The sequence below is a fragment of the Gymnoscopelus microlampas genome (genome assembly GCF_963454915.1).
Source record: "Gymnoscopelus microlampas genome assembly, chromosome: 2".
Classification (NCBI taxonomy): domain Eukaryota; kingdom Metazoa; phylum Chordata; class Actinopteri; order Myctophiformes; family Myctophidae; genus Gymnoscopelus; species Gymnoscopelus microlampas.
In genome coordinates, this window is record NC_139939.1 from 50,112,914 (window position 1) to 50,257,092 (window position 144,179).

Below are 144,179 nucleotides of genomic sequence, written 5' to 3' on the forward strand. Positions count from 1 at the left end.
CTCTAAAAATGTCAATCTTAATTGTGAAACTTAATTACATGTTGCTCATGTACTTAATCCATAGGGTTAGGTTTTCATCTGCCGTAGTTGTAGATCTTTAATTAAATGTTCATGTACAGAGTGTTAATCCATAGGGTTATGTTTTCATCTGCTGTAGTTGTAGATCTTTGAAATGTGTAAATCAGTGGTTCTCAACCTTATTCTGGATCTGACCACTTAACACGGCAGCCGTGTTAAGTGGACAGATGGGTGGGCCTTTTCAGATCATGCTTTAAAGACCAATCAATCCATTGGTACTAACTTAATATAAATTATTTATTTAGTATAACTTTTTTATATTAAATCTTAATGTTTTTGCCAAATATTTAGGAGGAGAACCACTGGTTTAAATTTCAACTAAATGTAAGTTGTATGTTAAACAAATGATTCCCCTACTTTATGGAATTGCTTTTTTTTAAATGTACTTTATGAAATTAGTTTGAGCTTGTAGATCTTCACTCTTGTAGATTTTCATTATTTTCTTTTCTTTATGGAATTTCTTATTTAGCATTTTCTTAAATGACATTATTTTGAATGTTTTTCTTTATTTTTGTGACATTGATCTTGTAGATCGGCTATTTTCACTTTTTATAATGTTTTTTGGACATCAACAATATTCCAATATGTCATATCTAATCCATTCAGAACAAACCAATGTCATTTCAAATGTATTTAATACATTACAATGTTCAATGAACCGTAATCCACAGGCCAATAACCCGCTGGAAGCTTTGATTGAATACTTAATTAACAGGTTGGGGGGAGGGGTTATTTACTCATGACCCAAGAAAATGTGTCCACGACCCATTATTGAGTCCCGACCCATAACTTGGGAAACAGTGGACAAGGGTCCATTTTGTTCCATGTTTCCTTAAATATATGAGGTTCCTTTGAAAAATAACGTTTTATTTCTGTACATTTCTTTCTTTTTTTTTATTATAGGAAACTAAAAGGAAAAATAGGAATATTTACTGGCAGAAAAAAAAGACTCCCTCCACAAACTCCTTAAACGGAGACAAAGAAAAGCTATTTTTATTTTATTCGTTTCATGATCATAAAGTGCTCCAAGGGATCAAAGTGAAAAGTGCAGCAGCAAACATTTAGGTCATAGGACCATCGTCAGTGCTATATCATCAGATCTAATCATTTGCGGTTAAAGTTTCATTACGTCAGTCCACATCACATATGACCATAGTGTATGTCTGGTGTAGTGTAGTGTAGTGTAGTGTAGTGTAGTATGTGATGTGGATTTATGTCTCGTTTCATTTTGCGTAATTTGATTTGCGTCTCGTCTTATCATTTCACGTCACTTCAGTCATGTGCAGGTAAGTCTTCATCACGTCAGTCCACATCACATATGACCATAGGCGCTGTATGTGATGTGGATTTATGTGTTGTCATTTGCGGGTAAAGCTTCATTGTTCACGGCGGTCAGTAAGCGAGGCACTGACGATGGTCCTTTGACCCAAAAGTTTGCTGCTGCACTTTTCACTTAGCTCTTGGAGCACTTTATGAGCATGAACAAATAAAATGCAAATATATTTTCTTAATCTCTGTCTAAGGAGTTTTCCTTAAAGTTTGTGTGGAGTGAAAACATGGCTACCTATTTATGGCCTGTTCATGAATTTTCCATGGCCAGACATTTGGGATCAATAAAAGTAGGAAAAAAGGCTGTTATTCTAGTCCGGACTTGTCCTTTAACATGGCAGCCTTGTTAAGTGGATAAACTGTGACGGGATAGATGAGGGAGGTCAGCAAGAGTTTTTTGTGTGCAAATATTAATTTGAATATTTGTTAGTTTATTGTATCTTATCTGTATTTTGTTTTAGTTTTTCTCCTTTTTTATTGTTGTAATGTTAATTATTGACATGTATTTTGGGTTATTGTTTTCCTGTTTTCTTCTTGGTCGTCATGACTTCATAGGCTTGTCAAAATTACATAATAGCATTAGTCTTGATGGATAATATCATTGGAAATGATGTAATATTTGCACAAAAAATATTTCAGTTGTAATGTATGTTTTGTTTTAACTTCCATTTACTGTATTTGAATGTGTTGGTATTCTATGTATGTGTTTACCTTGTTTATTGTGAGTCACTCTGGACAAAGAGTATAGATGAATATCTACATTGAAAATTGTGAAGTGACTTTACTGTTGAAATGTAAATGAGTGAATGTTACCATGTGATTTGTAAATAACAACATAAAAACAAAGGCTCTGGTGTGGTTCTCCTGGTTTACCGGGATGGGGTTCAATTCCCTGCAGTGCCCTACTCATAGTGTTGTATTTACCATTTTATATGGTCTGTTTTATTTATGTTCATAGTGTTGTATTTACCCTTTATGGTTTTATTCTTTATGTTCATTGTGTTGTATTTACCCTTACATGGTTTGTTTTATTCTTTATGTTCATTGTGTAGGGTTGAGATCCTTCATTATCATTATAATTGTTGATGACCAAATGGACCATTACAGGTCTAACTCTTTAGTGTACAAATGGAACCAAATGGACCCGTTATGGTGGTCCTTGAAACTTAAAAGTTTGAAGACCACTGGTATTGTAATGGTTTATCAGACGTGAAGTCCACACACCAGCTCTTAGTGTGATGGATACGGTTCCAAATGCTAACGCAGCTACAAGCTCTTAGCCTGTCTCAAAGTGGGGTCCGGGGACCCCCAGGGGTCCTTGGGGGGATTTCAGGGGGTTCCCAGCTAGAGTAGTTAAGGTAGCATCATAAACATTTTAACCACTTTATCCATTTACTAGAGTCTCGGGGGACTACGCCCCCCGAGACCCCAGCCGTTGCGCGGGGCTTTGCGTTCGCTGGTGCCTATGTGTCTGTCTTTGTGTTTGTGTCGCTGTAGCACAGAGTGGGCATTAAGATGGGATGTATGCTCCTTTAAGGGAGGTGGATCGTGGGATTCTGTTGTTTGCAAAGAGGCGTTGTGAATATTGTCTCATTGCAGACTCACCTTATTGCCACCTGATCGTGTGTGTGAGTGAGTGTTGTGTGTACGTAGGGCGGAATAGCTTGCGGGGTTGTGTGCTTTTTTGTTTGCTACTGGGCCTTGCATAGGAATGGATATTTTGAAAAGATGTAAGGAAGCGTCTTTTGTGTGAAGTGGTAGGCCTTGACAATTATGTAGTGCAAGCATAAATGACACATGGAAGAATGCAACAGATGTACCTCAATGGGGAAGAAGCAGATGTCCATGTTGTAAGGAAGTTGGCACGTCATCAGGTTCCAGAGATTGGCAACGCAGGGCCTGCAGAATGGGAGTGAAAGAGCAGCCAGGAATCAACCACACAATGTGACATGTTGAAGAGGGATTATGTGAAAGGAAAGGCAGTGATATGTGTGTGAAGTGTTAAGCAGCAGCACTATTAGTTATGTGGATTTATGAGAAAGGAATGTAACAATGCATGAACCTTGCCTCAAGGGGGACGAAGCAGTAGTCCAGGAAAGAAGCTGCAAGGCCGGCAGGTGGCGCAGGTTGTCATGAGAGGCTCTGCAGAATGGCTGAATGGCAGCGGTGACTTTGATGACAGCGGTTGTGGTGCTGTGTGATGAGCAGAAGGGGGTTGTGACCTATGTGGTGCCAGAAGTTGTTGGAACATTGCGGGATAAAAGTGTATCCCTGTATCACAACGACTTTGGTAACCACCAATTGGTCAGCTCATCGTCACGTTGATTAGGGGGGAAACTGTAGTAATAGTAGTGGATTGTTTGTTTGACGGGGGGCCACTGCAGGTGGTGGAGGACTGCTGTGAGATGGTCTCTGGAACGGGCGCTGGTGTGCGGGCAAGGCAGTGAAATGTCTGTGAAGTGGTAATTTGCGTCATTGTCAGCAGCACTTATGTAGATGAATGAGAAATGGCACATGTGACAATGCAGCAGACGTACCTCTTTGTGACGGAGCACTTGACCATGAAGGGAAGTTGCAACGGGCTGAGGTTACACAGATAGTCATCCATGACAGAGGCTGCAGAATGGGAGAAATGGAGAAGGCGGGAAGGAAGCACACAATGTGAGACGTCCACCATGGATCATGTGACAGTGAAGACAGTGATTTGTGTTTGAAGCGGTAGGTATTGTCAATTATGTAGAGCAATTACAAATGGCACATGGAAGAATGCAAGACTTTTACCTCAATGTGGAAGAAGCACTTGTTTGAAAACCACATTTTCAGTGTGGTCTATCTGGTGCGGTATGGCAAACGTCAGGGCTGCTGGGTCACCCGTCCTTGAACTGGCAACATAAAGCTGTCCGTGGCTGAAGACAGGGGACTGTAGCCAGACTCCCACTCTTCTGAGGGTCTGCCCTTGGGACTTGTTGATGGTGGTGGCAAAAGCAGTGCGGATCGGAAACTGTCGTCTGGCCCAGTCAAAAGGGAACTGTCCAGCTTCAGGAAGGAACTTGATGCGAGGGATCAAGACTTCCTTTTGTGTGGCTGCGATTGTGCACAGCAGGAGCTTGTTGTTGAGGGACCTCTGGAAGAAGAGTTTGGTGCCATTGCAAAGTCCGTCTTTAGGGCTGATGTTGCGGAGTAGCATCAAGGGCATTGCAGGCTTGAGGGTGATGATGTGGCTGGGAAATCCACTGGGGCAGAGGGTGTTGAGATATTCGATGGTGAAGCGCATAACATCTTGGTAGTCCACCAGGGTGTCAGCACTGGTGAGCTTGGTAGCCATACCTGGCATCCAGGTCTCCATGATGTCATTGATGGTGTCCAACTCTTTGTTGGTAGGGGCAAGCAGTGATCTGCCGTGCAGCCAGTCAGTGCGTGCGTAATTGGTAGGCAAGTCTGGAAACACTGTGTTGCAAAATTCTTTCATGGATGTGGCCTCTGCGACGTTGTTGCGATCTGTGTTAGGTTGAATGTGGAAACGCATGCTTTCAGGGATGGAGACGAAGTCGTTGGCATCATTTGCTGTGCCATCGCCAAGGCTGAGGGTCCACGTGTCGAAGTCCTCCAGAAATGGGTCTCCACTGGCCTTGACGCGCTGATGTTTTCTGTGAGGGAGAAGACGGAGAAATTTTCCCAGAGTGTGGAATTGTTCAGGCAGCTGTCTATAATCTGGCCCTCATTGGCCCCTCGAATCACTGGGAGACACTGTCGGAAGTCACCTGCCAAGACAATAATGTTGCCACCAAATGGAGTGTTTGGCTTCTGGAGTAGGTCTTGCAGTGAGCGGTCAAGTGCCTCTAGCAGGTGGCGGTGCATCATGGTGGCTTCATCAATCAGCAGGAGGCGTGAGCGGCGTAGTAGTTTGGCCAGGCTGCTCTGTGCTGTGATGTTCAAGGTAGTGTTCTTTGTGAGGTGGAGAGGAGCTTTCAGGCGCGAATGGAGCGTTCTGCCGAGGTGAAGGAGTTGGGCTGCAATGCCAGTGGTGGCCATGGCAAGGGCAATGCAGCCACCTGGTTCCAGACTCTGCACTGCATCTAGGAGGGCAGTGAGCAGAAAGGTTTTACCGCAGCCTCCACGTGCAGATATGAAGGCTTGTAGGCTTTGTTGTTGTGTGACAGCTGACAAAAAAAAAAAGTTCCCCCAAAAACCTGTTAGGAGTACGTTTCAGGCAATTTAAAGTTGATTGGTAGTGACTTTTTTTTTGGTCCCTAACATTCATCGAGCTCTGGACTTAGTAATTTGTTTTCCGTTTCGGTAGTGACACTACCGAAACGAGAAAAAAAAATGTTCCCCCAAAAACCTGTTAGGAGTATGTTTCAGGCAATTTAAAGTTGATTGGTAGTGACTTTTTTTTTGGTCCCTAACATTCATCGAGCACTGGATTTAGTATTTTTTTTTCCGTTTCGGTAGTGACACTACCGAAACGAAAAAAAAAAAATGTTCCCCCAAAAACCTGTTAGGAGTACGTTTCAGGCAATTTAAAGTTGATTGGTAGTGACATTTTTTTTGGTCCCTAACATTCATCGAGCTCTGGACTTAGTAAATTCACCATTGGGTCACTACCGAAACGAAAGTTGGTCCCTACCGAAACGAAAGTTAAATCCGAAAAAATCACTAAGTGTGGAGGCCAAAATCGTCCCCCCGAAAACCTGTTAGGAGTATGTTTCAGGCAATTTAGAGTTGATTGGTAGTACTTTGCAGTGACTTTTTTTTTGGTCCCTAAAATTCATCGAGCTCTGGACTTAGTAAAAAAAAAAATTCACCATTGTGTCCCTACCGAAACGAAAGTTTGTCACTACCGAAACGAAAGTTAAATCCGAAAAAATCACTAAGTGTGGAGGCCAAAATCGTCCCCCAAAAAAACTCTTAGGAGTACGTTTCAGGCAATTTTCACTACAAAAAAACGTTTTTTTTCACCATTGTGTCACTACCGAAACGAAAGTTTGTCACTACCGAAACGAAAGTTAAATCCGAAAAAATCACTAAGTGTGGAGGCCAAAATCGTCCCCCCAAAAACCTCTTAGGAGTACGTTTCAGGCAATTTAGAGTTGATTGGTAGTACTTTGTAGTGACTTTTTTTTTGGTCCCTAAAATTCATCGAGCTCTGGACTTTCGTTTCGGTAGTTTGATTACAAAATGTAAGTTGTGTAAAAAATAATCTGACTATACTAAGTTGTTATTTGTTTGTTTAAGTCAGGCTATACTCTACTCAGAGTCATAAGTTTACAAAATGTACTAAAGTACAGTGAACGTCTGTGCGGTTTGTCTTCATCACTGAAAATAACGTACATGTAAACTGATATAAAACTGCTGTCATGTGCAGTTAGGGTGAAGAAACACAACCATTTCACTCCTAATAATACCTATTTGATTTGACATCCTGACTTGCTGCTGTAGCTGAGGCTTGAACCTGTTACCTGCGGCTCACTAGTCAGTGACTCTATCCATTCACCTACAGCTGTTTCCTTGGCACCTGTGGTTCTGAAACTTTTTGTTGTCAACCCCCCAAATTGACATGTATTTGGGCAGTGGACCCCAATGTGAAAAGATGTAGTGTCAGGGCCCCCCATGAAAAAGATTTATATTTATGCTGTAACACATTTTTTTCAAAGTTATTTGTCTTGTTTGTTGTTCAAATCAAAGCACCAGGAAGGCTGTACTTGTCAGCCATCTGTTAGCTCAATGGGTTGAGACGCAGTATTCATGATCCAGAGGCCATGAGTTCAAATCCCATTGATGTCTTTCCTATGATTCTTTCCTTTGCAGACTGGCTTCCAGAAGATCAACTGAAAACTACCAGGAAGGCTATACTTGTCATCCAACTGTTAGCTCAATGGGTTGAGACGCAGTATTCATGATCCAGAGGCCATGAGTTCGAATCCCATTGATGTCTTTCCTATGATTCTTTCCTTTGCAGACTGGCTTCCAGAAGATCAACTGAAAACTACCAGGAAGGCTGTACTTGTCAGCCATCTGTTAACTCAATGGGTTGAGACGCAGTATACATGATCCAGAGGCCATGAGTTCAAATCCCACTGGTGTCTTTACTGTGATGCTTCCCTTTGCAGACTAACTTCTAGAAAAACAAGTTAAAACCACCAGAAAACCTGTAACTCTCAGCCAACAGCATAGCTCAACTGGTAGAGCATCTGTCCAATAACTTGACTTGACTTGACTTGACTTGAGTGGATTCGATTCCCACTCGAGTCAAGTGTCCCCGGTAACTTGGGGCAACGGATAAATTGACTGATATCCTTAGTGATGCTTCCCTTTGCAGACTAACTTCTAGAAAAACAAGTTAAAACCACCAGAAAACCTGTAACTCTCAGCCAACAGCATAGCTCAACTGGTAGAGCATCTGTCCAATAACTTGACTTGACTTGACTTGACTTGAGTGGGTTCGATTCCCACTCGAGTCAAGTGTCCCCGGTAACTTGGGGCAACGGATAAATTGACTGATATCCTTAGTGATGCTTCCCTTTGCAGACTAACTTCTAGAAAAACAAGTTAAAACCACCAGGAAACCTGTAACTCTCAGCCAACAGCATAGCTCGACTGGTAGAGCGTCTGTCCAATAACATGACTTGACTTGAGTGGGTTCTATTCCCACTCGAGTCAAGTGTCCCCGGTAACTTGGGGCAACGGATAAATTGACTGATATCCTTAGTGATGCTTCCCTTTGCAGACTAACTTCTAGAAAAACAAGTTAAAACCACCAGGAAACCTGTAACTCTCAGCCAACAGCATAGCTCGACTGGTAGAGCGTCTGTCCAATAACATGACTTGACTTGAGTTGGTTCAGTTACTAAGGTGGTGACTGGATTTGAACCAGGACACGCCTACAAGTTATTCTACGGATATCAGTCAATTTATCCGCTGCCCCAATTTACCGGGGACTTGACGTTAGTGGGAATCGAACCCAGGACCGCTCGGTCCTGGGTTGTACTGGATTTGAACCAGCACACTCCTACAAGTTATTCTACGGATATCAGTCAATTTATCCGTTGCCCCAAGATACCGGGGACACTTGACTCGAGTGGGAATCGAACCAACTCAAGTCAAGTCAAGTCATGTTATTGGACAGACGCTCTACCAGTCGAGCTATGCTGTTGGCTGAGAGTTACAGGTTTCCTGGTGGTTTTAACTTGTTTTCTAGAAGTTAGTCTGCAAAGGGAAGCATCACAGTAAAGACACCAGTGGGATTTGAACTCATGGCCTCTGGATCATGTATACTGCGTCTCAACCCATTGAGCTAACAGATGGCTGACAAGTACAGCCTTCCTGGTACTTTTCAGTTGATCTTCTGGAAGCCAGTCTGCAAAGGGAAGCATCACAGTAAAGACACCAGTGGGATTTGAACTCATGGCCTCTGGATCATGTATACTGCGTCTCAACCCATTGAGCTAACAGATGGCTGACAAGTACAGCCTTCCTGGTACTTTTCAGTTGATCTTCTGGAAGCCAGTCTGCAAAGGAAAGAATCATAGTTAAGACATCAATGGGATTTGAACTCATGGCCTCTGGATCATGTATACTGCATCTCAACCCATTAAGCTAACAGTTGGATGACAAATATAGCCTTCCTGGTAGTTTTAAGTTGATCTTCTGGAAGCCAGTCTGCAAAGGAAAGAATCATAGGAAAGACAGCAATGGGATTTGAACTCATGGCCTCTGGATCATGTATACTGCGTCTCAACCCATTGAGCTAACAGATGGCTGACAAGTACAGCCTTCCTGGTGCTTTGACTTGAACAACAAACAAGACAAATAACTTTAAAAAAATGTGTTACAGCATAAATATAAATCTTTTTCATGGGGGGCCCTGACACTACATCTTTTCACATTGGGGTCCACTGCCCAAATACATGTCAATTTGGGGGGTTGACAACAAAAAGTTTCAGAACCACAGGTACCAAGGAAACAGCTCTAGGTGAATGGATAGAGTCACTGACTAGTGAGCCGCAGGTAACAGGTTCAAGCCTCAGCTACAGCAGCAAGTCAGGATGTCAAATCAAATAGGTATTATTAGGAGTGAAATGGTTGTGTTTCTTCACCCCAACTGCACATGACAGCAGTTTTATATCAGTTTACATGTACGTTATTTTCAGTGATGAAGACAAACCGCACAGACGTTCACTGTACTTTAGTACATTTTGTAAACTTATGACTCTGAGTAGAGTATAGCCTGACTTAAACAAACAAATAACAACTTAGTATAGTCAGATTATTTTTTACACAACTTACATTTTGTAATCAAACTACCGAAACGAAAGTCCAGAGCTCAATGAATGTTAGGGACCAAAAAAAAAGTCACTACCAATCAACTTTCAATTGCCTGAAACGTACTCCTAACAGGTTTTTGGGGGAACAATTTTGGCCTCCACACTTAGTGATTTTTTCGGATTTAACTTCGTTAGTAGTAGTAGTGACACCATTGTGTCACTACCGAAACGGAAAAAAAATTATTAAGTCCAGAGCTCGATGAATGTTAGGGACCCAAAAAAAAGTCACTACCAATCAACTTTAAATTGCCTGAAACATACTCCTAACAGGTTTTTGGGGGAACTTTTTTTTTTTCTCGTTTCGGTAGTGTCACTACCGAAACGGGAAAAAAAATACTAAGTCCAGAGCTCGATGAATGTTAGGGACCAAAAAAAAAGTCACTACCAATCAACTTTAAATTGCCTGAAACGTACCCCTAACAGGTTTTTGGGGGAACTTTTTTTTTTTCGTTTCTGTAGTGACACCATTGTGTCACTACCGAAACGGAAAAAAAATTACTAAGTCCAGAGCTCGATGAATGTTAGGGACCAAAAAAAAGTCACTACCAATCAACTTTAAATTGCCTGAAACGTACTCCTAACAAGTTTTTGGGGGAACATTTTTTTTTTCGTTTCAGTAGTGTCACTACCGAAACGGAAAAAAAATTACTAAGTCCAGAGCTCGATGAATGTTAGGGACCAAAAAAAAAGTCACTACCAATCAACTTTAAATTGCCTGAAACGTACTCCTAACAGGTTTTTGGGGGAACAATTTTTTTTTTCGTTTCGGTAGTGTCACTACCGAAACGGAAAAAAAATGACTAAGTCCAGAGCTCGATGAATGTTAGGGACCAAAAAAAAAGTCACTACCAATCAACTTTAAATTGCCTGAAACGTACTCCTAACAGGTTTTTGGGGGAACAATTTTTTTTTCGTTTCGGTAGTGACACCATTGTGTCACTACCGAAACGGAAAAAAAATTACTAAGTCCAGAGCTCGATGAATGTTAGGGACCAAAAAGAAAGTCACTACCAATCAACTTTAAATTGCCTGAAACGTACTCCTAACAGGTTTTTGGGGGAACAATTTTGGCCTCCACACTTAGTGATTTTTTCGGATTTAACTTCGTTTCGGTAGTGACACAATGGTGTCACTACCGAAACAAAAAAAAAATTACTAAGTCCAGAGCTCGATGAATGTTAGGGACCAAAAAAAAAGTCACTACCACTCAACTTTAAATTGCCTGAAACGTACTCCTAACAGGTTTTTGGGGGAAAAATTTTTTTTTCGTTTCGGTAGTGACACCATTGTGTCACTACCGAAACGGAAAAAAAATTACTAAGTCCAGAGCTCGATGAATGTTAGGGACCAAAAAAAAAGTCACTACCAGTCAACTTTAAATTGCCTGAAACGTACTCCTAACAGGTTTTTGGGGGAACAATTTTGGCCTCCACACTTAGTGATTTTTTCGGATTTAACTTCGTTTCGGTAGTGACACAATGGTGTCACTACCGAAACGAAAAAAAAAAGACTAAGTCCAGAGCTCGATGAATGTTAGGGACCAAAAAAAAAGTCACTACCAATCAACTTTAAATTGCCTGAAACGTACTCCTAACAGGTTTTTGGGGGAACACATTTTTTTTTGGCCTCCACACTTAGTGATTTTTTCGGATTTAACTTCGTTTCGGCAGTGACACAATGGTGTCACTACCGAAACGAAACCGAAACTAACAGGTTTTTGGGGGAACAATTTTTTTTTTTGCCTCCACACTTAGTGATTTTTTCGGATTTAACTTCGTTTCGGTAGTGACACCATTGTGTCACTACCGAAACGAAAAAAAAATTACTAAGTCCAGAGCTCGATGAATGTTAGGGACCAAAAAAAAAGTCACTACTGTCAAAGAGGAATCTGTACTGGGTGCTCAAAAACATAAATAGATAATGAGGCAAAGACAATAATTCAGAATTCCAAGTATGAGAGATTTTACTCGAGTAAAAGGAGCAAACTTACACAAGAATCATGTAATGGAACATCCAGTTTGGCTCACTGAGGTCATGTCCCACCTCTGGTTAAATAGGCTTGTTTCAGACACACCCCGTCAACACCAACCACAGACAGTTTTTATTTCCTTGACACTACCAATCAACTTTAAATTGCCTGAAACGTACTCCTAACAGGTTTTTGGGGGAACACATTTTTTTTTGGCCTCCACACTTAGTGATTTTTTCGGATTTAACTTCGTTTCGGTAGTGACACAATGGTGTCACTACCGAAACGAAAAAAAAATTACGAAGTCCAGAGCTCGATGAATGTTAGGGACCAAAAAAAAAGTCACTACCAATCAACTTTAAATTGCCTGAAACGTACTCCTAACAGGTTTTTGGGGGAACAATTTTGGCCTCCAAACTTAGTGATTTTTTCGGATTTAACTTTCGTTTCGGTAGTGACACAAAAACGTTTCGGTAGTGACACAATGGTGAAAAAAAATTACTCCACTACAAAGTACTACCAATCAACTCTAAATTGCCTGAAACGTACTCCTAGCAGGTTTTTGGGGGGACGATTTTGGCCTCCACACTTAGTGATTTTTTCGGATTTAACTTTCGTTTCGGTATTACACAAAAACGTTTCGGTAGTGACATAATGGTGAAAAAAAAAATACTCCACTAAAAAGTACCACCAATCAACTCTAAATTGCCTGAAACGTACTCATAACAGGTTTTTGGGGGGACGATTTTGACCTACACACTTAGTGATTTTTTCGGATTTAACTTTCGTTTCGGTAGTGACACAAAAACGTTTCGGGAGTGACATAATGGTGAAAAAAAAAATTACTCCATTACAAAGTTTTGGGGGGACGATTTTGGCCTCTAAACTTAGTGATTTTTTCGGATTTAACTTTCGTTTCGGTAGTGACACAAAAACGTTTCGGTAGTGACATAATGGTGAAAAATGTTTTTACTCCACTACAAAGTACTACCAATCAAATCTAAATTGCCTGAAACGTACTCCTAACAGGTTTTTGGGGGGACGATTTTGGCCTCCACACTTAGTGATTTTTTCGGATTTAACTTTCGTTTCGGTAGTGACACAAAAAAGTTTCGGTAGTGATACAATGGTGAAAAAATAAATTTACTAAGTCCAGAGCTCGATGAATGTTAGGGACCAAAAAAAGTCACTACAAAGTACTACCAATCAACTCTAAATTGCCTGAAACGTACTCCTAACAGGTTTTTGGGGGGACGATTTTGGCCTCCACACTTAGTGATTTTTTCGGATTTAACTTTCGTTTCGGTAGTGACACAAAAAAGTTTCGGTAGTGATACAATGGTGAAAAAATAAATTTACTAAGTCCAGAGCTCGATGAATGTTAGGGACCAAAAAAAGTCACTACAAAGTACTACCAATCAACTCTAAATTGCCTGAAACGTACTCCTAACAGGTTTTTGTGGGGACGATTTTGGCCTCCACACTTAATGATTTTTTCGGATTTAACTTTCGTTTCGGTAGTGACAAACTTTCGTTTCGGTAGTGACACAAAAACGTTTCGGTAGTGACACAATGGTGAAAACCATTTCTCTTTTGGGCCTTGAGTCCCAAGACTCAAGGCCCAAAAGAGAAATTTGATGTCTCCGCGGGAGTAATTGGTTCGACTCAAGACCCAAAAGAAGGTGAACTGACTGTAAAGATTCAAAATGTCATATATAGAATAGAAACCCCATTCAAACTTTAAAATGTTCATCCTAATATGGACATTTTTGCCTGAAAAGGGATCTTTGAAATGTTTCATTGTTTTAGAATAGTACTCCTTTAAAAGTTCAGAGATTTATAATGGAGGTCGATGGAAGATTTTGGGACCTAAAAAAAAAACACTTTCACCTAGAAACTCCATTCACATCATTTGTGCTCCACCTTACTGTGGACATGCATGCTTGAGATTTTTTTTTTGGAAATCATTTGTAGTTTTGGAGATATTTAACTTTAAGCGCCCCATGCATTGTCGATGCGGCAATGGACATTTAAAGGCAGGCTTACAACTACATACTTACGCCTAGTAACGTCATTCATACTTTAAAATGTTCATCTTACTGTGGACATGTTTGCTTGAAAAGGAATCTTTGAAATGTTGCATAGTTTTAGAATTGTACTCCTTTAAAAGTTCAGAGATTTATAATGGAGGCGGATGGAAGGTTTTGGGACCTCAAAAAAACACTTTCACCTAGAAACCCCATTCACAGTTCAAAAATTCCACCTTCGTGTGGACATACATACTTGAGATTTTTTCTTTGAAATCATTTGTAGTTTTGGAGATATTTAACTTTAAGCGCCCAATGCATTGTCAATGCGGCAATGGACATTTAAAGGCAGGCTAAAAACTACATACTTACGCCTAGTAACCTCATTCATACTTTAAAATGTTCATCTTACTGTGGACATGTTTGCCTGAAAAGGAATCTTTGAAATGTTTAATAGTTTTAGAATTGTACTCCTTTAAAATTTCAGAGATTTATAATGGAGGTCGATGGACGATTTTGGGACCTCAAAAAAACACTTTCACCTAGAAACTCCATTCACAGTTCAAAAATTACGCCTTACTGTGGACATGCATGCTTGAGATTTTTTCTTTGAAATCATTTGTAGTTTTGGAGATATTTAACTTTAAGCGCCCAATGCATTGTCAATGCGGCAATGGACATTTAAAAGCAGGCTTACAACTACATACTTACGCCTAGTAACCCCATTCATACTTTAAAATGTTCATCTTACTGTGGACATGTTTGCCTTGGAATCTTTGAAATGTTTAATAGTTTTAGAATTGTACACCTTTAAAAGTTCAGAGATTTATACTGGAGGCCGATGGACGAATTTGGGACCTCAAAAAAACACTTTCACCTAGAAACTCCATTCACAGTTCAAAAATTCCACCTTACTGTGGATATGCACAAACCATAGAAGAATATGCTAATACTTTTCAAGGTTTTTTTTTTTCCTTTGTATCGTTGTTTTGATGTTCCTCAGGCAAGAATGAAAACTGTGGTGCACCCATAGAGTTAAAAACAAAGGTTGCACCATATGTTGAGGACAATGGGTTTTTATTATGTATAAATCTTCTTAAGGTTTGTGCGTATAATGACAAACATCGTCACCTTTAAACAGAGAGTACAAGGAGTGGAGCAGTCCGAATACTTCTGTAATTTTACTCAAGTAAATTCCAGACTTTTACTTCTAACAGAGTATTTCTACATTGCGGTATTGATACTTTTACTTAAGTAAAACATTTGAGTACTTTTTCCACCACTGCTATTTAGTATGCCAAATTGTATGTCCCCTGATGAAGCTATGTGCTTGCATGGTAGTAAGTAGACTATTAAAATAGTGCATAATGACATGTTTAGGGTATGATTAGGTCTACATGTCAAATGGTATGACCTCAGAAAAACATTAATTCATTTTAAGTTTAAAAATTAGTATTTACTTTGTTTAAAATGTTCTCAACAAAACTATGTGCTTCTTGCATAGGTGTCCATGATATGCCTGGAAAATGTGATCGTCTCTGCCAGGCCAAAGACTATGTTTTCACCCCTGTCCGTCCATCCCAGACTCTATTCTATGTTAAACTTTTGGCTTTTGAGGGATGTGAAATTATATAATTCGGGGTCTCTCCCACGCTCTCTCTCACACACACACACACACACACACACACACACAGTTACAGGCCAAGTTGAGCAAAATCTTTATTGACCAAGAAGAGCAATCACAAATGATGATCAAATATACAACCCCACCAGCATGCCAGCATTTTCATACAAACTGTACAATGTAAAGGAATGTATGGAACAGCATTAGATCATTCTCAGTATTTCAGGGGGGAAAAAAAACATGTTTCAAATCCATACAAGTTGATTTCATTTCTACTCAAGTCATTTTGATTGAAACCCCTCAATTCACATACAGTACTGAGCACACATTTCTGGTGACTTTATGCAAAGATTGTTCTGACATAACATTAGGTCTCTCCTTGGTGTGTCATTAAGTAAAGGCAAACACCTGGCCAGAGGTGACCAATACTAGTCTAATTTCTTCTATGCTACCAACTCCTGTTCCCCTCAATGATGCCATACACCGTCAAGGTCTCCAGCAGCAGACGGTGCCCACGTCAGCAAACTCCTCTGTCACTCTCTAGTCTTCTCATAATAAACACCTTAGATGTTTTAACAGTAAGCTAGTAGTTGCAACACAATCTGGGTGAATGTTAGTATGAAAGGGAACCTGAAATGGGGAATGATGTACATTAAGGCAAAGAAAAATACAAAAGCAAGAGTCTCTATACCGAGCTTTTTCCCCCCACATGACCATGGTCAGTAATAAGGCGTCATGGCTAGAAGGAACACAAGTGCCGATATTTATCAATACTGATTTAAGTGGCTTACTGGGCAAGGAAAACAGTTGACATATCTTTTTAGTGGTGTGTTCCAATTAATAACATTCTATCATTGTCCTTTAGAATTTACAAGAGGGGGTTAGTCAAGGGGCATAAGTGTGTGCACAAAGCAGTACGTAAGCAACACGTTATCAACAGGGTCTCCATTAGAGCAGGGCTATGAATGGGCTTTTGTTAGTCGCAAGAGTAAGCCCTCGATGAAGACACTACTAACATCATACAGTAGCAACCGCTGCTTTGTACACACAAGGCATGCTAAATTCCTCCATTTGCTTACAGCCAAGTTAGAAAAAGCTACATATTTTTCATTCAATACATAAGGCAGCAAGGAGGATAGTTAGTACCCCTGCTTTTTTCTTTGTTTACTTTACATTTGTCACTCCTTGTTCACTTTGGCCCTAATCCCCCGATGGAAGAGTACATTTAAAGAGGAGAGGAGACGTCATAGAGCAGCTATGAATAACTTGTCTCACAAGGCAGGTCTCGGTAAAAATATATATATATATATTAAAAATAAAATAAAACAGAGCAAGGTAGGCAAGCAGGGGAAAGCTATGGCGGTGGGGGCGGGTGGGGCAAAATAGCCATGGTCGGGTCAGAAAAGCCCACAAAAGCTCATTATTATTAACATGTGAATACAGTCACATTACACAACCATTAATACAATTATATAAAAAAGGCAAACAAAAGTAGATTGTACAGTTGCTTTTCCACATGTACTTCTTAGTGAGAGGAAGACACCATTTTAATGGAGGTGGAAGGCGAGGTTAATCTCTTCAAAGCAGCAAAAAAACATGAGAAAAAAAAAAGGGTGGAAAAGGAATTGTGGGGACTGTATCGAGGAAAAGGGGGTCCTACGCAGCACAGCTCATTGGGTGGTGGGTGGAAGTGGGTGGGCAGAGGTTGGAAGGCGTTGACAGGTTGGTGACCGTGAACAGAACTGGTTCTTGTGCAACCAACGAGTGTGGAAGGAGGGATGTATTGGACGGACAGGGGAACCATTGCTACTACTGCTGCTGCTGCTACTGATGCTGACAGAGAGGTGGGGAGAGGGTGGGGATGTCAAGACAGCGAGGTGGAAACTAAGGCATGAGGATGGAATGCACAAAGCAATAAAACAAAGAAGGCAGAAATGGTAGACACAGGGATTTTTGAGGGGCGGGCAGGTTGTGGGGTTGGGGCTGGGGTTTATTCCCAAAGGCCTCTTTTAGTCTTTCCAGTCTTTCTTGATGTTGAGGTTCCACTCCCAGGAAAGGTGGTCATGCTTGTCGTCATCAGTGAACTTGGACTTGATATTGTAGGTGCCACGTGCTAGCATTCCTTTGGGGGCCTCCTCTAGTGGGGTCAGGAAGTCATACTCAGCAGGCCGGGGGCCGTAGCTTCCAACCATGTAGTCAGATTTGTCAACTGTAACCAAATGGAGAAAATATGCACATTGCATGGATTAACGTAAAATCAAATCCCAGCTTTGACATGCCAAGTCCCAATCTGTGATCTGTCAAACAGTGTGAAAGAAGTCCCCCTTACTAGTGCCCTGTTTACTAAACAATTAGCACAATGTGTAAAATTATGATGTTTACGGCTTTACGCATTATCGGTCTAAATGTATGTTCCCGCTGTTCTACATAAAGCCAACCAGATGAAGAAGTTAAAGGCTTTTAGCTTTGCTTTTATGAAATATACGAGACCATTAGGGTTTTATGGAAGATGCTTCAGAACATTCTATTGCAAGTTGGACCAATTCAAATACTGTTTAATCTTTCAATATATTTTGTATTCATTATTACTGTAGGGCTTTATCAAACACATGCTTAAGGGTTATGCCCACTTTATACTTGGTTGTGTGCCATGTATTGCACTGAGAATAGCCGATCTGCAAGCTCACAACAAGCTTGTAAATCGGCTATTTTAAGTGACACCGGCACACAAATAAGTATAATAATCCTTTAGAGAACGCCAAGAGAAAGACATGTTTCTAACCTAAAAGAATGGCTGACCTTAAAATACTATTGAACATAGTTTAACTCCTTGAACACCTTGATATAATAGTAGAATCCTCTGCCCCCCTCCTTTCTCTGTAAATATACCTTATGATGCTACATAGGGTATTATTTTATTCCATAATTTATTTAATTGTAATTGTATGTAAGATATGTATTATTGATGAATTGAGTACAATGGACCACAATGGAAACAAAGCCCGGGGCATTGTGTGTGACTGTGCTGTTGATAATCTTGTTAATTAAGTATTCAATCAATCAATGACTGAAATCTTTCGTGGTGACCGAAGACTTTAATCATGTCACAAGAGACAAAGGAGAGATATAATTTAATAAATAAATAATAGGTCATTGATTAATTGTATTCACATTTCACAATCAATCACTTCAATGACTCGGGATGACGATTATGTATTATGTTTTAACCCCTGAAAACTTTGCTGACAGTTAAGAAATGACTCTAGTGAAATCATTAGACTGAGGCGACTACACATTTTTGGTGTTTGTGCAATACCATCACAGCTGCACAGAAGTCCAGACCAGTAGAAATTGTCAACTCACTTTTTACTCCTTTCCTGAAGGTGTGCTGCACATACTTCAGACCCGAAACAATCTCTTTGTTAACCTGAGAGAACATAATTATAAAACAGGTTTACCACTAAAACAGAACTTAATTAACATTTTAGTCTTTGCAAACTATTTGTACTTTGTTTTGTAGGAGATGGATGGGGTTTACTGCATCATGACATTTCTCATACTATTAAGTCAATTATCTATCAGAAAATGATATTAAATTGACATTCAAATATTTTCAAAATGCAACAAATAATGCAGACACGGTTTCATTTTCTCCTTTGTACATCGTGTTTTGTATCTGTTGATGACATGTATTGTTATTCTTATGCATATGTTCATTAATTGTATACAAACAGCACGTGGTACAGTCAGACATTAGGGCTATAAGGATAACACAAAAAAAAGTCCTGGGGACTTGTTTCCAGTGTGGTCCTACTCTACCACGTGCTGTTTACATTTTATACTAATTAAGTATTCAATCAAACTTTTGTCTGAATTGCACATCTTAAATCAGACATTTCAAGAGAATCATATCAGATTTAATTCTGAATCTGCCTTACTTATGTACTACATCCACACAGCATCGAACAGAAATTCCCTGGCTATGGAAATTAGTTTATTTTTTAAAGCTGGAATAATTTCAGGGACCATATCACACCCTGCTTAAAGCAGTTTGAACCACTCTCACCTTAAAGCTGATCTTTATTCTGTACTCCACTCCCTCCTTCAGGATAAAGGCCTGCTTCTTATAAGCCTCTAGGTCTCCTGTTAAACCACCAGAACATTCACAAGTCATAATCTCTCTTGCACAGATACAAAGGCATACAGAGTTGTACTGTATGTGTCCGATAAGTACTATTGTCTAATTATTATTATTATGGGGCAAGAATGCAAAAAAAAGATCGATCATCATTTATTTTCCATAGCTTTGCCATAACCAAACGAGACTGACAGACATAATTATCTTATTAGCAACTGAGCTGGGGACCCCCCCCCCATCCTGACAAGCACTTGGAATTGTAGGCATCACATTTAGTTCCACAGATAAATATTATTGAGGTGGCCGACCTACAAGCTCACAACGCCTCACAATGTTTGCCTCGTACGTAATATTTGACGATTTGGCCAATTTGGCATTAAAAAGCTCTTAAATGGTCACTTTAGAAATGTGCAGATATCCTGTATACGCTTGACCTGTATTTTGGTTTGTTTACTGTTGAGTGAGAAAACAATGTTGGAAAGCTAATTGTAGAATTATCCGGAGCTTTCCAGCACCTGAAAATTGCTGTTATTTTGTGATTATTATGGGTGCATTTCCTGCTTATTTAGGATTTTATACAGCAGTGATAGGCTGAGTTATAATCCGAAGGTACAAATATATACAGACTGTAAAGGCCACAGCTCTGACCTGTGGTGTTGGGGTCCACAGAGGGGGACTTTTCACATGAGAGAGACATGAGTGTTGATTGATTAGGTCAGATAAGGAGCTGGGGCACAGTGGCTACGGTTTAAGAATAGACAAGTCACATGATTAATCAAACAGAAGGTTACACCCACATGGGTAGACCAAACCCATATAAATAGAGTGGATGCTCACTAAACTGGACGAAGTGGTCTGCATGCATCATTGCATCAGTGTTACTAGTTACCAGGGTGTTATTGCTGCGTTCGTCATTTTCCTTTGCGAGCTCCGAGAGACTGACAGTGTATAACCTATTGACCCTGGTAATAGCTTGGTGTGGCTACTGACTAGACTAGGAACTGACTGCTCACAACACAGAGTCGAACACTAATAGGCGACGGACAACAACAATCTGATCGCGCCAGCTGAGTTTCAACATCGGACACAGTGAATATTCATTTTCATCCTAATATTTCTTTGAGTCGACGGATAGATGTCTGAAGCACCAGAGACCCCTAAAAGAGGAGAAGAGGAGGATCTGACCCCTGGAGCAGAGAATCAGTCTGACGATGGTAGTGAAGAAGGAGAGGCTACTGGAGAAATGGGCTCCCTGCTCAATCTGTTGAACCTGTTCTACAACATGTTCTACCCCTGCAGAACCCAGGGTACGAGTAAGGTTCTGGATGAGCTCACTCTGGAAGGGGTCGCTCGGTACATACAGAGTGGCAAATGTAAAAACATCATCTGCATGGTCGGAGCAGGAATATCTACATCGGCTGGGATCCCCGACTTCCGCTCGCCAAAAACTGGCCTCTATGCCAATCTGCAGAAATACAACCTGCCCTACCCAGAAGCCATCTTCGAGTTGGACTACTTCTTGAAAGAGCCGGAGCCATTCTTCACCCTGGCCAAGGAACTGTACCCAGGACAGTTTAAGCCGACAGTGAGTCATTACTTCATGAGGCTGTTAAAGGACAAGGGGCTCCTGAGACGCTGTTACTCCCAGAATATTGACAATCTTGAACGTGTGGCTGGGATGGAGGGAGACGACCTGATTGAGGCCCTGGGACGTTCTTCACCTCCCACTGTGTCAGCTCCTTTTGCAAGAAGGAGTATGACCTGGACTGGATGAAAGAGAAGATCTTCGCTGATGACATCCCCAAATGCGATAAGTGCAACAGTCTGGTCAAGCCAGATATTGTCTTCTTTGGGGAAAGGATGCCTGACCAATTCTTCACGTCAACAAAGGTGGACTTTCCTCGTTGTGACCTTCTTATCGTCATGGGTACATCCCTGAAGGTGCAACCATTCGCCGGTCTCATTGACAAGGTTTCTATAAAGTGTCCCAGGCTGCTCATTAACATGGAGAAGGTAGGAGAGGCTGATCCCCTTATTTCAAGCCTCGGAGGAGGGATGAACTTTAACTCGGACAAGGCTTACAGAGACGTAGCCCACATCAGTACATGTGATGATGGCTGTTTGGCCCTGGCTGACCTGCTGGGATGGAAGGCGGAGTTGGAAGAGCTAGTGAAGAAGGAACATGCCAGAATTGACAGCCAGGATAACAAGGAGAAGACCGGGGAGAGCAAAGGAGCCGCAGCTAAGCCAGGTTCTGCATCGGTCGCTCCACAGACTGACAAGGAAGAGTAACCCATGTCATTGTAATATCAGCCGATGTCAGGCAGTTTGGAGTTCAAAGAGAGGTGTGCATACCCAAGGGTTTGTTCGGGAGGGTGGGGTGTTAAAAAATCTTATCAAAAGCTCTCTCTTTGCAAACACATTCTGGCAATGAATATTTAAAACCTTCTCATCAGTGCCCGTAGAACCTTCTGCTTCTATTGCAGTGTTTGGAGTTGTTCCACAAGAAAGAGAAGATGTACAACTTAGTCGCCAAGAAAAGAACATGATAGCCTTTGCATCCCTTTTGGCGTCTGATACTGCTTAAATGGAAAGAAAAATTCCCACCAACTTTCAAATCATGGGTTAATGATATTATGCATCACTTGACTTTGGAGAAAATTCTCTACTCCACAAGGGGGTGTGCTCTGAAGATTTACGCCATCTGGCAACCTTTTTTAACCCATTTAGACCTGAGGCCGATTCTAAAAACGCCTTCTAAAACCTAACCATAGTTTTCTGAAAATGTTCAAATTCTTACTAAAAATAAAAAATGATGTTACTATATTATAGCAACAACTAATGAGACACAGAGGTGGCATCCGGATTGAAAGACGTATAGGTAGCAACAGGCCTCAATGGGTTAACATATATAGAGGATGAATGCTGCTGACATTAATGACCCATAAAACTGACCCCACTGTATTTGTTTGTTTTTGTATTATAATTTTTGTGTATTTTAATTTTACATTTTTCTTTTAATGATATAGGCTTTTGTCTTTTTGACCCGTATGTGAAAATAGAAAATACCAATAAAGAAACCTTGAACAAAAAAAAAAAGCTTTCTTTTTGCAAGTATGGGGAACCTACAAGCCGTCACAAATATTAAGCAGTTGGTCACCTAGAATATATTATGTTAAAATACTGTATGTGTCATACAGGAGTATATTTGTCATATACATTATATGTAGCGGACAGCGAAATAGTCATGTTGGTCCTATAAGCCAGCGTAGACACGGAATCCTCCTGAATTGAGGAACTGACAAAGCAAATAATTTGCTGATCAGGTAAACAATAAAATCATCTGTTAATTTAATTCTGAGTGTAAAAATTCCATTTTTATAATTGCAGTTAAATTAATACTAAGGATTTTACTGTGAATGCAAATGTAAAATTCTCTCTTGATTTCTTTCATGTTTACTTTGTACCCCTATGATGTGTGATTCTTTCACTATGAAAGCTTTCTTAAATGTATTAACATAAATACGTGCCATGCTTTATAAATTATAACAAATACAATTTAAAAATCTATCATTTCCGATTAATCAAATAATCGAGAATCATGTTTTTGGGGATATCTTTTAATACATACATCCACAAATCAATGCGAAAAATTTCAAATAAATTTAAACACGTAAGCCGTATTTGTCGCACAATGGTGTTGCGCAAAAATAGCTATTTTCCTTTCTTTTTTAAAAATAATTTCTTTTTTATGATCGAGTAGATTGAGGTTTGATTCCTCCATGGTGCCTCCAGCTTGGCTGGGCACGTCAATGAACACACTAAACTCGGTGCATAACTATAGTTCCCTTTACCAGAAGGTGGCATAAATATTTCCTGTTCAGGGTCAGTTTCCCATGGCTTTATTTGATTGGCTCAGAGTCAGATTCAAACTGTAAACACACAACACCTTCATATGGCTTTCTGGTTACAATCTGCTGCTGAGCCAACGAAAATGAAGCTATGAGAAACTGACCTGGAACAGGACATGTTAATGCCACCTTCTGTTAAAGGGAACTACAGTTATGCACAGAGCCGATCGGCAGCGGTTGTGGCTGGAAAGCCAGTAGGGGATTATATCCTTATCGATGCACTACCTACTCACACTTGATGCTAGGGCTGTCGCACTCACACTTATGACATTTTATTTGACGATTAATTGTCACTCAAATAATTGCGATTAACGATTCTTTTCTGGCATTGAACATTATGAATAAAAATGTAATTTCTGTTTGGCTATTAGGCTTCGTAACCAAAAGGTGCACAGGGCAGATATGACAAATAATTTACATCATTTAATAACTTTATACTTTAAAAAAAAAACATGAATGGTGGAATATAGATCTACAAGCTTGAGCTTGTAGATCTGCTCCAGCAGGGAGTGAAGCTGTTAGCATGAGATAGCATGTTCCTCTGAAAGTGTGTTATGCTCAACAGGTGAAAAGCATGCCTGGGCCAGTAATGGGTTAGGTTAACAGTGACAGGAACAATGCACTACATGCATTGTTCAAGGCAATATGGCAAAATGACTCAATTTAAGATAAAATAGATAACATTACATTACACACAATGTATTAAAAAATGGCATGTGTATACATTCACACAGCGTAGCGTCATCAGAACAACATAGCTGGGGGCGGAGTCGCGAGTGGGGGAAAACACAGATTTGCCCCAGGTACAGGACAGTGGGATGTGGGGTTTTCAAACTCGGATGCTGTAAAAGAATACTTATTCCAAAAGTAGGCGTCATGGCTTGCCAGATCACAGGCACAGATCCTTGTTGCAACTCGACAAGAAACGCTACATTAGCCAATTAAACAAGAGTCAGATTGGAATGTTGTCTTTGACTGGACAGATGATCTAACACAGCGGTCCGAGGTGATCTGGTTTAATCGCCTGGTAAGAGTGAATTCCAAGTAGGAATGGCACTTCGCCAAAAGATAAGTGGGGTCGAGACCTGCCGGTGTGAAAACTCCAGTCTCTAAACTGTACTTGGAATTCACCACGTGTTCTATAAACAACATTATTGATGACTTAATGACTGTTGTTTTTTTAATATTATGGTAAGTTTAATTGATCATATCTTGTGATAGTGTCTCTACCAGGCGATTAACTCTTTAAGACCTGGAACGCATCTGTGTCACTTTAGATTTCTTTGGATATTCAAAAATAGCAGATATACAAGCTCATAGCGCGGCACCGAGTGCTGCGCTACGAGCTTGTAGATCTGTTATTTTTGAAAAATCTTGCCTTTTTTTTTTTTTTTTTTTTTTTAACTGTTAGGATTTAGTTTTTTTTTAAGAATCGCCTCAGGTCTTAAAGTGTTGTTGTATGTACACATGTTTTGTACACGGGAGACAGAGCAGGAGAGAGAGAGGGGGAAACAGATCTCCGATCTCAGTGGTGCTTGTGCTGAAACTTGACTCATCCAATAAAATAATCTGACTCTGATTATAAACCACTTGAACCCCAGCTTCTATATTCTGGGGGAACATAAGCCAAAAATCTACAAGCTCAAGTGTCGGAACGAGACACGTTGTGAGCTTGTAGATTGGCAATTTTTGGCAAAGAGATTTGGTGTAGACTGAAAAAGCGGTCAGAGTACAGAGCAAACTCGGGTCCCGTTTTAGTCTAGAGGGTTTAAGAGGTTTTAACCCATTGAGACCTGAAGCCGATTCTACATGTCTCCTAAAGCTCAACAGTTTTCTGAAAAACGTATGTTTCTGTATCAGTGGTGCTCAATCTTTTTCATGTCAAGGACCCCCAAAATGATATGTTTTTGGCCGCGGACCCCCATCAAAATATTTTGTTCCAGGGACCCCCCAGAAGCAAAGATTTGAGTTACAAATGTTCGCTTAAAAAAATATATCTTCAAAGATTTGCACAAATTGTCGCTATCTTTCAAAAATAGCAGATCTACAAGCTCGTAGCGCGGCACTCGTGCCGCGCTATGAGCTTGTATATCTGCTATTTTTGAATAGCCCAAAGTGTAAAATAATGCTTTTTAGCTCAAATCTAAAAATGACACAGTTCCAGGTCTTAATGGATTAAGGAGGCAGGATAGTTGTAGTAGGCCACCTGATTCACAATCGTTTCATATATCTTAATAAGTCAACTTTCTGAGGATGAGTGAACGATTGCGTTCCAGATGTCCTTCCGATGAATTTTTCTTCAAAAAGAATCGCTCTGAAAGTGATCTAAACGATCGTGTACAATGGAAGCTATAGAACCCTTATGAGGCAGATCATTCTGTTTTCCCCCACGCTAAAACCGGATGTGACGTTTGTGGGCATTCCTGTCTATGTCCGTGTATATGTATGTCATGATATGTAATCAGATGCAAATGAAGTCATATACTATACCAGGGGTTTTCAACTGATTTCGACCCAGGGACCACCATCCTGACTAAAAGCAACCTGGGGACCACCACTATTGTGCGTGGCGGGTCCATCATAGACCCACCCCACACAATAGTGGTGGGGGGTTCATGTACCACAGGGAGCTGGAGAAAATAGCTATAATATCAATATAATATCTAATAAAATACAGCGATTTTGTTTGAATATGATGGAATATGATTAAGGATTACTGTGATTATGGTAAGCTCACATTTCATATTACACACACACAATACAGTAAGAACTCCTGTAAGTTATTAAAAGTAAAAAAAAAAAAAAAGTAAAAAAAAAAGTTGTTTTTTTTTTGTTTTTTTTGGGCCAGGGACCACCTGCAATACCTCCACCAGTGGTCCGCGGACCACCGGTTGAAAACCCCTGTACTATACTGTCAAAAATACACCATACTGCATCAGTGAAGTACTACCATGACATTATACTCTCTCTCATTACAAGTTACTGATTGGTCAGAACCAAAATACCAATAAGCTCCTGGACAAACAGTGCTGCTCAATACAAAGTGTTTAATAAACATAGTCTTTACTGGAATGGGCCACTCTGTTATACAAACAGCTACAGAGGTATATTTGAAGACTCATTCTAACAAGTTTATTTTAACGAGTTATTTCTATTTGCCATCTCAGAAAATTATCGCATCGATAATTGCGGAATCTATTAATTAGCAGACAGACTCCTCTTGCTCTGTCCCTCCGGTCCCCGCTTGTTCACGGCTCCATGCCGTAGCCAACACAGTATTACATTAGAAGACACGGTAATAAATAGGGATGTCCGATATTATCGGCCGATATTAGCATAAAAATTGATATCGGGAAAATATCGGTATCGGTTTTTGGCTTTATAAATAAGTTACAGGAGTATATACTGTATATGGTGAGTGTGATATGAAATTTGAGCTTACCCTAATCACAATAATCCCCGCATATATCGGTATCGGTTGATATCGGTATCGGTAACTAAAAGTTGGACAATATCGGTATATCGGTTATCGGTAAAAAAGCCAATATCGGACAACCCTAGTAATAAACGGTGGCATTATAACTAGCAAAGCTTTCTCCTTTTTGGCTTATTGTGTAATTATTCTCTGACTTTGGCTATATCTTCTATGAAAGAAAGTTTCAACGAAGCAGCTGTAAGATAAGTAAATACGTTTGTTTATCTATATCCTACAAGCCGGAGGGACCATTGCATTGTAATTGGCGAGTAGATCCCAAAAGTCGGAGGGCCGATGATGTTGTAATTGGGGAGATTTTTTTAAAATCCTGAACAATACCCATCCCCCGAACAGTGATGCTCTAATTGACTGGACCTGATCGAGATCGAAATAGACCTCCGTCAGTTTGTGGGTGGTTTTTATTAGGATGTATTAAAACTATACTGGCGCATTCCTACCAAGTAAGTAATATCACAGTGCAACCCTAGATGGCACTGTTCTGTGTGCCATTGTCCTTTCTATCAAAGTTCTGCCAACCATAGTCGGTGTATATTCCAGTCAGCATATACCTGGAACGCATCTGTGTCACTTTAGATTTCATTGGCTATTCAAAAATAGCAGATATACAAGCTCATAGCGCGGCACCGAGTGCCGCGCTATGAGCTTGTAGATCTGCTATTTTTGAAAAATCTTGAAAACTTTTTTTTTTTGCTTTTTTTCCAAAAACTGTTAGGATTTAGATTTTTTTTAAAGAATCGCCTCAGGTCTTAATGGGTTAACCGTCTCAGCAGTAAAACAGCCCAAACTGAGACTCACCTTGCAGGTCCAGGGTGAGGGGATTAGGAGCAGTCTCACACATCAGAGTCAGCCGGGTCACCTGGACATTGGGGGCCTTAGGATCTGGAGCAGCATCACAAGAAGAAAAAGTATAGGTTTAATTTTTAAAATAACGTTTACAACTTCAGGCTCATAACGTTACTTGTACAGTACTTAGTGGCAGACCAGCACAAGATTGCAGATTTTGGATACAGTTGCAGCAGATGATTCATACCACTCCATAACAGTACTTAACGATCATTCCCTTGTGAAACAAATGAAAATAAGATGCAGAATAACTATTATTTGCCAAATACAGTAAATCTACAGGGACTGCCATTGGTGATAGGGATGTTATGATTATTTGAATAATCAGAAATTAGACATTTGTGTAGCGATGTTCGTATCATGTAATCATTGTAGCAGTTACAACTTTTAAGCAAAATTCATAAAGGTCTGTGTAGGTTTAAACAAGCATTTACAATCATTTTGTGAATGTAGTTAATTTTCTAATTATTACATTTTTGGGATGGGGTCATTTATGTCAGATAGGTCAGTGAAACAGAGGAGAGACATGCAAGTCAAGACAAGGGTGGGTATAAAATGGTAATATAACAAAACAGAATTATGACAATAATTGTTAGTTGCAGCTCTATACTGTATATTGGAACAGAAACAGCATAGACTAACATCGGAACATTTTCAAGTGAACTGAACATAATGTATAATATGCAAAAAGCTGGGATGCCTCCAGGGAATTTAAATCAGGACAGCACTCCTGTAGTTGGGATGAACTCTGCATTAATTAAACAAGTTTGTTCTAAGAAAATCACATTATCTGTCAGCAAAGGACTGGTGTAGCCTAATTATTAGCAGTGACTCAACACAAAAGAACACACAACAAGGACAACTTAAAGTAGTATATCACGTGTGTGTGTGTGTGTGTGTGTGTGTGTGTGTGTGTGTGTGTGTGTGTGTGTGTGTGTGTGTGTGATTAGAGAATCTAACAATCTGCGTCCTGTGTAAAATAAACAATTCTTTAATTTTACCAAAAACAGTTGTCACTTGCCTTCTGTCTGATAGAACAATACATTTTAATAAGCCAAAAATATGTTTCATTTGCCAATCTCACTCATTTACGGTAAGTTAAGAAATGAAAAGCAATACAGTTCTTAGAAACTTATTGTCATAAAGTTAATTATAAAACATTATTTAGTCAATGTTTTATTATGAATAACTAAAAGAAATCCATTAAAAAAATGTCACAATAATGTTTTTTGGGAGGCTTTTGGCCATGAATTATAATTCTTGGAAAGAAAATTGGACTCAGAAAAAAAACAGTATCAGCAAGTTAGACAAAAAAATCATAATATTCCAATCGGTGCATCTCTACCAATGTTTTTCTTTGCTCCACATCATATTTTATATAGGGCTCAGACTGTTTGTGATGACCATTTACCCAATGTCATTTGTCATGTAAATAATCAGATTAATTGATTACGTAAACAATCGTTAGATGCAGTCATGATTTTAAGTCACTCTGGGTAAAAGCTTCAGTCTAATGCTCTAAATGTAAATGTAGCTGAGGGGAGTCTGCAGGACGTTTGGAGGAGGAAAATAAAGGGAGTCTATTTGGACAGTGGCGATTGTAGGGGGAAATTGAGGAGAGGAACAGAAAGCAAAGATGAAGGCATGGCAAGAAACAGTCATTATCAACAGCCTGGCATGTGCCATGATAGACTGTTGTTTTTAGTATAAATCACTAACACTACTGGGAAACAAATATGCTTCACCCCCTTTCGCCTCACCCAGACCTTTGGCAAAGAGACTTAATATCAATTGCTTATTTTATTCATGAGCACATACAGCACACTTTAGTTTATATCCTTTGGATTTTTCTTTTTATTAAAATAAACGTCAGGCAATACCCACATATTTAATCAAATGTGTTTTTTTTATTAGTTGGCTAATTTAATCATAGAGGTCATTCAATGAAATGTAATGTGATACTGATGTCCAGTCTGTCACTACTTTGGTTTTTTTTACCGATTGTTTGTCCAATCACCATATCGTTGCTGTCTGGCAGGAACTTTTTTTCCATAAATCAGGGCCATTGAACACCCTTTACGTCTGTGTGTTGATTAAAAAAATATTGAACCAATGAAAAGTATTAAAAAGCGCTTCTGACAAAACCAGCTAACTCCATTGGGTCATCAAACTTTCTGCTAAACCAGCTAAGTTCACCAAAGGGGGGTGGAGTTAGCTGGTTTAGCTGACTCAAGGCTCCACCCCTTTTGACCTCAAACTTCATTGTGAGCTTGGAGGTCCAATCAGCTGTTCTTATCAATGATGAACAAAACCTCCTAACTCCACTTTTTCGTTTTTGGAGTTAGCTGGTTGCTGCCGGACAGCAGAGATATACAAACACACTGCAACCTGTTAAAATGAATTCAAGATTAAAACAGCTCTACATTGTTCTTTCTCTGAGAAAGAGTAATGCCACGCATATCTAGGTAGCCAAAATAGTGATGGTTTAATCCCTATTCAACAGGTGACCCATCCTCATTCAGTAGTGTGTACCATAAATCATTTCTAGTAAAAAAATAAATAAAGGGAAGGTTGTAGGTGACACACTTTGATAGTGGCCAATAAATGAGAAAGAGTGTCAAGCTTAGGCTATTACCGATTTCAGCGGGAGCGCCGCCGAGCAGGACCTCCTTGTACTTGCGTAGGCTCTCATCTTCCTTGTCCAGCTCCTGGATCTCCTGTAGTGTCTTCTGGGCTGGAGGCTTGTAATTCACTGGCTCACTCTCTTCGTTCTCTGCTGCGATGGCCGCTAGCTGCTCTGGAGTTACATCGTCCTCAGCCATGTCTAGAGGAGAACGAGATGGAGTGCGGATGGGAGGGAGAGAGAGAATGAGGTGGCTCTGTAATCGTTCATGATATTTTCAAATAGTCTGAGAAAGTTTGTGTTGGAAAACTAGCATTGGAAAGCTACATTAGAAAAACCACGTGATACAGTGCATTGTCACGCTGTCAAAAACATTCCTGATATTCCTTACGAGTTCTTGACATGTTTTTATCAAAGTGTATTATTTAGTTTATTTGATGAAACTACTGAGAAAGAAAAGAAAGAATTGTGAAAAAAGGAAAGTGCTTATGTGTGCAGATGGCACCGGCGGCGGCCGGTGCCATCTGCACACATAAGCACATCTCCATGTGTAATTGGAGATGTAGTCGTTAGGTCATTTCTAAGTAGGGATGGGTATCGTTCAATTTCTTTTCGATATCGATTCTCAAACGATACTTTTCTTTTTTTTTTAAAGGAAAACTACATTCACAATCAATATAGAAAATAAACCATGTGTATTTAACACAACCTTAACTCATCTGTAACTTAAGAAAAACAATTTAAGTACAAACACAGGAAATACATGTGTATATATAAAAATTGTCCCTTAAGTTTCGATATAGAGTAGTATTGATGCTTTCATTTCGATGCCAAGAAAGTATAGAAATTCGAGTCCCAGCCCTATTTCTAAGCCTGATAATTGTATTCGATTGGTTAGGCAGCCTTTTCTTACCCTTCTGATAAATTAGATTTTTTTGTCAGTTGATGCTTCGTAACCATACAAGTAAAATGCCAGACTCTTTTTTTTTTCTTATATTACGTGATTTTCACGTAGTCTATGGGATTTCAAATGGAAAAAATCTTCATGATCCAACGGCTGTGTTTTTTTTCAGCATGGTGCACATTAATGCTTCTGGCAAGTGTCTACTTTTGTAAATGTACACCAACTGCAGCTCCCCCATTCCCCTTAGCCTGCATCACTTTGCACCCATGAGCTTCTGTTTACATGTATATACAGTATTATCTAGCCACAGCCAGTCGGCTGTATCTGTCAAGCTAGGCCCAATAGTCATAGCCTGGGAAACACCTGAATAAGACTTCATAAGCTTCCTACTTTCCTTATCACTGTGTACGACATACAGTATTACACACGAATTATTGTGTACATTAATCATAATAATTCACCAACACATAGCCCCTCTGGTATGTATCCGGGACAGACTAGATTTGCCTCGTCTTGTTTTTTGAAAGGGTCCGTACTCATAGAACATTTTCTGCATTCTTTGCATGCACTTGCCTCTTGGGGGTGGTAAAACAATAATATGACAACCTCACTGACGCCAGCAGGCACCATAGGCCACAGCTATAACAAATCCAGACTGCTAGAGCCAGTCTGGTTGTTTCCTTCAATGGAGGTGCTCTATTCTGTGCAGCTGTGAGGTGGTCTTCCCGTAAGGCTGATGACCTAACAGCGGTGGCTGCATGATATCATCTCAGCAGACTTCTCTGAAATAGCATCACTACGGCTAGCATCATGAGACCATTGAATGAGGTCATGGCAGCACATGACAGTATGGTTGGCTGAGGAGGTGGGGTGCTCAAAATACGTCTCGAGTAAAGCCCAGAAGTTACTGCCGACGTAAGAGGAGAAGAAGCTAGATTTCTTTAGCATGGGGTCTATCGGAATAAACGGAGGTGAAACACTGCTATGTCTCTCTCACTGTCAGACTGTTTACTTGATTTCGTGAAAAGTCAAATCAATCATAAGCAAATTAATTTGAAAGTGATGTTTGTTCCCCATTGATCCACGGTTCTTTATTTTGGTTACAGCAATAAATTGAATTGAGGCATTAGAGAGCATTTGGTAATAAGATGATGCACTGGCCGTGAAGAGAACTATATAAACATTGTCTTAATCTTCTGTGTGTAAATTAGGCTACATTTAATTGCACCCTCTCTCTATCCCTATAACATCCCCCTCCAAGAGGTTATTATTGGACAAAATGCTGCCCTGCTGACATCCTAACAAAAGCAGGAAATGTGATGTTTATGCCAAAAAGACTTGACATTCCCAATAAGGGTATCCCACCCACACCACTACAACAGATTGCCATCAAATGAGCCTGAATCCCATAGTCAAGACATCTGACTGCATGGTTGAATCAAGATTTAATGTCTCTTCACTTGATTTGGGTGACCCGTTTTAATGCACCAGGTGAAGCTTCTTTTTTTCTATACGTATGCAATTAATAAAAAAAGTGCGCATCTAGCACTCACCCTAACCCAAGCAGCATCTAAAGGGCACGTTCGTGTGAGACAATTTTGTCACCATCCATGGTGAAAAACAGAAAATATTCCAGCCAAATATGCTAGCAAATTACTGTTTTATACTGGTTATGTTGGGTAATTGTTAAGATAATCCTCCAGCATATGCACAAAAATGTGCTGCTCTTTAGGTGATCTACTTACAGAAAACGATTTGCGACGATTTGCAAATAAACAAAAAATGTTTAAATCAAATTTCCTTTTACTCCACACAGAGGCCATCTCAGGCGATGAATGACCCTAACTCCTAACTGCATATTTTGCAAATCAGATTAGATAACTACCAATCATGTATCGAAGCACCTTCCTTTGGGCAAAGGCAAATAGAGAGAACCACTTATGACTCGAGGTAAAGTTTTCTTCCTCCAGTCCCCACTGACCTGCCCAAACTAGCAGCTGCCAGTGGAATGCCAGCAAGCTGAGCAGTAGCATGTCTAAGCAGGGCCACAGACCTGCTCAGGCTCATTTTATGACTCCACTGCTAAACACACACACTGTCAGTGGAAAACACTTTTGGCGGCAGGGTGAATTAATGGCAACTGACTTCAGAGAGTTCTACAAGCAAAAAAGAATTACATTAATATCGTAGTACAATTCATTATATTCTTTGGCATCGTTGTATGGCTCTACAAGTAAAACAGGTGGGACTTCTAAGATAGGCCCATTTTGCCCTCAGAAAATTAGAATGCATGTAGTCCTTATTCAACCTCACAGGAATATATATAGACCCATACCGGACGGGCCAGGTGACACTTAAACACTACAGGAATGCAATTCAGTCTGGATTCTTTTCATATTCCTTTGTTCCAAAATGTAAACCACTGTTTTTTGCATGATTAGATTTGATGTTCCACAAGAGATTCATTTCAGATCAAGGATGTTCACCACTGCAGAGGAAGTGGGGGATTCAGATTGAAAGTATTATGTAACCACTGGCATTAAACCCAATGTGTGGCTGGCGACACCGAATGGTTCCTCTTTCCTACTCCTGAAAAAAAGCTCTCTTGCTAAAAGTTCAGCAACAAGGGGTGGGTATGTTCTGCCTAGACGTGTACGTGTGTGTATATAATACACACACACATATGTATGCGTGTCTCTCTCTCTCTCTCTCTCACTCACACACACACACACACACACACACACAGCTGATTAAGGATGTTTCATGAACACACTGGCCACACATTTTTCCACACCCAACTGGAGGAAAATTAAGTGCTACCCATGGATTTTAACAAGACAGGAAGCCAGAAGATTGCGATTTTTACAGAGGTGCGTTTAGATGGGAGGTATCTTCACTGTATTAAAATTGAGCAATTTCAGCGAGTCATCATCACTCATTAAAACACATACAGTTACTTTGCACAAGATCTTGCAGACCACCATGCTACAGATGCAGTAGTGTTCTTGTACACCAATATGGAACCCAATGGAAACAGGCCATAGTGCTTTCTTGGGTTTATCCTTTAAGCATCCTTTTGAAGGAACTGTACCTCAGTGCTTTTCGCAAACTGTTAATTAAGTATTCAATCAATCAAGCAACGGATAAAAGCTGGTTCGGGTAATATTCACTGTAGTGAATCGACGTCACATTAAACAAATATGGGATGATAACTTGGAATAGATGGACAAAGAAGTACCGTATAAGGCATGCATCGCATGACAAAGTCCATCAAAGCCAAAAACGGTGACAAATGATTTGTACATCAGGAGGATCAGATCAGGATCCCAGCAGACAGAAGAAGCTTGACACACATGACAACAAGCGGTGTGATATATCACACTGACAGTGATATCATATGATATGTTGACAAAGACTAGTGGATACACATTAGTAACGTTGGACTAAACAAAGCGGTTCCCATTGCTGTAGCCCACAGGGTGGGACGGACGGGACAGACCGTAGCGCAGCGACACAGACAGACAGGCTAGTCAGGCTTCTAGCTAGCTAACCATAGCTTGACAAGTTAACATATTAGGGGCGGGTCACACACATGCGAAACTTAGATAAAAGGGTTTCAATTTGCGCGACGAGACGCGTGCTGGTTCTGTTAGATTGACTGACTCGTTAAAAAGGCACCAGGACTTACCTTTACAGTATATTGTGCAGTGTGTGTGCTTGCCTCAGTCTGTTGCTGCTCAGCACTGTGTGTGTGTGTGTGTGTGTGTGTGAGAGAGTGTGTGTGCACTGTGTGCAAGTATGGCGAACAAGGAGCGGCGCCGCGCCCCGCCCGGCGCCCGCGCAGCACGCTTCCGGGAACTGCTCTGCGCATGCCGCATACAGGTGGCGTGCGCGCGATGCCGATGTCGCGCGCCCTCCATACGCAGCTAGTAACTACCTAGTCCTAGTGCAGGGGTTCTCAAACTTTTTCCATGTCAAGACAGGGACCCCCAAATTGATATTATGCATTATGCCCCATCTGAAAATATGCTGTGCCAGGGACCCCATACAAGATTTGTTGTTAAAATGTCCCCCCCACCCCACACATTTTTTTAAAGCTCACGGATGGGGTAAAAGTGGTTGAAATGATTGTGATACCATCTTAATTAATTTAGCTGGGGACCCCCTGGAACCCACTTTGAACCACTGATCTAGTGATTCAGTATGTTTCGATACAATAGTATCTAGCTAAAGTGATTATCAATTTAACTCAGTAGTGATAAGCCTGATTTATACTAACTCTTACAAAGGTTATGCGCCTAAAATGGCAAATCTATAAGTTCACATGCGTATTTGCCTTTTTCAACACCTAATTGCCAATTAAACTGTAGACTTAACCATTGCAAATGATGCAAAATGATTCCATTGAAGATGCTCTCTGAGGCCCTGATAATAGTTGACGGCCATCATGTGTCAGGGAGGGGTTGCAAAGACATCACCTGTTGTTAACCGTCTGTTCAAAATGATCACAATAAAATGTAAGCTCACTGAAATTCTCTACAAGCCAGGCCATCCAACCAAGGTCAAGAAGGCAGCAGCTAGCAGTAGAGCTATACAAAACATTTAACTACAAGCAGCTCTGGTCTCAGTCAGTGCCAACGGTTAGCAGTCAACCATCAGAAAGAGATTTCATCTGCATGGGAGGTCAGGAAGAGAGAACCCTTTAGATTCAGTATTGCACTCATAGAAGTTTAGCCAACAGAAGCAATGTGTTCAGAGCATATGAATCCAATACAAGGTCAATTATCTGGCCACAATGCCAGACATGTTTAAAACTTAGAACTACCGTTGACCAAAACAATTATGGTTAGGGGACCGCTTTGCTGCCACAGGCTTTATCATCCATGTGTTGGTCGCACATTTCCGTGTACCTGAATTCCTCATAATACCAATACCCCAAATATGGGGCCTTCTGTCAAAAAGCTAGTTAGCTACCACAAGAAATATGGATGGCCAAGTTTAAATCCAGATCTTAATCCAGTACCCTCCAGACCCTAACTAGGCAGTTGTACACACACACACGCTCTCAAAACATTACACAAGTCAATAACTTTACAAATATCTCCCGTCTCCTAGTGCATCATGGGAGCAATCTGTAGACTGATAGTTCCATCTGCCAAAAAGTATTGAACATTGGCTCAAATTATATGCTCACTGTATAATGGCCAATAATGTTAAGGCTCAGTGGCGTACCCACCATAGAGGCAGGGCAGGCGGCCGCCTGCCCAACTAAAATCTAGCCTCCCCTAGAAAATAAAGTAAAAGATTGGAAAACAGGCAGTGAAAAAAATCAAAAGACAATAGTGGCCGTTGTCGGACCTCCTCGTCCATTCACGCGGCAGAGCGACGTCGCCTATAGTGATGCAAATGTTTGCCTTTATCTTCATGGGGTGCCAGGAGTGCCAGGTGTGGGGGTCTGGGCCATCACCTGTACTCACCTGGCATAAAAGGGGCTCTGAGAGCAGCTTGAGCCATTAAACTACAACATGAAGAGACCACCGCTGAATAATTGATTGATTGATTATACTTGCATATTGTTTTTATTAACGTTTTTCAGTTTGGTAGTCAGTGTAGTGTTGTTGTTAACTTGTTTCCCCCGAGATTTCCCCCCCGACATTTTCCCCGAGTACCCCCCCCACCTTCGGGGGGGGGGGGGGGGGTAAAAAATCTTGCCTGCCCTAAATGTAATTTCTGGGAACGCCACTGTTAAGGCTTAGACAAAAGGTTAAACACACATTTTACACATTTGTAACGAGTTTAATACAGATATGTACAAGTGGTGCATCACTTCCATTCATTGATACACACCACGATTTCCATGGTTCAACTGTACAGAATTATTGAAAGGACAGAGTCACAATTATGCATGTGATTCACGTCAACTGTCTCAAGATATTTTAGTTACAAAATGGACAAATCGGTATCATTTTCAAGTTTAAAGCAACGACTTGCACTTATAAAAGAGCATAACGTTTTCCCCCCCCCAAAAAAAACTAGAACTGTTCCCAAAACATCAGGTAAAAAAGCATTTGTGATATTAAGACTAAGAGAATAAAAAAATACCCCCATAAAAACAAAACAACTCAATGTGCAATTAAGAGTCCATTGAGAGTCCAGAAATCTACAAAAGCTTCATATCCAACCACAGAAGAACAGACGATATGGACTGAAGCAAGATCCTCAATGAGTGCCCTTAGCTGGTGTCCATCTGAAAAGTAGGAAGAGGAGACAAAATTATTAACACCGCAGGGATTAAAGCAATTTTTGTTTTTATGTATGCTAGTTTGACCAATTGAAACATTGAATCTTGAAATAAATTATAATGTATTAATGTAGGGCAAAGCAGCAGTGTTATATTAAAATTGGCTTAAGGGCGGACCTGCGGGTCGTGCTCATATAAGGAGTTCCCAAGCATCAGGCACAAACAAATTCTCCATAAATGGGCACAAAAGGGACACAGACTGACATATATGGGCATATCAGTCGGATCGGCGGTGCAACGTAGGTGTGAGGGCCGCCACGCAAACTCCAGACGTGGGGGCTGCATATCGGCCCGAACCTCTAGTTAGTTACAAGCCAAGAGAAAGACCTGCTGGCTAAAATCAGGTATGGCGACTGATAAGTTAATTCATGACATCCCCATCCATCAACATAACCATCATCTCCAACCATATGCCCTTTACCTTTGCATTGTAAGCATCCAACTGGGCATCCAGCTCCTCTGCAGAAAGCTGGGGTCTGCTGCTCCCACCTCGTCCTCCACCACCTCTTCCTCCACCGCCACCTCGTCGCCGGCCTCTGAAGCCGCCACCTCCACCACCGCCGCCGCCACCTCCTCCTCCTCCACCACCACCACCGCCTCCACCACCTTGCCTTGATTCCCTCTTTGGAAAATTGGGCCGCCCAATTCTGTCCCTGTCAAATCCTGTGCTGGCTCTAAAGTGAAGGAGGAAAAGGCACTTGAGCTAGTGTTTCATTAACCACTACCTATTCTGGGCATGTCATAATAGGCAAAGAATTGGTGATCTGCAAGCTCATAATAATGGAACGAGAAACGTTGTTGTGAGCACGACAAACCCAATAATTACCATTAAAAACCACTGTTCTAGTCTACCAGTAGATCACTGTGATGGAATCTAGCAGCTACATAGCAGACAATGAAATTAAACTGCACGTGAAATGAATGATAAAACTATTGCAGAAGCCTAAATTGTTTATACATGACAGTTCTGTGTTCCTGCGGTGATGATAACATTGGGCCATCATAAAAGTGTATGGCTTTTCAAGTAGAACGTTCATTTACAAAGAAACCCCTTTTGTCACAGATTGGACCATGACATGGGCATTTGTGGTAAAAGGGCCAATTTGTGCATAACAAAGCCATCTTTACTGGCACGCAGCTCAACTTTTTTTGTCCCAGTTAATCCCAGTCACTAATCAAGTCACAAAGTACTCCCATGCGTTTCTGGTGTTTAACATGCTAAACACAGTTAACACATCCATGGTAATAGAATGGGATCCGACCTAGAACCAGATAATAAGCACTGAACCCATACGGGTCTCCAGGGTATTGTTTTGGGTTGGTGACCTATGAAAACTACAGAGTGAACATTCACTCACCTTTGTGGTCTGTCCGTCTGTGATCTCTGTGCATCAACCTCTGAAGTTACTTGCTGGATTTTCATTGGACAACCTAAGAGGGGGAAAAAAATAAATGGTTCATACATAGACAAGACGGACAGCCTGATAAAGTTAGCGGTGGAAGACGGAAACCATTAGAAGAAATAGTGTCCTCACCATCAAGTGGAACGCCATTGTACTGTTTCATTGCCTTTAATGCATCTGCCTTCTTTTCAAAGTGGACATCTGCCGTTCCCTGACTGCGACCAGAACGATCATAGTGCACCGATGTCTTCTTTAAAGGTCCAAACTCTGCAAACAGCTCCTGAAGTGGGGGGAAAAAGTGGAATCAGACAAATTCACCACCAAACTTGTTTTAACAGCATAATAAGCACAACACACAGAACATCTGTGCACTCGTATTTCTAGTCAACAAGTAACTGCATGGATTAACTGATTTTGTTATGTGGCAATTTAAAGGTCGAGTCTGCAGAGTTTCTGAATTACCTTGAGGTCTGCATCAGAGACACCAAAGTCAAGATTGGAAACTAGGAGCTTGCCGCCAACTTCAATGCCTCTTCCTGTTCCCACTGCTGGTCCTCCACCTCCTCTAGTGGTCCCACCAAAGCCTCCATCATACATGTCATGTTGCCATTTATCCGGTAACTCTCGGGGCTGAAAACATTAAAACAGAAAAGAATGCAATCGATTACTTACAGATTCCAAAGATCATAACTCTTGAAATACAAATACTAAAAGAAAAAAATGTGCACAGCACAAACTAGCTCAGGGGTCTTGCCTCCATTATAACCAAAATGTAGACAGCTCCACCATGTTTGAACATACCATTTGGTATGCTTCTACCTTGCCATTTGCCATGCTTCTAGTAGTCAAGCCATGAGCTACATACATGTATGGTAATAATACACTGTTAAAGATTGTCCCCCCAAATACACAGCTTTGGTAATGATAGTCACTTCTATATATTGTGTAGAGCATTGGTTCTCAAAGTGGGGTCCGGGGACCCCAAGGGGTACTGGAGAGGGTTCCAGGGGGTCCCCAGCTAAATGATGGACAGGAACCAAATGGACCTTTATGGGTCTGTAACTCTGAGTGTACAAACGGAACCAAATGGACCCGTACACTCTCAGAGTTAAATTAACATTGGTTTTACAATGTGGGTTGGTATAAGAGGTATAAATGCCATTAAATGGGGGTCCGTAGCCTAATGCATGTCAAACTGAGGGTCCTTGAAATTAAAATGGTTGAGAATCACTGCTAGAGAGCCGTAAAAACCTTCTCTTATTGGAGTCCCTGGCTTATCTTTTCAAACGGGGGTCCGCGGGGTAATAAGTGTCAATTAGGGGGTCCTTGACATGAAAAAGTTTGAGAACCACTGGTGTAGAGGAGGTAGAAGATGTGTAAGGAACTAACGAAACATGTCCCAGAAAAGCAGACTTCGGGCCTTGGGAAGCATTCATTCAGCCAGGAAGAGGGGGTCCATCCTAAAGTGTCTATCAAATCACTGCATCTTGTTTAACTTACTGAGAAAGTATTGAGATCATACTTGCGGATGATCGACAAAGAATCGCCATTTTGTTTCAGGCGAGTTGTGCAATTATTCGGGTCGTGATCCAAATATTGCGGGGGAAATTAAATTGAAAAACAATCTCGGCGATACCGAATAAACCGAAAAGTGCCGCGAATCCAGTCATTTAGAACGGCGGGGAGGTTGTTGATACCATTTCACACAGCCATTGTTCCAACAACAGCTGATCCTCTTTCTAGTGTAAATCCAAACACGAGGAGGACATCTTTCTTTATCCCGGCATGTTAACGTTTAAAAAACAAGTCATATTAAAAGAGAGAACAAAAAACAAATGTACAAAACATGTACCAACGAGCCATCCTTTAACACTCACACGCGTGTGTTAAAACGTCGAAGCTTTTTAACCGACCTCAGTTGAACCATGTGTTTTTCAACGCAACTCCATTGTCCTCTTGTAGCATCACAAAAGTGGCTACCGCCGTGGTTTAAGAAACAAAGCGACGACGTATTATTTATCAACCTCCAAATCGTTTCTTTCATATGCCTACCCTGCTGTACGGCGTGGGTCTGTTGTTTCGCTCCCCGCGGCCGAAGTTCTGTCGGCCGGCCCGTGCAGGCCCGGATCCACCGCCGCCCGTCCGGCCTGAACTCCCACTGCGCCGAGATGCTCCTCCGCCGCCGCGGCCTCCTCCTCCTCCACCACCGCCTCGACTTCCGCGACCGCCGCCGCCTTTCTTCCCCAGCTTGATGATATCGTCCAAAGACATGCTCATTTTATCAGCCATGTTCGATACGTTCTTTCTTTTAAATCACAGCAAGACAAACTAGTAACGGCAGTGACCGTTTTCTTGGCTCGGCCTCGGAGTTTACAAGTTGAGGATGACGTTGGTGAGCGTAACACACCGGCTGAAGATGCGTGCCTTTAAATAGTGTGACGGAAGGACGGAAGGAAGTGACGACTCCGACTTTCAGCAACAACTTCCGGTTGAAAGATACTGGTATTCAACGTAGGGTTCGGGGACCACCCTTGTAACGCTATGGCACCACCAGGGGTCCAAATGGACATTTTTTGGTTACATTTGAACAGTGGTGGAAAAAGTACTGCAATCAATACTGCAATGTAGAAACACTCTGTTACAAGTAAAAGTCCGGCAATCAAAATGTACTTACTTACTTACGTACTTAAAAGAACAAAAGTATTGGCATCAAAATATATTTTAACTAAGTACCAAAAGTAAAAGTACTCATTATGCTGAATGTCCAGTTTCACAAGTTACGTCTAAAATATATACAAATCTTTTGAAAATAGCAGATCTACAAGTGACCGTTGTGAGCTAGTTTGAATAGGGCTGAAGTGGTTAATGTATGTTTTGTAATAATAATCAAAATCAGTAACTAAACAAAGTTTTCAAATAATTGTAGTGGAGTAAAAGTACAACATTGTCTCTGAGATGTAGTGGAGTAGAACACTTTTTAATTTACACCAATCATTTTACAGTGTAGATTTTTACTGGTATTTTACATTTGTACACTATATCAGCATTTTATTTTGTATTTGTTTTTACATGGTTTAGTGCGAGGGAGAGGTTCTAAATGGTCCTAGTGCCACTGCCACCCACTGTATTTTACCACCTTACCACAAGCTAGAATGATGGGAGTGTAACCCTCAGATATATTAGTCATGTCAATAAAATAATAATAATATTGATAAACAGTAATAATATTGGGAAATGAAATAACTAAACACAGTAACGCTAGATGGCGGCGAAGTGGCAGTAGCCCCGCGTTGTCTTTCTGTCCTCCGACCTGCAGGTGGCGACGTTCTTCTTTCTCATGTGCCTTTTTACAGAAGAAGCTTTTTCGGTGGATTGTTGTGGTAAAAGCAACGCAGGCTTTCTGCTCTAAAGTAGAACCAAACGAAATGAAGGTAAAGATCAAACAATGGAATGGTGTTGCATCCTGGCTGTGGGTTGCCAACGATGAGAATTGTGGAATCTGCAGAATGCCCTTCAATGGCTGCTGCCCTGATTGTGAGTAAAAACGCCATCAGTTTTTGAAACGCCTGTCGTTTCAAATAAGGTGTATGCTGCAGTGGTGTAAAGTAACTAAGTACATTTACTCGAGTACTGTAGTTAAGTACAGTTTTGAGGTATTTTTTACTACACTGGAGATTTCCAATTGTCTGTACTTTTACTTCTACTCCACTACATCTCAGAGGCATATCATACTTTTACTTAAGTAAAACATTTGAGTACTTTTTCCACCACTGGTGTATGTAGCCGCAATATCCATGGGCCGGATATTGTAACTATGAATGTGAGAATTTTGCATTAACTTGGTATTAGTATGCTATTAACTTTTGAGGACTAATAGTAGCATTTTAGTGTACAAAAAGCAGCAGTTTTTCAAATGTGTCCAAAGCACTGTTGACTGTTCATGTACATATATTGCCTTACATACCACCTTAAGGACTACTAATCATAATGTGTATTCCTACATTATGATTAGTAGTCCTTAAGGTGGTTCCATTGGACATCCTTCTCCTGTCACAACAGCTCACAGATCTTGCTGCTGTGTTTGCCCATTGATGTATTAATATCAATGCCCTTATTGTGAAGTGAATAGTGGTTATAGTATTTCTTACTGTATCTCAATGGTTCTAAAAAGATGTTGTATCCCATAAGAGAATATTTCTGTAGTTGGATTAGATTGGGACATAATACAACTGTTTACTGTCAGTTGGGAGATAATCACTTCTGTGTCTAATACCATGCTTCTTGTTACAGGTAAGGTTCCAGGGGATGACTGTCCACTTGTCTGGGGCCAGTGCTCCCACTGTTTCCACATGCACTGTATCCTCAAATGGCTGAACTCCCAACAAGTCCAGCAGCAGTGCCCTATGTGTCGACAAGAGTGGAAGTTCAAAGAATAACACTACCCCCCCGAGGCAGCAACACATTGGTATCAATGGTCTGCCTGACAAAGACTCAGAAAGTGCCCTGCTGTTTTGTGTTCACATCTGGATGGATCTAAACTGAGACAGGTTTCTGTTTCACACCTGACATTAGCATCCCAAATGCACCTTGATGAACCATTTGGTCACAGTCGACAATAGACTGATCGCTAAGTGCTGTTCGCCGAGGCCTGTTCTTTGTTTGCATTTTTCTACCAATTCTGTAGCTCTTTTTTTATGTACCTCTTCAACCAGTGAACCATGTATTGTGTGTTATGCGTTCAGTGGACAGCAGTCATGTAAATAAAACAACTAAAAAGCTAGTTTATTTCTTGTTGTTCTCGTATAATATACAGGTGATTTAGTGCATAATTTCATTGATTAATTCCTGAATGAGCTTCTGAGGAACTACTCATGATGGATCCAATCAAATTTTACTGGTATTCAAATTCATTCAATCCCCTTGATAGGATTACCTACCTCTCTCTCTCTATTATGACCTACAGTGATCCAAGAGAGAATGCCAAACTTTCATCTACCCTAGTATTGTTTTCAACCCACTATAGTGGGTCGACAGAATAGCTATACATTCATTTAAAGTGGTCGCCTTTGCACATTAAGTTATGCTTTGTCAAGATTCCCCCACCCACGTACAGCTGTCCTACCCCTTTAAATATCGGTCAGTGTGTAGGGGCCCTTTTTACCCAGCTCTGCTCAACTCTCTTCGCCCCATTCCAAACACAACACAACAACATACAGTACATTGATAACCCTGCCCCACAAACAACCAAAGTACAATGACATGTAGCTAACTGCCGTTCCAATTATCAGAATGCTCGCAAATTATATTATCACAGCTATGATAACCACACACAATAACACTATCCCAAAGGCAACACATTTGGTCTGCACGACAAAGACTGATGTTTTGTGTCTAGATACTTGTGTCGGGATCCAGTTGAGACAGGTTTCTTTTCACACTTTTCATTAGCATCCCAATACCTTGATGACCACTTTGGTCAGTTTTGTTTGCATTTTTCTACGACTGATAGAAAAATGGACAACAGTCCCATAAATAAATACAATAAACAGTTGCTTTCTAGTTTTTTACTAAGGTCTGACTAACCCACAGATAGGTGATTTAGTGCATAATGTGTTGGATCTGGAGCTTCCGAGAAACTACTCATGATGCACACAAGTGGAATTTCTACTGCTATTCAAATGTCCTTAACACGTTCAACCCATTGATGGGATTACCAACACATTGTATGCCCTACAATGATTTAAGAGAATGTCAAGCTTTTGTTCACCTTGGTATCGGTTTCTTATGGTTTCGCAGAATGGCTGTAATTTCAATCTATTTAAATCTATCATAGAGCATAGTGTTGGTAAGCATTTTGTCAAATTACAGAGTAAGAATTAATGTATGTGTATGTTTCCTAATGTAATGTATCTGTACTGAATCAAACTTTTTTCCTCTAATCGTGTAGTCTTCTGTAATTTTTTGTGTCTAACAAAATGTGGAAGACAGAAAACCAAGAGCAATTTGTTTCTTAAACAACTTTATAGATATAGTATAAAAGTACTTCAATGTACAAACAAATAAATATATAAATACAATTCACTCGAAACAGCAAGAATACTGTTTTAACAAAACCAAAAACATAGAAGGAATATGTATTATTCCCGACTAAAAATGTTGTCGAAACCTCCCCTAGAATTCATACAACACAGTATAAAAGTAGAAAAACGGCTAATTGGAGCAAATTACAGGAAATGTGTGGAGATTGACAGGGAGAAACCTATACCAATTTTAAAAGTTAATTTTACACTCAGCAGCAGCCAGTCCTTCCCACGTCAGTGCTGCAAAGTTCTTGACCTCAAACTGTTGCAACTCACACTTATGAGTAATGAGTATGGTGTCAGCTTTAGCCCATTGCTGAAGATCACCATGGAGGACAGGGAATTTGGAAGTAGATTGAAGTTGCGTTTTAGGTCACGAAAGGCAGTCAATCTCAGTCAGCCTCTGGTGAACAGCTTCAACAACTTCTTATTCTCCGGGTCGATAAGATCAACTGGTTTCTCCCCGGATGCATTCTCAAGTTTGCGGTCAGCACCCTGGGAGAGAAGGTACCTGACAAACGGAAAATAGCCAAGGTTAGACTAACAGCCATCATGTCCTGCTGCTTGTGTCAGAATGTGTCATGTTGGACCAAGTGGACTTCGAGTTTCAGGGAGGTTAAAGAGGTACAAGAATGCTGCAGATATGCCAGCTTCTCTTACCCGTGTGACGCATAAAGGTTTAGCCAATGTGTGGGCATCTTTTGATGCAGTGCTTCCCACCCTGGTGTCCCCCTTCGGGGGCACCAAAGATCACAGAGATGGCCGTGTCTGTTTTGAGGTAGTCAAAACATTCTAAACATGCACAAAATCATAACTTATTTCCCTGACCATTTCTAAATAAGTCCTTGATTCATCCACTGTCTCTACTAGTGTTATATCAGTCCAACCCGAACGAGTAGCACAAGTTTGATGACTTGATTGTCTAGCTTTTTTTGTATATAAATAATGAGACTAAGATGCTTACTGGGCAATGTCTGGGAAACCATCACTGCAGGCCATGTGGAGAGGGGTCCACCCTTCCTCGTCTCTCTGGTGGATGTCTGCTCCAAACTTGAGCAGTAGCTTCACACATTCCAGATTTCCAGACAGTACGGCCTCATGGATGGCACCCATGCCTGATGGTAATGACAATGCCAATACCATTAGCTCTGTACAAAAATGCTGTTGAGGAATGGTTCTCGTATTTTCTGCTATTCGGTCAGCTTAACTCCTTACCAATACAGATTTATTTTTGCATGTGATGAGCTTAATCCTAAATGCTGACAGCACAACAAAATTATAATCCTGAAATTAATTTATGGTGACTTACCAGAGTGATAGATAGTGTCCAGGCTGACTCTCCTAGATCGCATAAAGCATCCAATCCTCTCCAGCTCACCCTCTCGTACATAGTCCTGGAAGACGACGTCATTGGTGAAACGCACATTGTTGAATCTCTTCAGCGAGTCGACGTTCTTCTTACAGATGACTGCATCCTTCCCAGAATGATTAAGGATTCCCATTGCTCGTCTCTGGTAGGTCTTAATTCTTTTGCAAAAGTGAAAAAAGTTCCCTCAAAAATTCCAAGTCACAAGTCCAAGGTTGATTTTCCACTCTCTATTAAGTTCAAAGTAGCTCGTTTCTGTTCTAATTGACAAATATTTGAGAGATCAGTCTTTTGACAGCAGAAAGATGAAACAGCAGGCTCTCCTTCAGTGTATATTCAGTTCTGTGTATCAGCAGCAGAGCTAGTCTTCTGAAGGCTAGGAACTTCAACTAGACCTCTATATACTCTCAGCTGGGCTATTTTAGGAGCCGTCACCTCACAGATCCAGTAACTGAAATTGGAAGATGAGTGTCCCTCTAGCTAGGTCACTCCTACTACCTAGTCAGAAGTCCCAGACATATCTCAGATCTAAATCCATGGCAACAGTAACTCATTTTCTGGCATAGCTAGATGTTGACCATTCGAGATACATTACAGCAAGGTGTCAAAGAGGTGAGGTAAAGGGTGATGTGGGGACTAGTAAACAGTAAACACCAAGGATACAGAAGATTCTAGTGGGACAGGGAGAATGCGAGATGCCATGACTGGGCTTTTAAACAACTAGATTTTCAGACCACTAGTGCAATTTTGTTTTTTTGGGTGTGACCATTATCATGGCAGGCCCCTGAACAGCGTGTGTGCCAGGTTCGGTGCGGATTGGAGCGACAGTGTGCCTGTGGGCCCTGGGGGCAACACGTGGCCCTTATGGTAGGACTATTCTGATGGCAGACCACTTCACTGAACAGTGCCACGTTTGGTGTGGATCGGCACGACTGTGCGTCCCGTCCCGCAAGTCCAGAAGTTACGTTTGTGACCACAGTCCCGACGGACATGATAAACAAATTTGACGTGGACAACCTATAGAAGTTGTCTTCACAATTATACTGTATACTATAGGCCTATACTCTTCTGACAGTCCTGTCCTACAATCTGATGGCAGAACATGGATTGGTACATAATTTATACACATACTATATTATTAAAAAAAAAAAAATGTACATAAAACTCGAGGTTTTTCCAACAGTTTTGTTTATTTGGCCACCATTGTTCACTTCTCCACAGCAAATTGAATACGATGGAATGCTTTGTCGAGATTCCCCTCACCCATGTACAGCTGTCATACCCCATTACCCAGCTCTGCTCAACCCTCTTCTCCCCAATCCAAACAACACAACAGTCATACGGTACATTCATAACCTTGTCCCACAAAAACTAAAGTACAATGACATGTAGTCAACTGCCATTCCAATTATCACTCACAAATTTTACGATCACAGCTATGCTAACCACACGCACACACACACAATATCAACACTCATTCTGAGGACAGGAGCATTGGGTAGAGCCAGGAGGATGGGGTCGGTACAGTAAAGGTGAGGGTGTGAGGCTGTTCCACTGTTCCCTCCCCCTCCTCAGACATAATGGACACTTTCTCTCAGACAACCCCAGCCCCTAAAACACAGTTCCTCCCAAGGAACGAACTGCCTACTCAGTAACCATGAACAATCTCTTACTGGCGTGAATGCAGTGCAACCAAACAGAACTGTTCTAGTCTCCACAAGATCCCAAGTCCGAGAGTGTGTCCACGGGCCAACTCAGCCCCAGCAACACCAAATGGATTCAGCTGGGCATACTGGTACAAACATAACAATGACAGATCTAAAATAAAACACACCTTTATAGTGAAAATAAGATAATTAAATAAAGTTTTAACCAAACGTTAACTTTTTTTTTGCTTTAAAAAAATAAATCAGTAGCCGTACTGAAATGAGAAACCTCAACTGAGAAAATATTTTTTTTTTAGTATGGGAATGAAGGCAGAATGAGAAAAACAAGTTGAAACACAGTTAGCCCCAAGAAAATTGGTCTCGGCTACCGATGCACAATATTGCATTCAAGGGGCCATTTGTGCTACACAGGACATGCTCAGTTTGATGTATTTTCGTGAACTCTACCAAACAAAACAAAAAAAAAAGCATTGGATGGCCCCAAGTCCCCTGAGAGATTAGTCTTTACAAAACCACCACACAAAACCCTGGTCCTCAGTATGTCTACCAAAGGGATAAGAACACTGGCAGCCCCCCCAACCCATACTGAACAATGGCAGGGATTTTTTTTAAGGGGCAGGGGATTATTATCTTTCTTTTTACAGTACAATACATGAAACAACAACAAAAAAAAAGAAAACGGGATATTTCAATGCCATTTTTACATTTGGTTCCAAATATACAAGGCAAACTGCTGATGTGGATCTTGGTAGAGAAGGCATTGAGGTCTTCCATTGCGATTGAGCACCCTTCCACTGAGTTTCCCCATGAAGGAAAAGACAAGTCCATCATCGTAGCTAGAAGGTAGAATGTCGAGGGGTGGTCGACCCAAAAGGTTGGCCACCCATGCTGACTGACTTGACAGACTGACTGACTTTAAATGTGTAGTATGTTCACAGGAAAGGGAAGGTCCACAGGGAAGTGAAGGTGGTATTGGTGATCGATTCGGGTAAGAGGGGCTGGGGGTGGGGCACACCTCTCCTTTGCCTGCTCTTATAACTCGTCGTGTCCATCCTCGCCATCTGAATCCTCATCCTGGTCTTCAACCTCGTCCATATCCTGTTGGAAACAAAAGGGACGGACACATTAATGCCAGATTGAGGAACCCTTCATTGGAACTAGTTGATCCTAAATTACACATTTAAGATTAAAAAAAAAATAGGAAAAAAGTTATGGTATTTCCTAAGACTTGTACTAGATCAGTGGATATGGATAATAACATGATTTCATCATCATCATCATCCACTGGGGTTAGAACACCAGGAAAGTTATTAATTTTGTCTGATCACTAATAATGTGATCTAAGCATTAGGCCTATGCAAGTGTCTTGGAAACAAGCTCTACAGGGAGGTTGGGAAGCCTCAGGGTTTGGGGACGGTTCCATGTTGGTGGCTGAACACTAGGATAAATACAATACTCTAGTCTTGACAAATAAAAACAGGTATATTACTCGATGGAGTAGCCGCCTGGGAATGGAAAGGTTCCCGGTTCGATCCCCCTTGTCTTGCATGGCTGCCTCCATAGTCGTTTTAGAATGTATATATACACTGATGAATGTAATGCACGTTGTAAAGCGCTTTGGATAATTAAAAGGTGCTATATAAATCTGGATTAAAGGTGCTGTATAAATCTGTAGTGCTCTTTTATACCTTATGTAAAGCCTTTGTGCCTTTGTGCCATGCCTAGACACCATGTTTAACAGTGATTCATAATTAAACACATAAACCTAATTCATGCTCCGTCATGCAACAGTGTCGCGCCAAGAACAGCCAAAAATGGCAGAGCAACAAGCTCACGCGACAATGAGCTATTCTCAGCACGTGCGCGACGCAGAGTATGAATCGGGCTTAACGCTCCATATATAAACACTTAAGCATCAACACGGTCAAACACATGTTCCTTAATGGGCCATCTGTGCAAATCAATTCAGTCATTCACAGAATGTGTAACCCACACTGTATTGTCACCTTAATATAAGTATGACATCATTTGCAAGGCTAGTATTCCCTCACGCCTATCTCAAGGAGGTATGGAGAAGCAACTAAAGTGAGCTTGTGCTGGACATAGTAGAAAGGGGGGGGGGATATAAGTGCTGACGATTTAGACAGTGAATGGTATGTGGATGCTGCAACACTGCATGCACGTGCCAATGATTCAACCATATAGAGAGGCTTGGGTCCCCAGGGAGAGCTGTCAGCTGTTCTGCAATTAGACTTCTACAAGGCGGCGGTGTGGTGGTATGGAGCATATGGAGCGGTGGTAGAGAGTAGAGGTGTGGATTCATCTATTCTAAGGTGCATTCCGACATGGAACGCAGTGACTTTAGACATGGACGCAGTGACATTACATAATCCATTAAAATCTAATGTTTATTGTCCAATAGGCTCTATGCACAGCAGCCATATTGGAAAGAAATTGGGCCTTTTCTTACTTCCTTCACAGGTGTTACCAGTGATGCTAATGAAGGCTCCGTTCCATTCTGGTCAGGGTGCTGATAACGTGCATGTTGGCCCACTAGAAACACTCCCTTTTGGTTCCCAAATGGCCCCTTTAACTCTTTGACTGCCATTGACGAGATTTCTCGTTTTTCTCCGCATGGCTCAGCCAGCCGTCGACGAGATTGACGAGATTTTTGAAAAAATTAAAAATTTTAAAAAACATTTTTTTTTTTTTTTTTTTTTTTTTCAGTTTTTTTTTTTTTAATCACAAATGAAGCAGGAGATAACGCAATACGAAGATTTTCTGCTCCATTCACTTCAATGTTAAAAAATAAACGGAGACAAAATTCACAGTTTACCTATTTTTGCAATGTTATTCTCTGGCAGGGAAGGGGGGTTGATGTGTAAATACTCTGGCAATTAAAGAGTTAAGGTGGGTGTGTAACTCTGAGAGTGTACAAATGGAACCAAATGGACCCGTAAGGGTCCATTTGGTTCCATTTGTACACTCTCAGAGTTATGGGGGTCCTTGAAAATAAGACAACCACTATGCCACACTAAATGGAACTGAGCCTTAATTAGTATTATTGGTAACACCTGTGAAGGAAGTAAGGAAGGGGCCCAATTCATTCCCAATATGGCTGCTGTGCATAGAGCCTATTACTGCTGAATCCGAGGGCAATGTCGGACCGAACTGTCGACGCTACGCAAGCATCCAAGGGCGGCAAACCACTCTGGATTCACCCTCTGCATTACAAGACTCACCAAGCTTTTTAAAGATATAACCAACGAGATTTTGAAGAATTGCTCAATTAGTTTGTGTCCGCGTTTTCCTGTGTGTGTGGCTGCTGCCTTCTGTACAAAAGCACAATTCCCACAGCATTGTTTTGCCATTTGAATCTTGTCTTTGGTCAAACTGTACAGAACTTACACAAGTATGTAAAAAGAAAAAAATAGCGGCCAAATGTTATTGCAAATCTTTAAGCACCATTAAAGATCACAGCTTATCTTAATTAAGTATAGAGTACAGAAGTCCTGACGTCACTCGTTCATCCCCAGGTTCGTAAAGTAATTTCGCTATGGAGAATAACATTGGGTCATCATAGAATCGTCTCATATAAGATTGTGGTCCAAAAATAAACAAACTGTCAGGCGATATTGTCAGGGAGGAGGTTCTGTATCGTTTATGATAGTCAGTCACTTATATTTGATACAGTCCGTTTCTGGCGAAAATTTAACTAATTCGGCGGAAGTGACATTAGCGTTTTCTCACCGTCAGTTGATGCTTCATATCCATAAGAGTAAAACCGCCGGGTCATTTGTTTATTTTTGGAACACAGTTCTTATTTGACGCGATATTAAATACATCTATGGGGATTCAGAATGGGGGTGGAAAACCGCGAACCAGGTAGACAAACCTAGGATGTGTAAATTACGTCAGACTTCGGCGCTCTATTCAAAGTCTAGTGTCTCCACACTTGTAAGGAAGAGAGACCCCCGTATTTGGCAGATTTTGGTTGATACATTTAAAGATCGAATGCCTAATTTGATGGCAGCTTTAGATTAAACCCTTATAGAATTCTTAAAATACATCACGCTGTAACATGAAGACTATGTTTTGGGCCAAAGCTAGATAGTAGTCATTTACGCAGCTCTAAAAAGCTTGAGCCATTTTGTTTTGCCTGAGCAAGCTTTGAAGGAAGGGGCACTAGAATATTTGAGGGCTAGAAGTCGTCAAGGCTACGATTGCATTTGAATGGGACCACCAAGGCCCACCAAGGTGCGCAAATGGAAGAGGTTAACTTACCTCTAGATCTTCCTCCTCTTCCTCTCCAGCTGGTGCACCACCCTCCGTGCCACCACTCTCCAGGAATTTGGTGAAGCCCTCCAGCGTTCTCTCTCCATTGTAGTCGACGACCTGTTGATCAAACGTCATTACTATTAACACATTGACCGCCAGAGGTTAATCTCATAATGTACTCACCAGTGCCAACGTTTTATTGTTGTTTTTTTCACGTCGCCATAGACCTTGTTAAAATCCTTAGAATTGAGCTGTGCACGCTTTGTAAACATCGCGCAGATCTGCCTCGTTCGACCAGTGAAAACCACGTGTCAAACGGTGCCTCCATGTTGTAGTTAGAACGGTTTATGTTAAACAGTGATCACCGAGGAGAAAAAAATACAGGGAGAAAATGGAGTTTCAGTTTCGTCATTAGAACAGGGGCCGACGGGATCGGCAAAACCGGATCCCGAATAATTCTGTTTCCGGTGGTGTTACAATGAAATGTGCCGTATCGAAAAAAAGTTTTTTTTTTTTGAAAAAAATGAAAAAGCACCACAGCCCGTAGGCTACGGGATCGGCGCTTTACGGTTGGATTTATCGGCCCGTAGGCTACGGGCCCGGCGGTCAGAGTGTTAAATGTGCAAAGATGTAATTCATGCCGAAACCAATGCAAAGGTTATAGAGTCAACCCCCCCAATATGTCATTTTGGCAGATTGAATTGACAAAAACTGTAAAAGCAGATGACCTTCAAATGGCTCTGAGGACAGTCACAAGACCTCTGCCTGCAGACTCAACTTTCAATCTCAACGTGATCATAACATTCCTGACAGCAGCGCATGCATGCCCACCAGTGCAGCTGTCTCCCTTTCTTGGCCATTTCCAGTTCTGTGCCATTCAAGTACGACGTGTGCTAATCCTTAAACGTTCAGTCTGTGGCAGGCAGCCAGTTCACATGATGGCACCCAATTAAACCTGCTGAACTGTGCAACTGGGACGTATACATAGACTGCCATCAGTCCGTAAACGTGAAGGTGGTATGAGATTGTCAGGATAATAAAAGGTGGTGCCATATGGGGCCTGTTGGGCAGGACTCTTGAGCAGAGGGTCTTAAGTGGGTAAAGTAAGTAATCAAGCAGGCCATCTCTAGGATGGTGGTCAACCGCAAACAATGGTGAACCAATTTACAAGGCCAGCAGGCTCAGGTTTCAGCAATGCGACTAGCAGAGTTAACACCATAATGCCACCAGGGGACATCTCTTCAAAATAATATATCAACAATCTTGCAATGGCATCAATAAATACTTTATTACTTATAAATTACGACTCACTTCTACCATACCAGTATAATATATTTATATTTTCTACTTTTATTACATTTTGTACTATATACGTTGGTGGCTTGCACAATCAGTCAGCTTGACAAACATTTCACTGCTCGTATGAGTACGTAACACAAATCTTTGAATCTTGAATCTAAATAAGGGAAATATTATATTAGGACAGATAATATTAACCCATTAAGACCTGGAACGCATCTGTGTCACTTTAGATTTCTTTGGCTATTCAAAAATAGCAGATATACAAGCTCGTAGCGCGGCACCGAGTGCCGCGCTACGAGCTTGTAGATCTGCTATTTTTGAAAGTGTTATATTTTTTTCCAATTTTTTTTTAGGATTTAGATTTTTTTTAGACGCGGCCTCAGGTCTTAATGGGTTAAGGGTGGTAGAGAAAGAGAGAGATGGCGACTGAATGCAGGAGCGAACCATGAAGGCAGCGGGGTTTACACACTGACATAATATAGACCAAGCACTTAAAAAAAAGGAGGTCAAAGTAGTAAATTAAGTCAAGTATTAAATCTCACCGTCAGGGTGAGAGGCTCAGCTTTCAAAAAGTAAGGAATGGCGTAATGGCACCCCCCACCACCACACACACAAAGCATGAGCCGCAGCAACTAGTAATGGAAGTGTAACCATGCTGCGCAGTGAAAGCAGCCACTCACCTTGCGGTCATCTCCTGCAGGGAAGAATTTAAGCGTGGGGAAGCTGTGGACCTTGACCGACTCAATTTCATTGGCTGTAGAGTCCATCTTGGCCACTACGATATCGTCACTGCCCATGTACTTCTCTCCCAGCTTGTCCCAGATGGGGGCCAGTTGCTTGCAGTGTCCGCACCAGGGTGCATCTGTAATGCAGAAAAACAAAAGAGTAGTTAAGTACAGCCTTCAGAGACGCGAACAGCGTTTTCCTATCGGGTAGCGGTAGCCTCGCTTCTTTCGCTCTACATTAGAAGAGTTGGGAACGGTGGCCGTTTGTCAGATTCTAATACAGCCCAAATACCCCATCCCAGCACCGACCTAATAATCACTAGACTGCCAACCGCACCTCCCGGGTTCGACTCCCGCTCAAGACATTACCTTTTCCAATAAGCGCGGACTACTTTTCTTCGCCGATAAAGTATAGTTTTGGACCGCGACGGAGGGGCGCAGGCAACGTTCAGCACGGCAACTCGCGCACTTTAGCGCGCTCAGTGGTGCTTCTCGTGGCTCAAGTTCGCTTGAGCCTACTCAGCCCCATCCGAGTAATGTACCGATAGGCACAGAATCGTAAATTATCGCCCCCTAGGCAATGCCATCGCCCGAGCATTATTTTCCACCACGGAGTACTGTCCTCCTGGCCGGCCCCGCCCCCCGCTACCCCGTCCCCGATAGGAAAACGCTGGTAGCTTCAGAGACAGATGCACATCAACATAAGATGTTTCATTAACATAAGATGTGGCATAAAGACACAAACGGCCACCAGAGAGGAGTTGACAATGTGCTTATATGGTTATGACTGAGTCATGGTGACATGAGAATCTCAAGCAGTGTGCCCCGGTGGATCACCTCGGCGAGCGCATACCAGTAAGGCTTAATCCTTGCTGCAGCCCTATTGCCCTTCCCACCTCTCTCCTGCTATTTCCTGCCTCTCTCCACTGTCGCCATCAAATAAAAGGGCCCAAAAATAAAGAAGAAAAGAAAAGAAAATCTCTAACACTTGCCTTTCAAGTTATTAAAAATGTTATACTCACAGATGCATGCATAAAAATAGAAACTATAATATAGTGCCTGTAGCATCATTTAGAAGAGATGAATTATCAAACAATATTCCAGGCCTTTAAATAAAGCTAGAAAGCTATAGCTAAGGATGTTGACACTTAAAAACAGGTGTGCCCAATCCTATGGCACGTGTGCCCACAGCTTAATGTCCCCCACGGGCCACCCCCTCAAGCCTAGGATATAACCCTTTACCAGTCAGACTGTGGGGGCTTACCCCCCAGTGAGTGACTAATCGTAGGCAATATCAATGTCCAGCAATGGAAAATTCCTTCAGTTGTTAGGAAATGCTCCAGCTACTATTTGTAACGATATTTAACCTGACATCGTCTAACTCCAAGTATTAGATAACACATTAATTTGCGGAGAGAAGTTGACAGGGCATGAACTTGAACAGTGCATTACCTCTTAGGTATGTGGGGCTTAGTAGGGGCAAACCAAGGATGGTTGGAGATTTAAGTTTAAGACACGAGAGTCTCAACATGGCGGGCAATGCAGAAGTCTCCCACTTATGAGGTATAGTCAACAGTGTTAGAAAACAACACTTGAAAGGTGAACGTGTTAATCCACTCAGCTGACATAGCCAATAAATGGTAAAGAAGGTTTTCATGCTATTCAATCTACTACTACTAGTACTCATGGTCAAGAGTAAACTAGTGGTATTCAAGACGAGACAGGAAAAGGCTCTTACAGAATTCTACAAAGACGTTCTTCTTGGCATCGAAGACGACCTCTTCGAAGTTCTTGCCCACCAGGGTATGGACAGGGGTTTTGTTCCAGTCTTCAGGAATGTCCTGACTCATGAGGTGGGGCTGTAAAAGAGAAGAAAATAGTCAACAAAAAGACTCCAATCAAGTAGATTTTAATCAATTAGAACCAAAATTACAAATCTACAATCCATTTGTGTTTTGAACTCATTCTATGGTGTGACACAACAGCAGTGTGTGCCAATTTGAGAATTTCAAAAGATCAGTCCATTTAAGTTAGTTAACCCATTATAAGACCTGGGACGCATCTGTGTCATTTTTAGATTTGAGCTAAAAAAAACATTATTTTACACTTTGGCTATTCAAAAATAGCAGATATACAAGCTCATAGCGCGCTATGACCTAGTAGATCTGCTATTTTTTTAAACTTGTGAAAATATGTGCAAATCTTTCAATATGTTTTATTTTGAAGCAAACATTTTAACTCCAATCTTTGCTTCTGGGGGGGTCCCTGGAACAAAATGTTTTGAGGTGGGGGGTCTGCGGCCAAATACATATAATTTTGGGGGTCCTTGACAATTATGAAAAAGTTTGAGAACCACTGATATAGATAGAAACATACACTTTTTAGAAAACTGTAGGGACTTAGAAGGCCTTTGTAGAATCGGCTTCAGGTCTTAATGGGTTAAATGCAGAGCCATTGAGAGACACTCCCATAGACTTCCGTTGTATCCAAAGAATATTCACATAATTCTGACTATTCAGCAATAGAACTAACACCATCTTCCACATGCGTTACCATCATACCACATGGTGGACAGCTCTTGTTTTTACCCTTAGTTTGCCCTCTGCGAATAGTGTGCAGAATGCGATGATGCTCTCGGCAGTGATGGCCTCATTCTCTGGCTTGTACTTTGTCATCTCATCTTCCAGGGTGATGAGACGGATGGCGGGGCATTCCTCCTTCTTCAGGCCAAAGAACTCCAGGATACGCTGGTTGTCATCCACGTCGCTGTCAATGAAGATGAACAGGATCTGGAACGCACATATTTTACAAGTAGTTAAGAGTCAAAGAGTAGTACCATTAGAAATGTGGATAGCTGCCATTTGTAAAATGCAACATCTCCTCATGGAATGATCAAAAGGACAATGAAACTACTTACCTACTGATAGTAGGCAACTTGTGCACTTGGTTCACATCATTCCTTTTTAGACTAGATCCACTGTCCTTTACAAATATTGAGTGACATGCTCCAGATAATGATTTTTCCCCTCCCGGCCAAATTACCGGTAATTAACTCTTAATCTAAACAGGTGAACCATAACTCCAATTCTCTCATCTTCTTCGAGTATGTCAAGCAATGCCTTGTGATTTCTGACTTGGTGGTCTATAATGAATGCCTAGAAGAAAAATAAAAGTTGCCTTTCAAACCTTTATTTGTAGCTCCCTGAAGGGAGCTACAGTGTGCAAACTTTAATTTTTCTTCAAGGTTTGGCCTTTTGAAGTTAAAACAGCCCTAAAGATACACCTTCAGGAGGCTGCAATTGGAAAATGGCCCCTGTCTAAGTCCTAACCTAACCTACCCCCCTACCTCTCTCCTTCTCCTTTTGTACATATTTCTCACTCTTCATACCAGTAACCTGTAAACTGATTGTATGACATTCTATAGTAGTTGTGTATATCTGTCTGTCTCTTATATGTCATCATGATTTGTGTGCATGGGGAACTCATTTGAAACAAGCTCAGTGCTTTTATGAGTCTTCCAGTTTAGTAGACCTTGTATTGTGAACTTGTACTTCCATGTACTGTTGTTCTCATGTCTTACTAAATAAAGTACATCAATCAATCAAGCACCTGCCTTTAAATGGTTTATGGATGTGTGCAACCTCTTTTGATCCTACCTATAATGAATGCATGCAAGACTTTTATTTGTCACAGGACATACAATTCAAGACCCCAGAGTCTAACCAGTCAAGGGCAACATTAATTACAGTACACTCACCTTGCCCTTGAAGCCTTCTGCTGCCTTCTTGAATTGGTTCATTTTTTCCTCGAAGTCAGAAGAACCCTTTGGCACGAACATAAGGATGTGGGACTTGATTTCTCCACCGAAGATTTTAGGGGCAGTCTAGGGGGGAAGGGGAAAAACAAAAACAAAATTAGTCTCACACGATTTAGAGGGTAATTTTTTTAGTTAACGGGAGCACACTATTCTTATCATTTTGTAGTAATGAACACTAGGTGAATGACAATTCTATGTGTTCCATAAATGGTGCGTGTGGTTGTTAATAACTCTATAACCATTACCTGCTCTGTGAACTCAATAACCAGAGGAAGCTGGTTAGCCTTAATGAAGGCCAGGAGGTCAGTTTTGGTAAGCTCTCCATCAAAGGTATTACGGCCCTCATCAAACTGTAGGGGGAAAAAACATAGTTGGAGATGGAATCAGATTTTGTCAACAAATAGCAACTGAGCAGGTGCAGTTTACTCTGCCTTTGAACTCCAAACCCAACACAGATTTACTCAACAAGCCACTTAAAATCCCATGGTAATCCTGGGCTGAAGAAAGACCCAGAAGCCTAAATTAGTTATATTGGGTATTAAGAATAGCGGCAATGCCTGGCAACACAAGCTGGCACAAAACCAGAAGGAAGGGTGGGTGGGGGCCAGGCTGTCACCCTTCCCAGACATTGACCAACGCTATGCAACTCAAGCCCAAACAGTAAACTGTGATAAACAAGTGACACGGCACTCTGCTTATGGACTGTTTACTTTAATTATTGGCACGTAACACACATATCATTGCTGTTTGTGTCAGGGTAGGGTTACAAACAAGGCTCCGTTGCCAGGCAATGGCTGTGGTACGAGGGGCATCAGTCCAGGTGCCAAGGAGGTCATGTATTCTCATCATACTGTTTGTAAGCCATTATTAGGGAAGTATGCAAAAAGTACAGCGGTGTGGTTATACAATAATGCTAAAAATGCTAAAAAGGATCAATACTATGAGCAATAAAAGTATATTTACAGAAAAACTGTGTGCGCGTGGTGTGTGTGTGTGTGGGGGGGGGACTTTCTGTTGGCAAGCTAGAAGTCCATGTTCAGTTGAAAATTGCAGACATGTGCTCTTTTATTACGGTTTTGAAGGAGGGTAGGGAGTTGCACTTTTTGATGGCTGGTGGTAGGGGGCAGTCCACATTTTGGTGGCATAACAGTAGAGTTATTCGCATCTGGGGTGAACGAGATCAGTGGAGCTCCCCAGTGGAGTGTTGTGCCTGTGGGTGTTTCTCACTCTAGTGAAGTCGTTTCACAGGTACATGGGCACCGGTCCCTTGAAAACCAGGCCCATTGCAAGTTGCTGTACTGTTTTATACCCTGAGCCATCCCACCCTATAGCATAATGAGCAGGGGTTAGGTGTGTCCTAGGTGTGATGTCTAGTATTAGTATGATTAGTTTGTTTTGAGAGGTCTGTAGTTTTGATTTTAGTGCCTTTGAGGTGCTAGAGTACCATGAGGTGCATGCATAGTCACAACATTAACTGGAGTGCTACAGCTAATGTCCTCAGTGTATTCCCACTGACCAAAAATCGTATTCTTTGTTTGAAAATACCTTCCAGGATGGGCACAGAAAACACAAACATGGTTGAAATTACTTGAAGGAAGAAAGATGACATGGACCATGTCAATGTTAACGGATTGCTAGTATAATACATTATAAAATGCCGTAACAAGACAAGCCCATATTCTAACAAAATAAGATGAGATGATTTTATAGCAACTAAGTTGCACGATTATGGTAAAAATTATTACTTAACACACCATTACTCTTATTGCTCATGACATTGACATTGTGCATTTATTGAACAAAAAAAAACATATTTTTAACAGTATAACTGTCCTGATACTGATCTTCACCTGACATAATGACTTTATCAAATAAACTAGGGGCGTAAACAACTGGGCGCAGAGTGGGGATTAATAACTTTGGTACGCTCTCCTTTAGTTACCGCCTCCATGAGCATCTGATGTTTGCGCAGTGCTGTAAACGATAGGGGTACGCTGGATTTATAACACAAGACCACATTGGAAACCAATAGCCCAGCTCTATAGGCACATGACTAATTTGACTAACAAATTCTAAACAACTATTAATACGTGGTCAGTGAACTCATATGTAGATGGGGATTATGATATGGTTTTGCAGACAATAAAAAAAACTTAAATGATCTGTGACCTACACATAGAATTAGTGTCAACTGGGTGCAAAACGTACCATCTCAGTCATACTAATCGCAAATCTTTTTAGTGTTGAATATCCTTATATGAGGACTAACGTGGAAGACAATTTGAATCATGAAAATAATTCAAGCTTGAGTACGTTTTCTATTAATCTAACATTTCTGTTAGCTACTCTATATGGGCAATTACTTCACCAAAGCTAAACTTAGACAAATCTTGCCGCATAATGTGAGCCCATGTTTACAGCAGTGAAAGACCACATCGAAATGGAAGTCCAAATGGCAGGAGACCGATTACTGCTGTAGAACTGGGCTAACAGGATCACCTTACCTGGCTAATATGTGGCCTCACAAGTCATCAAGTTGTCACTTGTCATCAGAACTCTCCTTTACATTCTCATATTCATGTGGGGTGTTGCAGCATGCTTGACTCTTGGCAATCAGACCACCAACTGCACATCCTTATAATGCATTTACACGGAGCATGGCTAGCAACAACTGATACTCACCAGGTAGTTTGTTTTAGTATTTTTACACGATATTTTGTCAATTTGTGCATTTCTGCTTATTGCTTGTGTGTTACCGTATGATACAAGGCAAAATGAATGAATCCCCCCCCTTGAGGCAATAAAGAGATGAAATTAACTGAAAGCATGCATTCATGGTTACCTTCTTGAAGAGGACAACACCGTCCTTGGACACCTCGAACTTTGAGTACACCGCATCCTCAGAGGTCATCCCAAATGGAATATCATCTACAGATTCTGCTGCTTTAATGAAGGCCTTAGCATCCTCAGATTCAGCGTCCTACAGCAGAGACAAGTATATACAACTCACACTTCATGTCTCAATATGTATGGCCTTAACTAAAACACAGTATTTGATCCGTTTGGATGTTGAACCGAAGACAAATATTACAGCAAATTCACTAATTCGAGAGCTGAAATATCTGCCCTTTATTTTGGCCCCTTTTTTCTTTTCACTTGCAATTACAAAATCGAAATAAAAACTGACAAGAACTGTACAAGGGGTGTGTTCTTCGTAAACATTACAGGAAATGTCTGAGGAATTTTGTGTTAAGGTTCCAGGTTTAATACTGTATTGCCATGTCAACACAGTTGATAGGAATTTGTATCAGTGCAGCAGTTCTTATAAAACATGAAATAAGAGCAGTCAAAATATCACATTTATACATTCAAACATACATCATATTGAATTCTGAAGTTCTTTGTGCTGCAACATTCATTTTAAAAAGCTTGTAATTTTGTACTGCTACCCAACCACTTTTAAAGTGCTTGCCAATGCTGACTAATGATTGCTCTACTGCCAATAGTGCTTGTGCGTCAGAGTTCAAGTATCATACATCTTCAGGATGTGTGCTATTCCTGAGGCGAGATGTCCTGCAACTAAAACTTTGGAATCTCAATTGAGAGGGGAGGGATTTGAAGAAGATTTGAAGAGGGAGCTCGCACTAGCTCGGTGAAAGGAGCATTGATGTTAGATACGCCTTGCTGACGCATATTATTCCAAAAGGATGCCTTAAACTTGTGATGCGTCCAGGGGACGCACAATATTTTACCTCGTTAAGGTAGGGTAAGTAATTTTCTTTGGTTAAAATAAGTGTTAAATAGCTCTATATTCTGATAGTAATCATTGCTATAGAGTGTGTGTTTTCAATATTTAGAGTGTCCATGTTTCTCCAGCGCTTTATTAAAGTCGGGATACCAATTTCATCCAATCAGAATGGACAACTTAGTTAGGATACAGATTAATCAAGTGAAATTGGAAGTGATGACACAAATAAATGAGCAGACACATTTGTAACTGGAACACTATATAAAAAAAAGCTGATAAAAGGGTACTCTCTCCTGATTGGCTGACATTTTGTCACCTACCTGAAATTTATTTTCTGTTTATTAAAGAGCTGGAGAGACATGGAGACTCCTGTGACCGAACAAACACTCTATAGCAATGATTACTATCAGAATATAGTGCTTTAACCTTTTAATAAAAAACGTTTTGTTTTTAACCAAAAAATATCGCTTACCCTACCTTTAATGCTACATTGTCTGTGTTAAAATCATAGAAATAAACAACACAAAAATCTACCGGAGACTCTTCTCTGTTTTACCATCTGCGAGATATGTCAATCAACAGGACCAATGAAAAGCGACTAAACGAGTGGCAACACTTTAATGGTAAATCGTTTTGACAGGGACACTACATTGGACCAAGGTTTCTTGATTTGAAACGCATTTCAATGGCAGAACGACTTTCGACAACTGGAAACGGGTCAAGGGAAGCAACTCAAGCAAGTACAACAGAATTATAACCAAATTAAGACCAAACACTGCAACTGAAAAGATAACATTTTATTGGGGACCCATAGAATTTCACTGGGATCCATTTGAAAGACTAATCGTGGGTCCCGAGACTCATTACATAGAAACATCACTTAAGGAGAGATCATCATCTACATCTTGCCTCTGAAATATGTGTGATAATATGGAGGAGACAGAAGGTCATAGCCAATGATCTTCAACACTATACAGTTCTTTCAGCAACTGTCCCAATTGATGGGTGATTGTTTTGTCAATTGTCATACCACACTGACTGAGAAGGCAAGGACACCCTCCACAGTAGCTCTGTAGAAGTGCATCATCACCTCCCCTGGTCAGCATTAACATCCATGTTTTTAACCATGACACAGTAAAAAAAAAAAAAAAAAAAATGACAGCCAGGCCAACAACTCACCTTGAAGAAACCAATGACCGCCACCTCGTTGTCAGCGATCATCGACTCCGCCTGCGCGACCTCTGCCAGGGTGGCGACAGCTGGGCCTGTGCGCTTCTTAAGCCAGTTGACGATGTCATCAGCCTGCCTTCCAGCTGCAAGAAAACAAAAGCCATATTTACAGTAGCTGCAGCTACAGGTTGATTTGTATTACTCAAAGCCAATGCGGTTCAAGACTTAACTGGCTTTATTTGAATCAAATTGACATACATGATCAGAACAAACGCAGAGCAGGGACAATGTTAATTTGGCCAAGTCATGAACTGCTTCCAAGTTCCAATGCACAACACACATCATTTGAGTACGGTAATGTTATTGTATTATTAGAGTTGCAGAGGACACCATTTTAATAATACTTAAGTCTTTATTTCATAATTTATTTTTATGCCATTTACTTTACAATGTTCTACGTATATAGATGTATTTAGGGTGAGCCTAGCTCGCTCACTTCACCAGTAGAGGTTAAACTAACCACAGTGAAAACAGTGTCTCAGTGAAAACAGTGTTTAAGTAAACATACACTGCTTTTACTGTGGTCAGCTTGAATATAGAAACTAAAGGCACATCCGGGATACGCCGTTAAACCCAAAGCTAAAACTGAATTTTAAAGCTTTAAGGTAAAAATAACAATCATGGTCAAATTCAAAGTCACATCTTACTCTAAATCAATGTTAAAAAAATTATGTAAGGTCCAGATGACCTTTCACTTAACTTTTCATCCTGAACTACCGTTTCATTTATTTCATTTTTCATTTTGCCATCTTCAAGTTTATATGCAAACATTACTGCATCGTCTTATTAATTGGTTTCTGCCGGCATATATAAAATTGTAATTAAAAAAATAATATACATAACATTTTTAAATAATAGAATTTATATTAAATTAGACATAATAATGGACTTGAATTTTCAGTACTGCAAGGCAGGGTAGCAGCATTGCTACTAGCAATGCTACTGCGGTAGTGCGGTTCCCTGAAGACAACACCAGAGACAGCTGCCTAAGGGATTCTGCCTGTGTTTTTTTTTTAGCCCTCAGACAGTAAGTAGCAGAGCACTAGTGCACTGGCAGGGAGTCAGGGCAGTCCCCACTATGTTACTTCCCAAAACTCCCCCCTCCTTTTTCTAGCCATAAACAGCAGCCAGACGAAGAGGGAACGTGAGGAACTGCACATCGCACAGCTGGGCTGAGGGAGCCCGCATGGGAGGAACGTGTGAACCCCCCTTCATTTCATCACAGTCATGTGAGGCCAGAGTCATGAGCTCATTGGCCCAATTCCTTATTACGCCGTTATGGGAGTCACATTACCAGGATAAAGGAAGCTATTAAGACTGGCTACACCAGTAAAGTCTGCAGAAAAGTATAATAGATCATATCCACACATTTGACTAAGAAAGAGATTACCCAAGTTGACATAACTTTGCTCAACACTCCTATTATTTGAGGTTGTTCAGGAGGCCAAATATTGTTTGATATGGAGATTAAGAGAGGGCTCAAGTAACTGAGAGGTATTATAATAGGGGAAACCAAGATAGAATGAACTGTACAGCGATTTACACAGTCATTTCAAAGTCAACCAGTATCAGCTGTATTATACAGGGAAAGATTATATTCTCAAACCTAAAACAATTCTTGGCAAGTGTCCAATTGACCAAAATGGAGTGAAAGTAACCATTTAAGACAAATAATTGTACTGCAACATCGAACGCCATTCTTATCTGGGTTGTCCAAAGGAGGAAGATAGATATAAGCCAAGACAACGCCAAAGCTCACCAGAGTACTCTTTGGCTGAGTCCTTGTCTCCCTTGAAGAACTTGATGGTTGGGTATCCCCGGACTCCAAACTCCTGGGCCAGCTCCGTCTCTTCTGTGGCGTCCACCTTACCCAGGCGGATCTCTGAACCCTCTGCCTTCAGCATGCCAGCTGCCTTGGCATACTCCGGGACCAGAGCTTTGCAGTGACCACACCATGGGGCATCTGCGGAGAAGACAGGAGACCGGAATTAACATACTGTATGTAGTACAGTGAGAGCTATGCTTGAATGACTGCTAGTAGCCCAAATTAATGTGTTGATTTGAACTCGATAAAACCAACTAAGGAACAAGTATAAAATATTAAAGGTAGGGTAAGTGATATCTTTTGCAATTTTTTTTGGGGGGGGCGGTTAAAAAGTACTATATTCTGATAGTAATCATTGCTACAGAGTGTTTCTTCGGTCACAAGGGTCTCTCCAGCTCTTTAAACAGAATACAGTACATTTCCAGGTAGGTGACAATTTAAGGCAATCAGGAGAGAGCACTGAAAATGCATGTTCTGTTTAATAAAGAGCTTCAGAGACATGGGAGACTCCTTTTACTGAACAAATACTCCATAGCAATGAGTACTATCAGAATATAGAGCTATTTGACACTTATTTTAACCAAAGTAAATCTCTTACCCTACCTTTAATTATAAAGAGCAGTGACAGGCCAAGGCCCTCTTCTAACAAAGGTTATAACGAAAATAAGGTGGGTTTTATAGGAAACATTTAATAAGAATAATTTGACTGGCAAATTCTAAACAATTCCTGATATGTATTGATAGACAATATGCTGCCATTCTAGTGTGGGGCAAAGTTAATGATTGCATGCAATAGCTGAAAAAAATAATATTGATTAAGAAGCCAAGGTGCACTGTTGGATGGTCAAAGTCTAATAGTAATTTCCCGTATATGATGCAAGGGGCAAGGCATTCACTATCCACACAATCTGAGTCTTCTGCCAATATGTAAATCATTTCCTCAGTACAAAAACACATCCCATTCCGAATCAACAAAGAGAAAGACAGGTGAACTTTCATATTAGTACACGTCAACTTAGAACCTCAGCCAACCCCAACAAGGTCCCGCCCAGCTGATAATAAATACGTGGTCAAACAAGGATATTCCACCCTCCCATATTCCCCCCCATTGGAGAACTCTAATCGTGGGCCATTCTGACTGGCCCACGTCTCGTCATTCAGCTAATGAATAGGTCAACAGTTTGACACCAGTGCCGCGGGATGGGCCCGCAGGGTACTGACACGGTCCTTACAAAAAAAAGTGCTCTATTGAGGGAAAAACACCAGCCATAACTTAAAGATAAGACCTGCACAAAAACTACATCCCAGTACAACCAACCCAACATATTTAGAAGGTGTAGCGACAAAAATAAAGACCAGGAAACCACATCCACTAATCGAAAGTCTAGCAGCTCCTGAAACCCACACGTCATGTTAAAACCCAGTGGCACATAACGACACGCCTATCAGATACATGACCACTACGCATTAAGCCAGTCATTACCCCACTAACCCACACATTAACCTACACGTACGACACGCATATTGACACATTCCAGCACCAAGTGCTGTGTTAGCAAGGATTTTCGGGGGGAAAAATGTATTTCCCCTCCACAGTTCAGTTGAAATGGTTGAGATAACGGTTGATGATGAGCTATGATTCAGCATGATGCACAATACAGGTTAACAGGTTAACACAGGGTGAGAAAACAGTCAAGTTAGCCAACATTAGCCTTTAGCTGATCTAACTTGAGAGACCCTGAAACCATGTTCCATAATATGTTCAAGCAATCGTTGCATGATGCTGATGCAAGCAGCTGGAGGAGTGCGTGGCTACAATGTTGCTACAATGTTGCTGCTGCAAACACACAACATGGAAACAATGTAACGTTACCACCATTAGCAGCAGCACAGCAGTTAAACTAGTCAATCGGCATGTCAGAAGTTTGCAGCTAGGTGAACTCGGCTAGCGCTCACACCACTAGCACATACAGGCAGCAATCAGCCAGATAGCAGCCAACCTAATGCAACGCTAAACCCATCCTTTTTAAACGTGTTAAAAGTGTTTTAGTGACTTACAGAATTCCACCAGAATGGCGGGGTGAGCCTTCAGAGCCTCGTCGAAGTTAGTTTTCTTCAGCACCAGGACATCATCTTCCTCGGCGATGTCAGCCCTGGTACTGGCCACAGCCAGGGTGCAGATGAGCACAAACTTCAACATAGTTTTACCCGACGACAGGAGCCTTTCTGAAAGACTGGACAGACAGTGGACAGTGTAAGACACAGGCGTCTCCGTGTAGAGCTGAACCTCCGGTAAGAATGGGTGTTTTGTGCTGGTTTAAAGTGGCGCTAGACGCGGCGCTGTGTGCTGTGTTGTTGTGTCTAGTTACTGCTACTAACGTGGCATTGCGCGCAAGAAGGGGCCGGCGGTGGTGCGCATGCGCATTTATCAGGTCGAAAGCTGTTCGTGTTGAAATGTGACTGGACGACGAGCGAGCAGACCTGGAAGTGAATGTATGACAGACACCAACCAGCCTCCTTTCACTGTGTGTTCACTGTGCTGTGTATCAACTAAACCAGGGGTTCTCACCCTGTGGATCGGGAGCCCCAGGGGGGTCCCCACATGATGTTGGGGATGAAGTGACAATGAAAGGACTTTTAAAACCATTGTAATACCACAAACTAAAAGAAACACAAGAAAAAGACCATTACTGCATCAAAAGTAATCAACAAACATTGGCCAAATTAAGACAGAGGCAAAAAAAATATCAGATCTACAAGCTCACAGCGCCTCGCAACACAATCAATATAGATGTGTATTTATCTGTGGCACCGGGTCAAACTAAATGTAATGCTCCAACTCCTACCATCCAAGTGCTTATCATCATGATGGTGGGTCCCCAGTTCAAATATGATTCTTTTGGGGGGTCTTGGCCTGAAAAGGTTGAGAACCACTGTTCTAGCGTATAGTGTGTCATTGAAATGATTGTACTATTGTTTTCCCCTGTTCTTTTGGGGCCATTAATGTTCTGAGACAGTGGTTCCCAAAATGGTCCAAGTGTGTCAAAGTGTCCCTCAGCCTGTAGACACTTAACAGCTTTTATTTGCGTTTTAAAGACACAAAAATTCTCACACATGCTTTTATTTCTTCGCACACACATTTCCATTTGAGAAAAAAAAATAGGATATATTAATAATCCCTTGTAAACTGTTTACCTAGATAGTTTTATTCCAATAAAGTGCTTGTTGTCAATTTTGTTGACTCTCGATGTCGTCCTGAGTGTTATCCTGTCATTAAGGGTGGTGGTGGTGCGGTGAGTAGCGAGCTCAGAGTACAAGATGACAGCAGGCAGTATTACACCACAGGGTTTGAGGTTGATTAAGTACACACAGAGAATATATATATTAGGTAGCCTATTAGTACATGTTATGTGACGAGAAGATATGAGTTGTAATAGATGTAGAAAGGAACAAAAAAGGAACAGAGTATGATATGAATGAGTACAATACAAACATAATAGTCATGATGTTCTACAATGTAGATGAGTTGTTGTACAACCGAGAGTTGCATCTCATCTTGGGATGCAACTCTCAGTGTCTTGAAAAGGAAGTGACCATGTCATTACCTGTATATCTGTATACAGGTATACAGATATACATATCTGTATGCTTACACAGATGAGAGTGAAGAATCAGTACATGTACTGGTCAAACAGATAAAGGTCAAGCCTATATATATCATAACAGTTCTTAATCGATGGCTATAATGTAATATGGAGTAAAAGCACACAAGACACCAAGACTCATACAGTGGCTGATGTTTACATTTTAGGCTAACACACTCATCCAGATTTACAGTGATTTAGCAGGTAGGGATTTGGTATCTTAATCAGGGATACAGGATTTGTCACTGTAATGGAAATACAATTTATATTCCCTTTAGGCTATTGAGTCATCGATTATTGATTATGCATTTAGTATTCATCTTGCTTCAGTTATATTAATATATGTATATACATATATATGTATGCTGATTTGTCTGAATGTAATGTCCCAAGAGAAGTAAATTAGTCTGATAATATGTCTTATGAGTTTAGTACACCCTCAGTGTACTTATTAAGCAGCAGGCTCACACAGCAAGGTCAAATAGCTATTCCTCTGTAGGCAAGCGGCAGACCTAGACAGCAAGACGACGAGTTATAAGGTTTTATGAACGCAAGGAGAATGTTTCTCGTATCAGGCGTCAGTATGCCGGCTAGGGCAGTGACTATGGCCTCGGCATATAGCAGTGGGCCTTCCATTCTCAGTCGATGAGAATGGAACACGTGTTTATAGTTTGGTCAGGATAGTGTCACTGCTCTTGGACGCTGAGCGTGGAGCAGCACATTTCATAGACACACAGAATTGACCTTCCATGCTCAAGTGCTGAGAACACATCTTTTGGTCAGACAGAAGAATGTCAGTCCTCAGTGTTATCCTAACGATGTGTATGTATCCTTGTAGAATCTGTATTTAAGCTGCCCCAACATACAGATCCGTGTCAGACTCCCGTTGCCTTCTGAGACAACCGGACCCGGTCCACCTTCCCTTCCCCATCTCCTTCCATCCCTTTCCCCTGTCCACCTTTCCCTTCCTCCATGTCCGTCCATCCCTTTTCCCTTTCCCTCTCTGTTCTTTATTATTATTCTCATTATTATATTACATAGGAATTATTGTTATATTATTGTCATCTGTTGTATTTAATAAATCTACTGAAACCATATTTCAGTATTAACACTTCATTCTCTCACCGAGGAATTATTGAATTTCCACAACAGTCACTGTTGATGGACAAACACATTGGCTGGAGGGATTGCACCTGTGACGTTCCAGTACAGGACGGTCTTCCCGACCATGAGACCACCCTGCTGCCTGTGTTTTACACACATATTTCATAATGTCGGTCAAGCCAATATTTCCCACTGAACTTCCAACATTGAAGAGCATGAACCAGTATCAGAGTGTGGTTAGAATAGAATCATATGGATGCATCCTCTCCCATGGGCGGCCATAGCTGAGTGGTTAGTGAGCCGCCCGTGCAGCCAGAGGCCCTGGTTGTCGCAGGTTCGATTCCAGGCCAGCAATGTGTGTCTCTGAGCACGACTCATAACCACTAATTGCTCCCCGAGCGCCGTAGAACGGCTGCTCACTCCTCCTAGTCGTTATAGGATGGGTAAATGCAGAGGACAAATTACACGTATGTGCAGATATAGTGACAAAAAACAACCCAAGGCATTATTCTAACTATCTATCTAGACTGCTAACGACCCACCAGTGTCTTTGCAAACAATAGTCGTCAAACTGGTATTTATCTCGTCTCGACAGGAATGTGTCAGTATTATATTCACTTCCTTTTACACTGATGCAAGATTATGCAAACTTATTTATTATAGCTTCACAACTTTATAATTACAAGGATTTTTGTCCATAATAATGATTGCTCATTCATAGAGCGTCCTTGAAGATTAATAGGAACAGGAACAAACTCTTTTCATATCATGCATACAACACATTTGACAGTCTAAACAAGACAGGAGGAAGGAACAGCAAAATAAATGTCTGATGCTGCTGGCACACATCTATTGGCTGAGGCTATTTGACAGTTTTTCATTCTCACACGTTGGTTTGCCACATCATCACTGTCATACATAATGATGAGTTTTCAACATCATGTTTTTCACTCTGTGGAAAACATGATGTCACAATATATTTTCATACCATGGTTTATAGCAGTGGTTCTCAAACATTGTCACGTCAAGGAACCCCAAATTGATATGTATTTGGCTGCGGACCACCCATCTGAAAATGTTTTGTGCCAGGGACCTCCAGAAGCAAAGCTTTTTGTTAAAAATGTTTGCTTGAAATTATTATTTTTGTTTTTCAAAAATAGCAGATCTACAATCTAAAATGATTGTGGCACAATATTAACGCATTTTGCTGCGGACCCCCTGCCCTGGTACCCCACCCCCCTTCCCCCAAAAAAGACCCCTGGGGGTCCCGGGACCCCACTTTGAGAACCAATGGTTTATAATACAAAATGAAAAATTGACTTTGTAATAAAGAGTTCTAGGGAACTAATGTCCTTGCTCGGCAGAATGACTTTACTTTTGATATATTGCATGATTTGCTTCAGGCAATTATTTTTCCCATAAGAGATACTATACCATATTGCATGCTGAAACTCTTCACAGTATTCTTCCATCATGTTTTAACAATATTGTTGTCCTAGCCCTAACAGTAGCCTAACTGCTCTGCACATCACCACACCCCTTGAGCAAACTGTGTCTGTTATTAACGCAATAAGGCATAACACATTAAAGATACATAAGGTGAGGCCGTTTATTTTATCAAGTTCGATTTTCCATATGCAAACATGAGGTGTTGAAGTCAGTTAACGTAACTTACATGGTTATAGCACTATATGCTACTACTGCTGTTATTATTGGTATTGTTAATATCAGTATTATTTACTATTATCATCACTATAAATATGTTATTATTACAAAAAATGCTGACATTTCTACATTCGTTATTGTTATTATTATTATTATTGTTGTAATAGAATATTCTCCATATATTGACACCTTACTGTAGTTTCTAAGCTTTAATGATAGCTTTTAGGAAGGCCACTCGACAAGCCCTTCTGTTTTTTTTTGGCCTTTCCGGCACAACTTACTTTGATTTAGATTTTTGTTCCTTTCCATGTAAATTAATTGTTTGTTTTTTTCATTTCTTTCCATGTCTTTTTAAATGTGCAAATAAACAAAAATAAAATAAACCCTCTAGGCTCTAGCCCAGGGTTCTTCAAGGTTTTTCAGGCGAAGGACCCCTTGGTTGAGACTACTCTTTATAAAATTGTGTTGAGGATTAAACATTTTCAGAGATTTCATACTTCATAGACTTGTTTGCATTCATGTTTTTTTTTGTATGTTTGTACACACTATATTTTCTATATGTTGGATTCATGTGTATTTTCTGACATTTAAAACCAATTAAACCCTCAATACTTAGTAAAACTGACCTTTGGCTCAGTAATTGGTTTGCTCTTTTTCCTTCTACAACAAACCTCTTTTTTCCTTCTTCAACAAATCTCAACATGTCATGCAGCGTTTTGAGCCTGTAGCTCTGCTACTTTGGGCAAATGTTCCCCCCATTATAGGGATGGTAGGGTTTAAGTGGTTTGTGTAAAAAACTAAATCTACCACACAAAGATTTGGCAGTCTCTGTAGTTACTACAGAGACTCCCTGAACCCTCTATTGTAGACCCATGCAGAGGTCATCTCTGTACTTCACTCTTTTTTAGTCTACTCTACACCAACATCTCGAAAATAGTAGATCTACAAGCGTTGATGTGTTGTGAGCTTGTAGATCTGCTATTTTCGGCAAATGTGCCCCCCGGTTCAAGTGGTTAAATCTTGCCTTTCTATTTAGTTTATCCTCTATGAACAAAAGGTAAATGAACAACTAATCAAGGCCATCCAAATAAATCATCAGCATTTACTAAATATGGCAGATAAGATAGATTCACACACCGAGGGTGGAGGCAGCAATTCCAGGCTGTCAACCTGCTCATCAAAGAGCAGTTAGAGGATTCAATGAATTGCTCAATGACACTTCAACTCGATGGCAGAAGGACACAGGATCGAACCTGGAATGTTCTGATTCCGAGGCAACCACCTGAGCCATTGCATATACTGTAATTAACCAATGTTCTTTATTGCAGGGAATTTTTTTAATGTTTTTATTACCAAATATAATACACTATATATCCAATGTCTCGTTATACAGAGATGGTGAAAGGTTTCTATTGGCCAGTGATACAAATAGAAAGTGAAATTAAAGGTAGGGTAAGTGATATATTTGGGTATTTTTTGTTTTGTTTTGTTAAAAGGTTAAAGTACAATATTCTGATAGTAATCATTGCTACAGAGCGTTTGTTCGGGCACATGGGTCTCTCCAGCTCTTTAGTAAACAGAATATAAATACATTTTCAGGTAGGTGACAACATTTAAGCCAATCAGGAGAGAGCACTGAAAATGCATTTTCTGTTTAATAAAGAGCTGGAGAGACATGGGAGACTCCTTTTACTGAACAAACACTCTATAGCAACGAGTACTATCAGAATATAGAGATATTTAACACTTATTTTAACAAAAGCAAATCACTTACCCTACCTTTAAGTAATGTATTATAAGACCTGTTCAACACTCACACAGTCACACAGATCAGCCATATGTATTCATGCACATGGACAGAATATTAGTTGGTTGGAAAATACAGCTGCACTTCCATTGATGTCACTTACTTTAGTCCATAATGAGATCTGAATAAAGATGCTGTTAGTGCGCGTTTGAGTGACTCTTTGTTTTTGTGAGAGGGATGACGTACTTTAAAATCATCATCACTTTAAAATGGATGATTCACTGTGCAGTTGCTATGCAACGCCTGTAACATATCCCTCTTGTCCTTTGCGTTATTGAAGAGAGGATATTCAATTAGAGGAAATGTATTGTCATCATTAAGAATACAGTATATGGCACCTAAATGACTGTGTCCCTTCTGCTCAAAAACAATGCAGGAGCATAAATATCCTCCACTGCCCTTAGATCAGTGTGGTTTTCAAACATTCAAGGACACCCACATTTCCTATGTATTAGGCTGCAGACCCCCATCTGAAAGGATTTTGTTGTCTCTTCTGGGACCCCCAGAAGAGAAGATTTGTGATAAAACAAATCTAAACTAGAAAAAGTGCTCCTCGGAGCAGAGGTCTCCGTCAGGTCAGGTAGGTTATTGTGGCCTCCTGGTGCCGCTATAATAGGCCAATGTGAAAAGGGTGCCATTTAGGCCTTTCATGGCTATCAGACACTGCATTCATGATTTGAGGCATTTTGTTCCAAAAATGTGTTTTGCTAAATTAGACCTGCTGGTGGCGCTATAACAGACCAATGTGAAAAGGGTGTCATTTCCTGCGTTCTCGCAATAAAATGAGAAACTCAGCCACTATCTTGCAGTATTTATTTTGGAGTTCCGCTTTTTCCACTTAGGTGGTTTTTGATTTGAAGGGTGTCATTTCTTCCTCGGCCTAGTGGGAATGTGCGTGCAAAATTTCACGGAAATCGCACGCTGCGTTCATGATTTGAGGCATTTTGTTCAAAACGGACCTATCCTACAAACTTTAAAAGCCAATGTAAGCCAATTAGGATGGAATAGGAAATATCAGACACATCCGTCTTGATCACATAACTATAGAGATACAGTGTACCGATTTGCGTGATCTTTGGACAGAATCTGGAGTAGAGCAAAAAAATTGTTTTACAAAAGTCAGCCTACTGGTGGCGCTCTAAAAGGCAGATGTGAAAAATGCTGGGTAAAGATTTTTCCTTGGCCTCTAGGGAGTGTGAAGTGTCATACAGATCGGTGCAGTTATAAGTAAAAACGTGAATCAGCCTATTATAGCGCCACCATGAGGCTGATTTGAGCATTCCAGTGGTATTGCTTTCTCAGCCTAGCGGGAATGTGCGTGCAAAATTTCACAGAAATTGCATGCTGCGTTCATGATTTGAGGCGGAGATAAGCTGCTCACAGACGGACAGACAGACAGGGTGCAATACATAGTCTCGGCCCTGCCTTTCAGCCTGGCGGAGACAATTATTCCAACTTTTTCACATATTTTGTTAAAAAAATATCAATGTGACGCGTTGAGCCTGTAGATCAGCAATTTTTTTGTATATATAAGTATATAAGTATAAAATAGGGTGGTTAAACTGATTGTGATGCTATATTAACTTAATTTCGCTGGGGATAAGGATAAAAAAGGATAAAAGGATAAGGTTTTCAGGGACTCCCTGAAACCCCCTCAAGGGCCCCTGGGGGACCCCAGACAGGTCAGTATAGTACACACGTGCACGTTCATGCACATGTATACACATACATGTAATCGCTGACGGGCAGAACATTTTTCTCCATATTTCATCTTTTTGTGTTTTTTTGGTCATAAATGAATGCCCTATTTTATACTTTCTTGTAGGAAAATGTCACACAAAGATAGAGATCTACAACAGTGTCTGTCTGTCTGTCTGTCTGTCTGTCTGTCTATCTCTATATGTGTCTTACACTGTAAGACTATTCTTGTACCACTGCAACAGTGCCATGTTGCAATGGTAAGTTAAACATCGTTTTGAGCTTTGAGCATTGTTATCTGCTGTACCTGAAATTAAAACACATGGTTTAGTGACACTGACAGAATCAATGTAGAGGATGGAGGGAGCGAATAGAGTAGGCAAACAGATAGACCTAGAATAGGTCAGTACAAGTCAAGGTATGTGACCTCACTCACCGGGCTTGAGGCTACAGTAAAGGGTCAGAGTGAAATTGAGTGATTAATTATCTATCAATCAATCAATCAATCATTTGGGTGACCTTATTTAGCAAGAGTTCTGATTATCTTCACTAGGTGGGGCGAGATTATTGTTTTTGGCTGTATTTGTCTTTCTGTGTGTCTGTCTGCAACTAATCCCACAAACTACTAGGGCTAGGCCCATCGGCGTAATATTTCTTTTGCCCACTGTCAGCAGGCCAAGGGCAATTACATTACCAAATATTTTTAGTTCAAGGTATTTGTATTAGTCGATTGCATTCACAATCTCAGACCAACAGGCTATGCACCAGAACTAGCCAGTTATGACATACTATGACATACTTTGTTTAATTCTGTTGAAAACAATTGTAATTTATTTCATATTATATGAAAGGCTTTGTGTGGCACTAACATTTCAATTACTGTTTTGTCACTGCAGTGACTTACACTGCAGTCCCACAAGATGGCACCATGAACAAGCAGAAATACTCAAGGCTGCAGAAAACAGAACTACACTAAACCTAGTAACCTACAATACAATTGTCATATTCCTAGGGCCATGCTGCCATCTTGTGGTAGCTGCTAGAAGAAAATTACGAGGCGAATAAAACCAAACACTGGTCCAATATTATTTTAGTCCAATGGTTCTCTGTCTGAGTGTAATTCATGAAACATGCCAACTAAAGATTATGTTACGTTGCTTTAACTCAGCCAACACAACAGCCACATAAGAGACTTCATTTCCAAGCTGGTAATTGTTTCCCTTCTATGGCCAACATACTTGAAGTCAGCTGGACAGGATGTAATGTAACATCATGGATCAGACATTTCACCAGGTTGCTGAGCAGCTGGGATTCTTTCCGTACATGATTCCACGATTCCATTGTGTACATTAGGAGTGGTTGTGGAGAATGTGTGCTCATGTAGCCGACACGTGGGCTTGTTCTAGAGACCTTGAGATACCGACAGCTCAGACTCTCTCAGACAGCTCAGAGTCTTTGAAAACAGAGGTGTGTGCAGTGGTGTAAAGTAACGAAGTACATTTACTCAAGTACTGTACTTGAGTACAATTTTTAGGTATTTCTTTTACTTTACTGGAGTATTTCCAGTTTTCAGTACTTTTACTTCTACTCCACTACATCTCAGGGGCAAATATTGTACTTTTACTCCACTACAATTATTTGAAAACTTTAGCTGCTAGTTACTTTTCAGATATAAATTATGATACAATGAAACATACATTAACCACTTCCGCCCTATTTTATACATAGGCTATTTGAAAATAGCAGATCTACAAGCTCACAACGCGTCGCATCGCGACATGTTGTGAGTTTGTAGATCTGCTATTTTCAAACATTTTGGTACTTTTACTTTAGGTACTTTAAGTACATTTTGATGCCAATACTTTTGTACCTTTGCCCAAATAACATTTTGAACACAGGCCTTTTACTTGTAACAGAGCATTTTTATATTGTGGTATTGCTACTTTTACTTAAGTAAAATATCTGAGTACTGTTTCCACCACTGCAGAGGTGTGTGGTGTATGATTCCATCTCCTCATCTCTCAGCCCAGCATTACGGTCAGTCAGTTATGCAGATCAAAAGGGAGACAATGTACACATCAACATTCAGTAGAAGAGGGATTTAGGCTAGTAAATAAGCCCGGCCTCAATAGTTACACAGCCCCAGGAAACATAAAAACCTAGATTTAGAGGCCCATGGGAAATCATAAAATGTAGACAGCACAAGCTTGTGAGTTGCCTTTAATAGGAAAACAAATATTTACAGCTGACATTACAGTCAACGCCCATTGCCGACTGGTACATAAAACGGGGAAAATGAGTAAAACATATCGTTACTGTCGGGCAGAAAGCTTGTATCTCAACTTTTTATGTTTTTTTCCCCCGCAAATATTAATGCCCTACTTCATCATACAAGATGTATTAAAGGTCTTAACAAGAGCTTGTAACTGAACAATAACTACACTGGATTCGTTGGAACGTGTTGGTTCTTTTTTTCAATTTCCTGAAAAGTTATAGTTTTGGTCATACAAGGTTTCCACCTGACAGTGATGATATGGATAAGGTCAAGGTGGTGGGGGAACAGGAGAGAAAAAGTGTGATTAGTGCTCATAAAGATAGAAAAGTGGAGAAGAAAGAAGAAGAAGTGGAGAGAACTGAAAATAAATAGTACGGTGCAGGACAGGTGTGAAAAGTCATCGTTGAAGATTAACTTCACTCTAAAGTCACATATTGCAGAAAAGAAGTGTTTCATTGGCCTCTACAAGTTGAATCTTTCAACTAGGTTAAAACCCATTTAGACTTGAGGCCGATTCTAAAAAGGCCTTCTAAAACCTAACGTACGTTTTCTGAAAACGTTCAAATTCTTACCCAAAAAAACAATAAAACATTATTTTGCCATATGTATAGCAACAACTAATGAGACACAGAGGTGGCTCCCGGATTGAAAGGTAAAACAACATATAGGTTACAACAGGACTAAATGGGTTAAACTGCCTGCCACACCCCAGTCGTATTGTAGTAGTACCAGTTTAACCACTGACACCCGAGGAAAAACAGGTCATCGTGATAACAATTTTGTTAAAAGTATCAACCCGGCTTAGAGGTCAGTGCAACACTCGTTTTTTGTATAGCTAGGTGAAAAAAGTGTTGATGCGTTAGTTTCTGTCATTCCACATGACCTTCATGACAAAATATACAATTGCTTTTAGCAGTGATGTAAAGTAACTAAGTACATTTACTCAAGTACTGTACTTAGATACAATTTTGAGGTATTTTTTACTTTACTGGAGTATTTCCAATTTTCAGTACTTACTTCTACTCCACTACATCTCAGAGTCAAATATTGTACTTTTACTCCACTACAATTCTGCCCTATATACATTTTGGCCATTTGAAAATAGCCCATCTACAAGCTCACAATGCGTCGCCATGCGAACGCAATGTAAGCTTGTAGATCTGCTATTTTCAAAAGATTTGTATACAATTTATGCATTTGAAAACTTGTGAAATGGAACATACTGCATAATGAGTACTCTCTACTTTTGGTACTTTAAGTACATTTTGATACCAATACTTTTGTAGTTTTACTCAAGTACATTTTGAATTCCAGACTCTTACTTGTAACAGAGTATTTCATTTTCTACATTGCAGTATCAATACTTTTACTTAAGTAAAACATGTGAATACTTTTTCCATCACTGGCTTTTATATGTCCACAGGCACAGGGAGGTGTTGGTGGGTGTCGACATCGGGATGATGAGCGTGAAAGTTCACCGGTTGGTCACCATTGAGCTCAGCGTACTCTACTGCTCCCTGCTGAGACACCAAGGAGACCCCACTTAATACTGTCACCCCCACTTAATACTGTCACAGACAGTTGATTCATGTGCCAACAAAATGCTGAAAACCATCACTATGATGCAACAGATAATTAGTGAGATAAAGTCAGGGGCGTCACGGCCATTCACTGTGCGTACGACGCGACACCCTCACTCTTACAGATCCGTGATTTCATACCCCCCACTTTTTGAAAAAATAAAAAAACATTTTTTGATAATAAATCGGTAAAATCAGGCAAAAATAAGAATTAAATAACCTAACCCTAACCCTAAAACCGAAATAAAGTGGTAACCAAAACACAAAAAAAACCCTAACAAAATCCGCCCCAAAAAAATACAAAATGTGTTTACATTTGACAGTTACAAATGTTTTTCACGCTTTTTCAAAAATAGTAGATCTACAAGCTCATAGCGCGGCACTCGGTGCCACGCTATGAGCTTGTAGATCTGCTATTTTTGAATAGCCAAAGTGTAAAATAAGGGGTATAGTAATACTCCACCGAAAGTCCATCCCCCCCACCTTCTGAGAGCCTGTGACGTCCCTGGATAAAGTATATGTGAACACACTTGCAAAGTAGATATATGAACTCTCAGTCATAAATAGTAGATGTCATCCTGGGCGCCCGCTGGCCTAGCAGGTCCAGGCGCATACCACACACGCTGGTAATGCAGCTTGACAGCGTGTCACGAGTTCGACTATACTGATCCCGATGACCTTTTGCTGTGTGTCTCCCCCACATCTCTCTCCCCGTTTCCTGTCAGCCTACTGTCCTATCAATAAAGGCATAAAAAGCACCCAAAAATATATATACATATAAAACAAAAAAGTACATGTCATCCTGGTCACAAAGCATACGCTTAATGCTTTCGAGCAGTCCATGCAAAATGTCATTAATAAATAAAAGTTAAAGGGATATTTCACTTTCAAAAAAAAAATTGGTCATTTTATCGTCTACTCAGGCTTTTGTGAGCCCCCCAGACCGTTTTTAAGTTGCTTGATTTAGTATTTAGATATTTGATAATCATTTTATCAGACACGCCCCCTTCCTATGCAAACCCATTATAACTTCAAACTCCATTTTTAACCTGTTAGATTAATCAAAAACACCCGTCCTTGGTTCTGCTGACTCACCCTGCCCTCCTAATACGTGAGGGGGCCGTGTTTTTTTGATTACTTTCTTAATTTATTTTATTTTATTTTTTTAATGTATTTAATTTTTTCCCCCAAAAAATATTAAAAATAAATGAAAAAAGTTATCGAAAAAACACGGCCCCTCGCGTTTTAGGAGGGCAGGGTGAGTCAGCAGAACCAAGGACGGGTGTTTTTGACGAATCTAACATGTTGAAAATGGAGTTTGAAGTTATAATGGGTTTGTATAGGAAGGGGGCGTGTCTGATAAAATGAATATCAAATATCTAAATACTGAATCAAGCCTGGGGGGCTTACAAAAGCCTGAGTAGACGATAAAATGACCAAAAGTGTTTTTGAAAGTGAAATATCCCTTTAACCCATAAAAAATAGGAAAGAAAAAAAAAAAGACACTTCCGGAACATCCTGGTGGAATGTCCTGTGTCTACCTGGAGCTACACATTCTTGTGCTTCCTTGTTCTTACAGGCACAAAGGCCAATGTCATATTACAGGAGGACAGAGGAGGACCCACCCTTCAATTATAACAACAAACAGAAGGCTAGATGGAGGGAAAGATGCAAGGAATTGGACACCCTAGCCTAGCCTACGTGTGAAGCAGTGGTGTAAAGTAACTAAGTACATTTACTCAAGTGCTGTACTTAAGTACACTTTTGAGGTATTTGTACTTTACTTGAGTATTTCCAATTTCCAATACTTTTACTTCTACTCCACTACATCTCGGATCCAAATATTGCACTTTTACTCCACTACAATTATTTGAAAACTTTAGTTACTAGTTACTTTGTAGATTTTTATTATTATAACGAAACATACCTTAACCACTTCAGCCCTATATACATTTCATCTACAAGCTCGTAGATCTGCTATTTTCAAAAGATTTCTATACATTTGAAAACTTGAAATGGGACATTTGAAATGGGACATTCTGCATAATGAGTACTTTTACTTCTGGTACTACAGTACAAGTACTACAAGTACATTTTGATACCATTACTTTTGTACTTTTACTCAAGTACATTTTGAATTCCGGACTTGTACTTTCTACATTGCAGTAATGATACTTTTACTTAAGTAAAACATTTGAGTACTTTTTCCACCACAGAGAGGGTAGGGCCAAATGGTAGGGCTGGGTGGGTGGGTGGTGGGGGGGATTGCCCAGTAATTACTTTGGCTTATAGATTTTAATTCAGATAAAACTCGCTAAATTCTTCCTTCAAGGAGATACGGGGATGACAGCATAAACCATGATGTCACATCCTTAGCTCATTTTAAATGAGGTTGTCTTTTTTTTCTTCTCCCAGTTTACAACTGCCTTCTCATAACACCATGTAGGGACAAACAGTAAGCAGTGTGAGCCAGTGGGCCATTCCCATCAGGATATTGCAAGTGGGCCAACAAATAATTGGCAAAACACTAGGATTTTATTGATAATATAACTAATAAAAATAAATAAAGGGTAAGACCACTTTAGTAGAGGTTTGGGTTGTGTAGTTACCTTGCCATGATGTAACTCCAAAGGTGGGCAAGAAATCAAAAATAATTGCTCCATTGATTAGAAATTGATAATTCAAAATATGCTCCTCATTGACTCACATTTTACGGTAAAACAGCTCTCAAAGTCACTCTTTTAGCACATAAATGAACCCAAACATAGCTGATTCAGACAATATAGAGCATCACCGAACCCAGTACTGTTTGTTTTTTTAGTAAAAATGTCAACTTCCTGTTGATTTTACTATTTGAAGATCTGAATCCGGATCCGCCGATCCAGTCCGGGTTTTCTACTTATTAAAAATGGCAAAATCAACAGGAAGTTGACATTTTTATTTAAAAAAAAACAGTACTGGGTTTGGTGATGTTCTATATTGTCTGAATCAACTTTGTTTGCATTCGTTTTTGTGCTAAAAGAGTGACTTTGAGAGCAGTTTTACCGTACAATGTAAGTCAATGAGGAGCATATTTTGAATTATCAATTTCTAATCAATGGAGCAATTATTTTTGATTTCTTGCCCACCTTTGGAGTTACATCGTGGCAAGGTAACTACACAACCCAAACCTCTACTAAAGTGGTCTTGCCCTTTAAGACGGCAGCCGAGTTAAGGGGTCAGACTGGGCCGAGAAAACGCTTCAAGGACAGGGTGGCAGTTTTAAGAGATGGACCTGGATGTAAGTTTACTGGGCCACACAGCGCTGGGTTTTGATGTGAGTGATATGGGAGGAAGCCCCAGCCCAATTCCCTTTGTTCTTGGTCTGGAAACTCTGAGGCACATTTTCCTCTCACACTGCTGGACTATCAGCCCTACTGAGGGAGGGAGTGTGCATGGTCACCAGGCTGGCAGGGAGAGCAATTGAGGGAAATACCACAGGACAGAACTCTAGCTTATACATTATCATCACCATCGCTGTCGGTTGGAAACCTTGCATGTCCAAAGCTGTTGCTTTTCAGGAATTAGATAATATAAATAACCCGTGTGCCAATGGATCTAATGTAGTTATTATTTAGTTAATTTCTTTCATTTGTTCAAATATTCATAAAACCCACAGACAACTATTTTTTGTCCATACTTCTGGCTATACCCTTTTTTTCTCTACAAAATGATACAATATCTATTAAAGCGTTGCAGAATTACTCACATAGTCATCGTGATCAACAGCACCTGCGGAAACAAGAAAACAAGTTCACTCTACTGTGTCACACACACGCACGCACGCACGCACGCACGCATGCACGCACGCACGCACGCGTGCATGTGTACAAGCATGTGTCCTGTTCACTCATTCTGTACATGCTCATGGCATCCCTTATTCTCTGGTCATTTATGACGAGGCTGCCCTTGCTGAGTGATGTTGTTTCTTTGCTGCAGAGGCCATTGTTGTAGCCCAGAAGGCAGTGGAAGTGCCAATGAGCGCAGTCACTGCCCTATGAATCAACGCTTAGATTATCACAGCTTGACTGTCAGTGCGTGAGGTTGAGTAACACATGACTCAACAACCAAGGATTATTTGTTCACTTTGAATAAGGTACAGCATGTCTCCCATGGGCTGCCCGAAAGACACATGCCGCTTCTGGCTTGCCTTCCAATAACAGGAAGTTCCTGTGAGCAGTAACAGGATATGATCACCTACCAGGCTACTGGAGTGGTTTAGGTAATCTGGCAATAGCAAACGGCCCTCTTGCACTAAGTTCTCCTCTTTGCAAAAGGGAGGGCTGCGTAGCAGCTCGAACTCTAGATCATTGGTTCTCAAAGTGGGGTCCGGGGACCCCAGGGGTCCTTGAGGGAGTTCCAGGGGGTCCCCAGCTAAATGATAGATTAGGCACCAAATGGACCCTTATGGGTCTGTAACTCTGAGAGTGTACAAATGGAACCAAATGGACCCTAACGGGTCCATTTGGTTCCATTTGTACACTCTCAGAGTTAAATTGACATAGATTTTACAATATAAATTGCGGTCCAAGTGATAGAAATGCCATTAAATGGGGGTCTGTAGCCCTAATGCATGTCAAACTGGGGGTCCTTGAAACTAAAATGGTTGAGAATCACGCTAGAGCCTGAAAAAATCTTCTCTTATGGGGGTCCCTGGCATATCTTTTGATAGGGGGTCCGCGGGCTAATAAGTGTCAATTTGGGGGGCCTTGACATGAAAAAGTTTGAGAACCACTGCTCTAGATGTTCGAGGCGGGCTGCATAGCGGCCCGAACCTCCAAATAGCCGATCAACAAATCATGGCCTAATGTTCACCTTTTATGACATGCCCAGAATAGGGGTCATCGGCATGCTGGCTTGTGGTGGACATTTTTGTCAAAATATTTTTTTTTGCCACGGACATACAAAATGAGTGGACAATAATATTACCAGAAACACATAAAGAGCTAGCCATGAATGACCATAACAGGTCTGTAACTCTGAGAGTTAAGGGGTCCTTGCAAATAAAACATTTGAGAACCACTAAGTTGGACTAGTACTAGTTGGACTCATAATGTGCCGTACATAGTGTCAAAGTAAATCAGTGTCATACATATTCTGAAGAAAACCTGGAGAATGACATTCAGTAAATGGGTCTTATGATCAAAATAAGAACATTATAATTAAATCTAAAATTTGCCACGGACAAGACCAATCTTTGCCACGGACGCACTCCATGAACGGACACATTGATGACCCCTGGTCCACAACAGAGACGCTAGCCAGGGTTCATGTAGTTAAAGTTGTCTAGGTCAGGAGTCACAACAGATATTATGATCATCATAAGAAGTAATATGTGTTTCTCACCATGTGCAGAGGTTTGGAGCTCACTGTACACTGTGTCTGTGCCTTTTTTCAGTGGAACCGTTAGAACTGTTAAAAAAACACACCAGTCAGTCAGTCAGTAGGTTACTCTACTTGAACATCAAAAGGCAATGAAATCACTGCCACCATAGACACATGTTTATTTATTCATCATTAACAGAAACTTCCACGTTTAGCTGGTGATAGCAGTATCGTAAAAAAAAACTTAAGCAGCATTTATGCCATCTACAGCCTACAGGGACCTCGACCATGCAACCGCATCGAAGAGCGGATTGGTTGGCAATTAGCTCTACCCTTCCTGTTTATGAACTGATGTTTCCAGAATGCCCTATCACTACAGTTACAGCCACTCCAAAGACATCTTAATTATGTGTAATTAGGACACTCCCAGGATGTGTCTTATCAAAAGTGAAGGAATGTCGGCAAGGCTAAGTAAAATGGTTTCGGTATAGAATTGGAAGTTGCAAGCCATAATGTGCGGCATGGTGAGTGAGTAATAGGATCCCGAAATTGATATGTATTCGGTCACGAAAAGGATCTTGTGCCAGGAAACCCCCAAAAGAGAAGATGTTGGGTGTTAGATTAGATTTAGTACAGAATTCTACAACTGTCTATATACTGTATGTGTGGAGGTAACAGTGGATAAAGTGAAACATATATGATCTGAATAGTCATTCTTATACATTCTCTCATTGGACTAACTTCTAACCAGAAAAGTAACAGTGAAATTAATCTGTTCCTCACTTTGACGGGGTATCTCCTGGAACCCCCTCAATGACCCCCGGGGGTCCCCGGACCACACTTTGAGATTGACTGGTGTAAGAAGTGGAAATAATAATAATACTTATAAACCACTGTTTATATATATCCCATTAAGACCTGGAACGCATCTGTGTCACTTTAGATTTCTTTGGCTATTCAAAAATAGCAGATATACAAGCTCATAGCGCGGCTTGTAGATCTGCTATTTTTGAGAAATCGTGAAAATATTTTTTACATTTTTTTTTCACGAAAAACTGTTAGGATTTAGATTTTTTTTAGAAGCGGCCTCAGGTCTGAATGGGATATATATGTGCGTATGTGTGTGTGTGTGTGTGTGTGTGTGTGTGCGCACTCGTGCGTGCGTGTGGGTGTGTGTCACCTTTAACAAGATCAGCAGGTTGGGGATGCACCACCTCGGTGTATTCTACATCAGGTTCAGTGGATGCTGCACTGCTCTCCTCATCATTGGCTGTACCGTTACGGAAGTACATGAACAAAACAGATGAAGAACGCACACTAAATGACCCATCTGCTCTGCTCCGTTCTCTATGCCTGAGACTAGCTGACTAACAGTTGCTTTGTTATGTGATTTCAACATTAACGTTTCGCAACTTAATGACGCTCGACAAACAATTAATAAAGCCACCCGTTTCCTTCAACAGGAACCTTGTACTAATGGGGTTTCCATTGTTAAAAATGCTCTTGTGATACTGTTAAGGCGCTTTGGATGAAATGGGTTATGTTAGGTAATTTCAGCATCTCACCTGCATCCGCCGGCCTCTCACTCCACACACTGGATGATCTGACCACCCTCCCTACAAGACAAAGACATAGATTCACGCCGAGTCATGTTATGTAGTGCTCTGTCCACCCTCCCTACAAGACAAAGACATAGATTCACGCCGAGTCATGTTATGTAGTGCTCTGTCCACCCTCCCTACAAGACAAAGACATAGATTCACGCCGAGTCATGTTATGTAGTGCTCTGTCCACCCTCCCTACAAGACAAAGACTCATATATAGTCACACTATGCTGAGGTAGATCACAGCATGTGCAAGAGAAATTCAGATTGTCATGGGTTCTTGATAGAACTAGGAATACAAGTCACCAGACATAAATTGCATTGTAATGGTTGGTAAATCTCACTCAGCTATCGCTCGTGACACCCAAACATTCAAAGAGGGTATGTTTAATGTTTGTACTTTGCTTTAATTATTTTGCATGAGTAATGCTAATTGTCTAAATAGAAGACCTGATTACATGGCGTGTTTTGAAACAGAACTGTTCATCATGGAAAAGCCATTGAAAAGCCAGTATGTTCCAGAAAGATTATCACAGGGGCAGAGATTTAGAAGCTTTGTCGGCCAATAGTCCACAAATCTTATGCTGCCTTACGCACAATAGACCACTGTTTATTCAACAAGGGCGACACAATAAGGACTGGCAAAAACAACTTCCCATTCCTTAATGTAATCTCAAATTGGAGTTCAACACTGGTCTAAGTTATTAACTTCCGCCACCTGCTGCCTGCATTCAAACTAGTCTGGCGTACGACCAAATTATTTCCCTGATTTCAAACATACCCACCCACCCACCCACGGACACACGACACAACCCAAAACCCCTTGAGACAATATTCCAGCACCAGCCCTTTCTTGAACAAGTTTCTTCATGCCAACATAGTAAATCTGTTGGACACTATTGTTTAAAAAGTTCATGGTGCTCTTTCATACACATTCCTTTGAGTTTTTAGTTGAGTTTAAGATGGTTAAACCTGTCTTTATCATGCGCTTACTGTATGTTGGTAATCAAAATACATAAAAATAGACACGGCTACATTACATTGTGTACATTCGGCAGACATTGCACCGAAACATGGCTAAATGGGTAATGTCAGTAAATACCTAAAGTAACCTGGGCAAAATGAAAGGTACTGACACGCTGCTAAATAAAACCAACATCTTTATTCTACAAGTGCTTCTTCCAATCAGTCAAGAGATCAACCAAAAATATATACACACATTTCTGCTGATGGATATTAAGTGTATGTACAATTCAAACCTTCATCAAATGAACAAACAAACAAACATCAAATGCACAACAGATAAATAAGAGAAGTTGCAACAACAAAGGACATGCAATCAGAGACAGACCAATGGGAATGAAGAAACGGGACAAAGAAAGTAATGCAGATTATTATAAAACCAAGGCCCATCCAGGGTGCAGGAGGAGGAGGGGAGAGAGATCAATGGGGTCCTGGTTCACATGTAGTCACTCACAACACATTCCTCCTGGTCACATGTGTGAGTTAGGACACAGTCCTTTCATGCCCCAAACTTATAACTGAAGAAAATGTCCATATCCACATTTTGGTCATTATTTTCTGTGTTAATTAAGCTTCTATTATCACGATCATCTGAATTCTCTGTTCCAAATTGAGTTTGCCGTTACAGTCTTTTCTTAAAATCCCAAGGCTGTCTGTTTTCTTTGAAGCCGTTATATATTTTTTCGTTCAAGTCTCTCGTACTCCGAGGCTTGTCTCTACACTGTTGCCGGGATACTGTAGCTGCTCCTGTTGCTGATGTCAGCAGGAAGTGATGCCACACTATCTCGCGTCCCATTGGTCGCTCCCCCGCCCTCCGCGTGGTCATAGTGTGGCGTTGCGTCTGGAACAAGACGGCGACAGTCAGCGCCCTCTCAGCAGTCACTCACAAGAGTGGACAAACAGCCTGCGCCATGCACTGTTAAACACTCTTAAGTTCAGCTATCAACGTTCTACTTCCTGCACAAACACTCTACCTTGAGCCTCAGAATGTTTACTTTGGCCGTGAGACCCACGACGCTTTGCCCTCTGGGAACATCCTATTTTTCTTTTCTCGTGTACATATTTAGCAACACATACATGAAAACTCCCAAATGCAAACATAGATAGCACACAAAGAGACACAGAGGCAACCTTCCAACTCACATACAGTACATCACACTGATACGTTGAGGATTAAACAGACAAATGCATTCACAAAAGATAGCTGATGCGCATGCATGCACATTAGAATGATGCATCGGTGACATGAGCATGAGTTGATGGATGGCTTTTGAAGTAAACATGCTATGCTATGGCTATTACATAAAAGAACAAAACATGCTATGGCCTTGTTGCGCTGGCACCAGCGACTTAAGCGTAATTTATACTTCGTCCTACGATGAAGTGTAAATTAGGCTTCGTGGTTGTTAAAGTATGGCTTATGGCATCAGTGCAGTGGCACACACAGAGAAGGTAGTAAAATCAGACTACCTGTGGGTGTGTTATAAACCTCTCTGTCGTGGGTTAGACTCACTGTTAAAGAGTCATCTGATTTAGGGCTCGAAGGCTTTCTGAGAAATGGGGAAAATAAAGTCATCTTCGGCGGGTCGTAAAGTGGAGAGGAGACCTTTAATGGACAAATACAGCTCACTTCAAATTGGGTGTGCTTGATGCTGTCAGATTAAGCTCATACCCTGCACTCGGGCTGGGCAATTAACCGAAAATATATCAAAGCCAATATTTAGAGCAAATAACCGAAGAATCGAGAAGCACGTTTAAATGAATTTTATTTCAACCTGTTTAATGCAATTTTTTTATTTGATGAATTGCACTGGAGGAAGCTATTATGTATCTGTATCAAATTCTTGACATTGAATGCTTCTGTGGAAAATCCAATAAACAAAGTTTAAAAAATAAATAACAATAATAATAATAATTTATTTTTCTCACATATCAACGAATCAACACGAAAAATGTTAATAGGTAAAATTCAAATAGGTTGTTTATAATCGACTTTAAATCGATGAGTTGGATTAACCACTTAACCCTGTATTATCCATTGTTTTACAATGGTGGCGTACACAAATAGTGAAAGCAGCAAATCTACACGCTCACAGCACGTTGCAGGGCGAAGCGTTGTGAGCTTGTAAATCTGCTATTTTCAGTATTTAAAAAATATAAATAATCATTCATGAATCGCAATAGAGGCAAAAGTTTGTGATTTGAAGTCGTATCGCCCCCACCCTACCCTACGCTGAGCTTAGATACTCACTACAGAATAGCACAAGATTGATCCTGATGAGAAGCAGCTAGCCATTTTAACCCATTAAGACCTGGAACTGTGTTATTTTTAGATTTGAGCTAAAAAGCATTATCTTACACTTTGGGCTATTCAAAAATAGCAGATCTACAAGCTTGTAGCGCGGCACTGCCGCGCTACGAGCTTGTAGATCTGCTATTTTAGAAAAATCGTGAAAATGTGTGCAAATCTTTGAATATATATATTTTTAAAGCGAACATTTTTTACTCAAATCTTTGCTTCTGGGGGTCCCTGGAACAAAATATTTTGAGATGGGGGTCCGCGGCCAAATACATATAATTTTGGGGGTCCTTGACGTGAAAAAGATTGAGCACCACTGGATATAGAAACGTGCGTTTTTCAGAACTTCAGGATTTAGGAGACAAGCCTATACAAGATTGCCATACATCCAATACCGTTTGGGCGCCTGCTGCAATATGGCGTGGTTTACACACTGACATAAAACTACATCTGTCTCTATGCTGAGGGGAAACAAGGTATTCAAGCAAACTCACACTGACAGTTCGGCTGCCGCTTCTCGATTTTTACCTATGATAGGAGAGAAAGGGTGAGAAGGAGAGAAGAACAGACGGGAGAAGACGAGGTGTTCTTTTTGGTTTTTCACTCATAAATACACAAGTTTAGACATGAGCAGCCAGTGCTGCTGGAGGATGAGGATGGTAGCTCTCTCTACCTCTCTTGGCCCGGAAGCGCAGCACGCACAGCAGCACCAGCAGCGCCACCACCAGCAGACAGGAGGCCACGATCACGCCCTTCTTCCACATCGCCATGAGCACTACAGAGAGGACGTGGTAGCACGAGAGATTACAATTCAGATCATACGTCAAATCACAATGACATAAAATCACCAGGGACGTGCACAGATAGACTCTAGGTGGTGCTAGAGCACCTGCCCTTTGCCCTCTTGACCAGAAGTGCCCTTTTGAAAAAAGGGCACAGCAGGGGTCTTCAAGAGGGGGTCCGGGACCCCTAGGGGGTCCTCAGAGTTACTACAGGGGGTCCGCCAAATCTTTATGTGATATGATTTTTCTTTTTAACCATAACCACTCGAAACCTAGCATCCCTTTTCTGAGGAGAACTTTAGCCAAAAATAGCCGATCTACAAGCCCACAACGCCTCGCAGCGGGCTTGTAGATCGGCTATTTTTGGCAAAGAGGTATAGGTGTAGAGGGGAAAAAGAGCAGACCAAGTAAACAAAAAAAAGTATAATTTACTTGAGCACCTGGCCCTCAAAATGTCTGTGCACGCCACTGAAAATCACATTCAGTTATAATGTCAATCACCAAATCACTTGTTGCCTATTTAGAGCTATGGGCATTTTCTCTTATTTTTCTTTCTCTACTGCTGATGTTTGCTGTTTATGTCTGTAAAGCACTTTGTAACCATGTTTGGAAAAGACAAAACGGCAAAACAAAGGGTATTCATCAAATATAGCATTGGTTCTCAAAGTGGGGTTCGGGGACCCCCAGGGGTACGTGAGGGGATACCAGGGGGTCCCCAGCTAAATGATTTATAGGAACCAAATTGACCCTTATGAGTCTGTAACTCTGAGAGTGTACAAATGGAACCAAATGGACCCTATCGGGTCCATTTGGTTCCATTTGTACACTCACGTCCCTCACGACTTCGGAGGGAGAGAAATGAAATCTCTATTGAGGGGGGCCAGACCTAATCTGCCGAGGGCTAAAGTGCGATGCGATTTTGCAAAGGCAGATTCGTCTGGAACCAGGCTAACTACTACCATTTTCACTACAGTGAACTGGTAGTGAAAAGCTAGTAATAGACAAAGCTGGCAGGAAATATTCGCCTCCCACACCCGTTACTCGGTGGTACTCAACCCCAGTACAAGTACTCAACCCCAGTGCTTGAGTCAAAGTACTCCTGGTCAACTATTGCTCCACTACAAGTGCAAGTTACTGAGTCAAATGTGTGCTTGAGTTAAAGTACTGAGGTACTTACTTTTACAAATATATGAAGTATTCAAAAGCATATGCTTTTAACCCATTGAGACCTGATTCTACATGTCTCCTAAATCTCAACTGTTTTCTGAAAAACGTATGTTTCTATATCACTGGTGATCAATCTTTTTCATGTCAAGGACCCCCAAAATGATATGTATTTGGCCGCGGACCCCCATCAAAATATTTTGTTCCAGGGACACCCCAGAAGCAAAGATTTGAGTTAAAAATGTTCGCTTTAAATATATATATATATTCAAAGATTTGCACACATTTTCACGATTTTTCAAATATAGCAGATCTACAAGCTCGTAGCGCGGCACTCGGTGCCGCGCTATGAGCTTGTATATCTGCTATTTTTGAATAGCCCAAAGTCTAATATAATCCTTTTTAGCTCAAATCTAAAAATGACACAGTTCCAGCTCTTAATGGGTTAATACAATTCAAAAGAACAAATTACAATGTGCATTTTCCTTTTTTAATATCAATGCATTGCTGTATTGAAATTTAGAAAAAGTATCCAAAAAATACAAATACTCAAGTAAAATACGGATGATTTGTTTTTTCCCCTGAGGTACAGTACTCAAGTAAATGCTCCTCCACTAGCCTTACTGTATGCATTAGTCCTGGACACATGTATGAACAACACACGCGTGATTCTCACCTTCTATAGTAACCACGTGGCTGCGGACTTTGTTGGCGTTGTTGGAGGCCTCGCAGTAGTAGTTTCCACTGTGCTGACTGCCCACACCGGGCACCTGGTAGTCGTAGGTGTTCTGGTTCGTGATGTTGCTGAACAGCAGCACCTGTGGGTTGCCATGGCGATACCACTTGAAGGTGACCGGCGGCGTGCCCTTGACGCTGCAGATCAGGTACAGCCGATCTCCCTCGGCGATGTTGGCCAGGTCAGGGACGACGGTCAGCCACGGCTCTGACAGCGGCACTGAGGCGAGGCGAGAAGAGCGGATCAAATGAGATGAAGTGTGCTTTTATGTGACGTCCAGTGGTGGGAAATGTACTCACATTTCTTACATTGAGTGCCAAAACCGTATATATACCTTTTTGCAAATACACCCGTGGAGTGCCAAAAATCCTAAAAACCGTATACATACGGTTTTCATACCTTTTTGTTTTTTTCGTTTTGTCCACAAGGGGGGGGGGGGGGGCTAGCGCAGCCCTGGAATCACCCATGAACACTCTAAGAAGTAAGGGACAGATGGATCACCGTGCCAAAAAATCTCGCTCCCATCCGCTTCCATTCTCCTGGCTAAAAACCTTTGTATCTCCTTAACTTTTTACAGTGGGCAAAACGAGTCCCGTTCGATCCGAGATTACTCCGCCATGGTGACTCGCGTGAGACATGCTGTTGTTCCAGGCTTTAGCCAGGACCATTGCGCAACCTACACGCATGCTTTTTTTTCATGGATCGCTCGTCATGGAGTCTACAGATTTAAACAGCACAATGCAGCGCAACGGTAAGATTTCTGGCACCGAACGTAATCTGTTATTATAAAATTCTGGCACCCAATGTGTTAAGTAAAAGTATCAATACTGCAATATAGAAATACTCTGTTACAAGTTAAAGTCCGGAATTCTATATTTACTTCAGTAAAAGTACAAAGTATTGGCATCAAAATGTACTTAAAGTAAGCCTAATTTATACTTTGTCGTATGAAATGAGGCCTATATTCACCTATGACAGGGGCGAAGAGTCTTTTACTGAGAACGGATTCCTTCCTTGGATTGTTTCTTGCCTCACACATATATAAGGCTATGTCCTTAGGCTGGTGGATGGTGATAGGGAACAGAGCAGGTTGCCCCGGCTGCTGGACAGTGACGGTCCTGTTCAGCTCGTCATAACCCCGCATTAGGCTGTAGTGTATGGGTAGGCTGCCTCTGTCTGAGAGACAGAGAACCTGGAAGGGCTCCCCCAGGATAACGTTCCCCTGTACCCATATTCTTGGCATAGAGACGGTAACTGGAGGGCAGACACACAGAGAGAGACAAGACACAAAATCCTTAAAATCCAGCAGTACCAACTATAACCATTGTTACCAAGTTATGTCCTAACTGTACTCACTGTTCAAGATGTATAGGACATGCTTGGGATTTTAATAAAGATGGCTAATTTATGTCAGTAAGACCTCATCGAGGACATATGAAGTGACAGCAACTCTGTTCTTCAACTCAGTTCTAAACAGTTCAGTTTTAAGCTCCATAACATCAGTGTTGATTTCGTCAACTAAAACTATGACGAAAACTGTTCAACGACTACCTTTTTCACTGACGAAAGCAAAATAAAAACGAAGCTATGATGACTAAAACAAAGACTAAATATATTTACAATTTTGTCAACAAATACAAACTAGACTAAAACTTTTTATGTTTGTTCGCGCTCGGGTGTTGCGCCCTGAAAATAGCAGATCTAGAAGCTCACAACGCGTCACAGCGCGCCGCGTTGTGAGCTTGTAGATCAGCTATTTTCAGCATGCAACCAAGTGTAAAATCAGCCATTATGACGCCATCAAAGCACCGCCAAAATACATATTAGTCGACTAAATCAACTTTAGATTTAGTCGACTATAATCTTATAATATTTAGTCGACTAAAACTAGACTAAAACATTTCAGATGACTAAAATATGACTAAAACTAAATGGAATTTTAGACTAAAATTTTATCAAATTTTGAATTACCATCACAACACTGCATAACATGCAGAAATAAAGAGCACGAAAACAAAGTGGCTTTGGGAACTCATACCTTTTGGTCTAACCATCAAGGTGTTACTGGTCTTCAAAAAACCCTTGGCTCTTGCCGTACAGGTATAGTTCAAGTTGTATCGAGGCGCCTTCCCAGAGAACACGCCGACCTCCCTCTGTGCGCTCAGTTGACTTTCCAGCGGTAAAATGGTATATGTCACGTCCTCCCTGCGCAGTCTCTCAGAGGCGTAGTGTTGACTTTTACACGTTAGGTTTATTTTATCCTCATGAAAGACCTCAGCAGGAGACATAGTCAGCGTTGGCTCTGAAAACAGCTCTGTGGAGTCATTATAAAGAAGAACATTTAGCTGCTTGACGAAGAATATCACTCAGTGAAATTTAAATATGATTCATACATCATGTACCGAGTTTCATTTATAGAACTCACTGAAACACCAGCGCACGCACACACACTTACAGTACAAAGACGAACAAAGATATTCACATACTATACTATACTCAGTATACTGTACTGTACATCATTGGTTCTCAAAGTGGGGTCCGGGGACCCCCAGGGGTACTAGAGGGGGTTCCAGGGGGTCCCCAGCTAAATGATGGACAGGAACCAAATGGACCCTTGTGGGTCTGTAACTCTGCGAGTGTACAAATGGAACCAAATGGACCCCAACGGGTCCATTTGGTTCCATTTGTACACTCTCAGAGTTAAATTAACATTGATTTTACAATATGAGGTATAAATGCCATTAAATGGGGGTCCGTAGCCTAATGCACGTCAAACTAGGGGTCCTTGAAATTAAAATGGTTGAGAATCACTGGAGAGCCGTAAAAATCTTCTCTTATGGGGGTCCCTGGCTTATCTTTTCAAATGGGGGTCCGCAGGCTATTAAGTGGCAATTTGGGGGTCCTAGACACGAAAAAGTTTGAGAACCACTGCTACACACGCACACACACACACACACACACACACACACACACACACACACACACACACACACGCACACACGCACGCACACACACAAATGATCCAATCCACTTACCAGTAACTGAAACTTTTTTGGTAGAGACCTTGGCTATGTTTCCCATGTCTAATCTGCACTCAAAGACTCCAGAGTGTTTGGCCAGTACAGTCATGGTATGGTTGATTTTGGTTTGTCCATTTTGGTTGAATCTGGTTTGGCCGAGCACATTGTCCCCTTGGACCAGGAAGAGGATGTAGTTGACAGAGGTTGAGCGGTAGTCAGAGTCAATGACGGTGCACGTGATGCTCAGCTCGTCTCCCTCATAGATGTCCTCTTCTGGGCTGATCTCAAGAGCAGTCGTAATGCGGAGTTCTGAGAGACAAACAAAAACAACTATGGTTTACACTCTTATCCAGAGCAGCTTCAAATATACTTGGAATACGGTTCAATTCCCAGATAACATTACAAGCAACCAAAAAGGCTAAGTTCAAGGGTAACAGTCTTCAGACCAGTGGTTTTCAAAGTTTTTGTGCCCATGGCTCAAAATCTCAAGGCATATCTATATTCATTACATTGCGAGCTCACAATACATCGCATCGCATTGTGAGGTTTTTGTGTGTGTGTGTGTGTGTGTGTGTGTGTGTGTGTGTGTGTGTGTGTGTGTGTGTGTGTGTGTGTGTGTGTGTGTGTGTGTGTGTGTGTATGTGTGTGTGTGTGTGTGTGAAATAAGTGCACACAAAGTATTGATAGAGTAAATAAAACAGTTATTCATAACATTTTCTATAGTTATATACTGTATATTGCAATAATAATGTGTAATGTAGTTGTCACAAAATCCAAAGGCACACCTAGACTAGTCTCATGGCACATATGCCTCGACGCACCGTTTGAAAACCACTGGTCCACACAATCGATAATGGAAACCCCCCACATATATGTAAAGGGTAATTAATGACAAGCCATGCAGTTATCAAAAAATTATGCAAAACAGAATACAGAAACAGAGAATAATGACTCTGTGTCGTGCATTATCTTTCGATAGCACATGGCTCATCATGGATTATACTTACACTGGATTATGTACAGTACATATACAGTATATCGTCACTGTCTGGTGGAAACCTTATGTCCAAAAACTGTACCGTATAAATGCAGTATTCTTACACACACCTCTGACTGAAACGGTGACATTGTTGCTTTCCTTTGATTTGAAAGAGTCGGGCGTGACCAGAACAGCGTAGACACAGCGCAGTTTGCGGATGCCCGGACTGCTGAAGCGAAGGCTGACTTCCGCCTTGTTGACGCTGACCCGCTCTTCGCGTATCTCTTCCGAGTCTGCATAGAAGTAGAAGATGATAGATCCGTTCTCCTCTGGGGCAGTGCACGTGGCCTTCACCTCTTCTCCCTCACTGAACACGCCCTTGTTGATGTGAAGCACTGGCACGGACAGACCTGGAAAAAACACAAATACCCAGAATATGAAGGACTTGTGTGTGTTTCATAGAGTGACGTTATTGCAATATTTATCATCTTTGAAGAACCTGAATTCCATCACTCACTCTCAACTTGATAACTATGATCTAAACGTTTAATAATAACATCAATATATACCTTCATGCCAGCAAGCAACGGGGGGTGTTAGGAATAGGAATTCTTTTTTTTACAGGAAGCACCTCAGGCCAAAATCTTATCATGGTTATGGTTTGAAGCACTGTCCATGACTAAGGCTGTGTGTGTGGTGTGTGTGTGTGTGTGTGTGTGTGTGTGTGTGTGTGTGTGTGTGTGTGTGTGTGTGTGTGTGTGTGTGTGTGTGTGTGTGTGTGTGTGTGTGTGTGTGTGTGTGTGTGTGTGTGTGTGTGTGTGTGTGTGTGTGTGTGTGTGCTCTTGATGAGGCCATCATCACCTTCACCTTAAAAGCTAGGCTCCAGGTTTCACCATCTAAGCTTAACCTTTCCATCTGGCTCCCTGACACACTGTATACATCCTGACCACGCACAGATTACTGAAACCATGGCCCACATCCTCAATGGTTGTCATGCGTACAGAGGGCTTTACATTTGTAGACATCATAGAATCGTGGATCTGATTGCAGACAGTATCATTTCCACATTCAGGTCACCTGCTCCAATGCTGTATAAGCACTCCACTGTGAAGCCGAGTATGTTCAATCTGTGTGGTGATGTCTCAATGTTCTCTGATATAGCAGCAAATACCCCCGATATTGTTGTTGTTGATGAGAATAACAGAGAGGTTCTCATTCTAGAGGTTGGCTGTACGTTTGACCACAGCCTAGAAGAAGCCTTTATAACTAAGGTGTTGAAGTATCAACTGCTAGAGCAGACCATGTCGCAACTGGGCTACAACTGTAAACTTTTAGTTTTCATATTTGGCAGCCTGGGCCATGTTCATAAGCTCGTTGTTAGAGGCCTTCAGATGGCTGGTCTCTCAAAGAGAAAAGCCAAACAGCTAGCAACATATTGCTCAGTGTCAGCTATCATTGGCAGTCGCGCTATTTGGAGACGGCGCTGCTATTTGTACCCTTAAGCTGTATACTGACTGTTTGGCCCTACGTGCGTGTATAACTGTAACTGTGATTGCCTTTGTCAGCATGTATGCCGTAGTAACCCACAGTGTCAAACTGCACTACTAGTATTTGTGTCCTTTAGACCTTGTATTTATGTGGACATAAATAAAGAATTCAAATGTGTGTGCGCGCTCGCACACATTAACCCTAGTGTACCTATTCTGTGGCAAACTTTGGCAAAAACAGCAGATCTACAAGCTCACAACGCGTTGCGCTGCAACATGTTGTGTGCTTGTAGATCTGCTATGTTCGGCAGAGATATTTAGTATCGACTCGAGGGAAAATAAGAGGGGGCCTAGTATACACCTCTGGTCAACTAAGTACATAGGGTTTAGGTCCTTAGGGACAAACACAAAATGTCACTTATAGTGACAAGCCCAAAACAGGGACATCAGTTTGAAAGTGGTTAATACCAGTCCACTGTTCTAGTCATGTCAAAAGGATATCGTGTTCAAGGCAGCACTAACTTTTAGTAATAACACAATGGCATTTTCCCAAAAGTCAACAGTGTACAAGATAATTTGTCATCTTTACAGAGCTGTTTCAATGCTGTGTGGAGGGCTCTGAACCCTGACTGAAACGGATCAAGGATCTAGTTGGTATTCAGGAGGAATGGTTGCAGTTGTGACAGGACAACTTTCTCAATTATTTTAGAAACAAATGGTAATTAAAAAATGGCCCATTACTTAAACACTTAACATCAAAGTTATGATTTTTCATTTTAGCAAAGGTTGGACAACTCAATGTTTAAAACATGCAGAGACAGTGCCAGAGGCTAAGCAATCAATAATAAAAACTTGTATGGTAGGGCCAACAATAGAATATTTATGATATGGGAGGGCACAACATCATGGGGGGAGGTTGTGCATTTACAATATGTTTCTCAATCCAGACAAAGACACCGGTTTAAATTAAAGAGAGAGTGTCAGAGAACATTTTAAAAGGTTGTCAGTGAAACACTTCAGAAACTTCTCAAACATGTCCGTGGATGTTTCAGCATAATGATAGATATTGGGATTGAGGACAGAACTTATAGTGCTGAACAAAAGTTTAGGTCTGTGAGAATGTTTAGTCATGATCTTTTTTAGGCTAAATTACATATTGTTTCCATCTCATCTCAGCTGTCCGACTTGCCTAAGAGAATTCAAAACTACCAAAAATAGTAGATTTATGACGTTGGCTATTTTCGCAGTATGACACCATTGTATGACCAAGTATAAATCAGGCTTTAGTGGTCACGTTTTGGATGTACTATATATGTGAGTGGAGTATTAATATTAAATTTCAATACCTATAAGTCATACAGTAATTAGGTCAAGAGTATGCCATAGAACACGGATAGCATTATTTACTGTATGCTCTGAGAGAGGCCAAAACAATCCAGGTCACGTAAGAGATCATTTGCATGAATAATAAAATCATCCAAGATCAACAGTCTGTCATGCATTATAACAATACGAGACAGGAAGCCAGAGAATTCTGTCATCAAGTCTTTGTCTGTCTTGGGAGGCCTATATACTGTATATTTATATTTATATATAGAGGCTGTTACTCTGCAACTGTTTTTTCTTTTTGTTTTTTTTTCTTCTGAGAATAATTCTTTCACAACTGTTTGTTGTCCTAAAATAGAAGAGAGGGAAGAATGTGGGGGAAATTATCTTTATTATGACTCTGTCCACCTTGTTTAGGCAGTTTCTCTCAGCCTTGAAAGAAAGATAAGGTAGATGGCTGCACAGTAAAGTTCTGAGTCCTGAGTGTGCAAAAATGGTCTGGTAAAGACAATTTTACTCTAAGTTAAATTAACACTCATGATTTTGCTGTGCTGTTCCGTGCCAGTTTACTCTAGTTCTGGAACAGCCACTAACTATTTTGGAATATACTTATTCTTGATATACTTTTATTTGTATTTTTATGAATTTGGCACTTTATTAATTTATTATTTATCTCACTGTTTAAGTTTGAAGAAAAAATACCATAAAATTGAGTGACTTAAGCGTGCAGGGAAAATAGAATCTAATTGTTTGTGAGATCACTGAAGGGGTCTTTAACCACATCATGGTAACCGGAACGCTCGCCCCAAAACACACTCGCCCCCATTTCTGTCGCGGACTGCTTAACCCCCAGCGGTTTGTGTATTCTTGTATTTGTTTTATTGAGGTTAAGGTTAGGAATAAGTTCAGGGTTAGGCATAGTTTTACTGACGTTAAGTTTAGGAATAAGGTTAGGTTTAGGTATAGATTTACTGAGGCTGCGTTTAGGAATAAGGTTAGGTTTAGGCAGTTATACCAGTTATACTGAGGTTACGTTTAGGAATACCTGGTGGCGAACATTCCGAGGTTGCCGGATTTGCCCCGGGGCGAGTGTGTTTTGGGGCGAGTGTTCTTGTTTTCGGCCACTTAACCACAAAAATTCTACATTATTTCAAAAATAGCGAATGAACAAGGTCAGTTCATTCAAGGAATGAACAACAGGTTTTGTAGATCTGCTTTCACTTTCCTATAGTGACATGCTGAAAACTGGGATACCAGGGGGGTTAAAGGCATTTTGTATGAAGTATTTTTCATACAAACAAAACATATCTGTATCCAACTATAGCAGGGGTCTTCAACAGGTGGTCCTCAGAGGTACTACAGCGGGCCGCCAGATCTTTGTGTGACCATTGAGACCTGAAGCCGATTCTACATGTCTCCTAAATCTCAACAGTTTTCTGAAAATGTATGTTTCTATATCAGTGGTGCTCAATCTTTTTCATGCCAAGAACCCCCAACATTATGTGTATTTGGCCGCGGACCCCCATCAAAATATGTTGTTCCAGGGACCCCCAAAAGCAAAGATTTGAGTTAAAAATGTTTGCTTTGAAAATACATATATTCAAAGATTTTCACACATTTTCACGATTTTTCAAAAATAGCAGATTTACAAGCTCATAGCGCGGCACTCGGTGCCGCGCTATGAGCTTGTATATCTGCTATTTTTGAATAGTACAAGTTTAGTATTGAGTGTTTAAGTGGTTAACTGTCTGAAAAGATACATTAACATGAATCCAACACAACGATAGTGCTGTCAAACTATCTATGAAGCCATCTATGAAATCTATGAAAAAGTTTAATCTGCAACACAATTTTATACATTATGTAGTGGGGTCCCTGCTTCATCTCTCTCTCAGCTAAGGGGTCCTTGGCCTGAAAAACGTTGAAGACCCCTGAACTATATATCATACTATAATTCTAGTAAGGGCGTAGTGAAGGGCGTAGTGGTGAGTAGGTGAAGCTACCCGGTTCTCCCCAGTGGCTGGAGCAATTGCCCTGATTTTGCACACAGCCATTGACCATTACCATCTGAACTTAACTGTGAAGCCCGTTTTTCAATTTCACCAAATCTCAGCTTCTTATTAGCGTTTTTGTGTCAAACACTGTCGCCATGGTTACGGGGCTGCCCAGCTATGGGACGAACTGCCTCCCGGGTTGCCAGATCATGTGCGCATATCCCCCCACGGATGCGTCCACCGGGTATGGTCTAGTTTTTTTTAACACAACCAATCTGGACAACAACATAAAAAAACACCTTACCTGTTACCGTGAGTTTCTTTGGATCGCTCGTACTTTTTCGGCCCTCGATGTCGACCTCACACTTGTACTTGCCAGAGTTGGACACCCTGGCCTGGTTCAAAGGGTAGACAAGATCCTCAGAGCTGCTGGTGGTCTTGGTGTAGACTTGAATGCCATCCCTGTAAATAGTGTACGTCCGGCTCAAGGAGTCCACGCTGCCGGCGATGGATGCTTTGCACCGCACCGTGACGTTGGTGTCCCGTGCCACCTCGGTGTCGGGCTCTATGTTGAGGACAATTTCTCGGATTATGAACGCTGAGGATGAGACGGGATTAGTCATTAGAACAAAAATGACTAGACATCGCATTTTGGTGTATTTTCCTGTAAGTCCTGTGAAGAGCTGTTCGAAATGATGAGCGTTGTTTTATAAATGGCCAGGCCAACCATGGTATAGGTTTCTTTTTCTGTCAAGACACAAAAAATGTACACTAGAACAGAATTCATACACAGTATGATTTTTCTAAGAAATTGGACAGTTGGAAACATGAATAGATTTAACTTTACAACCTCATCTAACACAAGCTTTTATATAAAAAGAAATGCCTTATCCCTTACAGTTCTGAAGCTGGACATTTCCCCAAATAACCACAAAGCCCATGCATTCAATATCATGATTCACAGGACCGTTTATTGTTATTTATTTATACTCGGTTATAGTTATATTGCCATAACTGATATTTTCAATAAGCGACACCATCATGTGGAGTATATAATTCAAGGATTAACCTACAGCGTTCCTCCCTCATCACAGCATCAATTAATTGCTTCACACACGGTACATGCAGAACCTTGCCAAGCACCTAAACACAGTCACACAGAGTGCTACAACAGTTCAACAAAATGCTCAAACTGCAGGCCCAGACAAAACAGGTCTCAGGCCGATGAGTTCAAGAATTATTCAAATTCAAAATAGTCATGTGAGTGCATGATCGAAAACAAAAATGACCAATTCACTGAGTCACATCCAGGCTAGGAAGCAGATGTTCCATGCTGTTTATGTACACAAATCAAGTATCTTGCAAGACCAATCTGGGGGGCAGGCGGGGAAGTGTTCTGAGGGAAGGCCTAGTAGTAAGCAACCACCCCCACCCCAACCCCCAAAAGAGGAAGGAAAAGCACTTCGTTAAACAAACAGGCATCTCTGGGGACCTCTCGCTATTTCAGAGAAAAACGGTCCCCACCCTCCCATCACTCAGCAGAACCTTGCTTAATGATGATGGCTCATTTGATAAGTAGCAGGGCCTGAATGTTTGGGCCATGGAAGTGATACAGTCACTATTAGGCTAGGACCAAACATATGACAGATCTAAGTACGATGCATGATAATGCACTATACACACACACACACACATCTTTCTTGAATTTGACTAAAATTACATTCAATAACTCATGCTCCATCTTTAAATAAACATCACTTTTCTACCAAACCATTTAAGGTAGGGTAAGTGATTTACTTTGGTTAAAATAAGTGTTAAATAGCTCTATATTCTGATAGTACTCATTGCTCTAGTGTGTTTGTTCAGTAAAAGGATCCTCCCATGTCTCTCCAGCTCTTTATTAAACAGAAAATGCATTTTCAGTGCTCTCTCCTGATTGGCTTAAATGTTGTCACCTACCTGAAAATATATTTATATTCTGTTTACTAAAGAGCTGGAGAGACCCCTGTGACCGAACAAAGGGGTCTGTAGCAATGATTACTATCAAAATATCACTTACCCTACCTTTAATAACAATGACAAAAGCACCTAAACTGGCCTAAAGGCATCCACAGTCTCATGGAAATTCTGATTACAAAGATGAGGAAAAAGCAAATAAAACAGCACCATGAACCCGCTACGAGCGGCATCGCTCAACATAGAGGCTTAACGTACAAAAATAGACCTGCACGCTGCTAATTTGGCCCAGGCTAAGGATAAGGCCTCCATCTCCAAACAGAATTGGCTCTGGGCTGGTCTCATTCTACCACAGTGCCAACCGACTCAGGAGGAGAAGAGAGAGGCGTGTGACCGTACCAGCAGCCAGATTCCCAAACCCACCCAACATAGCTTTTCCACGGTGCCAGAATCTGATGGCCAAAAGCACTGATAACAGCCAGGCCACAGCCAGTTTCCATTGAATGACGCACACAGTAAAAACAAAGCCTTGTGTTCATTTAAGTTAATTTAAGAGTGAAAATTAAACCCAAGTTTCATTTCTTCATTTCATATTCATTGAAGAGTTTCATTTCTTCAATCAAGATCAATTCTTACAAACTTAAAGTTTGTTTTTAATATTTCTGTGCTAGTGAGTGAGCATTATAGTTATTCACAGCTGTGGCTGGTACTGTATATGACAAGTCTTCAAACTTCACTACGTTCTACTCCAGCAGCACACAGTACCACTGATGAGAGCTGTACATGATTAAACTATGATGCTCCCATTGAAGAATTAACTATAATTGAATGACAATCAATTAGTTACATAACAACAAATTGTGTCCGTTCAGCTTAGTAATAATTCAAAAAAAGAATCATAGAACACGGAACATAACAAACTTAACCCATTGATACCTGGAACGCATCTGTGTCACTTTAGATGTCTTTGGCTATTAAAAAATAGCAGATATACAAGCTCATAGCGCGGCACCGAGTGCCGCGCTATGAGCTTGTATATCTGCTATTTTTGAAAAATCTTGAAAACATTTTTTTAGATTTTTTTCCAAAAACTGTTATGATTTAGATTTTTTTAAAGAATCGCCTCAGGTCTTAATGGGTTAAGTCAATCTGAAAATGAAGACGTCATACTTACATTGAGGCTCTGCCCTTCCACCTGAATGGACGACATGGGAACAAAAAGAAAATAAACAAAGCACAACAACATCAGGTTAAAGACAAGTCCATCAAACCACCAAATTCCCCCCAAAAAAAGTGTTCCTAAGGTATGATACAACATCAAGGATCCTTACAACAGAACAGGAGCGTGGAGGTGAGCAGTAGGAGGGGGCCCATCCTTGTTGAGGGGCTGCTGGGACTCCCTGCGCCTATGGCTGACCAGGAGATAACTGACTAGTGGCTCAACGGGGGCTTGAGGGCTGAACGAGGACAGTCTGGTGGTGGGCGGCACGGCAGCGGGCGTGAAGGTGGTGCTCCACCTCAGCCATTCAGTGGTCAGACAGTGGCAACGGTTTATCACTTGAAGCAGCCTTTGGTGCAGCTTAATTTGTCAGGAAGTGACTGTTGTTTCCTCAGGATGTGCTCGCCGCCTGGCTCTTTGCTGTTGTGGAATGTTCTCCACCGGCCCCCTGTCTGTGAGTGGGGAGGGAGAGAGACAGGGAGAGAGAGAGAGAGAGAGAGAGAGAGAGAGAGAGAGAGAGAGAGAGAGAGAGAGAGAGAGAGAGAGAGAGAGAGAGACACACACACAGACAGACAGACAGACAGACAGACAGACAGAGAGAGAGTAGTCGCAGGGAATATTTCACTGTGTAGGATTAGTCAGGATTTGACCTTTGACCCTTAGAGTTGGGGTATGCCGGCAGGTACAGAGCACATTGTTTGGTGTGTTGTAGCGACCATTTCCTGATGTAAGGATTTCTCAGCCACTGCAAAACCACTTTTATTTTATTTCCACGGTCATAAATCTCAGTGTGGCTTTTAGAGGTCACACGTTGGTGGAACATTGCAAAAATATCACTGGTAACACATAACTTACCCAGTGCTGGGCAGTTGCACTTAGTTGGGATTGTTTCATTTCAATCCAACAGGTCCATTCAAACTATGACTTGTAATAGCAAATGTCTTACTTTCTTTTTTAATGGCTAATTCGCCATTGGCTGTTTTCATTGTCATTCGACATTAGCAAAGACTCGACCGATACCGTTGGGCACTGCAGTGGCCTACTCAGGAACGATACAAGATCAGAAACGATGCAAGTTGCAAATGTGTATTATTCAATACACGTACCTGTTGTCAGAGTACAGTACCTATATGGAGAATTCTGTATCTGTCTGTCTGTGTCCCTTTTACGCCCATATTTTGAGTTCCGTTTGATGCATGCCAACTGCGGAGTCCAGGCCAGCCTATGACGTCATATTGATGACCATATAATTGATACTCCATATATAGGGATTTGCAGATTTAGCACTATCTTTTTGGAGATCCAACTGCCTTCCCACCTTCCAGGCTCATCACTCCTGCAGGTCTTCTACACCGAGTTTCAATTCGATCGGTCGGGCGGTTCTCTAGATACGCTGGTGACACACACACACTTGTTCGCTCACTCACTCACAGATTCAGTGAATTTAGATAGATTACTCGAGCATGATGCAAGTTGGGATGCATACTCTACCCAGTTATGCAATACCCGTTGTCAGAGTACCCGCTGTACCCATCTGTCTGTCTATGTCCCCTTAATGCCCAAATATGGAGTTCCGTGTCAGGCATGCCCAAATATGGAGTCCAGGCCTGGACTAATAGACCGGCCTGGACAAGGTCCACTGACCCGACTTCCCACTCTGTGCATCACTGCCTCGGGTTCTCAGCGATACGCACGCAGAGTTTGAAGTCGTTCGGTCGGGCGGTTCTTGCGATACACCGATGACACACATGTACAGTATACGTACGCAGAGATTTCATTCAACATTTATAGCAGGGTGTGAGCTGATCTAGCCCACATTATTAGAACGCTGGCATGTTTAAAAAGTGTTACAATTTCCAAACTGGTCAGTTAATTCTGGTAATAGATAAGGAAGCTGTTAAGTAAGGTTAGTTGGCAACCACACTTGTGATACTATGCCACTTTGTGACTTCAATTTTCTAAATCTCCAAAATAAATTATAACATGTCTGTCATCATGTCAATGGCATAACTTGTGTGGCGTCGGACTGAACAATCAAACATCCTGAAAACAGATTTGAAAAAAGTAATAATAGCCCCTTTGTTGTGTGTATTTGGTTTATTTCATCTCCTGTCTTATAAACCATGATCAGCAAAGCAGTCTACAGTCACAGAGAAACACCTGATTGTTTTCACTTGTCAATTACATGTTGGTGAAGTTTCTTTTTTTTTTTTCTCTGGATCTAAAATCTTAAAACTCAGCGCTTGATACCAAGAGATGAGTGTGATTCTGAGTTGGTGAGGCAGAGGTGTGGGGGGTGTGGGGGCTCCCAGTAAGGCCTACTACTGTAAGTCTTTAGAAGGCGCTACTGAGATTAGATATGGGGTGGAGGTGGTGGTGGGGACAGGGTGACTGTAATCACAGTCGCTTACAGAATGCATGGCATGTATTTACCAGTTCCTTTAAAGTCCACAGGCAAAGCATTTACAGTTCATTCTTTTTACAGTGAAAAGCCAAGCTTGGGACGTTAGAGGCACAATTAAGAGATAAAAAGGTGAAGAGGGTTTTGGCGGGAACTATGGTGGAGGAAAGTGGGGGCGTATCGGGGGTTAGAATGATTGGAAGGAGGGAGAGCGAGAGAGACAGTGTGTCGGTGTCAGCGAGGGGGGAGGGCATCCCCCTCTCTCTTCTCTCCACCTCACGGAGGCCAAGGCAAACAGAATTCCAGTAAACACGGAGCACAATTAAAAACATAAAATCACAAAGAAAAAAAGAAAGGAAAATGATAAAAAAAAAGTTAAAGCGAGAAAAAAAAAGAAAAAAACAGCAACAACACAATCCCAGGGAAGAGGCACGTCTATGGCAATACTGCACATTTTGAGAAAAGAAAAACAAAACAAAGATTCCTCTTAAAACATCACAACTGCGACAAACTGCTGCAACGTCAGAAATTCAGCGGTTGTGATTCTCATGGTTCCAGGAGTGACACCAGACCATACTTTTGGAGTACAATGTGACGACACGGGTCCATCATGCCGACTGACACTCACGAGGCTGGCAGTTTTATTTAACAGTGGTTTGTGGTGTCTCATGAACGGTACCTGAGACTGACACTTAAAGAGGTTTCACCGAGAAGTGAATAAGTGTGCCGCGGATGACAAAGATACAATGAGAATACAGAGGTATGCTGTGATGGACGGGTTCTGTGTGTGTTCGGTGTATCATACAAAGTGTTCCAGGTTACAAGTCTGGTGTCATTCCCTCAACATGCGTCATGCTGTTAACATTATACTCACAACACCGGAGCTATCAAACCAAAAACAACTCTGGCAATAAAATCAAGATTAAAACAAAGAAAGTAAAAGACAGGGGAAAAAAAGAGCAAATCTTGCAGCAGACTTGATTAAAAAAAAAGAAAAGAGAAAAAAAAGAAAAGAGAAACATATCCAAAGGGTTGGGGCGATCCCTAGTGTGGTGAGTCAACAAACCCACGATGCTGTGGGGCTCCAGGGTGTCTGACAGTGTGGATAAGAAGCTGCTCCTCGCCATCTCTCACAAAGCTACATCATACAACTTATTATCATAGTGAGTGTCTCACTCCTGAACTAAAAGAACCGGGGTTACGTACGTAACCTCTAGTTTTTCAACAGCCAGGTGGAAAACATACAGGTTGCAAGGTGCCATACAGTATGAGACTATAAGGAGCCTTATTGGAGCAGACTTAGAGGGGGGGGGCAATGTTAATGAACAATGTAAATCTCATGTTCGGGAACAACATATACATAGCACACTTGAGTGAAATCATATCAATATTCGTTTCCTTGGGGTGCCAAATGGGGGTGGGGTTTGCCAGTCCAGACACAAGAGTGGCAGAGAGTTTGCACAATCACAGGAAAGCTAAGTCAATAGTGTGGGCACTTTGTTGCAAAAGAAAAACGCTACATGATTACTTGCAAAACATAAATGACCAAGTTCTGATACAGTATACAGTGAAGTTGCTAATGTGTAACATCTGTGAGGGGGGACACTGCACAACGGCACAGCCCCGTCCCCCCAAATCACATTTGCACTGCTGTGAATGCATGGGGGACGGGGGGCGTGCTGATATTGCTATGTTGTCACACCACTGAGTGCTGCAGACTGGGGGGGGCTCGGCGTACAGGATGCTTGAGCATGCAATGCACCCGTCCGTCGTAGTTCAAGCTTTGCTTACGCCGTCATTAATGCTGTTGAATTGCAAAACAGTGCTTCATCTTCCCTAGAGGCCTCTTGAAAACCGATTGCTTGAAGGCTGAAGGCTGGGCTGTTCTTTATTGCTTTGCAGGTGGGGCAAGACAAGTGGCACCGAGACCCCGTGAGTTTAACCGGGGGGGGGGGGGGTGTCAACGGGTTTGGAGTGGGGTGAGAGGCCATCGTATAGACTTTGTTGCCCACTTCAGTTCTCCTCTCGCTGTGCTAGTTAGCCATAAGAGCATAATGTCAGCCTTTTAGGTGATGAATAGAGTCGGGGTGTGTCTAGGAGCTCACGTGGAAAGATCTCTGAGATAGGGATTTTAACCCTTTAAGACCTGAGGCCGCGTCTAAAAAAAATCTAAATCCTAAAAAAAAATTGGAAAGAAATATTAAAAAATAATTTTCACGATTTTTCAAAAATAGCAGATCTACAAGCTCGTAGCGCGGCACTCGGTGCCGCGCTACGAGCTTGTAGATCTGCTATTTTTGAATAGCCAAAGTGACATAGATGCGTTCCAGGTCTTAATGGGTTAATGGAAGAGGTTAGTCAGTTTGGCACACTGGAATTAGTGAAGGGTATCGATATGGAGGAAGGTAACTAGCACGAAGGTGGGAGGGCGCGCGTGTGGGGGGTGGGGTTTCATTAGTTCTGTCCAAGGTCTATGAAGGCCCATCTGTGCTATAATCCATTTAATACACACAAACACACACTCACACACACACACACACACACATGCACACGCACACGCGTGCACTGCCGGCACACATTTCATCATTTCTCTGCCTGGTAAAACAAGCCAGGCAAAATATAAGCATGATCAACCATCTAAAGGGTCCTTTAAAAACGTCTCGGTCAGCGATGCAGCAAAGTAGCAAAAAACTCCTCAATCTGTTTTCCATCGGCTGTAGTGGGGGGCCACTCGTCCTTCACCATAATGAGGTCCAGCGTAGAGCAAGTCTATATTTTCCTGCCCTGGTGGTGTACAGGTTAAGTGTATGTTTTTTTTTATCCATAGTGTGTGTGTTCTCCTTTGGGTGACCTCACCTCCCTGCCAGGGGGTGCATAGGGGTCAGAGTTCATTCGTGTAGCGACGCTCGGGGCGTGAGGCCAGAAAAGTGTCCCGGCCGGTGATAGGAAGGTACCTCTTCTTAAAATATAACCTATCATCTTCTTTATATGCACTTTAAATGTACACGCTCCTCAGCACAGCCAAGTCTACAATCATTAGCTTCATAATAAGAATATGAATAAACAATCATAATAATAATAATAATAATAATAACAACAACAACAAAGACACAACATGAGTTTTTGTCAGCAGCCATCACTAGAACATTCAGGGGTGGTAATTGCATATGTACAAGAGAAGGTCATTTTACATCCCAGGTCCCTGGAGCTCAAGGTCAACGGTCACAAGTCGTAGGTATTAGAGAAGGAAAGGGGGGCTGAAGGGGGTCCAGTGGTGAGATGTTATCTGAGCCTCTTCTCTGCTGAGTAGATGGACATATAGTAGTCATTGCTGCCCACCGCCAAGTGGGGCTGGAAAGAAAACATAGTGGGGGAAAAAAGGCATGTTAGACATACTCTCATGGATAAAGAAAAGGACCACAATGTAAATAAGCTCTCAAGGTTTATTGCAGGGGTCTTCAACGTTTTCAGGCCAAGGACCCCCTAGCTGAGAGAGAGACGAAGCAGGGACCCCCTCAATATCGTATAAAATTGTGTTTCAGATTAAACATTTTTTGTTTATGTGGTCTGCTCTTTTTCCCCTCTACACCAAACACCTCTTTGCCAAAAATAGCCGATCTACAAGCTCACAACGCCTCGCAGCGCGAGGCGTTGTGAGCTTGTAGATCGGCTATTTTTGGCTAAAGTTCTCCTCAGAAAAGGGAAGCTATGGTTCAAGGTAAGGTAAAAAGGTATGTAAAAAAAAAAAAATCATATCACACAAAGATTTGGCGAACCCCCTGTAGTAACTCTGAGGACCCTCTGGGGGTCCCGGACCCCCCGTTGAAGACCCCTGGTTTATTGTGTTTGATCCTTTTGACACACGAGTAAATAATATATGTTTATGCACATGCACTTTGTCAATATGTCAATCAATCAAAAATACAAAAAGGTCTCAGACAATCTGAAAGAACACGTTGATAATGGGCTTTAGTGGGCGTTTTCTGCATCGATTATAAACAATCAATGCAGAAACAGTGCGGAACCTTTTTTCTTCTCAACGTCCAAATGATGCTACCGAGCAATTCTTACATTTACCACTAACACAGTGACAGTCATTTTCAGCATTCTCTGCTCAATTACAGACATACTACAGTACATATACAGTAGGCCTTTGTACGGAAGTATGTAAACAAACTGTACAGGATTACCGCCTCACAAATGTATTATACTAATATTCTTTTTACTTTAAATTTTAGTTTGCAGTATACAGTATGGTATATGCTTTTTTTCGTTGCTATTTTTTTGCTTTATTGTGACACATTTTGATCTTCTCTATTTTCATTTTGTACACACTGCGGAGGAGGCTCTATGTACAAGTATTTCACCGCCTGCAATGTCGCCACAGCAACGTATTGTATTGTAAGAGCATGTGAGAATATAAAACCTTGAAACCTTAGTTTGCACTGGAACATTCAGCCAAGTGCCAGACTGCATTGTGGATGATAAAAATTAATCTTCCGCCCACTTGGAAAACTTACGTAAAATGCTAGAATAGATCAACGATAAATTGTGAGCAGGTCTGGTGTTTTGGGCATCAACTCGCCCATTGACAAAGAGTAGAAAAGAGCTTTTCTAACTTTTTTTTTTTTTTTTTGTGATTTTCGTTTTTTTTTCATATTAACACAGTTCGAATGTTGAAGAAGGTTTATAGTCCAAAAGATAGGCGTTTTAGAATCATTAAGTGGTTTAAATTACATTACAAAAACAGCAGTGTTTCTGTCTGTTTCTGTCTGTCTTTTGGGGGCGGAAAAAATGGTCACATCTTCTTCAAATATATTCCAATTTCAATGAATGATACATCATATGAAAGCTTACATTCTGTACTTTAACAATATGTAATAAAATGAAAAATGACAAATGCCCCCTTGCTGCCTAAAGCACTGTACCCGCTCACAATTAACATGTTGGTAATTGAATCAAAGGAATCCCGAGATGAGCATCGACGGTGGCCTTACCCAGTATGGATGGAAGGCTAAACAGCTGATGGCTCCGATCCTTTGGCCCATGAAGCCGTCATAGTACTTGATGTTGCTGATCACATCCCCGTTAGAGTTGTACACTGCTATGAATTGATTCATAGACCCACTGGATCACAGAGAACACGCGGGCCACACAAAGACATAGCAGGGAAGATACAGCATGAGATACACATATATACGCATCCATGTGTCATTTTAAGATTTCTTTGGCTATTCAAAAATAGCAGATCTACAAGCTCATAGCGCGGCACCGAGTGCCGCGCTATGAGCTTGTGGATCTGCTATTTTTTGAAAAATCTTGAAACATTTTTTTCCAAAAAACTGCTTCTTTTTTCCATTTCCGGAAAAAGTAAGTACGTTTTGGACGTACGAGGTTTCCACCCGACAGCCAGCAGATCAAAGGACGACGGGACCTGTACGGTTCCAACATACTGATCAACGTGACAGTGCATGACACATGACAGAAACTACACATATTAACACATGGGGTGCCAAAACCGTATATATATATACGGTTTTGCAAAAGGTGCATAAAGTTACGCGGAGTGCCAAAACCGTATTTAAACGGTTTTGGTGTCTTTTTGTTTTTTTTTGGGTTTTTTTCCACACGGGAGGGGCTAGAGCAGCGCTGGGAGTATCCATTGTGATCCTGAGAAGGATAGGCCAGATGGATCACCTTCTTTAAAACGTCTGTATCTCCGAACCTGTTTCCGGTGGGGAACACCAGTCATGCGCGCTGCGCGATGACTGGTCGTTGTCGTTATCGTTCCAGGATGTAGCCAGGGTCATCGCGCTACATGAATGGATGCTTTTTTTTAACGTGGATTTGCTCGTCGTGGAGTCTAGAGCTTTAAACAGCAAAGCGCAGTCAATGGGGAGAATGCTGGCACCCACGGTAAGTTATTAAAAAATTCAGGCACCCAATGTGTTAATGACTTAGGAATTCAACATTTGATGTTCAGTTTACCAATTTGATTTGATATGGCCTTTCATAAAAACTGTAAAATCCTGCGTGGTAATTTATCCATTTTGTAACTCTTGAGTGTGACCAAATGAACCTGCCATGGTGTCGGTGATGTGTGTGAACTCACCAGGCGAACAGGTTGGCCTGTGGGTGAATGTCCAGGGCTGTCAGGCCCTTCACCGTCTGCAGGACATTCACCGAGTCTGGTGACCGTGGCTCAAAGAAACGAACATCCCCGTTGACACTGTGTGGCAGGGGTGGGGGGGGGCATTGATTGATTGAATACTTTATTAGTCAAAGATGTAAACAGCACAGACATACAGTAACACTTGGGCTAGAAGGATAACACAAAAAAAGTCCGGGGGACTTTTATTCAATGCATTAGATTAGACTGACACAAACCTAAAAAAAACTTTAAAAAAACAAAAACGACAACATTCCTAAGAGTTCATTTAACTCTTTAAGAAAACATGAAAGTAGAGAAAGTATTAGTACCTGACACTGATAATATGTCCGTCTGTCTCCTTCTGCAGGTGGGCTTTGACCACCCAAGCTCCGTGCTCCCTGTATGTCATTATCCGACTGAAAAGACACAAAACGGATGGAACATCAGTTAAAACCATTATTACCATCATGTTAACCATCATTTTATACTTTGGCTATTCAAATATAGCAGATATACTAGCTAGTCACTTTGAGCCGCGATATGAGAGAATTCTTTTTATCGTGAAAATGTGAGCAAATCTTTGAATATTTGTATTTTTAAAATCAAATCTTTGCTTCTGCGGGTCCCTGGAACAAAATATTTTGAGATGGGGGTCTGCAACATGAAAAACTTTGAGCTCCACTGATATAGCAAAATGAGTTTTTCAGAAAACTGTGGGGATTTGGCAGACATCTGTAGAATGGGCCTCAGGTTTTAATGGGTTAAAACCATTCCAGTGTTGGTAGATAAGCCTCAACAGCACCTAAAAATGAGTATGCAAATGTTTATGCAGCATTGCATGTAAGAGTCTGTTCGTGTGGTGAGGTGTAGTACATGTGAGTGACCACAGGATGGTGCCCTGAGCTTAAGGCTGAGGAGTGATGGTTGTAGTACAAGTAAAAGCCACCTGAAGAGGCTGACACGTTGAAAGCAGAGGAAAAAAAGCAAAACCTCTGTTTTAATGTGTAATCATAACAAATCACCCTGACGCTGTTATACGGTTCCTTAGTTTTGTACGTTGGCTATTCAGGAGTACCATTTGTTGATAGATGGAAGAGACTTGATGCCTAAGGTTGACAATTGCAATCAATCTCTCAAGTGAGACAGCATGCCATGTGCAAGTGATAAAATGAGCCATACTGACGCAGGCAGCATGGCTACTGTCTGATGTTACAAGCATACAGTTACAGTGAAATCTACTACTGATAGGAATCTGCACAGCTCCGTTCTCAGTGCCATTACTGCCATGTGCTTTTCTTCACATACAGACTTAGAGGTCTAATCTGTTCAGCTTGTGGTCATTTTAACCCATTCGATCCAGGAACGCATCTACAAATGTCTTTTAATCCTTTAAGACCTGAGGCCGATTCTACAAATGTCTTCTAAATCCTAACTGTTTTTTGAAAAAACGTATGTTAACTATGTCAGTGGTTCTCAAACGTATATGTATTTGGCCACGGACCTCCATCTCAAAATATTGTGTTCCTTCCAGGGACCTCCAGAAGCAAAGATTTGAGTTAAAAATGTTCGCTTTGAAACAATATATATTCCATGATTTGCACACATTTTCACGATTTCTCAAAAATAGCAGATCTACAAGCTCATAGCGCGGCACTCGGTGCCGTGCTATGAGCTTGTAGATCTGCTATTTTTGAATAGCCAAAGTGTACCAGAAGCAAAGATTTGAGTTACAAATGTTCGCTTTAAAAAAATGTATATATATTCAAAGATTTGCACACATTTTCACGATAAAATTAGCATATCTACAAGCTCATGAGCGCTATGAGCTTGTATATCTGCTATGTTTGAGTAGCCAAAAAAAAATCTAAAATGACACAGATGCGTTCCCGGTCTTAATGGCTTAAGCACGGCAAGTATTAAGTATAAGTAAGCATTACAATATAATAACATGCAGTACAAAAGTGACTCTCAAACGTGTGAGCCGGGGCCCCACTGGTTGGGCCGTGAGGATTATTGCAAGTGGGCTCCCAAACAATTAGCAAAACACTAAAGATGTTAGTGTTCTGGCCCACCCATCTGACCACTTTAACACTAACTCTCTACTGCGTTTCCGTTTCAAATAAACATCCAGGACGTTTACAAGACGTTGTTTTACACTTGCAGACTGGGCCATTAACCCATTGAGACCTGAAGCCGATTCTACATGTCTCCTAAATCCCAACAGTTTTCTGAAAAACGTATGTTTCTATATCAGTGGTGCTCAAACTTTTTCATGTCAAGGACCCCCAAAATGATATGTATTTGGCCACGGACCCCCATCAAAATAATTTGTTCCGGGGACCCCCAGATGCGAAGATTTGAGTTAAAAATGTTCGCTTTAAAATTATGCATATTCAAAGATTTGCACACATTTTCTCGATTTTTCAAAAATAGCAGATCTGCAAGCTCGTAGCGTGGCACGATTTGAGTTAAAAATGTTCTCTTTAAAAATATACATATTCAGAAGATTTGCACACATTTTTACGATTTTTCAAAAATAGCAGATCTACAAGCTTGTATATGCTATGAGCTTGTATATCTGCTATTTTTGAATAGCCCAAAGTGTAAAATAATGATTTTTCGCTCAAATCTAAAAATGACACTGTTCCAGGTCTTAATGGGTTATGTCCTAAAGCACTTCGTCTACACTGCTACAATATTATTAAGCATGTAAAATAAAAATCATTGTTGCTGGAGCTTTTGTGCCGGTCGCTGACCTCGATTAGAGCGACGTTTTATATTTACATTCATCCTCGGTCTTCGTACAAAACACTCTTTATCATGGAGCCTTGACATTATATTACCAATTGTAAAGCACTCACGCATCATTGTACCTTGTAATGCTCAGTTTAGCAGGCATACTCTCAGCATCCATAAACGTACTCACTTTTATTTAAATGACTTAGACTTTATTTAAATGGTACTGCATCCTGGATGTGTATTTATGCTCGTACCGACATGGTTAAAATGGCAGATATGCACTTCTGCTTCCTCTACATGAAATTCCTTATGAAATCAGCTGAAACTTGAAGAACTTGTGTCACTTCTGGTTTGTTTCTCTGATGAACGATTTATTGTTATCTTTTATTATTATATATTAGATTAAAATGATAGATAGGTAAATCACTGGCCAGCCTCTTTAAGATTGGCCAATTCCCTGTTTAGCGAAAAGGAACATCTCGGGTGTAGTATAGTGACTGGCCAAAATGTGTTTTTCCCCCCAAACAACTGGATATGTTACACATTTTTTGTAAACTCAGCATAAACAACAAGAAGGAGGCGGAACCAGGGCGGAACAAGGCAAAAGGAGCCCGCTGGTTGGTTGGTCAGGGACCAATCAGGAGGCTGAGAATGGGCCAACTGTTGGGTTGTCTGTAAGAAAATACATTCTCATACACTGCAGCCTATATTGGCCAGGTCACTTTTGCAGAAGACAAGTTTCATCATTTTACACCCCCCCCGATAACTTTTTTCTCCCAATAGACCGCTTGGCAGGCTCTGCCCCCACCGCTCAGCCCCCTACCTTAGACAAACAGCCCTGGTTTTGACCGCAATATGCGTTGGTTTGCATTGGGATATCAAGGATTTGCCATAAAATTATCTATCAATTTCTCTTCCAAATCCCGTCAACAAGGCCTGCAGTATGCACTGGAAAAACATGTGCATATTATCTGACATTACTATTTCCACAAACAAAATACAGGCAAATGTTTATCACTCCCAAAGAAAGAGGTATCTACCGCATCTAATATCAATTGACCACTTAACGTCATCACCGGACAGGAGTGTTGGTGTACTGCAGGGCAAGGTAAGAATTATACAGGTATTACTCAGGGTTATTTGACAGTTGACCGGGGCAGAGCGACCATCGTGTGCCTCGTTGTAAATCCTCATAGCTACCGGCACAAAGGACATGCCAAGTCTCATCAGTGGTGGAAAGTAACTACTGTAGGTACATTGTACTACTGTAGTTAAGTACATGTTTTGGGGGTATTTGTACTTTACTTGAGTAATTCCAATTTCCAATACTTTTACTTCTACTCCACTACATCTCAGAGGCAAATATTGTACTTTTACTCCACTACAATTATTTGAAAACTTTAGTTACTTTGAAGATTTTGATTATTATTACAAAACATACATTAACCACTATATGAATTTTGGCCATTTGAAAATAACCGATCTACAAGCTCACAATGCGTCGCGATGCGACGCATTGTGAGCTTGTAGATCTGCTATTTTCAAAAGATTTATACATTTGAAAAGTTGCGAAATGGGACACTCTGCATAATGAGTACTTTATACTTTTGGTACTTTAAGTACATTTTGACACCGATGCTTTTGTACTTTTACTCAAGTACATTTTTAATTCCGGGACTCTCTACTTGTAACAGAGTATTTCTACATTGCAGTATTGATACTTTTACTTAAGTGAAAAATGAGTGAGTACTTTTTCCACCACTGAGTCTCATACAGTTCCCCTGCTGCTCAGCTGCCCCACTATCTCCATCTTCACGGATGCCCACCCTCAAACACAGCCAAATTGTGTTCGTATGGATGCCCGGCCAGGCTGGAGGCACCAGCGGAGGATTCAAACCCCTCCAAAGTCTCCACGGTGGTGTGCGAGAATGTTACCCCTGTGCCACCCGAGAAACATCTCAATTAGTTTTCCTGGTTAAATAAAAAGTACGAAAATAAAAAATACACCGAATGGTCCATTTCACCAAAGAGAAATAAAAAACGGTATGTCTAATTATCCCTGGACTCATTTTAAGGGAGCACCGCAGTTAGGGGAAAGGTGCAAATTTTGGCCTAAGGGGGACTCTAAATTTAGCCTTATTTAAAAGATTTATGGGATGCTTTGCAGCTTAATTACCCTGGTTGTCCCTTTGGGCCTAAATAATATTTAGCTAACAGGGGTGTTGGGAGGGGTGTGTTGCTGGAGGTGTGTGTGTGTGTGTGTGTGTGTGTGTGTGTGTGTGTGTGTGTGTGTGTGTGTGTGTGTGTGTGTGTGTGTGTGTGTGTGTGTGTGTGTGTGTGTGTGTGTGTGTGGGGGCTAGGGGCAGTGCAAAGAGGGCTTGCCAAAAGAGCTGGCAACACCTAACTGTGACTGCTGAATGATATACTGTATGTAATAAATGTAATATAAAAGGTGGATATGTGCGATTAAGTTAAAGCAATTATAACCCGTCTACTGCATTGCATGGGCTATCTCCGCTGTTAGTGTGTGAATAGGCAAATGTAAAAGTGCTTATTAGCGTTTGTGAAGACCAATTTACATTTACAACCGACATCTCTGTTTTAATGTCAAATAATGTCAAGACAATTAGTCTATGTGTGTGTGTGTGTGTGTGCGCACACGCGTGTGCGTGTGCGTGTGTGTGTGTGTGTGTGTGTGTGTGTGTGTGTGTGTGTGTGCATCATACCATTCATTGGGGGCCATCCTTCTGTCATAGACACGCACAGAACCATCTCCCAAACCGGCAACAATGAGAGAACGTTGAGAGTCACAGGACAAACTGGTCACACAGCTGTCTGCTCCTGTTGGAATGTCCTGGATAACACACACACACACACACACACACACACACACACACACACACACACACAGCATACCATCACAATTGGGGACAGACGTGTGCGCAAACATGCGCGCAAATTCCCTTGTAAAAGACTTGAGAAGGTCCAGTGCATTGTTGTTCTAATGCACATTAAACATTAACCCATTAAGACCTGGAACTGTGTCATTTTTAGATTTGAGCTAAAAAGCATTATTTTACACTTTGGGCTATTCAAAAATAGCAGATATACAAGCTCGTAGCGCGGCACCGAGTGCCGCGCTACGAGCTTGTAGATCTGCTATTTTTGAAAATTCGTGAAAATGTGTGCAAATCTTTGAATATATATATTTTTAAAGCGAACATTTTTAACTCAAATCTTTGCTTCTGGGGGGGTCCCTGGAACAAAATATTTTGATGGGCGTCCGTGGCCAAATACATATCATTTTGGGGGTCCTTGACATGAAAAAGATTGAGCACCACTGATGTAGAAACATACGTTTTTCAGAAAACAGTTGAGATCTAGGAGACATGTAGAATCGGCTTCAGGTCTCAAAGGGTTAAACATTAAACTAACGAAGAGGCTAATTCATCACGTCTGCCGTTTGACTGATTGTTCATTTCAAACTGGACCTGACGTCAATACGTAGCCAGAGGCAAGACTAAGACCATTTACTGATATGGAGTACATCAATCAAGACAATGATTAACACACTAAAGATCATTAGAGGTGTGAAGGGAAAAAAAAAGAAACATGGTAATGGGAACGGCACCAATTTTTATTAGCTCATTACTCAGTACCGCTTTTTGAGACGAACATACAGAGAGCTGAAGGTCATGGTGGAGATGAGTGAAGGAAAACCAACATTAACCCTTTAAGACTGATTCATTAATGTCTTCTAAATCCCAACAGTTTTCTGAAAAACTAATGTTTCTATATCAGTGGTGCTCAAACTTTTTCATGTCAAGGACCCCCAAACTGTATTTGGCCGCCGACCCCCATCTCAAAATATGTTGTTCCGGGGACCCCCACATGCGAAGATTTGAGTTAAAAATGTTCGCTTTAAAATTATACATATTCAAAGGATTTGCACCAATTTTTTCGATTTTTCAAAAATAGCAGATCTGCAAGCTCGTAGCGCGGCACTCGGTGCCGCGCTATGAGCTTGTAGATCTGCTATTTTTGAATAGCCCAAAGTGTAAAATAATGCTTTTTAGCTCAAATCTAAAAATGACACAGATGCGTTCCAGGTCTTAAAGGGTTAATGTACATTTCATCGTAAAATATGCAGCGAGAAGATTATCTTTTAAAATATTGGAATTTGACGGCGATCCATGCTACTGTAACTGTATAGTGTAAGTGTGTGTGTGTGTGTATTCATATATCGTCCCTGTCGGGCAGAAACCTTGTTACTCCATCCTTTTTATGTTTTTTTTCATAAATCAATGCCCTACTTCGTCATACAAGTGTTGCGCAACAAAATATCTGCTATTTCCACTACTTTAGAAACATTCTGAAAGTGAAAGTGTGTTGTCTGTGGGTTTTATTAAGTATTGAACCAAGGAAAAGTAGTAAAAAATAACTCTTAATAATCTATTAGAACACAGGTTCCTTTTTCCGTTTCTCTACATAAAAGGTTTCCATCCCACAGCAACGATATCATGTATATATACTGCTCAAAATAATTAAGGGAACACTTTGATCCCTTAATTCTTTTGAGCAGTTTTTGTTAGCAGTATGTACACAGTTCATGAAAACTCTAAATAATTAAGGGATCAAAGCCTTCCCTACATTTCTTTGAGCAGTATATATCATACACAGTATATATTACCTGGACCTTCATCTCCCTCTCTGTATCCCAGATCCTGATGACCCTGACGTCTCCAGAGGTCATGAGGAGACCCGTCTCCTGTTCCCAGTCCACCACCATGCCTGCACCTACAGCACAGAACATCAGCACACCAATGGTTAATGTGCAGAGTACACACACACACACACACACACACACACACACACACACACACACACACACACACACACACACACACACACACACACACTATTTATCTCTCAGGAACACACACAAGGGCTGGGGTTCATATGCTATTGTCTTGGTTGAACAACCTCAATTTCTTTTTGCAATATGAAATTGGTGAATCAATTGCGTGCTTTGCACTTTTAACCCATTAAGACCTGGGATTTGAGCTAAAACGCATTATTTTACACTTTGGCTATTCAAAAATAGCAGATATACAAGCTCATAGCGCGGCACCGAGTGCCGCGCTATGAGCTTGTAGATCTGCTATTTTTGAGAAATCGTGAAAATGTGTGGAAATCTTGGAATATATATATTTTTAAAGCGAACATTTTTAACTCCAATCTTTGCTTCTGGGGGGGTCCCTGGAACAAAACATTTTGAGATGGGGGTCGGCGGCCAAATACATATACATTTGGGGGTCCTTGACATGAAAAAGTTTGAGAACCACTGATATAGAAACATAGTTTTTTCAAAAAAACTGCTAGGATCTGAAGACATTTTGTAGAATCGGCCTCAGGTCTTAATGGGTTAAATTACACTTTGAATTGAGTGATCTGACAGCGAATAGACCCCAATGCAGCACAGGCACACGCACGCACGCACGCATGTACTGTAACCAACTGGATTCAAATCCTGGTCTCCATGCGGGAAACCAAACATCTACCGCAAGCCAAATGAATGATGAGTGCAACACAGAACAGTAGGTAGGCACAGCTTGCTGTTCCACTGTTTAATAAATACATCTTCCTAAGAGGCGGAACCATAAACACACCATATATCTCCCTGCAGATGTTTCAGGTACACAATGCAATGACCCTGCTGATATCTTCTGCCCCTGGCACTGTTTAATATTGAGCATGCAACCATCGGATGACACTAAATATTCTGAAACCGTGCCTATGGGCAGATTCTAGCAAGGCTATCAGGCAGCGATGTGAGTGAGTGAGAGACAGAGTGAGAGACCACGTATGAGTGAGAGTCAGAGATTGATGGAATGAGAGAGACAATTCTAAACGCATCTCCATGTGTTGCAGAAAATCAGAGATAAGTCCTGAAAGCAACATCTTCCCCATAACCTGCTGGGCTCAAACAAGGCCACCTGGTGACAGCCTGGGGGTGTTGTCTAACGTTGATCGAAATACGGTATTTCCAGGTGCAGAGCTGAGTTTGTGGGGGGGGGGGGGGGGGGGGGTTGGATGTAACTGTGAGAAGACCTGCTGTATGCTTCCGTCGTTTACCTTTACACCCTACCTTCTTACCCCATCTTTGTGTCCACTTTACACCACATTTTTTCTTGCTCCTGCATCCGACCTTTACCCTCCTACTGGTATAACCATAAAAATAGAACATCTTACAATAAATGCACGGAATCTCTGTACGTGCGTCTGTTATTCACGTATCTCGAGAACCGTCCGACTTCACAGATTTGCATGTCAGTGCATAATTCAAAACAGCGCTTCTTCTAGGATCCTGATGAGTACGCAAAAAATGTGACCACATCGCACCCACTTCACTGGCTCCCCATCACTTTTAGGACTGAATACAAGATCAGATCTCCTTTCTGACTAATCAGTGCATCCACTGCAATGTCCCCCCCCCACACCCCCCCCAACAACCTCAATGAACTTCTCAAACCACAAAACTCCAGTCGAAACCGTCGCTCGTCCAACACCAACCTTCTCCTTGCCCCCATGACCAAGCTCCGCACCACGGGCGACCGGGCATTCTGTTCCACTGTCCCACGCCTGTGGAATGCCCTCCCCGCTCATTTGAGAGCCCCACAATCTACCGATGCTTAAAAATGTACTCAAAACATACCTTTTTAACAAAGCCTTTGCTTAGCCTTTTACCCTATGCCAGGGGTCTTCAACAGGGGGTCCGGGACCCCTAGGGGGTCCTCAGAGCTACTACAGGGGGTCCGCCAAATCTTTGTGTGATATTTCTTTTCTTTACGTTAACCACTTGAACCCTAGCATCCCCTTTTCTGATGAGAACTTTAGCCAAAAATAGCAGATCTACAAGCTCTCAACGCCTCGCGCTGCGAGGCGTTGAGAGCTTGTAGATCGGCTATTTTTGGCAAAGAGGCTATAGGTGTAGACGGAAAAAAGGGCAGACTAAGTTACAATATAGCAGGTACAATATAGAGGGGGTCCCTGCTTCATCTCTCTCTCAGCTAGGGGGTCCTTGGCCTGAAAAGGTTGAAGACCCCTGCTCTGCCTTAATTAGTTTTTAATCTACTTTTTACACCAAGAAGGGTCTTGTTGTTGCCAAATGTTTCTTGTCTATGTCTTGCCTTTGTTATTTTTATGCCATCTGTTTTTTTAAAACCCTGTAGCATTGTGTAAAGTGAGTTATAAATAAAATGTATTATTATTACCGGTATTATAGTCCATCCACGAGCCACACCTTGAACTTTATACAGTATATATATATAGTACAACCAGAAAATCAGCAATCAGATCAAATTATCAGCTTACGCGGCGTTATCGGACAATCAGCTTACTCAGGTTTTGCTAGCCAGCACTGTCAGTGTTGTGACATTATCAGATCAGGCATGTCCATATTTGGGCATAATACTAATCCAGGTTCCGGCTCACTGGCTTCAAAGCTCAAATCATGACGATATACAGTAGTTTCCTGCGTCACACAGACGCTGGACTTGCAGAGAAGCACGCACGCAGAGACACACACAGGGAATATCACTTCACAGGCTTATGCTCTGTCAGCTGCGCTGTGCATGCCCACTCACACACACACACACACACACACGCACACGCGCACACGCGCACACGCGCAGTGTTTCACTGACTGAGGATGAGGCATTCCCTTTGAAGTTGGCAGCTATGCCGTCACGATTCCCGGTTGGGAGGAGAGGCTGGCAAATGCTATATTCCCAAACTCATGAGCACGTAGACAGAGAAGCGTATGTGTGTGTGTGTGTGTGTTTGTATAGAGTATTTGTAGAGTTCCAAAATGAGATATATGCCATTTAAAATAGTCAACCTTAGTCAATCAACCGGGTAAGTGGTAGAGCGGGGTTCTTCAACAGGGGGCCCGGGACCCCTAGGGGGTCCTCAGAGTTACTACAGGGGGTCCGCCAAATCTTTGTGTGATTTTTACATTAACCACTTCTACCAAGCATCCCTATTCTGAGGAGAACTTTAGCCAAAAATAGCAGATCTACAAGCACACAACGCCTCGAGGCGTTGTGTGCTTGTAGATCTGCTATTTTCGGCAAAGTGGTTTGGTGTAGGGGGAAAAAAGAGCAGACTAAGTACAGAGTGAAAGGTCAGGTTTACTAAGTATTGTTTAAGTGCATGGTTAAATATCTGGAAATACACATTAACATGAATCCAACATGATAGTGCTGTGAAACAAGTCTATGAAGCTGCCGATGAAATCTATGAAAAAATAAATATTTTATACAGTATATAATGGGGGGTCCCCTGCTTTATCTCTCTCTCAGCCAAGGGGTCCTTGGCCTGAAAACGTTGAAGACCCCTGTGGTAGAGGAATTATGTAAATAATGTAATTTTCATCAAAACATACATCAATTAATTTGTTAAAGCTACAATATGTATGTTTTATGTCTGTCTATCCGTCTGTCTACCTATCTAACTACCCATCCATCTATCTATCCATCTACACACACACACACACACACACACACACACATGTATACAAATATAAAATGTTCTTTCCATATTATATCTTGAGAAATGTCAGCTTCACTGTAATTGGACAGTGAAAAGTGACAGGAAAATGACAGCAAGGCGAGGGGACAACATGCAACACAAAGCAGAACATTAGGGTTCTGCGTTCCATGCAATAACCGGATCAAACCACCAGAGCGTTCCCTGAGTTGTAAAAAAAAAAAAACCCACATTGAACGCATCAGTATATGAGAAATCCCTTCTCCATGCCTGCATCCTTTGCAGAGCTGCAGGTCTTAATAACCCACACGGAAATCAATACACACATAACGTATGGAGATGTATGAGAGAGGAGAGAGCGAGAGTGAGGAAGAGTGCACGCTGCTGCCTTCGCCGTGAATTCTCACTGCACCCGCTGGGCGTATGATTGAGTATATGGCATTAATGGGGAACTAGTCCTTTTAGCTCTCAATTATTAACCCATTGAGGCCTGAGGTTCCAGTTCTGCAAAATGTCTTCTAAATCCTAACTGTTTTCTGAAAAACCTATGCTTCTATATCAGTGGTGCTCAAAGGTTTTCATGTCAAGGACCCCCAAAAGGATATGTATTTGGCCGCGGACCCCCATCTCAAAATATGTTGTTCCAGGGACCCCCAGAAGCAAAGATTTGAGTTAAAAATGTTCGCTTTAAAAAAAATATAAAAATATTTATTTGCACACATTTTCACGATTTTTCAAAAATAGCAGATCTACAAGCTCGTAGCGCGGCACTCGGTGCCACGCTACGAGCTTGTATATCTGCTATTTTTGAATAGCCAAAGTGTAAAATAATGCTCAAATCAAAGCGTGACAACAGATGCATCCCAGGTCTTAAAGGGTTAATATACTACTAGGTTGCACACAGTAAGGGTATTGCATGTCAAGGGCAATCTGGCGGCTAATAGTTGCACAGAGTGATGCCCCTAGGTGCAAGCCTTGATTAATTATTGCCATCGGCTTACAGCCAATCACAAGACACGTCGCTGATGAAAAATGCATCAAGTATTCAGCCCTTTATCCCCACTGACACCGAGTTGATCAAGTAAGAAAAGACATTGACAGCACCGTGGATTCATATTCAAAGGAGGCTACACGCTAAATTCCTGAGTGTTAACCCATTAAGACTTGGGACGCATCCGTGTCATTTTTAGATTTGAGCTAAAAAAGCATTATTTTACACTTTGGCTATTCAAAAATAGCAGATATACAAGCTCAATAGCAGATATACAAGGGTCCCATGGCGCGGCACCGAGTGCCGCGCCATGGGACCCCCTGGGCTTCTGGGACCCCCTGAGAGCCCCTGAAAAACCCCCTGAAAAACAATATTTTGAGATGGGCGTCCGCGGCCAAATACATATCATTTTGGGGGTCCTTGACATGAAAACGTTTGAGCACCACTGTTATAGAAACATACGTTTTTTCAGAATACTGTTGGGATTTAGAAGACATTCGTAGAACCGGCTTCAGGTCTTAATAGGTTAAATTATCCCTCAAGTGTAAAAATGTACCCGCAAAAGGCTCCCTTTAGCAGCGTAGAGACCCTTTACAAATTCCGTGCGAGAATGTAACCCCGCAAGTGCCCCCGAAGCCCCGGGTTTGCAGATCTAAAACTGGCTCACCTCACGTCTGTTTTGAGTGCAACCAACTGCCAAGTGGATATAGTTCTCTCCCCAATAACAGCTACAGTACAAAGGAGGCACTAATGATTTTGTTAGCATGAAGCAAGACAGCTTTTCCCTCGTGATGCAAAAAAATAGTGCAACACAAGCTTAACCCATTAAGACCTGCAACGCATCTATGTTATTTTTTGATTTGAGCTAAAAAAAAGCATTATTTTACACTTCGACAATTCAAAAATAGTAGATCTACAAGCTCATAGCGCGGCACCGAGTGCCGCGCTACGAGCTTGTAGATCTGCTATTTTTGAAAAATCTTGAAAATGTGTGCAAATCTTTCAATATAAATTATTTTAAAGCGAACATTTTTAACTCAAATCTGTGCTTCTGGGGGTCCCTGGAACACACTTTTTTGAGATGGGGGTCGGCGGCCAGATACATATAATTTTGGGGGTCCTTGACATGAAAAGGTTTGAGCACCACTGATATGGAAACATAGGTTTTTCAGAATACTGTTGGGATTTAGAAGACATTTATTTTGTGGATTCGGCTTCAGGTCTTAAATGGTTAATAAGCTTGTATTTCCATTGCTAAAAGCCTCTGGAGTTTGTGGCAGAGCGCCTTGTTCTGAGGCTCATTTAGCCACTACACTCCCTAATCTGTGATTTTTTTTCACCCCCCTACATACACACCACTATAAATAATCTCTTCTCCCTCCAGAGAAGAAGGCTTCCTCTGCTTGTTCATTCTGCTCCATTATCTCTGGTGATGGAAAAGCTCTCCCACATATTGCAGTTCATTAAACTATAGCATGTCGGCCGTCTTCCCTCACTCCCTCTCCTCCTTTCATCCTGTTTGAGTTTAAAAGAGCCCTTCAGGACCCAGGTAATAAGAGTTCTCCAGGATTACCGGGCACCTTGAGCACCTAATAGAAGATGATATTTCAGGGCTGCTATGATTGTCCGCATGCATGCAGGGCCATGGCGTTGTTTCCCACAACTTTCTGGTACTGGTGATATAGGCACTATAGGTGATAAAAGACCTTAACCCTTTAAGACCCGAGGCCGATTCTAAAAATGTTTTCAAAATCCAAAAAGTTTTTTGAAAAAAAAATAATAAAACATTTTTTTCCGCGATTTTTCAAAAATAGCAGATCTACAAGCTCATAGCGCGGCACTCGGTGCCACGCTATGAGCTTGTAGATCTGCTATTTTTGAATAGCCAAAGAAATCTAAAGTGACACAGATGCGTTCCAGGTCTTAATGGGTTAAAGGGCAAGACCACTTTGGTAGAGGTTTGGGTTGTGTATTTACCTTGCCACGATGTAACTCCAAAGGTGGAAAAGAAATCAAGAATAATTGCTCCATCGGTTAGAAATTGATAACTCTAAATATGCTCCTCATTGACTTACATTATACAGTGAAACAGCTCTCAAAGTCACTCTTTTAGCACGTAAACTAACACAAACAAAGTTGATTCAGACAATATAGAACATCACCAAACCCAGTACTGTTTGTTTTTTTAATACAAATGTCAACTTCCTGAAGATTTTACTATTTGAAGATCCGGATCCGGATCCATGGATCCAGTCGGGGTTTTCTCCCTAATAAAAATAGCTAAATCAACAGGAAATTAACATTGTATAACAAAAAAAACAGTACTGGGTTGGGTGATGTTATAGTATATTGTCTGAATCAACTTCGTTTACGTTCGTTTATGTATTAAAAGAGTGACTTTGAGAGCTGTTTGACCGTACAATGTAAGTCAATGAGGTGTATATTTAGAATGATCAATTTCTAATCAATGGAGCAATTAATTTGTATTTCTTGTCCACCTTTGGAGTTACATCATGGTAAGGTAACTACACAACCCAAACCTCTACCAAAGTGGTCTTGCCCTTTAACCCATTGATACCTGGAACGCATCTGTGTCACTTTAGATGTCTTTGGCTATTCAAAAATAGCAGATATACAAGCTCATAGCGCGGCACCGAGTGCCGCACTATGAGCTTGTAGATCTGCTATTTTTGAAAAATCTTGAAAACTTTTTTTTTTTTTTTTTTTTCAAAAAACTTATGATTTAGATTTTTTTTAAAGAATCGCCTCAGCCGGGATGACGGTAGGCGTTCTGAAAAGACAGGAAGTATGCATCTACCCAAAGTCATAAGTATATTCTAGGAGGACTACTGTTGATAGGCTACTCATAACACCTCGACAGAATGCTTATAACTTCTGAATGGTTCATCTCTGGTACTTCACAGAAATGAACAGTGAAAAACAAAACTTTTGACTTTAAAGCTGCACTATGTAACTTTCCTCTTCTACCCCGGAGTTGAACCTGCGCAAGTGCTGATTTTCTTTTTCTTTTTTACCATAGAGCTAAGCCTGCTTGCTCAGGGGATAAATTGTATCTTGACCATCAGGTCAAAATCCGTGTCAGATCCTGTGTCTAGGTGAGACATGACCTTTGACATGATCTAAACGTCTCAATGGAAGAGCAGGGAGACTAAATACAACCGCCCCAATTGCTTAAGTTATATTGTAAATTGTAATAATATACTCTACCATACAGATTGGACAAAATTACATTTTATTCATTAACACATAAGCTGCCATGGACGCAGATCTGCGTCCTATTAAATAAAACCGTGGGCTGCCAGAATATGGCAGAACGCAGATCTGCGTCCTATTGTTTAATTTGGTTAATAGACGATCACGCTGTTTTATTTACATTCCGAGATCAGTTTCGTTTTCCACTCACGTCCGCTTCACCCGGAAGCAATTTCAGCGATTTCCGTTTCCGGTTTTAGCTTGAAAAATGTGCTCTTTAGGCCAAAACACGTTTTTTTCACAAGGTATAAAAAACAAACGGAGAGCTCCACTTCTACTTTCTTTAGTCTGACGAACAGTCATCGTCGTCGTGTATCACAACGGTCTGAAGCCCGATCGGCGATCGGCAATTGTCGAAAACGTTGAAAGAAACATGCAAATCGCTGGCAAGTGGGTGAGTACATTATGAATAAACTCTGGCAGTCACGAAAAGGTTACATAGTGCTGCTTTAAGTCACAGTGACCTGTATTTGACTGTACAAAGTACTTTGTTTCGATCGCCATCTCTAACACAGTAGAAACAGAACAGGCACAGATACTGCACAATGTGATCCTTGTCTAATAAGTACGGTACAGATTGCAAACACCAAGACAATAAATCCAGATCCTATATGGGCCATTGAAATGCACACGGTCACAGTCTCATTTCAATTACCTGCCCCCCAGCCGAGGTGTATACCTCCCCTACTCCTCACTAAAGGATCACTGGTTCCCGGGACTCGGAATTTAACCCATCAAGACCCGGGAACGCATCTGTGTCATTTTTGGATTTGAGCTACAAAGCATTATTTTAAACATTTAGGCTATTCAAAAATAGCAGATCTACAAGCTTGTAGATCTGCTATTTTTGAGAAAAAAAAACGTGAAAATGTGTGCAAATCTTTGCATATATATATTCTTTCAAAGCGAACATTTTTTAACTCAAATCTTTGCTTCTGGGGGGGTCCCTGGAACAAAATATTTTGAGATGGGGGTCCACGGCCAAATACATATCATTTTGGGGGTCCTTGACATGAAAAAGTTTGAGCACCACTGATATAGAAACATACGTTTTTTCAGAAAACCGTTTAGGATTTAGAAGACATTTTGCAGAATCGGAACCTCAGGCCTCAATGGGTTAACAAGGCACCAGGCAGTGCCAAATGTGGAGCAGGACACAGCGGCTCTGTCCCTGCAGCCTAACGGGCCGCCCTACTTTCACAACTTCAGCTTCATAGTCTCTACCCTCAAACCTGACAAAAAAAATGGAATATGGGTTTGAATCCAGCATTCATTGGGCTTTGTCAGGCGTCTATGTCAACACGATTGGCCCGTGTTCGGGGGGAGGGAAGCCGGGCGGGAAGGGTGATATTTTTCACTGTATGTATAAACCTACGGGCTGGGGGGGGGCGGCACCTGTCAGCAGGGAAGTGTTGGGCCGTACCTCCTCCCGGTGGGGGCTCCTCACTGGCAGGTGAGTCAGTAGGACACGACAGCAGTGACGACACAGAAATTTGTGTGGGGAGGAATTAACCCTTTAAGACCTGAAGTGATTCTTTAAAAAATTCTAAATCTAAAAAAAACATTTTTTTGAAAAAAAATCAAAAACATTTGTTTTCAAGATTTTTCAAAAATAGCAGATCTACAAGCTCGTAGCGCGGCACTTGGTGCCGCGCTACGAGCTTGTAGATCTGCTATTTTTGAATAGCCAAAGAAATCTAAAGTGACACTGATGCGTTCCAGGTCTGAAAGGGTTAATTGGCATAACGACTAAATTGGGGAGAAAAAGGGGGTCAAAAATAATTGTCTACTTTAACTCTCTCACTGTCAAGAACGACTTATAACGAGTCATTGTCATAACACGCCCTGGCTGCCAAGAACGACTTATAACGACTTTTTGAACAAAAAAATAATAATATATATATATATATTTATTTTAAATGTTCAGAACCCAAGATATCGTGATCCGAAGATTTGCTGCTCCATTCACTTCTTGTTTAACTTATTACTTAAAAAGGCTGCATCTCTGCTCCTGTGTACTTTTTTGAGCGGTGTAGCCGCTCCTATAAGTGGGTTTGGGACCCATCCGTAGCGAAAGTTTTTCTTTCCGTCGTGAAAATTTGTCTTTCGCTGTACTGTGATTGGCTGATTGGTATTCAGACCCTTTGCTCAGTACTGTGATTGGCTAGCGAGACGCATGACGAAATTAATAACTCATAAAACTCACCACCACAAAAAAAAAACTTTTTTTTAAGTGGTTTGAAGTGAGCTTCCATCACTGTGATGACCACTGTTGTTTTTAAATAGCACCGCTCACTTCACACTGGATGTGATTTTTTTTTTACTATGTATTTTTGGCCCAGACATGCTATTTTCAAAGGCAGACAATTAACGTCAACGAGGTCGCGATGACCTCGTTGACATTTGTGAAACCACACAGTATAACCCTCAGTGATTAGCAACCATCGGGGGATCGATCATAATGGAGATAAATATTCTGTGACTACTTGAAAAGGGTAAGAAAATTGAAAAATCGCTGGCACAGATCGCACATATTTTTTAAACTTAATTGGCACTGAATGAGTTAATTGGCGGAACAAGTAAATTGGGGAGAATAATTGGCCACTTTAAATATACAGGGTCTATAATATGTCACTCTACATGACGAAGAACAAACTGAAGTAAAGGTCAATGAAGGCATAGAAAAAGAAAAGTGAATTACAAGACTAGAAAGGACATGTGCATCCAAGTTAATTAGATCTGCTTTCCATCTGCAGGGATGTGAAGTCCATGTGCCTCTCCTCTACCCCCTTCAACCTCCTCAGCAAACACTGATGACAAGCTGTGTGTAATGAGTGTCTGTGTGTAGTAATGATTGTGTATTATTTGTACAAGCACCTTCCTAACAGACTGAAATAAACAGTACTGTCTGTGTGCCCAACAACACGCCATGATAACTAAGTCACTGACTTATTGTATTTCTCTTCCATTGTCTTACATTTTTCATTCCTGTCATGCCTCGTGTCAATCTCTCTACCCATCCGTCCATCCGTCCATCCATCCGTCTTTCACTCCACTCTCCCATGGTCTTAACCCATTAAGACCTGAAGCCCATTCTAGAAATGTCTTCTAAATCCCCAACAGTATTCTGAAAAACGTATGTTTCTATATCAGTGGTGCTCAAACTTTTTCATGTCAAGGACCCCCAAAATGTATTTATTTATTTGGCCGCCGACCCCCATCTCAAAATATTTTGTTCCAGGGACCCCCCAGAAGCAAAGATTTGAGTTACAAATGTTCGCTTAAAAATGTATATATATATTCAAAGATTTGCACACATTTTCACGACTTTTCAAAAATAGCAGATCTACAAGCTCATAGCGCGGCACTCGGTGCCGCGCTATGAGCTTGTAGATCTGCTATTTTTGAATAGCCAAAGTGTAAAATAATGCTTTTTTTGCTCGAATCAAAAAGTGACAGAGATGCGTTCCAGGTCTTAATGGGTTAAATCTATTTGGGCTCATATTTTTATCTTCTTTTCCTTCGGCTCCATTTTGCCCAAATCTCTCCCGTTTCCCTTGCTCTCCAAGCTTGACACACTTTCACATGTCAATTGCACAGCAGAAGTTTTTACTGCCTGTCTCCCAGTTTTGTGGTCCCACACACTATTTCAGTTTCCTCTCTCTAGAGTTTAACTGTCTGGTCCCCCCAGGCAAGGAAGGCAGCCTGGGAGATTCACTATTAATAACGTCTCTGTACCACCAGGCTCCCTATTAAACACTCACTGACCTGGAAAGAACCAAAATGAGTGTATTGGGGCCACACAAGGGCAGTAGACATTGGAACATTCTTGGAGTCCATCTGAGGTGCTGCTGTTTCAAGCCCCCTTCCGGACAATTTTACATCCTGCCCCCCCCCCCCCCAATTGTGTCAGTGGACTATTCACACGAAAGTGATGCAAAGTTAAAGTGAAAGCGAGCACAGTGTATAGTTTACTCTCATCCACCCTCACCTATAAAATGAACCAAAAGGCATAGAGCCAAGATTTGACAACCAGCTAGCCAGTACGGCCGTACCTCCAAATCAGGATAATAATAATTAAATTCAACTAGTCCATACCCGTGGGGGGATATGCGCACATGATCTGGCAACCCGGGAGCCAGCGAACACAAAACGAGCCAGCGAACACAATAAACAGCTGACATTTGGTGAAATCGAAAAACAGGCTTTACCGTTAGTCTCGCGTAGCCAGACAACTATTCCACAATCTCTGAATGCTATATAGAGTCTGGAACTACAACTCCCGAAATCCGAGAGAGGAAGCTGGCACTTCCGTTCGTGAAAATATATTTTAAAATATCTTTACATATTTTATTTCCATTTCTGCTAAGCAGCAAGCTAAATATACTTAGATGATTTGTATTTATATTAGGAAAAATTCGCGCGACTGTAAAGATGAAACGGAAGTGGGGGGGCTTCATATCCGGTTTACATTCTAATCATGATCAGAGCTTCCGAGTCCCAGACTGTATGACCGGAAACATTTGAAAATTGTGGGAGGCAACAGTCTGGCCACACGAGACTACTGTTCCGTGCACATGGTAATGGTGAAAGGCTGTGTGGAAATTCAGATCAATTGCTCCAGCCACTGAGGAGAACCGGGCAGAACAGATTCAGACAGAGGTTTCTCAAATTATAGGAGGATTGCACTTTTACACACTTTTACCCAAATACCGTTTCAAGAGGAGCTTAACATTTTGAACTTCTCCTTCATCATGCACATGTTTGTTAAAAAGTGTCTATGATGTCTCTAAATTAATGTGTAGCTAGTAGCTACTGTAGTACTACAGAGGTTGGTACTGAAAAACACTGAACGGGTGAAAAACAAAAGAATACTAGAGGGGGGGGGGGGGCGGCTGTGAGGGCTTGACAGAGAGGGGCATGGCAGTGAAGATTGTGGATCCAACGTGTGTAATAAAGTCAAAGAAACCATCCTGCAGTTTTGCACACTACCCCAGCCTTTCCCTTCAGAGAGAGATGACAGCGGAAACGAACACATGGATGAAATGAAGGAAACCAAGAAACACGAGAACAAACAAAAGGAGGTATAGGTATGCGCTTGGGTTTTTTTTTGGGGGGGGGGGGGGGGGTTTGGAAGGCACATTGAGTCCAGGTGGGAGAGAGAGGGGGGAGAAAAGCCAGCACTTACCTCCCTGTTTACTCCGGTCAAGATAGATGGAGACCCTTCTGGCCAGACCTGTGAGAGGAAGTAGCAGATGGAAGGGGGAGTATAGGGGAGTGAGGCAAGTCAAAAGCACATCAGCCCAAAGCATGTCACATGTTAGCGACGTAGAGATCCCCCAGCATGCAGACAAGCGCACGCGCACACGCACACACACACACACACACACACACACACACACACACAATACACACTTGCATGTAGGGCTGTCACGATTACAAATTTAAGTTGACGATTAATTATCACTCAAATAATTGCGATTAAGGATTTAATTGTGTTTCTGTCGTTGAAAATTAATGGAACATTATGAATAAAAATGACATTTCCAAATAACACATATTTAATTACTTTATACCTAAAAATAAACATCAATAGTGGAAATAGCCGATCTATAACCTCAAAACGTATCGCATCGCGATGCGTTTTGAGCTTATAGATCAGCTATTTCCACTATTTTAGATTTTTCTTGAAAATATGCCATTTTTTATGACGATTATGCAAAAAATAATTGCGATTATATAAAATAATTAGACGATTATGTAATAATTGTGATAGGCCTACTTGCATGAATACATAATTTTCAAGTATGTCTTTATACTGTGCAAGTGTGTATTATACTTGTACACACACACACACACACACACACACACACACACACACACACACACACACACGCGCACACAGAGCACAGAACAAGGCTGTGGTTCCCCAGACAGTGTGGCATCTCCCGAGTGAATAGCACTGAAACAGTGGGATGGAAAAACTAGGTGACATGTGTTTCTGAAGGCTACTGGTTCTGCATTAGAAACATATTCATAAGTGTCCCATTTGGGACAACGCCTCAACACAACACTTCAGGGGAAGAAAAATCCAAATTGCTTCACCTATAGGGCAAAAGACTAGAGGGGTGGAACAGTTAATGGAGCGCTACCTGCCATTACGAGTGCATATACTGTGTACACAGTATATGCCATCCACAGTAAACTACAATAAAACTAGTGCGTTCCATTGTAGTGTAAGTTTGTTTTGAAGTTACTTTGTATCTGCTGCTAGTGAGGAGAAACGTGTTGCCTTGTCCTCTCTCTCTCTCTCTCTCTCTCTCTCTCTCTCTCTCTCTCTCTCTCTCTCTCACCCAGACGGAGAACACACAAAAACAAAAACAAAGTCAAAGAACCAGCAACGTAACAAAGCCGGACAGACACACAGACACCAGGGCTTTGAGATAGCCAGACGATGAGGAATACGCTCATCTGGCGGAAGCATGTTACCGGACGACAGGGATGGAATACACCGCGACACCCTCACTCTCACAGATCCGTGATTTCATACCCCCCACTTTTTGAAAAAATAAAAACTTTTTTTTTGATAATAAATCGGTAAAATCAGGCAAAAATAAGAATTAAATAACCTAACCCTAACACCGAAATAAAGTAACCAAAACACAGGAAAAAAAATACAAAATGTGTTTACATTTGACAATTACAAATGTTTTTCACGATTTTTCAAAAATAGCAGATCTACAAGCTCATAGCGCGGCACCGAGTGCCGCGCTATGAGCTTGTAGATCTGCTATTTTTGAATAGCCAAAGTGTAAAGTAAGGGGTATAGTAATAGTCCACCGAAAGTCCATCCCCCCACCTTCTGAGAGCTTGTGACGTCCCTGTGTGTGGGTGTGCATACTGTGTGTGTGTGTGTGTGTGTGTATGTGTGTGTGTGTGTGTGCGCGAGCTAAGGTTTCTCCCAGAGGAGTTGTTAGGCCTTGCCTAATGAGGGAGGAGGTCTCGTGGAGGCCCGGGAGCCAGTGTTTCGACAGCGTGACGACAGTAATGTGAAATATTTCACTGGACTGTACAATGTCATTGTGTTGCATGTGATTTTAAAATGTAATGAGGGATTTCTGTTTGATATAAGAAGTCCAAACATGTCCAATATGTTCTTTGGGAAAGAAACAGTGTGTGTGTGTGTGTGTGTGTGTGTGTGTGTGTGTGTGTGTGTGTGCGTGTGTGTACCTGTCTGATTGGCTAGGTTAAAGGTGTAGTGAAATGAAAAATATGTTTTTCACACTTTTAGAGCCTATCCGTGGTCATCATATGGGCATACCTAACAATAGATGCCAAAAAAAATGAAAAAAAAAAAACATTTTTGTGTATTTTTATATCTAAAGTCCCTAAAAAGCCAATCTTAATTACTTCCTGTAAACGAAAACGTGCTGCGTGATGACATAACGCAGCCTTCATGAATATAAATGAATCTTGATTACATGCACCTGTTTGATTCCCATAGCTGCACGTTCTTCAAACACAGCTGATTTTAATTACAGAGATACTCCGTTTTTAATCTCATTGAAGATGAGTGTATTACTCATTTCAAACTTCATCTGCACACTAAAATATGTATCTGAAAACATTATAGGTTAGAAATAAGCCAGGTAGTAGCAAACGTGCTTCACTGGCCGTCTCTCTCTCACTTGTAAACAAACACAAGCCTTGTTGCGCACGGCTGAAGTGATTGAGATCCAACGTCCCATAGCCTGAAGGGATGGGACCTTCTGATTGGTTTAGAGTCGGTTGAGCCAACGTTTCAGACTGAACCTTCAAAATAAAATGACCGAAAATGTCACTGCAGTGCATCTTTAAGGTTAGGTTTAGGCATAGTTGCAAAAACGAGAACTGTCAATCACAGCGACTACTGACCAATCACAGCGGGGTTTGCGTGGAGCTGCGACGTGGGATCCATAATAACTCTTGTGTGTGTGTGTGTGCGTGCGTGTGACGCATACAGTATATATATATATATATATATATAATACAGTACGTGTGTGCGTGCTTGTGCGTATAAGCACAGGCGCCAGACGTTCATTTATTCCAAGGTTAATTGAACGACCACAGGGCTATTACAGATACATAAAGTATATAAGTAGGTCAAAACTTCCACGTCTTCAGACCATCCACCCACTTTCTGAGGGACTCGGTGTCACTTATTGCTATGGATACCATAACCAATGCATCTTCATAATATATGGAACAAGAACGTCATATACATATAGTATAGGCCTCCCTGGATGAATTACTTAGTGCGTAAGCACAGCATTGATATCAATGGAAATCTAAATTCTATACGTTCACGTCTATGTTTTACTCTCTCCAGAACAAATGCACTTGTAAAGAACGTCTCCATTGGGTTGCTGTCAGCCTCAAAACTGCAATCAATGTCCAAATCTACAGTAAACTGTATGAAGTGTCATAAAAGATCTACTGTATCTAGGGTTAACCCATTAAGCTCATAGCGCGGCACCGAGTGCCGCGCTATGAGCTTGTATATCTGCTATTTTTGAAAAATCGTAAAAAAAAATCTTTTAATTATTTTTTTCTCAAATCTGTTAGGATTTAGAAAACATCTTAACTCGTTGAGTGCCAGGATTGCCAGAATTATTTCAGAATTAATTCTGAAAAGTGCCAGAGTTTTTTTCACAGAAAACAAAAAGTGCTTAGGAAGCGGAGATACAGCCTTTTTCAGTTGTAAGTTAAACAAGGAGGATGGAGCTGCACATCTTCAGATGATGATATCTTGGGTTCTGAACATGTTTTTTTTTTTACTATTTTTTCAAAAACACGTCAAACACGTCATTGGCACCCAGCGCCATAGCGGTAAAAACACGTGAAACACGTTAAGAATCGGCTTCAGGTCTTAATGGGTTAACAAAGCATACGAGACACCGTTAAGTGTTAGGAAATTCTCTGGCAATGAAAGGTCGGTCTGTGTGTGTGTGTGTATCTGTGTGTATGTCTGTCTGTGTGTGTGTGTGTGTGTATCTGTCTGTGTGTGTGTGTGTGTGTGTGTATCTGTGTGTGTGTGTGTGTGTGTGTGTGTGTGTGTGTGTGTGTGTGTGTGTGTGTGTGTGTGTGTATCTGTGTGTATGTCTAACTGCAGAGCACTGTTCTCTGGAGGGGACAAATCTCAGAGGGTGACAGCATCTGACAGCTCTGTGTGTGACAGTGCGTGTGTGTGTGTGTGTGTGTGTGTGTGTGAGAGAGACAGCTATTTCAGTGACACTAGTTAATTGTGGCACCTCCAGGGCAGCGGTGACACACACACCCACACGGCACACACACACACACACACACACACACACACACACACACACACACACACACACACACACACACACACACACACACACACACACACACACACACACACACAGAGGGTGGTTCACACAGCCTGCAAAACCGAACCTGTCAGCCAATCAGTCAGTCACTCAGTCGGAGACAGCTTCGCTCTAATTGTGGCTAATTAGCCTCACCGTGCATCTGATAACCTACAGTATATGATGAGGTCACGTCTAAAACCTTGTCCGAAGGTTGTCTTATTTATGCACTTCGCCCATTGACCCACATACAGTACCGATGCTAATGGTCTGATGCGGTCTAGAACAGTGGTTTTCAACCCTTTTCATGTCAACGACCCCCAAATTAACACTTATTAGCCTGCAGACCCCTATTAGAAAAGATATACCAGGGACCCCCATAAGAGAAGATTTTTACAGCTCTAGCAGTGATTCTCAAACATTTTAATATCAAGGACCCCCAGTTTGACATGCATTAGGCTACGAACCCCACATTTAATGACATTTCTATCTCTGGGACCCCAATTTATATCGTAAAATCAATGTTAGTTTAACTGTGAGAGTGTACAAATGGAACCAAATGGACCCGTTAGGGTCCATTTGGTTCCATTTGTACACTCTCACAGTTACAGACACGAAACACATAAGACCCTTATGATAAGGGTCCATTTGGTTCCTAAATATCTATAATTTAACTGGGGACCCCCTGGAACCCCCTCAAGGACCACTGGTGGTCCCCGGACCACTGGTTGAAAACCACTGGTCTAGAGGATTTAAAGAACTTTTCATATATTTTTTGCATTTTGTACCAGAAGATTACGCGGACATAACTTGATAAAGTGAAACAAAAGTAAGGAAATCACTGAGCAAGTGGTGCTATACTATACATGTCACAATGCCCATAAACTTCTCTGCTCCAGAAATAGACATCCATGAAGGAGAGGCTGTCACACAGAAAGAATAACTAGAGGTCTGACATGGGACATCTTCAGGACTGAGAACATTCAGAGTAATGGGCCATCCACACACCAAGCATGTACCTTCTGTATAGCTATAAATATATTGTTTTAAAGATCGTCCTAACTCCACATTCACAACTATAACGGCAACATCAGTGTGGCAGGCTGGCAAGCTCACAAAATTATAATTATATTTATCATGCTCTGTGTGGATGGATGTATGCAGTATGTTGTAACCTCTAGTAAGAGAAAAGAGGAATGGGTGGATGAATATTTGTGTGTGTTTATGTGCGAGTACACATATGGGTAATAATATATGGATATATGCAGTGGGGTTGACCCGGTTCAGTGATTAAGATTCATTAGTTACTTTGTGAAGAGTACAATTCTGATAAATTCAGTCTGAACAATGGCCACTGTTGTGGCATGACCTTAAATGTTCTTGACCATTTTATGCAATAAATCGCTCCTTTTGGCAATGCAATATGCCATATAATTTTGCTGCTAGACCCCACGTGTTAGTTAACCCATTAAGACCTGAGGCGATTCTTTAAAAAAATCAAAATCTAAAACTTTTTTTTCCAAGATTCTTCAAAAATAGCAGATCTACAAGCTCGTAGCACGGCACTCGGTGCCGCGCTATGAGCTTGTATATCTGCTATTTTTGAATAGCCAAAGAAATCTAAAGTGACACTGATGCGTTCCAGGTCTGAATGGGTTAAGAGACTTTCTTGCCCTGAATTTAATTACATTTAGTTAAACCCTCTACAGTAATTAGTGTAGTAGTTGCTTAAAGTTAAGTCATACTTAATTGATTATAAATTGTACTCATTCATTTGACCCATCTTAACCATTAGGAGCAGGGGACAGTTACAAGCCTCTGAGGACTGATTCCAGCTATTAGAAGCACACGTACTATCTATGTCCCTAACATGCATGTCTGTGGAGTGGGAGGAAACCCACATGAACAGTGGGAGGATGTGTACACACTGAAAGGTGGCTGAGTTGTGTTTGAACCCAGGAGCATCTTGCTGTGAGGCATTAGTGCTAACCACGGTGCCACTTCTTCCTTCAGCCTTTATCCCATGACCTTTACAGAGCCTTTATAGTATAAACCATATGATGAGTGCATATACGTATTAAGTACGGTGGTGTTAGTTTATTTGTTTAATCATTAGGATCCTAATGGGTCTGTGTTATTGTCATGCTATACTCAATACACAACACCAGAACATAGAGTAGTAGTACTTACTAGTTTGTAAGCACTTAAGATAGTATAGAGCAGTAAGAGAACAGTTTCTACACTTTAAAAAAATCACACCCAGTGTGAAGTGGGCGGTGTGGGTGACCAGTGGTCATCTGGTCACTGTGATGACCAGTGGTCATCACAGTGGTCATCACAGACCCATGACTCACTTAAAAAACAATAAATGTGTTTTTTTTAAGTGCATAGTCCTATTTATAGGACTATGCACATGTGTCATGTGTCTCGCTAGCCAATCACAGTGCTGAATAGAGTCAGCCAATAGAGTCAGCCAATCATATTACAGCTAGTGGTCATCACAGTGATGGAAGCTCACTTAAAGAAAAGTATAGATTTGCATTGAATGTGTATGGGTTAGGGGTGTACAGTGGTGGCCAATCACGGTGCAGGGTTAGGGGGGTACAATGGTGGCCAATCACAGTGCAGCGAATGTCGATGTCCAAACCTCACATATAGGGGCGGTTACACCGCCCAAAAATCCAGAGTCTCAATCTAGGATAAGATCGATAGACCGATCACATTTTTTCCATGATGGGAAAGGACATTGAAATTCAAGGAAACGCTTAGCATATGTTCCATCTTTTATGATCGATTTTGTTCGGTCACTTGTTCTGTCACACTTGGGGGGACACCCAGGTATTTGGTCCAGTGCTGCTGAGAAACATCTGAAAAGAAGCCAGATGAAGTTCTTTCCTTGTTCTTTCCATGCTAATGTGTGTGTGTGTGTGTGTGTGTGTGTGTGTGATGCATAGACGATTATCATGGAGTGGAGGGCTGTGGATTGGGCAAAAACAGAGCTGGTCCCTTGTCTTAAAGATGAAGATGTGGACAAACAGGGGACAAACCAGGAGGGACAGACAGTACAATAGCTTGTACGGTTGATGCCACAGGAAGTATACTTTGGCATTTGGGTGGGGATGGGGGTGGGGGGTAGGGGTAGAGAAAAAAATAAGAGTGTGGGTCTTTACTGTGTGCGCTGGCGGAGGGCTGACCTCGGGTGGTGGGCAGCATGTCTGACAGGCCCTGCCACGCCGTCACCATCTCAGGGTTCCTCTGGTCGGCAAAGTTCTTCCAGATACGCAACGCTCCATCATCTGTGTGGGGGGAGAGAGAGAGAGAGAGAGGACAGTGAGGAGAGGAACACATGCATATTATGGAAAAGAGAAGGGTAGAGATGGATACAAAGAGACAGAGAGAGAGAGAGTTTTTTCTGAAAAACGTATGTTTCTATATCAGTGGTGCTCAAACTTTTTCATGTCAAGGACCCCCAAAATTATTTTAAAATGTATTTGGCCGCCGACCCCCATCTCAAAATATTTTGTTCCAGGGACCCCCCCCAGAAGCAAAGATTTGAGTTAAAAATGTTCGCTTTAAAAATATATATATTCAAAAGATTGGCACACATTTTCACCATTTTTCAAAAATAGCAGATCTACAAGCTCATAGCGCGGCACTCGGTGCCGCGCTATGAGCTTGTAGATCTGCTATTTATGAATAGCCCAAAGTGTAAAATAATGCTTTTTTTTTTAGCTCAAATCAAAAAATGACAGAGAGAGAGAGAGAGAGAGAGAGAGAGAGAGAGAGAGAGAGAGAGAGAGAGAGAGAGAGAGAGAAGAGGGGAAATATAGAGGCAGGAAAAGGAGAGAGAGGAGAGAAAATTGAATGGTAGCGGGAGGGAATGAAGAGGCAGAAAGGTCAAAGGGTGGAGAGAGAAGTGTATCCATGGTGAATCTAAGAATTGCATCAACACGTAAAAAGCAAGGCAACGTACGAGGTGCGATACTGTGAAAGCAACAGCACCGGCGCATAATCAATTTGATTCTTTCCAGGTGTGCACATGCATATGTGTGTACCTAGCTCCCCTGAGCAGATGAATTATTTGCATGTCGGGGGGAATGAAAGACAATACACACACACATCCCCTTTACTGTCAGTGAAATACAAAGAAAGCGTAACAGACATTGACTGTTTTTGTATGCCTTTTGTTATTGACCTGTATGTCTGAAAATATGAAATAATGAAACCTTGAACGAAATACAGAGAAAGCAACGAACGCCTTACAAGTCAAACAAAGATGAATCAATAAAAGATATTCTGAGTCACGAATCATTCAGATCAAAACAGATGGTACCGTACGAACTGCATTATGAATCCACGTGTACTGTACTGTACCGTGTATGTACGGTACGCTGATGAAAAAACTGCATAGTTTCCCCATCACCAGTGGTGGAAGAAGTACTCAGATATTTTACTTAAGTAAAATATAAAAATACTCTGTTACGAATAAAAGGTCTGTGTTCAAAACCTTACTTGAGTGAAAGTGCAAAAGTATTGGCATCAAAGTGTACTTAAAGTACCAAAAGTAAAAGTGCTAAAATGTTTGAAAATAGCAGATCTACAAGCTCACAACGCGTCGCGATGCGACGCGTTGTGAGCTTGTAGATCGGCTATTTTCAAATAGCCAAGGTATAAAATAGAGCTAAAGTGGTTGATGTACTGTATGTTTAATAATATAATGATTTATATCTACAAAGTAAATAGTAACTCAAGTGTTCAAATAATTGTCGTGGAGTAAAAGTACAATATTTGCCTCTGAGATGTAGTGGAGTAAAAGTAAAAAAAAATACCTAAAAAGTGTACATAAGTACAGTACTTGAGTAAATGTACTTAGTTACTTTCCACCACTGCCTATCACACCGCAATCTATATCACTTGCACCAGTCTAGTTTTAGTTCATCGCTGTTACCAGTTAATTGCGAACGCACATGTGGAGCTTCCTATGTTGTGTGTGTGTCCGTCTGTGTGCAGTATTGTGTGCGCTGCCTGTGTGCAGCCGCGCCCCCATGTGACTCACGCTCTCATTGGCTGCTGACAGATCTCAGAGTGCACTACAGTGTGGCTGAAATCCGCCTGCCCCTGGGTGACTAATTACACTCCTCTGAGAGAAATATAGCAGCTACAGTCAAAAATAACATCTACAGGAGTTCATCTATTGGGATATCTAAGAACTCCATGTAATTTGTGCATATTTCAGGCCGGATGGCAAGTTGAAAACGCCTTAGTTTGAGGACAGTTTTAGATTTCTTCTTGCTATGTTATTTCCGAGCTGCGTTCGCTTCCCGCGTTCGTGCGTCTTACTTGTTACAGTATGATCACATGAGTGTGTGTGTGTGTGTGTGTGTGTGTGTGTGTGTGTCTGTGTGTGTGCGTGCGTGCGTGCGTGCGTGCGAGAGACCAACCTGTTGCAGTAAGCAGCAATGAACAGTCATGTCCATTCAGGTACTCCATGGCTGTAATCCGGGTGTAGCGAGGGTTCCCGTTGTAGAAGTAGTCCAACCGCTCTCCTTTCTCCCAGTCCCAAAAACTGTGGACACACAGCTTTAGAATGTGACATTTGATGTGATATGATGATAACAGAGCAACAGAAGGGGCATACGTTCCTGTCCTGCACACACAAAATATTATTTTTTACCAGAGAGATGTAATGATGGCATCACACGTTAATGTGACTCCAGCAAGATTCTTTAATGGATTCTTTATCTCAGTAAAGAAGCCAGGGGACAGATTACAATGAAGCAGCTGCAGCTACAACACTAGTGTAGGTAAATGTGTTTTTACACAGTTAGTCATTGAATTGCACTGTTATTTAACCACCTAGTACAGAGGTCTTCAACAGGGGGTCCAGGACCCCTACGGGGTCCTCAGAGTTACTACAGGGGGTCCCCCAAATATTTGTGTGATATGATTTTTATGTTTTACATTAACCACTTGAACCCTAGTATCCCTTTTCTGAGGAGAACTTTAGCCAAAAATAGCCAATCTACAATCTCACAACGCCTCGCGCTGCGAGGCGTTGTGAGCTTGTAGATCTGCTATTTTTGGCAAAGAGTTATATATGTAGAGGGAAAAAAGAGCAGCAAAAGTTCATCTGAAACACAATTTTATACAATATAGAGGGGGTCCCTGCTTCATCTCTCTCTCAGCTAGGGGGTCCTTGACCTGAAAACGTTGAAGACCCCTGACCTAGTACGTTCTAGCAACACCTTAAAGGACAACTTAGTTTTTTTTTTACAACCAAGCTTTATGTTTTAGCTTGTAATTAAAGTAAATAAACGATGAGTGTTAAAAAGAAATATTTCACTGTTTCCTATAGTTTTAGCAATTTTCGCAATCTTTTTTTACAGTGGGCGGGGGCATTCGGGCAGGTGGCTAAATATGTATTTTTTTACACAATAAAAAAAGGTCCCGTGGTCTTTGATGGCCAGATGTGAGTGATTGGGGGCTAGAAGAGCTACTAAAAAAATACATATTGCCCGAATGCCCCCCGCCCACTGTAAAAAATATCACAAAAATTGCTAAAACTATAGAAAGCAGTAAATGAAAATGTTTTAACACTCATCTTTTATTTACTTTAATTACAAGCTAAAACACAAACCTTGGTTGTAAAAAATCACACATGAGGTTGTGCTGTCGTGCTGAATATCAGCACAGCACCGATCAAGCAAAAACACTTTGAAAAAAAATAAATAATCTATGAAACCAAAGTCAAAATGACCCATTTAGACCTGAAGCCGATTCTACATGTTTCCTAAATCCCAACAGTTTTCTGAAAAACGTATTGTTTCTATATCAGTGGTTCTCAAACTTTTTCATGTCAAGGACCCCCAAAATTATATGTATTTGGCCGCAGACCCCCATCAAAATATTTTGTTCCAGGGACCCCCAGAAGCAAAGATTTGAGTTATTCGCTTTAAAAATATATAGAACTAT

General features: G+C 41.2%; 8 protein-coding genes and 1 pseudogene across 18 annotated transcripts in view; 2 read left to right on the forward strand and 7 right to left on the reverse strand.

The window, feature by feature from the left end:
- Positions 1-3,277: 3,277 nt before the first annotated feature.
- LOC311055609 (ATP-dependent DNA helicase PIF1-like) lies at positions 3,278-5,439 on the reverse strand (the record flags this gene model as incomplete). The annotated part of the gene is made up of 5 exons (XM_084071861.1): positions 3,278-3,306; positions 3,470-3,600; positions 3,945-4,023; positions 4,279-5,054; positions 5,156-5,439. The coding sequence occupies 5 exons, from the start codon at positions 5,437-5,439 to the stop codon at positions 3,278-3,280; spliced, it is 1,299 nt and encodes a 432-aa protein (XP_083927987.1).
- A 9,989-nt stretch (positions 5,440-15,428) lies between these two features.
- On the reverse strand, positions 15,429-35,095 carry LOC311058827 (rho GDP-dissociation inhibitor 1-like). The gene is made up of 6 exons (XM_084076341.1): positions 34,955-35,095; positions 30,375-30,563; positions 27,692-27,775; positions 19,418-19,494; positions 18,715-18,778; positions 15,429-17,560 (listed from the first exon to the last, which is right to left on the reverse strand). The coding sequence occupies exons 2-6, from the start codon at positions 30,559-30,561 to the stop codon at positions 17,361-17,363; spliced, it is 612 nt and encodes a 203-aa protein (XP_083932467.1). The 5' UTR covers positions 30,562-30,563; positions 34,955-35,095; the 3' UTR covers positions 15,429-17,360.
- Positions 20,713-22,700, forward strand: LOC311058818 (NAD-dependent protein deacetylase sirtuin-2-like; annotated as a pseudogene). Its single transcript, XR_014602866.1, has 2 exons — positions 20,713-21,869; positions 22,622-22,700. The product of XR_014602866.1 is annotated as an NAD-dependent protein deacetylase sirtuin-2-like (transcript).
- A 2,403-nt stretch (positions 35,096-37,498) lies between the features above and the next one.
- Positions 37,499-41,404, reverse strand: LOC311055622 (THO complex subunit 4-B-like; the record flags this gene model as incomplete). Its single annotated transcript, XM_084071872.1, has 6 exons — positions 41,023-41,404; positions 39,433-39,600; positions 39,103-39,250; positions 38,926-38,998; positions 37,989-38,241; positions 37,499-37,513 (listed from the first exon to the last, which is right to left on the reverse strand). The coding sequence occupies exons 1-6, from the start codon at positions 41,257-41,259 to the stop codon at positions 37,499-37,501; spliced, it is 894 nt and encodes a 297-aa protein (XP_083927998.1). The 5' UTR covers positions 41,260-41,404.
- A 931-nt stretch (positions 41,405-42,335) lies between these two features.
- anapc11 (APC11 anaphase promoting complex subunit 11 homolog (yeast)) lies at positions 42,336-43,760 on the forward strand. The gene is made up of 2 exons (XM_084047506.1): positions 42,336-42,504; positions 43,261-43,760. Exons 1-2 carry the CDS (start codon positions 42,396-42,398, stop codon positions 43,404-43,406), a joined length of 255 nt encoding a protein of 84 aa, XP_083903632.1. The 5' UTR covers positions 42,336-42,395; the 3' UTR covers positions 43,407-43,760.
- A 1,212-nt stretch (positions 43,761-44,972) lies between these two features.
- Positions 44,973-46,827, reverse strand: ppp1r27b (protein phosphatase 1, regulatory subunit 27b). The gene is made up of 3 exons (XM_084074600.1): positions 46,360-46,827; positions 46,015-46,165; positions 44,973-45,561 (listed from the first exon to the last, which is right to left on the reverse strand). The coding sequence occupies exons 1-3, from the start codon at positions 46,550-46,552 to the stop codon at positions 45,447-45,449; spliced, it is 459 nt and encodes a 152-aa protein (XP_083930726.1). The 5' UTR covers positions 46,553-46,827; the 3' UTR covers positions 44,973-45,446.
- A 759-nt stretch (positions 46,828-47,586) lies between these two features.
- Positions 47,587-67,414, reverse strand: p4hb (prolyl 4-hydroxylase, beta polypeptide). The gene is made up of 11 exons (XM_084044224.1): positions 67,067-67,414; positions 64,943-65,146; positions 63,133-63,266; positions 61,048-61,185; positions 58,451-58,555; positions 58,146-58,271; positions 56,977-57,177; positions 56,127-56,247; positions 54,344-54,525; positions 52,368-52,478; positions 47,587-49,181 (listed from the first exon to the last, which is right to left on the reverse strand). Exons 1-11 carry the CDS (start codon positions 67,206-67,208, stop codon positions 49,116-49,118), a joined length of 1,530 nt encoding a protein of 509 aa, XP_083900350.1. The 5' UTR covers positions 67,209-67,414; the 3' UTR covers positions 47,587-49,115.
- Positions 67,415-77,128: 9,714 nt separating this feature from the next.
- Positions 77,129-104,058, reverse strand: pecam1b (platelet and endothelial cell adhesion molecule 1b). Of its 9 annotated transcripts, none has more exons than XM_084044131.1 (16): positions 103,847-104,058; positions 103,690-103,710; positions 100,864-101,157; positions 95,881-96,162; positions 94,789-95,082; positions 93,792-94,067; positions 92,723-93,007; positions 91,694-91,972; positions 89,745-89,846; positions 89,566-89,599; positions 88,243-88,322; positions 85,711-85,761; positions 85,326-85,415; positions 84,167-84,232; positions 82,530-82,552; positions 77,129-78,718 (listed from the first exon to the last, which is right to left on the reverse strand). In XM_084044131.1, exons 1-16 carry the CDS (start codon positions 103,887-103,889, stop codon positions 78,611-78,613), a joined length of 2,328 nt encoding a protein of 775 aa, XP_083900257.1. In that variant the 5' UTR covers positions 103,890-104,058; the 3' UTR covers positions 77,129-78,610. The 9 variants fall into 9 exon arrangements, 7 of the variants coding, with proteins under 7 accessions (XP_083900257.1, XP_083900256.1, XP_083900258.1 ...); XM_084044130.1 differs by having other exon boundaries at positions 77,129-78,721; XM_084044132.1 differs by lacking the exons at positions 88,243-88,322; positions 89,566-89,599 and having other exon boundaries at positions 77,129-78,721.
- A 4,417-nt stretch (positions 104,059-108,475) lies between these two features.
- rptor (regulatory associated protein of MTOR, complex 1) overlaps positions 108,476-144,179 on the reverse strand; it is a 256,743-nt gene continuing 221,039 nt past the window's right edge. Inside the window, exons 28-35 of one of the 2 annotated variants that reach the window (XM_084044061.1) lie at positions 142,649-142,773; positions 140,402-140,503; positions 119,716-119,822; positions 117,752-117,879; positions 112,616-112,702; positions 112,248-112,364; positions 111,133-111,262; positions 108,476-109,486 (exon numbers count right to left, since the gene is read on the reverse strand). In XM_084044061.1, the coding sequence (XP_083900187.1) occupies positions 109,418-109,486; positions 111,133-111,262; positions 112,248-112,364; positions 112,616-112,702; positions 117,752-117,879; positions 119,716-119,822; positions 140,402-140,503; positions 142,649-142,773 (865 nt within the window). In that variant the 3' untranslated portion in view covers positions 108,476-109,417. Of the gene's footprint in view, positions 109,487-111,132; positions 111,263-112,247; positions 112,365-112,615; positions 112,703-117,751; positions 117,880-119,715; positions 119,823-140,377; positions 140,504-142,648; positions 142,774-144,179 lie in introns of both variants that reach the window. The other variant, XM_084044060.1, reaches the window with a different exon arrangement.

Coding starts and splice junctions, on each gene's coding strand:
- LOC311058827 (XM_084076341.1), bottom strand. CDS start 30,561: ATGGCTGAGGACGATGTAACTCCAGAGCAGCTAGCGGCCATCGCAGCA. Junction 27,776..30,374: donor CGGCGCTCCCGCTGAAATCG/GTAATAGCCTAA, acceptor ATGCTGCTCCAG/ATCCTAAGGCCCCCAATGTC. Junction 18,779..19,417: donor GAATAAAGATCAGCTTTAAG/GTGAGAGTGGTT, acceptor ATGTTCTCTCAG/GTTAACAAAGAGATTGTTTC.
- anapc11 (XM_084047506.1), top strand. CDS start 42,396: ATGAAGGTAAAGATCAAACAATGGAATGGTGTTGCATCCTGGCTGTGG. Junction 42,505..43,260: donor CAATGGCTGCTGCCCTGATT/GTGAGTAAAAAC, acceptor TTCTTGTTACAG/GTAAGGTTCCAGGGGATGAC.
- ppp1r27b (XM_084074600.1), bottom strand. CDS start 46,552: ATGGGAATCCTTAATCATTCTGGGAAGGATGCAGTCATCTGTAAGAAG. Junction 46,166..46,359: donor GGACACTATCTATCACTCTG/GTAAGTCACCAT, acceptor CATTACCATCAG/GCATGGGTGCCATCCATGAG. Junction 45,562..46,014: donor GGTTTCCCAGACATTGCCCA/GTAAGCATCTTA, acceptor TCCGTTTGTCAG/GTACCTTCTCTCCCAGGGTG.
- p4hb (XM_084044224.1), bottom strand. CDS start 67,208: ATGTTGAAGTTTGTGCTCATCTGCACCCTGGCTGTGGCCAGTACCAGG. Junction 58,272..58,450: donor TTATTGAGTTCACAGAGCAG/GTAATGGTTATA, acceptor CTTCCCCCCTAG/ACTGCCCCTAAAATCTTCGG. Junction 57,178..58,145: donor CAGAAGGCTTCAAGGGCAAG/GTGAGTGTACTG, acceptor TGTGCGTTCCAG/ATCCTGTTCATCTTCATTGA.
- pecam1b (XM_084044130.1), bottom strand. CDS start 103,889: ATGGGCCCCCTCCTACTGCTCACCTCCACGCTCCTGTTCTGTT. Junction 96,163..100,863: donor AAAGAAACTCACGGTAACAG/GTAAGGTGTTTT, acceptor TGTTTTTTCCAG/GTCTGTCCGTGCCAGTGCTT. Junction 93,008..93,791: donor CTTGATGGTTAGACCAAAAG/GTATGAGTTCCC, acceptor TCTGCCCTCCAG/TTACCGTCTCTATGCCAAGA.